Source organism: Pempheris klunzingeri, chromosome 15 (genome assembly GCF_042242105.1).
Source record: "Pempheris klunzingeri isolate RE-2024b chromosome 15, fPemKlu1.hap1, whole genome shotgun sequence".
Lineage (NCBI taxonomy): Eukaryota > Metazoa > Chordata > Actinopteri > Acropomatiformes > Pempheridae > Pempheris > Pempheris klunzingeri.
In genome coordinates, this window is record NC_092026.1 from 5,485,208 (window position 1) to 5,602,076 (window position 116,869).

General features: G+C 42.4%; 9 protein-coding genes and 1 non-coding gene across 14 annotated transcripts; 5 read left to right on the top strand and 5 right to left on the bottom strand.

Moving 5' to 3' along the window:
- Positions 1 to 1,867: 1,867 nt before the first annotated feature.
- LOC139214363 (pyroglutamyl-peptidase 1-like) lies at positions 1,868 to 5,247 on the top strand. The gene is made up of 5 exons (XM_070845196.1): positions 1,868 to 2,030; positions 2,629 to 2,681; positions 2,904 to 3,020; positions 3,176 to 3,408; positions 3,919 to 5,247. The coding sequence occupies exons 1-5, from the start codon at positions 2,000 to 2,002 to the stop codon at positions 4,130 to 4,132; spliced, it is 648 nt and encodes a 215-aa protein (XP_070701297.1). The 5' UTR covers positions 1,868 to 1,999; the 3' UTR covers positions 4,133 to 5,247.
- A 1,701-nt stretch (positions 5,248 to 6,948) lies between these two features.
- LOC139214139 (regulator of nonsense transcripts 1) lies at positions 6,949 to 20,547 on the top strand. The gene is made up of 24 exons (XM_070844897.1): positions 6,949 to 7,134; positions 7,698 to 7,834; positions 8,738 to 8,827; positions 9,475 to 9,642; positions 9,758 to 9,938; positions 10,439 to 10,600; positions 10,775 to 10,859; positions 10,981 to 11,079; positions 11,582 to 11,690; positions 12,108 to 12,267; positions 12,523 to 12,641; positions 12,830 to 12,994; positions 13,145 to 13,259; positions 13,520 to 13,663; positions 13,832 to 14,045; positions 14,449 to 14,566; positions 14,798 to 14,954; positions 15,575 to 15,717; positions 15,900 to 16,074; positions 16,315 to 16,396; positions 16,636 to 16,797; positions 16,900 to 17,168; positions 17,457 to 17,579; positions 18,116 to 20,547. The coding sequence occupies exons 1-23, from the start codon at positions 6,964 to 6,966 to the stop codon at positions 17,574 to 17,576; spliced, it is 3,345 nt and encodes a 1,114-aa protein (XP_070700998.1). The 5' UTR covers positions 6,949 to 6,963; the 3' UTR covers positions 17,577 to 17,579; positions 18,116 to 20,547.
- Positions 20,548 to 21,442: 895 nt separating this feature from the next.
- LOC139213882 (homer protein homolog 3) lies at positions 21,443 to 33,797 on the top strand. The gene is made up of 9 exons (XM_070844565.1): positions 21,443 to 21,486; positions 25,476 to 25,632; positions 26,994 to 27,125; positions 27,263 to 27,367; positions 28,587 to 28,720; positions 30,421 to 30,577; positions 33,185 to 33,292; positions 33,407 to 33,487; positions 33,612 to 33,797. The coding sequence occupies exons 1-9, from the start codon at positions 21,464 to 21,466 to the stop codon at positions 33,795 to 33,797; spliced, it is 1,083 nt and encodes a 360-aa protein (XP_070700666.1). The 5' UTR covers positions 21,443 to 21,463.
- Positions 33,798 to 36,153: 2,356 nt separating this feature from the next.
- LOC139213883 (ubiquitin-ribosomal protein eL40 fusion protein-like) lies at positions 36,154 to 39,251 on the bottom strand. Of its 3 annotated transcripts, none has more exons than XM_070844568.1 (6): positions 39,214 to 39,251; positions 38,407 to 38,584; positions 37,949 to 38,060; positions 37,275 to 37,361; positions 37,077 to 37,179; positions 36,154 to 36,299 (listed from the first exon to the last, which is right to left on the bottom strand). In XM_070844568.1, the coding sequence occupies exons 3-6, from the start codon at positions 38,049 to 38,051 to the stop codon at positions 36,206 to 36,208; spliced, it is 387 nt and encodes a 128-aa protein (XP_070700669.1). In that variant the 5' UTR covers positions 38,052 to 38,060; positions 38,407 to 38,584; positions 39,214 to 39,251; the 3' UTR covers positions 36,154 to 36,205. The 3 variants fall into 3 exon arrangements, with proteins under 3 accessions (XP_070700669.1, XP_070700670.1, XP_070700671.1); XM_070844569.1 differs by having other exon boundaries at positions 38,407 to 38,638; positions 39,214 to 39,243; XM_070844570.1 differs by having other exon boundaries at positions 38,407 to 38,454; positions 39,214 to 39,240.
- trnan-guu (transfer RNA asparagine (anticodon GUU)) lies at positions 38,684 to 38,757 on the bottom strand. Its single transcript has one exon. It is a non-coding gene; the product is annotated as a tRNA-Asn (tRNA).
- A 381-nt stretch (positions 39,252 to 39,632) lies between the features above and the next one.
- Positions 39,633 to 45,874, bottom strand: LOC139214255 (ceramide synthase 2-like). Of its 2 annotated transcripts, XR_011585457.1 has the most exons (11): positions 45,708 to 45,874; positions 44,630 to 44,747; positions 43,873 to 43,991; positions 43,595 to 43,652; positions 43,410 to 43,460; positions 42,138 to 42,230; positions 41,721 to 41,849; positions 40,928 to 41,037; positions 40,646 to 40,799; positions 39,864 to 40,510; positions 39,633 to 39,810 (listed from the first exon to the last, which is right to left on the bottom strand). XR_011585457.1 is itself a non-coding variant. In XM_070845058.1 (10 exons), the coding sequence occupies exons 1-10, from the start codon at positions 45,872 to 45,874 to the stop codon at positions 40,289 to 40,291; spliced, it is 1,221 nt and encodes a 406-aa protein (XP_070701159.1). In that variant the 3' UTR covers positions 39,819 to 40,288. The 2 variants fall into 2 exon arrangements, 1 of the variants encoding a protein (XP_070701159.1); XM_070845058.1 differs by lacking the exon at positions 39,633 to 39,810 and having other exon boundaries at positions 39,819 to 40,510.
- A 14,361-nt stretch (positions 45,875 to 60,235) lies between these two features.
- Positions 60,236 to 66,031, bottom strand: LOC139213885 (mitochondrial import inner membrane translocase subunit TIM44-like). Its single transcript, XM_070844572.1, has 13 exons — positions 65,990 to 66,031; positions 65,007 to 65,111; positions 64,544 to 64,708; positions 64,339 to 64,419; positions 63,975 to 64,124; positions 63,703 to 63,836; positions 63,484 to 63,569; positions 63,125 to 63,217; positions 62,711 to 62,835; positions 62,300 to 62,350; positions 61,903 to 61,992; positions 61,526 to 61,636; positions 60,236 to 61,182 (listed from the first exon to the last, which is right to left on the bottom strand). Exons 1-13 carry the CDS (start codon positions 66,017 to 66,019, stop codon positions 61,063 to 61,065), a joined length of 1,341 nt encoding a protein of 446 aa, XP_070700673.1. The 5' UTR covers positions 66,020 to 66,031; the 3' UTR covers positions 60,236 to 61,062.
- A 1,029-nt stretch (positions 66,032 to 67,060) lies between these two features.
- On the top strand, positions 67,061 to 71,322 carry LOC139213886 (ras-related protein Rab-11B-like). Its single transcript, XM_070844573.1, has 5 exons — positions 67,061 to 67,238; positions 69,350 to 69,545; positions 69,781 to 69,974; positions 70,117 to 70,197; positions 70,631 to 71,322. Exons 1-5 carry the CDS (start codon positions 67,199 to 67,201, stop codon positions 70,774 to 70,776), a joined length of 657 nt encoding a protein of 218 aa, XP_070700674.1. The 5' UTR covers positions 67,061 to 67,198; the 3' UTR covers positions 70,777 to 71,322.
- A 334-nt stretch (positions 71,323 to 71,656) lies between these two features.
- LOC139214832 (E3 ubiquitin-protein ligase MARCHF2-like) lies at positions 71,657 to 76,254 on the bottom strand. Of its 2 annotated transcripts, none has more exons than XM_070845761.1 (5): positions 75,978 to 76,254; positions 74,605 to 74,888; positions 74,308 to 74,503; positions 73,671 to 73,880; positions 71,657 to 73,022 (listed from the first exon to the last, which is right to left on the bottom strand). In XM_070845761.1, exons 2-5 carry the CDS (start codon positions 74,787 to 74,789, stop codon positions 72,867 to 72,869), a joined length of 747 nt encoding a protein of 248 aa, XP_070701862.1. In that variant the 5' UTR covers positions 74,790 to 74,888; positions 75,978 to 76,254; the 3' UTR covers positions 71,657 to 72,866. The 2 variants fall into 2 exon arrangements, with proteins under 2 accessions (XP_070701862.1, XP_070701863.1); XM_070845762.1 differs by having other exon boundaries at positions 75,973 to 76,254.
- Positions 76,255 to 81,442: 5,188 nt separating this feature from the next.
- On the top strand, positions 81,443 to 98,864 carry slc25a36a (solute carrier family 25 member 36a). The gene is made up of 7 exons (XM_070845238.1): positions 81,443 to 81,619; positions 83,834 to 83,998; positions 87,080 to 87,157; positions 89,349 to 89,449; positions 94,812 to 94,878; positions 94,985 to 95,274; positions 96,272 to 98,864. The coding sequence occupies exons 1-7, from the start codon at positions 81,579 to 81,581 to the stop codon at positions 96,463 to 96,465; spliced, it is 936 nt and encodes a 311-aa protein (XP_070701339.1). The 5' UTR covers positions 81,443 to 81,578; the 3' UTR covers positions 96,466 to 98,864.
- Positions 98,865 to 116,869: the final 18,005 nt, after the last annotated feature.

Consider the following 116,869-nt stretch of genomic DNA (forward strand, 5'->3'; position numbering starts at 1 on the left):
AAGAACAGAGGGAGCAGGCCTTACAGAAAATATTCCTCCAGCTCAGGCTGGGGCAGTCTGAAAAAACAGAACAGAATAATCAGCTTTAGATAGTTATGGTCCTACATGAAGTATTCACACACAGTTTAATCTTGTATCCCATGAAGTGAGACTCTTACAGGGACGTAGTAATTCTCAAAATAGAATAGAGTAGAATAGGAGGCTGAAGTAGAAAGCAGACTGACTCTTTTTAAGATCAATGGTCACTTTCAGACCACGGCAGAGGGACCTGGAATGAGGTGTTTCGGCGTCTCAGAGTGCACTGAAAGTGTTTGTGGGGAAACTGAGCGTGAACTAGAAAAGGGAAGGAAACAGTGACAGTAGAATGAGGAAACCATGTGTTCTCTGAGGTTGAAAGTAACTTGTGCAAAGGTGAATGTCCATCAGTGGCTGCAGGAACACGAGCCCACTGTGTTTTCATGGTTTTAATGGCCACATCTGTGAATTGTAGATCCAACTCAGTCCAAGACCATCCATATGGAAGTGAGTACCTACTGTTTAAATACCTGATACAAGAGAAGATAATAGAATAGAGTAGAACACTGTAGACTATAATGAACACAATAGAATAGGGCAGAAAGTAAAGGAGACAAAACGGTACACATTCAGTGAATATCATCTAAAGCACACAGTCTGGCCCCGTGCTGGAAACTACAGTAACATATTGTTATTCCGCCCACAGTGAGGACGTCAGCAGACTGTCTGCATCAGCACCACGGAGCAGAGAGGGCATCGTTAGTTTCCATGGCAACACTGACATAGCAAGTGACGCAGGCGAGATAGAGCGACAGAAAGGTGAATGGGATGAGGGAGAAGAAGAGGCTGTCAGTGGTTGCAGTGCAGATTTTGTAGGTGGGGAAGTGTGTGTGTGTGTGTGTGTGTGTGTGTGAGTGAGTGAGAGAGAGAGAGAGTTATTCAGAGGCAGAAATCAAACGGTGATTCTGTAACCGTAGAGACACCAGCGTGAATGAGAGAAAGGTTCAATTTGTTTGAAGCATTCACTTCACAGTATTCCTCCAAAAACGATCTCCACCCTATGGAGAGCATACTATCTTCCCTATGCCAGTTTGGAGCCACATAGGGTGCAGTGTCCAGAATGTGTGAGTCATTTCGCAACCAAGGGTGTGGACCGCAGAGAGCACCGGGAATGAAAGAAAATAAAAGCTGTTCATGTGAGGCGGCGTTAGATTAGCTCTGCCTTCATGACAACGAACTGGAGACTGAAGGTTTGTCTTCTAAACTCAGGTAATTGGAGGTTGTGTAAGATCCAGTTTGTCCTCCCTCAGCCTGAGAAGTGCCGTTTGATTTGAACTCTCTTGGGAGAGTAGGCTATCTGGGCGTGCACGTCTAGCTACGCCCCATGTCACACTCACACTGTCACAGTGCACACATTCAGTGCTGGGAGCTGCCCAGTCAAACCACTGGGGCAGCTGGCCGGGAGCTAAATGGTCATTCACAGGCTGCCCCAACAGGTCATACTGAAGGAGGGGAGGTTGTCTTTTATCCACTGCAGCTGCTCAATCATAAAACATCTGTCCTCACCTTTAATCTGTGAATGCACACACACACACACACACACACACACACACACACACACACACACACACACACACACACACACACACATAGCTCGGACTATATTCTATTGCATTAAATCACTTTGATTGAAAGCATCACTCTCTCCAGAACTGACATGTGATGCAACGTGAAGAAACATAAATTCCTGCGTGTTTCTTTTCTCCATTTAACATTGATTCAAATGCACTATTGTAGGGTTGATGCATGCATGCCCATACAGTAGATGGCAGTATGATCCATTAGGATCTGGTGTGCCATTTCCTTTCAGCTCTTAGCCAGAAGAAGACAGCAGCCAGCGTAGACAATCCTGGGATCCTTGTTTGGGATATTTAATCCCCTTGTTGTGAATCTATGACAACTCCTGCCATAACAACAGAGGATAATGGCCAATAAGAAGAAAGTCATAGTAACAGGTGAGAGGTTTTAACTGGTCTGAGGGCTGCAGAGAGACAAATGTGACAAATGATTTCTTTATTGTCACTACAGTGTTGTTACAGCTCATAGAGTTTTCTACTTGTGTCTGAGCCACACAGATGATCAGATTAAAATGATGTAATTGCTGTGTTTGTATTTGTGTAATAAATATGTAACTGAATGTGGTTTATGTGCTTTGAAGAACAATGTGCTGCAGAGAGTAACGCTGCAGTCAGCGGAGAAGGGTTTTGTCTGCTGGTCTTGAGAAGAAAACAAAGATATTTATCAGGAGGAGCCTGAATTACACTAAATGTAATCCTTTATGTGACATAAAACTCATTAACTGCTCAGCCGCGAGGAGAAAATCATCCTGTGTCTCTACTGTATGTCATGTGCTACAACTACCATTAATGTTTAACTTAATGCAACCTTTAGACTTTGAATTAAGAGCTCTTTTTTTTTTTTTCTACATTCACCGTTATCACCTCTCTCCATGACCGCTAAGCATCCTCACTGAGTTTGTGGTTATTTTGCTGGACTGTGTATCAGTGCTGCAGTGAAGATTCCTCTCATACGTTTTGACTGTTTTCCCTGCAGGTTTTGAGCCTTTTGGGGAGCATGCAGTGAACTCCAGCTGGGTGGCAGTGCAGGTAATTTATAACAAAGGTGCCAGTTATGGAGCTGTGTTTTTGGTTTTTTACCTAAATATGGCATTTAGAGAGGAAAGTGCATTTTATAATTTGTATTTTAAATGGATTTGTGCACTTAAAGAGGTTTAAGGGGTTGTCATTTCATTTCATTGTTGACAGTGGGACTTTAAAGCCCTTTAAGACTGCAGTTAAAGTTTATGTGTGTGTTTTCTGTGTTCACAGGAACTGGAGCGATTAGGGCTGGGTGAAGCAGTAGACCTTCATGTGTGTGAGGTGCCTGTTGAATACCAGGCCGTTCAGAGACTACTGCCGTCTCTTTGGGAGGAGCACCAGCCACAGGTATACAGGAAAACACACTATATTGTGCATAAAGCACTTATTTCTATCATATTGTGTGTGTAATGTTACTAAAAATCCATCAGTCAATCCACAGAAATGCTCCAGCTAACCTCTGCCACCTTTTTTTCTCTTGTCTTTTGGGGTCCTGAGAGCAGTTAGTGGTCCATGTCGGTGTGTCAGGATTAGCCACCACGGTCACTCTTGAGCAGTGCGGCCACAACAAGGGTTACAAACGCCTGGATAACTGCAGCCTCTGCCCGGCCTCCCAGTGCTGCGTGGAGAACGGCCCCGACTGCATACGCTCAGTCCTGAACATGGACACAGTCTGCAAAAGGGTCAACGGCTCTGGACTCGGGGTTATTTTTACTGTATCTAAGGATGCTGGAAGGTGAGAGATGTTATTTACACATGCTATGGCACTTAACGGTTTTTGCCATTTTTATTTTCAATCCTGGAGGACTATATATTATTCTAACGCAGTAAATGCTAACATGATTCCCTACAGTAACCCTTCTTAGCATCACATAGCTTCAAGACCATACATTTAAGAGGTTGATGTGACAAGGACAATATATAATGGTCTGTTTATTTTATATTAAGATTTCATATGTGTATTGTCTTCTGTTTTTCTGTCTGTGAGGTTTGTTTTTAGTAAAATTTCTCTCATAAATAACCATGTTTACACTTACTGGTTATTCTTGTGTATTTCTCCTTTTCACTGTGAAAAATTGCAAATGTGCATTTTAATTAGGAGTGATTTTTGACTAAACTCATTTTGAGTTGTAACTCTCACTCCCTGGTTTTCTGACACCCTCTTGTCTGTTTTCTAAAGCAGTAATGTGATTTTTTTTTTTAAAACTTCAAATGAACTAACATCCATCCTTTGGCTCCATGCCAGGTATTTGTGTGACTACACCTACTACACCTCTCTGCACCTGGGGCAGGGTCACTCTGCCTTCATCCACGTGCCTCCATTAGGAAAGCCCTACAGCAGGCACGACCTGGGCAGAGCTCTCCAGGCTGCCGTACGGGAGATGCTGAAAATGCTGGAACTGGATCACAAACACACCGAGCACTGCAATCACAAGCAGCAACACCAGCATGACCACTAATGACTGACTCACAACCTGAGTAGACTCAGAATAAATTCACCAAAATGGACACAAAAACAAAAGAATCAGACACCTGCTATTTATCGTGCAGGTAAGATCTCAACTAACAGCTCCAGAAATGAATGACATGAATTTCACATTTGACATTGTTTGAATTAGGTGCTTTTATCGGTTCCAATCAGAAGCCCTGTGAGGTATCTTAGAAATGTTGAGGGTTTTACAGGTTTGTGGGGAAAACAACACCCTGACGACAGCATCCGTTTCTGTAGACCTGGTCTGTGTCTGTTCACATGTGTGGGTTTGGATGTGTGTGCAGGAGGAGTGAGCATCTGTGAGTGTTCGTCATGTCTCTGCAACTCCGCCTCTGATCCTCCATGACACTGTGAAAATAGAAGTCTACTCTAGTAATTATGGAGGCATTAACATTGTATCACGTGAGAAGGGAGATTTGTGCAACTAAAATAACACAGAGTCAGAATCAGTAGACACTGAAACTAGAAGTTATAAATAGCGACACAGTGTGGGAATATTTACAGTTCCACTAGTAATCGTTCCCTTGCCACTTGTGAGTTTGTCCTCTCACTGTTGTTACGTATTTCTATTGTCTCCCAGGTCCCCTTGGTACTATTAGATTGTTGTCTTGAAATCATGATGTAGTTCCCTTGTATTATTTTAGCACCAGAGAAATGTGATGATTTTTTTAGTCACTGGAACCTGAAGAAATTTTAGTATTCACACTCGTAAAGATTTGTTTATCTCAGGGAATTAATTGCGCATGCAATCAGTATTAAGTAATGTGATTAATTTAATGTGTTTGTGCCATCTATGTAATGCAGCTTTGCGAGGCAAAGCCGGCTTAAAGCTGTGCATAATTAAAACACTTCACACGGGCTTATTTTTTATCTGTTCCTGTCACTCTTCAGTTGGGTGAAAAAGGGCAAACACTGTCTACCTGCACATTGTAGTAGTGTTGATTCACCTTTGATACTTTTTTTAATTGTGGTTTTTGTTATTTTCATATACGTGAGAAGCTGATATTCCAACATGTATTCCTTCTCCTAAGGAATAAAGATTTTCATTGACATTACTCTAAATTACATTTCAACATGTTGCATCTTTGTGTCTCATAACATCATATAAAAATATGTCCTCTTGAGAATATTGAGACTGTTTATACTTTAACTACAATATTTTTTATTGGGTTTTTTTTATTGTTCTTGTTTTACTATCAAAAATAAAAAAATAAAAATCCCAAATAATCCCAAAAGACGCTCCTCTGACCTCTCTAGTGTTCCTATCTTAGATATACATGCAAATGTTATTTGACTTCATGTGTTACACACACAGAGAACCACACCCATGAAATGTCACCTACTAGAGAAAACACTTTATGATTAGTGATCACTGGGTGCTTTGGATGCCGAACATTGCGTACATTAAACTCAAAATCTGAAATGCTAGTATTGCCTGTTTCAGTTATGTCTGGTTTCATTTATTTGTACAGCACCTGAAAACTAAGGTCAAGGTCAGGTAGATCAATAAAGACATTATTGTTGAAATATACCTGAAAAGTGAAAAGATTCAAAAATTCTCACTTAAATCCACCTGAGATCTGAAATTACACGTTCAGATAAGAACACAGCGGTAAATGATTGTCCTGATATCTAAAACATTATGTAACCTGTGCAGGTGCTCCCGTGAATTCTTAAGTCTATTTACTTTCAGATTCCTTTCGTGCAGGCTGAGTTATGGTAACTCTGGATTCATTGCATCAGACCTGCTTAACTTGTTCTGACCTGGCAGAGTAATAAAGATTAAAAAGGTATTTAAGCCTGCGTGAACACACATTGTTGCACAGGTGTAAAACAATTTTATCACCTCTCTTAACCATGAAAAGTACCAGGATTGAGGGGAGTCTTAAAGTGGCCCAGTTGTGGACATTAAATAAAACTTTTATTTTAAAATGACAATATTCCTTGAAGTGACTAACTGAATTTAATTAAAAGTGATTTAAAAAGCAACCAATGTTATCACGTTTAATCTAAAGGCCTACTTGCTTCTTATGAATAGATAATTTTAATAAAACAAGCTTCAGAAAGGTTCAGGAGGTGCAGAGCTGGGTGAACAGCAGACACCTGTGGTTTAATAGATGCTGTCAGGCCTAATGGGTCCAGTGAGCCCCAGCCCATAAGGAAGGGTTTTAATACCATGATCACCAATGCTCAGGCTGCATAAAACCCACACAGTGCATATTTACACACGTTTGTCCCACTCTGCTATCCCCTTTGTTTCTTGTTTTTTTACTTTACACATGTAGTATGTTTTTCCACATGGTGCCATGATGTACAGGTGGATGTGGACTGGATTATCTTGCACATACATTATGTTGTGTATTACATTTCAGACAATATACTGTATGTTTTCTGAGCTCAAGACAAAAACATTAACATAATTTGAGTGATCCTTTAAGATTTGGCCTTGTCGCATGTTAAACCTGTTTGAGTTTTAAATCGAGAGCTTGACCATAAATGAAAGCATTTATCCCACAGTAAATCCAACTCACACACCGCATGCCTCCTTGTCTCCTTCCCTCGCCGCCTACAGGTGACTTCCTGTAGGAGACAAGGAGGGAGGTAGGACGGATCCGAGCGGGGGGGAAAGACAAACGGAATGCGGCCATAGCCAAGGCTCTTTCTACCTCTCTCCCACCACCACTGTTTGTCATTTTCCCATCAATACTCTGCCTCTGTTGTCCTGTTTCCTGTGGAATAGCAGCGCTTAGCGGGGCAGTCGTCTGAAGGGGTAAATACCGTCGCTAAGAAGACATAAACATGAGTGTCGAGGCGTACGGGCCGAGCTCGCAGACTCTAACGTTCCTCGACACCGAGGAAGCCGAGCTGCTGGGAGCGGACACCCAGGGCTCCGAGTACGACTTCACCGACTTCACCCTGCCGAGCCAGACCCAGACCCAAGGCCAGACCCAGAGCCAGCTAGACCACCAGGTGCGTGTGTCAAGCCGTGGCAGCTCGGCGTGCCTTCCACTGTGTTGACAAAATGTGAATTAGCTAGCTAGCGTTAGCCATCAACACCAGCGGCTACCTCCGGTTAGCATGATGACGCCTTCCATCTGTTACCATGCCTTTATCCCGCTAGCTGGCTAACTAGCCTCCACAGCTAGCATGCTGACACAGCTAGCATGTCGATGCGCGACCGGACAAATGAAGAATGCCAGTGACTTGTCAAGTGTGTCAGATGCCCATATTTATACTTAGTAGCCCTCATGTGTAATAAACACTCACCACATGCTCTGACAAGGCTCAAAGAGATCAGTAGATACACTCGGTTGGAGACAGTCAGTGTGATATTGCTGTCAACAAACCGTTCATTGATGTGACAGTCAGCAAGTGAGACATAAAACAATATAAAGCTTCATGTGTCCGAGCAGCAGTCGAGCTTTTGCACAATTTCTTCCCTTTCTGTGATCCTTCATTGTTTATCCATCCCCACACAAAGCTGACACTAAGTTTCAGACCGTGGCTGTGATGCTAAACACCTGTCTCCTCAGGTTAATGGCCCTGACGGGGTGCTACAGAATGGAGATGACCCTGTGGTTAAAGCCAGTCAGCTGCTGGCTGAGTTGAACTTTGAGGAGGATGAGGAGGACACCTACTACACCAAGGATCTTCCTATCCACGCCTGCAGGTAAAGGACCAGACCACCAGACTATTGGCTGGTGCCACAGCTGTCATTAGACTCGAAAACAGTCACTTCAGTCAAATTCTGATTTTGTTTTTGTTGCATTTAGTGTTTTTTTTTTTTATGGTGGTCGTTACTACCAATTTATTTATACTCTGTAGCGACGTTTTTGTTGACCATAATGTCTATGATATAATATATTGTCATTCAAAGCACAAGTGGTTTAAATGTAAAAAAACTGTCACACATTTCAAACAAATTTAAATACTCTTCTAGCCGTTCGCTCCTCTAATCGCTCAAGATGAGCAAAATGAAAGCAAATGATAATCTGTAATTCTTAGCTGCTGAAAGAACATATCTGTACTCAGTGTGCTAGTATCTGTCCGTGTTGTTTGTTTAACTTCAGTGGTTTCGTGTCCCTGGTGGGCAACACACACACACACACACACACACACACACACAGCACATGAGCCAAATGATCAGAACTTCTTGGATCATGTCTAATGTCAGCAAAGGTTAATCAGTATTATTGTTACGTCCTGCAGTGCTGCTCTTCTCATACTCCCAGCTCATTTTCTGTCTAACTAACAAGTTGGCTGACAGCCGTTAGGTTGGCTGTGCCATAAAAAGTCTGGTCGAGTGTCTCGGACATCTCAGACATTCTCCGTTGCTGAGCTGGATAAGATAACCGCTCAGCTTGTTTCTATATAAACCTAAGTATCAGTATGTCTTTGACCAGCAAATCAGTACAAAATCAGATGTTTTTAATACCTTTTGCAGAAGTTTGGCAGTGAAAACAAAGGAACATTGCATCTCTTGTTTTGTTCTCTGACAGATTTTAAACAGACCCGTGCTCTCAACAGTAATGTTTTGTGCTTCTTTGTAATTTTTTACTTCCTTGTATTTTAGTTACTGTGGGATTCATGATCCAGCCTGTGTCGTCTACTGCAACACCAGCAAGAAGTGGTTTTGTAATGGACGTGGAAACACATCCGGCAGGTAAGATGCACTCCCATATCAGCTTTTTATTGACCCCACCGGTTGGCTTACTTAGCTAAATGAACTGGGAGAGAATCATTTTACTGTTACAGTATCATCATAGCAGCAGAACAGTACAGAGCGACTGTGATGATGTTTGTTCTGTTCAGAAGCTTCGGTCATAAACGGACAGGTAGTGTTTGTTCATGGAGTTAAAAAAGATGAGTTTAAAAGGGAAGGTAAAAGGATGTTTACCTTTTTTCAAGGGCCACTTAAGCTAATATTAAGTTACTCAAACAAATCTTCCAAAGTCAAGAAGTATTTGACTTTAAAATCTGAATTTAAAGTAGTCTAATGTTTTCCTTAATAGATACAACTGTAAACTGACCCCTTTGAAGCAGCTTTTTAATGAACCTGAAGACATCAAGATACGATTCATTTCTGTAAATGTCGTACATGGTGTAATTTATACAATAACTGAGGCATTATTAATTATCAGCGATCAGTTGTTTTATTTGAGTTAGGATAGAATAAAACTTGTGAAGACGTGTTGATCTTTGGTGTAAGGACGTATAAATAGTGTACAACACACCCTCGCTTTACACAGAACTGTACTCTTTAGCGTTTCCTTCTTCTGCTACCTTAATTGTCATTCTCTTCACTTGCAGCCACATTGTAAACCATCTGGTGAGAGCAAAGTCCAAGGAGGTGACCCTGCATAAAGATGGCCCTCTTGGAGAAACGGTGCTTGAGTGCTACAACTGTGGCTGTCGCAACGTCTTCCTGCTGGGCTTCATCCCTGCCAAAGCCGACTCAGTAGTGGTGTTGCTGTGCAGGTAAGGGCGCTTTTACGTCACTGAACATGCTTTCTGACCTTCCTGCCGATGGGGACAATCACAAAGAAGACAGAGTTTCACAGATTCGACATTTGTTGTTTTGGTTGGAAAACAGGCAGCCATGTGCCAGCCAGAGCAGCCTGAAGGACATCAACTGGGACAGCTCACAGTGGCAGCCGCTCATCCAGGATCGCTGCTTCCTGTCCTGGCTGGTCAAAATCCCCTCAGAGCAGGAGCAGCTCAGGGCCCGTCAGATCACCGCCCAGCAGATCAACAAGCTGGAAGAACTCTGGAAGGTACAGTCAGCGCAGCTGTCCTCACACACACCTGCCGTTTTACTATGTAAATATTCTAAACCCACATAGCTTGAATTTAAGCCTATCTATACAGTCAACCAGATATATTCATACAGCTGGGCGTGATGCAAATAGCTTTTACTGTGTGTTTGCTTAGCTATTGTTTTCTGTTCAGTATCAGTTTCACAGCCCGCTTCATCCTGTTTTCCATAGTTTCATGTTGTATACAAGGTCAAATAGAGCTAGCAGTTCTTTTGTGCATTTCTTTTCTGTATGCTGATTTATTTAAAACAAACATTTTGACTTTTCATGGTAGGAAAAGTACAGGTTTTTGCCAATAACTTTTAAGATAGCTCTGTTCTATTTAAGTGCCCAAGCCATAAAAGTGAGCCAGCAGGACCCTGAAACCAAAGCAGCTAAATGGAATTCAGCCACCATTCATACCATATTTTGATCTTTTTCTCTCGCTGTGTGTGTGTTTGTGTGTCTCTTTCTGGCAGGAAAATCCCACTGCAACCTTGGAGGACCTGGAGAAGCCTGGTGTGGATGAGGAGCCTCAACATGTGTTGCTCCGCTATGAGGATGCCTACCAGTACCAGAACATCTTTGGTCCTCTTGTAAAGCTGGAGGCCGACTACGATAAGAAACTCAAAGAGTCCCAGGTTAAAAACAATCACGCATCTTTTTGTTGTACTGCTCGGTGACTTGGCATGATGAACTGCTTTGTTTCAGCTTTTTCCTCAATGGAGTTTCATCTAAAAACTGCATAATTTTGTTGTTAAAATAAAATGGTTTCTGTTGCTCTTATGAAGTCTTTTAATGTTTCTTCTTGACAGACTCAAGACAACATTACGGTCAGATGGGACTTGGGCCTGAACAAAAAGAGGATTGCTTATTTCACTCTTCCCAAGACGGATTCAGGTATTTTATAGTTTTGCTTCAAGATTATCATTGTTATCATGCTCATGCTTTATCTGTGATATTTCAAATGTTATCTTAACCTCTCTTTTTTTTTGTGTCCATTTCATCGTCCGTCCTCTAGACATGCGACTGATGCAGGGAGATGAAATTTGCCTGAGGTACAAAGGAGACCTGGCCCCTCCATGGAAAGGCATTGGACATGTCATCAAAGTCCCTGATAGTATCCTTATGACTGTTAGAATAGACACACAGTATTCAACAGGACAGTTTATTTTAACAGTAAAATTAGTCTTTAGTAACACCTAGTGGAAGCTGTAAGGAACTACAACAACATCTGCGAACTTGTCACTTTCTCTACACACCTCTGTGGTTTTTATAAAATCTATATTAAGTTTGTTTATCAGCGTACCGACTGTTTGCTAACTGATAAAACACTCCAGCATTAAGACCTGAGGCTGCATATCATAACAATTGTTAGTGCATCTACCCAACATTTAATATTTGTTGCAATAAAAACATAATGTAACAACATAGATAAGAAACAAAATATTTGCATGCCTCATTTTCAAAAATTGATGAAACAAAACCAAGTGCAGAGCTTTTATCTGTTCATAAAGCTTGAAATCAAAATTTGATTAAATAAAGCAGTCATTATCTTAAATATAGCAACAACTACAGTATGTGCTCAAAGGTTCCACCTCCTCCTTGACTGACTGTACCAGACTACGGTGATGAGATTGCCATAGAGCTGAGGAGCAGTGCTGGAGCTCCAGTGGAGATCCCACACAACTTTCAGGTCGACTTTGTGTGGAAGTCCACTTCCTTTGACAGGTATTCACTCTCCTGTTGTGATTGGTGTGAGCCGGGCCTGAAACCCAACTTTATTTATCAGTTATGTTTATCTAACCAAAGTAATACAAATATTTCACCATGTACTGAACGACTACAGATCGATAGTCTATACATATTCAATAAAAGGTGACTTTTAAAGCTACAGTGTAGCAATCTGAGAAAGTCTGTTGTCTAAAGCTTTTCAATGTGCAAAAAAACGCTTTGGTCTGTCTTAAATGTATTATTTTACACCACTGGTAATGAAGCAATTCATTCTAAAAGTAAAATAATACATTAATGTTAGTAATAATTATTTAGAGCGGTTGATTTTGGCAAAGGCTTTCCACTGAATGATTATGGGTCTTCTTTGAGTCCAGTTTAAAACTTTCTATTTATATCTCTGTCATCGTCATGCAGGATGCAGAGCGCCCTGAAAACATTTGCAGTGGATGAGACTTCAGTTTCTGGTTACATCTACCACAAACTGCTGGGACACGAGGTTGAGGATGTGGTCATCAAGTGCCAGCTGCCCAAACGCTTCACTGCTCAAGGCCTGCCCGACCTTAACCACTCACAGGCGAGTTCGAGAGACAAGAAAAGAAAAAAAACAAATGTCAATGAGAGACTTTGTCAGTATGTTTCCAGAAAGTTATACCTACATTACAGATCACACACACAACATGGCAGAGATCATACACAGCTTTAGGAGTTCACTCATATCAGTTTCACACTTGCCTCTAGTGGTATCTCGGCCAAGAGAAGTATGTTTCTTTTATATCGTAGCATTTTAGTGCCCCCAGGGCTCACATGAATGTGGTTCGTTGTGTTTCAGGTGTATGCTGTGAAGACAGTGCTGCAGCGTCCGCTCAGTCTGATCCAGGGTCCTCCTGGCACAGGGAAGACGGTAACCTCTGCCACCATCGTCTACCACCTGGCTAGACAGGGCAACGGGTACGTACTCTTACCCAGGCCTGGTGCCTTGATAATATTTATCATAACCATTTAGTTTGAATGTGACTACTTACTCTTTCTTCCTCTCAAGGGTTTTCATAAAGTTTATTAATTCAAATAAGTTTGTTTGTAAAGCTTGGCTGTGTATTATGGTCCCTAAGCCTGTACTGTGACTCTTGCCTCTCCAGCCCAGTGCTGGTGTGTGCTCCCAGTAACATTGCAGTCGACCAGCTGACAGAGAAGATCCACCAGACGGGGCTCAAGGTGGTGAGGCTGTGTGCCAAGAGTAGGGAGGCCATTGACTCACCTGTGTCCTTCCTGGCTCTGCACAACCAGACCCGCAACATGGACAGGTAACACACAACAGGCTATGATTTTAATAATTATTTCTAAACGCGTGTGTGTGTGTGTGTGTGTGTGTGTGTGTGTGTGTGTGTGTATGTATATGTATATATGTGCACCATCAAATGTGCTTGAAAAAATGACATAATTCATACCTGCAGTATGCCAGAACTTCAGAAGCTCCAACAGCTGAAGGACGAGACTGGAGAGCTATCCTCCTCAGACGAGAAGCGCTACAGAGCTCTGAGACGCACTGCCGAGAGGGAGCTGCTCATGGTATGAAGACTCACTGATTGACAGTCCTCGATTGTTAGAGTACGAGGCATAAAGTTGTAAACCAGCTTAGATTTAATGGTTAACTTCAAGTGCTGAGTTTAGTTTTCATGCTAACCCATTCAGATCAGCTGAAAAGAAGAGTACCTGTCATGGAAATTATTTATAAAAAAAACTTAAAATGTAAAAGTGGTAGTAAAGTTGATGCAAGTGACGCTTTACTGTTTTTAAACAAGTCTTCTTTTTCCTGTGCTCTTTCCCAGAACGCAGATGTGATCTGCTGTACCTGTGTTGGGGCGGGTGATCCTCGTCTGGCCAAGATGCAGTTCCGCTCAATCCTGATTGATGAGAGCACCCAGGCCACCGAGCCAGAGTGCATGGTGCCTGTCGTCCTGGGGGCCAAACAGGTAGAAGCATCATGAGGGGAAGTATGTTTGATGCCACAGAACGATCCCTATGCCATCAGCTCTTTGCTTAAGCTGCTGTCATTCCCCAGTTGAGGGGTCTGCAGTGTTATTTATTTTGTCTTGATGACTTGTACTCTTAACTTTGTACTCACCTTTTTTTCTCCATAGTTGATTCTGGTCGGTGATCACTGCCAGCTGGGCCCAGTAGTGATGTGTAAGAAGGCAGCTAAAGCAGGTCTGTCCCAGTCTCTGTTCGAGCGTCTGGTGGTTTTGGGCATCCGGCCAATCCGTCTGCAGGTCCAGTACCGCATGCACCCGGCCCTCAGCGCCTTCCCCTCCAACATCTTCTACGAGGGCTCCCTGCAGAACGGAGTCACTGCCGGTAAGAGTTTTTTTTCAAATCGGCTTTCGTGACGCTTAATTGCTTGGCTTTCCCTTCCCGGTCACTTAAAGCTTTGAAACTTGCCTTTAGATTCCTGCCCAGTGTGCAACCAGATGCTCATAAGTAACAGGATGCTGCTCCCTTACATTTTCCTGACTGTTTTCCACACACAGTAGATGGTTTGAAAAATAGATCTTTACTGTCTTTACTTTAAATTAAAGACAAATTTACCCTGGATGTGTTTCTATCAAAGTGGTCCATTTGTATTTCAACCTTCTTGTTGTTTAGTCATCTGTAATAACCCAGTTGCTGATCATGTCGAGCGTGTTCTACTTTTGTTAGTATAGTTCACTGTACATCAGCTACACTTGCCCTGAGTTGTATCTGTTTGCGTCTTCCACAGCGGACCGCGTGAAGAAAGGTTTTGACTTCCAGTGGCCACAGCCCGACAAGCCTATGTTCTTTTATGTCACCCAAGGCCAAGAGGAAATTGCGAGCTCTGGAACATCCTATCTCAACAGGTTTCAACTATCTTGATCATTATGTCATTATGTATTAATATTAGTTACTTCAACCTTTGGCTCATACACGTGTGGCCAAAACAGTCTCTCTTACATTTCTTAGGTGTTCAAAAACTTCTCCTCTGAGATCACATCAGTCTCTGCACAGTGTTTCAGTCATAATTCGGGTATAATTAGTTTTTGTGCCAGAAAGGTGTGCTTGTCGTGTAATTGCTCTACATGTCTGTGCAGGACTGAAGCAGCCAATGTGGAGAAAATAACCACAAGGTTGCTGAAGGCTGGAGCAAAACCCGATCAGATTGGCATCATTACGCCCTACGAGGGACAGAGGTCCTACCTGGTTCAGTACATGCAGTTCAGTGGCTCCCTCCATACCAAACTCTACCAGGTATAGTTACAAATATTTTTGCAGTTTAAATGTTGTGCGCTTCATCAGGAAAATGCATCACACCTTTTAAACTGAAATCCAGTAAGATGCAAAGAAGAGGTGTCCTATGCTGATAGGGCCATAAACAGAGCATCTGTCAGCTGTCAGCAGCTACTGTGTTTTGTCCACCTCAGCCAGCTGGAGTGCAGCACACTTCTTGTTTTGTCAGTGAAGATCCTCCACCGCTGTAACACCACCGCACAGACTGTTAATGTAGATCCAACTCCAACAGTCACACGTCTTCACTCTCAAATTTAATCACATCTCGTCAATTTCAGGCGTCGCATTCCAGTTAAACATTCATTCATATCATATCAATAATTTAAGTTTATTGACTTAATAGTTTTGAAGGTGAACCTTCAGTATTTGGATCACTTGACTTCAGATGGTGTTTCAGTGAGCCAGATATGTATTTAATCATCATTCTGCTGTTATGTAAACATATACATTGGATATGACTCAGTATCCTCTGATAATATTAAAAAAGTTAAAAAAAACTGATTGGGATCAAAGCCAAAAAACTTGATCAGGTCATCTCTAATGATAAGCTTGGTCTCGATTTGTCGTCATCCTTTCTGCAGGAGGTGGAAATAGCCAGTGTGGACGCCTTTCAAGGCAGAGAGAAGGACTTCATCATCCTGTCCTGTGTGAGGGCCAATGAGCACCAGGGCATCGGCTTCCTCAACGATCCCAGACGCCTCAATGTGGCTCTCACTAGGGCGAGGTAATACTAGTAAAGTAGAATGACACCGCTTCACTTAGCCTAAGGGAACTCTGTGTCTAATTCCCTAGATGTCCTCATTTTTGTGCTCTTGACATTTTGCATTTATGATTGTCGATGTCGTCACTGTTGTCACCACACGCCTTAATTACAACTAACTAACTGTAACTGCTTATATCACACAGGTATGGTGTGATCATCGTGGGAAACCCCAAGGCCCTGTCCAAGCAGCCTCTGTGGAACCACCTACTGAACTACTACAAGGAGCAGAAGGTCCTGGTTGAAGGCCCCCTTAACAATCTGAGAGAGAGCCTCATGCAATTCAGCAAGCCCCGCAAGCTTGTCAACACCATCAACCCTGTGAGTTTAGTGTGTGTGTGTGCTTGTATTGCATAGATGGAGCATATAGAACGCTGAAATCAGGGTTTTTTAACTGGGTCATGAAAACGTGGCATGTGAAGGATTCAGGATGCAATTCAAAATTTACCTGTGAACCAGCTGCACACCAAGTGGGGTAATAAATCAGTGTATATGCAGGAAATAATGAAGCATGTCCTAAAAGCACTTAAAATAGCACTGCTTGTCCTTTTTGTTTTGAAGGGGGGTCGATTCATGAGCACAGCCATGTATGATGCCAGAGAGGCCCTCATTCCTGGATCTGTTTATGACCGCAGCAGCAACGGTAAGAACTCTGAAACAACACACTCCTTTTATTTCAAATGTTAGACAATTTCTTACTAGCAAACCCTATAACTAAGGATATGTACTGTATCTGCCTTGGTCGTTCATTGTAAACAGGTTGAATGTGCCTATTAAAGTATTTCAATTTCAAAAACGAGCCATGTTTACTGCAGCGTTCGACAAAAGTAGCTCTGCACACGGCCATATGATTTAAAATGACTGTACTTCTTTCCCCTGCAGGACGTACATCCAATATGTATTTCCAGACCCATGACCAGATCGGTATGATTGGCACAGGCCCCAGTCCCATGACCTCCATGAACATTCCCATCCCCTTCAACCTTGTGATGCCCCCAATACCTCCACCTGGGTACATGGGACAGGTCAATGGACCCTCAGCTGGTAAGTAAGACATAAAACTACTGAGTCGTGTACAGAGATATTTCTTAAAGGCTGCCGTGTTGTTTAGTTAAAGCTGCTATGACACACTTCTTTTCCCTCCAGGTCGTGGTGGAGGTATGAAGGGCAAGGCAGGCAGTGGAGGAGGCGGCGGGACTCGAGGTGGCCGTCAAAGAAACCGTGGCAACATGGGGAACCACAGCGGAGGGAACGGAGACCGCGGGCAGCATGGAGGCCACATGAGTGGCAGCCAGGCCAGCCAGGACCTGGGCTCCCAGCCCTTCTCGCAGGGGCCTCTGACGCAGGGCTACATCAACATGAGCCAGCCGTCACAGATGAGCCAGCCTGGGCTCTCCCAGCCTGAACTCTCACAGGTTTGTTCGCTGTCATCCACTGCGAATAAATCTTAACCATCAACTTAGTATTTAAGAGCTTTTATTAAGTGCTAAGTAGGTGCACTTTATGAAGCAAGCTGTTTTATTCATAGCAATTAGTAGCCAGTGCCAGAGCTGTTAGCACACATATTCCAAGTGTTTGTCCAGGTTTCCTCCTCAAGTCAAGACTTCATCTCATCTAAAACCACTTATTCCTTTTCTGTCTGGAACGTAATGAAGGAATAACTGTTGACTGGCCTCTTTCACTTTCTGTTTGTCCCATTATAGGACAGTTACCTTGGAGACGAGTTCAAGTCCCAGATTGATGTGGCTTTGTCCCAGGACTCCACCTACCAGGGGGAGCGGGCCTACCAACACGGTGGTGTGACTGGACTGTCCCAGTACTAGACTGTAAGTAATTCCACTGTGGGCTAAAACTAAACTAAGGCAGTGAAATTACAGGAATAGTTTGACATTTTGTGAAATAAACGTCTTCACTTCCTCGTCAGAGTAGATTAGATGAGAACACTGATACCACGATGTGATTAGGGTGCTGCTACTCTATTTGCTGGTTTAGCCTAGCATAAAGACTAGAAACTGTTTGCCAGGCCCTGTCCAAAGGCGACAAAATCCGCCTGCCAACAGCTCCAAAGCTCACTAATTAACACGGTATGTCTCATTGGTTTAATCAGCACAAAAACTGAAGTGTAAAAACAACAAATAGCTGTTTAATGAGGGTTCATGTGCCAAGCTATTTCTTGGCCGATAGCAGTGACTTCCTGGAGTTTCCTTTTGGTTATTAGAAGAAAGCGAATAAGCAAAAACATGGAACTATTCCTTTAAATAAAGAAGCTTAGTTGTCAGTTTGTTGAAAAGACTTGATGAATATTTCCTCTGTTATGACAAGTATTAATGTGTGTATATTTGTTTTGGTATTTATTTCACAGGTTGCTGGAAAGGAGCTAGGCCTGTGTGAAGCTTAGTTCATTGGTATTTTAATCTGGGTAATAACTAAAAAGAACAAACACGGATACCCGTTTTCCACTGCTACAACCGAAGCACCACTGTGTGAAAGTAACAGGAGAGAGACCGTGAGAAACCAACCAATCACAAGAGTGAGAGCGAAAAAAAAATGGGAGTAGAGCTGGACAGGAAGCGAGCAAGAGAAGAGCGAGTGGGAGGCAGGTGGAGGAGAGAAGGCACTGCTGCTCACGCGCGCAGACATGGCGAAGGGGAGCTGTCGTTGTCGGAGCAGCGCAGTTGGAGAGGCGAGACCCTCGACGGGTCAAGGAGGGTGGAAGGTCCGAACGAATCTGGAGAGGGGACGGGGGGCGACTGTGTCATCTTGTCCCCCGCGTGCCCCTGAACCCTCGGGGATCTCCAGGCGGTGTGGTTGGGAATCTTGCTCCAAAAGCTGAGAAAGATGGAGAAAAGGTGTCTCACACAAATGTCCTCCAAGCTAACTCAACAGGACGTCTTCTGTGACTTGGAGAGAGAGAGAAAGAGAGAAAACAAAAGGGGGACACAACTCTTGAAGCAGTTGATACGACAACTTTTTTTAAACTCAAAGCTTGAAATGAGGCTCCGCATTTGATCACATCTAAGCATCCAGGAGAGAAGAGTGTGAAAACACTGTTTGACTATTCAAATGAACTCAAATAGTGCTTGTGGTGTTGTGCCTCAAAGAGTTCAAAAGAGATTTGAGGATTACGGATCATTCGCTTTTCTTTCTCAGCTTTGAGTTGGAAAGTTTTCTAAATAAAGGCTGTTTCCATTTAGGGTTTTCAGTGAAGCTAGTATAGATGGCCGTCTTTCTCAAGGTGGTCTGCCAAGAACAAGTGGTGGAATTAGCTCTTAAACATATAAACGTAAAAAAAGAAAAACATCTTTGTCTCCACATCTGAGGAGGTGGGCTCCAAAGATCCGAACACATGGAGACAACTTTGTTTTTGTTCTTCTAAATGTATCTCTTTGGTAGTGAAAGTGAACGCCGTAACCAGCTTATAACAGAGCGAAGCCATCGTTCTTTTCTGCTGCCTAAAGCTAGCAGATGGGATGATCTCGAGCATTTATAGCTAAATGCATCAAATAAGCCAAATCAAGAGGGCAGTAATTCCCAAAGACCCATCTCCAGAAGTCATACGTCAATAAATAAAAAAAAAAAAAACAAAACATGCACACTATGTGATAAAGTACAATTTAAGCAGCCGATTGTCACAGTAAAGTGAAGTAAGAGTAACCATGAGCTTGAGTTAGTCATGTCTGTGGAGTATCTGACGTGATGACTCACCACTGAGGATGATGAAAACTTCTCAGGCCCCATCTTAGTGCAGATGTGTTGAAGAGAAACTTGTTACTGTGGTGAAAGCCCACTGATGACAACAGAGGGGTTAGATGTGCACCATGAAATATGGCACACAGACATCTTTAAATTATTAAGACACTATGAAGGAAGGACTTGAGTCCAGACAACGTTTATTGATCCCTTGTTGTTGTTTTTTTCCCCTTTTGTTGTCCCAAAATCTTGAACTAGAAAAGTGTGAATCTGTCACAAATAGTAGCTCATCAAAGACAGAGCAGTCAGTTTGGTCTTTAACTCTGATAAACGTTAGTGAACTTAGTTTCAGTGCTCTGCATGTGTTGTAATTTCTTGTTTCACATGCTTTAGACGGACACTAGTGAAGTTTCAGTGCAGCTTGTTTTTTAACCACTATCTCATTTTCTTCCCTTGATTTTTTTTTTACTATTTCTACTTTCATGTCACTGAGATGCATGAAATGTGAAATGTGGTCATGGTGAGAACAGTGGTGACCTCTGCTACCTGAAGCTGGGATCAGTAGGTTAAACATCAGTGGCACAGAGCGCCAGCGCTCAGACTGGAAAAGAAGCAGCCATTCTGAAAAACGTGTCACTAATACACACGTTTATATTCCTGCTGTAATGAATCCTTAACCAACCAGGTCAGGATCTGACCAGGACATTAAATTAACCTTTTTTAACCCCATTTCTGATTGAATTATCTGTAGATGAGTCTACATGCACCCACTCATTGGCAACTAAAATGAAAAATAATCATGCATTTCTTTTTAATAAAAGAAAATAAAAATCCCATCAACCCCACCATCACCAACACTCACACATCAGTTGCATGTCCCACGACTAGAGGGTGCGTTTTTCAGTTGGATGTTTTCCTTTTTATATACTTTTGTTTGGCTTGTTGCTGTTTAAAACGACTGAAAATGAAGTTTCTTGTTGACCACAGGGCTGCACCATTTTGTTTCACTACCCTCTGATTGATGTCACTAGTTCTATAAATTATGCTCACAAAGATCCTCCTGTTGATAATCTTGGAAAAATTAAAGTTTGCATCTTTTTGCTCCTTCTGCTTGACTTCACAGTTTTTATTTTGTCACTTGTGATGCACGTGGGGTTGACTGTGACTTGGACTGTGTAAGGCTGTCCTGCAGCTGAAGTCCTAAATGTGTTGTAGTAGGCGACGAGTCTTAAGAAGTCTTTCTAGGTCAAGACTTTTCCTTCGGGACAGCATTTCATTAAGCCTCCAAACTGGCGGCCCCGAGCAGACCTAGAAGATCCACTTGTGCAGCGTGCACACATGCAGGCTCATTGGCTGCAGGCAGGCTGACACAGTTTCCCTGCCTCACCGCCTCCTGCAGCTGTAGCGGTGCTCGGAGCCTGTGGAGCCAGCAGGTGGTACCCTACTGCCGGCTGTTGAAGCGGAGCAGCCGGCTGGATGAGGAGCAGAGAGCTCGGACCACCGGGACGAGGCTAAAGAGAAGGAGGAAAAGAAAGAGAGCGGCTGCTGCTTGTCTGGTCGAAGATGGACATACACGGGACGGCGGTCACCGAGGTCAGCAGCTGTGCCTCCCCCGGGCTGTGACTCTCCGGGCCCCGCAGAGCTGGTCGGTGCGCTCCGGTGTCCGGGACAGGACGGTAGGGAGCCTTTGCGGGCTGCTGCAGGGCTGCTGTGTGGCGCCTTGCAGTGGATCCTCCCCCCCTGGAGAATAAAGCCTCTGGTAGCTCAGACTGAAGGAAAGAGGAGACTGGGACAGCAACAGCAGCTTCAGCTCGGAATTACTGTGAGATAAACCGAGACTGAGCAGGGTTTACACCGACATGGGGTGAGTGTGTCTGGGCTTGTATCGCATAGATTTAATTAGACTCAAAGTTTGTGGTCTGGCATCGTTTTTTCCTCCTCTGTTAATTCTGTTTAAATGGATGCACTGCTTCAACTCTCTCCTCCTGTTGTAGAAGAGAAGCCTCAGTCACCTTGTAAGATGTTTCCTCACCACAGAGAAAGGTAAGAACATTTTGAGACATTTGCTGGCTTGTCCTTGTCTTTTGCCCCCATTAGGAGGCCACATAAATGTAAAAATGTTCTTGATTTAAGAACAAGGGAAAGTCAGCCTTAATCTAATTGTTCAAATGATTTATTTCTCTGCTTTTGTGCACATCTGGAGCAATGCTGTAGCTTCCACCCACAGACACAGATTAACCAGAGTCATTTCAGACTTGATGAATCTTTTAAATTAAGGGGATCATCCTCTGTAGTGTTTTTCTCTGTGTGTCCCCGTGTTCTTCAGATTATTTGATCCGTAACTCTTAGTTATGGCTTTGCTTAGGATGCTTTTATTGCAGTGGTAACTAAGAAAGTACCAAAGAGCGATCCCACAGAGGATCATAGCAGGCACTAGAGTGTCAAACTGCTCATTTAATTTACAACAAATGTAAAACCTTGTGTCTGATTTGTTAAATATGTGTGTACTAACAAAGGGAAATCGGATATTGTGCCGCTGTGTTTTAGATGGACTGTTGCAATCAGCGTTTCCTTGCATTCACTCAGAAATCTGTTTCTCTAATGTTGAACATGTGTGTATGACAGATTTAGTCCGATCAGACCACAGGGAGACAGGAGAAGCAGATTGTAGATGCTGTGAGATTGTAGTTTAGGAATTAGTGGGGTTTTGTTCATCCTGTGGTGCAGCCCTGACCTCTGTCCAATCATCAGCAGGCTTTGTTATGCTCAGAGACCCCCATTAAGCCCCGCAGGCCACATCCATCTGCTGAGGATGAAGGTCAAGCAGCTGAACATCCTTGAGAAGTGAGAATGGTTAACAGAATACACACAGAGAAACACGAGCTCACACAGCTTCACACCGCCAGGGTGCGTCTCAACGACCGTTTTCACGCTCAGGACGGAGTCAGCGTCGACAGACAGACACACTCACACACTTTGCATTCAAAGATGATCTATTTAAATATGTAGTCTTGACTGTGTAACTCCCAACTCCACCAGAGGAGGTGCAGCTTTGATTCCTCATCTAATAATCATTCAAGCATGAATATAGAATATTAACGACTTTGAGCTTCTCAGTTGTGATGATTTGTTGTTTTTCTTTGTCTTATATGATAAAAAGCTGAATATCTTTAGGTTTTAGACGGTTACACGGAAAACACAAGCAGTTTGAAGACGCCACTTTGCGCTTTAGGAAATTGTAAATGGAACTTTTCTCTATTTTCTGATATTTTGTGGCCCAAACATTTAATAGAGAAAAGAAATATTGATCATGAAATGATTATTAGTTGTAATCCTAATTCTATCAGTGAGTTGAGGTCTGGTATGTAAACCCACCAGCATCTGGCAGTAAAATAAACTGAGCTCATGCGAAAATGAGCAGCCTACATATAGAGATCTCCAGTATTCCAGTGTCGGTACCAAACCCCAGGGACTGCGCCAGGCTTTGAAGCCAATTTAAAACAGAGGCCAAACAGTGTAATTACAACAATGGCGTCTGTCATGTGATGCCATTGGGCTCAGAAGGATTTTTTTCAATAGACTTACATTGTTAAAGAGACGTCTGTAAAGACGAGGATACATTTTTTGGACATCACAGCTCCTGCAAAACCAAAACCAACCACCCTCCATCAGAATTTGATCCATTAGGTCAGATAACATTTGGAGAGTCTAGAAGAGCTGCACAGTTTATCCTCATTCACTAACTTGAACGGGGGTCCGTCTCCAGCAATGTGTCCAGTTATCTTTGTACATCTATGGGGAGCTCTGAGAAAATGACCCTGATTGTGTCATCAGGGAGTCTGGAAGATGACAGGGACAAACCTACAAAACATGCTGTTGAATTGCATTATGGGAATTGTAGGATCCTCTTGTAGGCCTGGCTCACTCTAGGGGGCAAAAGTCAGGATATTTTGGCCTCTGCCACTTCAAATCTGATCAGTCTTTATTTAATCTGATCCTCAACTTAATGTCAGTGTGAAGGAGTGATGCTTTATAATAGTTTAGGTGGCTTTAAGGTCCTTGTTTTGGCATAAAGAACTAATTGTATCTCAACTCCCCTTCTTCACTTGTATCAGATGGTTAATTATACTGTCTAATAAACAGCCTACATAAGCTTTGCTCTAAAGAACTACATAAACAAAAACCCTTTATCCCGTTCTTTAAATCTTTTACATTTATAGCACTAGAGCACAAATATCACTCCCAGCTTCAAACAGACTGCACGCGTCTCAGTGTTTTGTCCCAGTTGGACCTCAGAGCAGCGTATCAGGAGATCCACTATCACAGGCAGGATTACTGCGAGATGAGACGGAGAATTATAGCTCGTTATTATCAAACTGGAGCGGGTCAGCCGCTGAAATGCCACCATTCATATCGAAATCTTTGCAGTCAGTCCTTGAAACCCAGCGTGTGTACGAGTCCATGTAATGTGTTTGTTGTTTTTTTTTTATCATGATCTCCTGCGATGAGAAACACACAGGGAGACCATTACTGGATTTATGTGTCACTAATGGGGTCAGATATAAATGTACCATGACTGGCCAAAATAATACAGTTCTTTTGGGAGTCGCTGCAATTTACAGTACTGCGTAGAGGAAGAAGTGTCCTGGTTTTTAAAATTTCATACTTTAACTTGGCAGCTATTTTAGACAACATTTTTGAGAGATGCAAATGAGCAGACGGATGAGAGTGATGAATGGCATCAGTCTGATTCTTTAGAGTCTGATCAGTGTTGGTATCGTCTGTACCCAAAAACATCAGCACTGGCTTTATAATCCGTCTGCCAGAATTTGAAGACGAGAGAAGACGTTCACAGTCGTGTACCTCCCTGTATCCCATTTGTTGTGATGTGACAGTGATATGGTCTTTAGATTTTCTAATAATGGTGTTGATCTTATCAAGGATTTAATCTGTAGCAAATTATTCATGTTGTTAAAACGGCAATGCTGGCTGGTTGGTCCGTCCGACACTTTCATTCAGACTGAAATCTCAACACCTGTCAGACTGAATGAAATTACAAACACAATCACGGCCCTCAGAGGATGAGTCCTACTGACTCAAGTGACTTTTCCTCCAGCGCCACCTGCAGTTTAATCCGTCGAATACTTTTAGTTTATGACCGAAAACCTGCAAAACTAATGACACTCCCATCAGCCTCAGCTGCACTTTGTGTTTAGTGCTAATTAGCAAATGTTAGCAAAGAGACATGAACATGGTAAACATCACACCAGTAACAAGGAGCGCTACTGTTAGCAGGTCAGACCTCACAGGGTCACAGGCTGAAACTTCACACATAGCCTGACACCTAACTTTTGCCTTATGCACTCTTCTGTGTTTTCTGTGTGGGAGAACACAGTGCTGTAAATGTTCTGTCTGGACGCTGGAAGAAGGGAGTTAAAAAGAGAGAAAGACCTTTAACAGTCTTGCTTCTCATACCGTGCGACCGCGTGACTGAACCACCTCCCAACACTAGTGACTTTGTAGCTTTGATGTATTTACCTCGTATCCAGGATACATCTCTGCAAATACTGGCAGGAGCAGAGCAGTGGGTGGAGGGTGAGCGACTCGGGAGAGGGTTCAGAGCGTTTTTAGTCATTTGCCAGCTAAGTCACGGCCCTTTATGGCTGGTGAATGAGGCAGGAAAAAGTGTGGGAGAAAGCCAAAGGATGATTCCAACATCTGTCCCTAGATGGCAGAGAGACAGATGAAGAGGCACCATTATGAAAATAATGAAGCATTTCCTCTCTAAACAAGAGAGAGGCGCAATTGGAACTGACTTGTATGCTAATGGACTTTAATGGAGGACATTTCAAATCTTTCGATGCTCAAATATTGAACAAAAAACTCCATGGTGGTTCATCCAAGAAGCTTTTAGTCTTGTTTTTAAGATTTTTGAAATGTGCAGAACTTCCTACTCAAAGTGACAAACAATTTCCTTTCAGGATCTCATCATCATCATCATCATCATCATCATGTCTTGTTTCCTCCTGCAGGGAGCAGCCGATCTTCAGCTCCCGGGCCCATGTTTTCCAGATTGACCCCACCACAAAGAGGAACTGGATCCCCGCCAGCAAACATGCCGTCACCGTGTCCTTCTTCTATGATGCCAACCGTAACGTGTACCGCATCATCAGCGTGGGTGGGACCAAGGTGAGGGGGGGCAGGCTAATGCTGATAATAGTGATGATGTTTACAGCAGACAAAGATTTTCTCAAATTGATTCTCCTCTTCAGCAACCACACCAGACAATCTGTAAGGCGAAGAAACACGTAGTGAACAAAACCATGGAGAGTGTCAACAAATCAGCCGCCACAGTGTCTTTCTCCCAGGCTTGTGGATTTAGATCATGAGGAAGAGGCCACGGTCATCGCTGGGGGGTTGGGGGCATATCTGATCTCTTCTTAACACCTCTGCTCTGACCCACATTTCTGCCTCCCAGAAGGCAGTGCGTGGTGGCAGTTGGTCGGTCAGCAGCCCAATCCTGCCAGGACTGGTGTCTGGCTGCAGAATAATCTTCACTGCTGCTGCCACCGTCCAACAGTTTGTGTCAAACATGTCACCGCAGAAATGCAGACTGTGGAGCTCATGTAATCGCCAGTTGGAGGGGAAAGAAGGACGAAAAAGCTCCCCCCTAAGCTGCCATTGCCCCGCAATTCTGGGATTTGAAATCACTTCCATTATTGTAAGGCTGGATGACGTAAAAAGGTTTATAAATAGGTTCGCTCTAATATTTTTTTTCCCCATGTGCTCAGAGAGAGAGAGAGAGAGAGAGAGAGAGAGAGAGAGAGAGATTGAGAGATATGGCTCCAGCCACCTCTCTGAGAGTGAGGTCATGGACGTGGTGGATGTGATGTGAATTTGTATTTTTACTGCCGTCACCTTCTCAGACATATGATTTAAATTCGCCCCTGCTCTGAATTTACTTTGAACAATAATCACTCGTGATGTGGCAGAGCTCTGGTTTTTGACATGTCTCGTGGGAGAAAGTGCTTGAAAATAGCCGATGACCAGGAGTCCCAGTGGAAAGTTAATGTTTCACCAATGTCACTGTAAGCACAGATGCTTTCCTGTGTTCGTCACTTTCCCAGAGAACATGCGAAACATGAAGTTATCCTGGTCTTGGCGACGTTTATGGCAATATCGGGCAATATCGTGGAAACTGGTGATGTAGAGTTTGGAAGAAGTGGACATTTAGGAGGCAGGCAGGGTTTAACAGGAAGTTACTACTCGTTGCATTGTGGGAAATCAAAACAATCAATACAAATCACAGTATGTACAGAAGATATGGTGCTGTAGTGTGTCAGGGTCTGGAATTAAGTATAGACAAGGCTTAAAGGAGTGAAATGTTAATAAAAGGAGGGTACAAAACAGGTCTACTAGTTCTAATTAATCATTTCAAGTAATTAGTTTTGTCTGGTTTCTTGGATCTACTGCTGAACATCTCCCTGAACTTTCTGATCACAGGATGTCGAACCGCCTGAATAATCTTTTGTACCTCATTACATTTGCAGGCAATCATCAACTGCACCGTTACACCCAGCATGACGTTTACCAAGACGTCCCAGAAGTTTGGCCAGTGGGCCGACAGCAGGGCCAACACGGTGTACGGTCTTGGTTTTGCTACAGAGCAGCAGCTGCATCAGGTAAACTAACCCAAAGTGACTTTTTAGGAAAGCTACCAAAGCTTCTTACTCGTTGTACATTTCCACAGGCGTATTAGTGCTGAATTATTAATGTGTCATTACCTGAAACAGTTTATCACTTGTCCTCTTTTGAACAGTTCTCTGAGAAGTTTAAGGAGGTGAAAGATGCAGCTCGTCTGGCGCGAGAGAAGTCGCAGGATAAAGAACTGGCCAACACAGCGCTCACCATCGCTGCTCCTCAGGTGAGCTTTACTCTGTTCGAGAAAAAAAAGTGACAACATGAAAGTAGAGCAAACCTCCGCAGGTATCAGGCAGAAAATTTAATGTCAAAGCTCTGTCTTGAGCTACAGAAATATCCGGTGGTGCCTTTATTTTTTGGCGTTTTAGGATTGAGGAGACACTGTGAGCACAGGGCAAGGTTAGATGGATGCATCTCTGTTACTTCGCAGCAGTTCAGCTATTAGACAGGGCCGCTGTGATAAAATCAAAGGAGGGCTGGAGAGAGAAAAGAAAGGTAAAAGAAAGATGAGCTGGGTCACTTGTCTCGGAGGGAAGAGGAAGTGAGGAAAAGTAGGACAATGGTAAAATTATCCTGTGCCACTCTGCGGTGCACCGCATCTGCATTTTCTTCCCACTGCTGCCGAGAGGCCTCTGACTCCAGCACTGTAATGATGAAAATGTAGTCAGCTCAGGGCCTTTTTTGATCAATAGAGAATAATTACCCATCAGTTACATCTGCTTGGTCATGAGGAGCATTCCCATTTCCTTTTAATTCTGCGGCTGAACAGATTCCAAGTGATGTCTCTCACTCCACGTCTTTATTGATTTAATGAACACGTTGGAGAAGCCAAAGCTCCAGAAAATTGCCAACTGCGCCAATTAATTGTACTTGATTCTTGCTAAGTAGCGCTGCCCTGCATAACTGCTTGTGGTATTTTTGAAAAGGTCATTATGTGTGGGGAGCTCTGTTATGACATGTTTCTTTGTCTGTTTTTTCCACCTGATGGATTCCCTCTGTAGTTCTCACAGGTGAGTCTGTCGTTGTTGTTTTATCTTCTTGAAAAAATCTAAGTATTATTTGGCATTGGACAAAATGGAAACTGCCCCTGGGAGTAATTTAAAAACACAAGATATATATGAGTGCAAATATACTCTGACAAACTGTCTTTTCCATTCTGTCTGTCTATCTGCTGTGACACCACAATTATCTCATTAATGCAGCTCACATAATCATGAGTCCCTCAAGGCCTGAGACAGCAAAGTGATTATTATGTTTAAGGAGTCCTGTTACTTAGCTTTACTTTGCTTGTGTGTGTTTTAATTTAAGCATTTAGTTTTATCAGACTTGATGTGAATGTGATTTTCATGACAGACGCAGCATCTCTGCATCATTTTCATCCATTTGGCGTAGAGACGCCCCGTGTGTGTCATTAGGAGTCCATTTACTGATGTGTTTCTCAGGACCTCTCGGACGATCTCCAGTCTCCACCGGTGATGTGCGTGAACGGGCCGGAGGACAAGCTGTTCCGCAGCCAGAGCGCCGACATTACCCTGTCTTCTGAGAAGGAGCGCATCAAAAAGATGCTCTCTGAAGGGTAACCGAGTTATGCACACACACGAAAAAACAAAGACGCCACCGGAGTAGAAACACTTTCCTCACTTCTTTTCTAATCTCACTTTCTGTTCATACATTTTAGTTAAACACTGTGATAACGATCGCTTGGCGACAGTCTTGTTTTGTGGAGGTGTTGACGATCTGGCTTGGTGATTGTGTGTCTGCTTGTGCTTTAAAACTCACCAAAGTTATCCCCCACTTTATCCAGTGCTCACAAATGTGCCTGGAACTGATTATTGGCAATGGAAATACTAGTTTGACAAAAAAAATCAGCACAAAGTCTGTTTATTAAAATTCCAAAGCTTTGGAATGTGTTGGAGGTGAACTTAAATGAAACTGATGTACTAATAATATATTACTATATTACTATTTGAGTAATACTATACGAGCAGGTAATGCATGGCCTTTAATCTCCATCCTCCCAGCAGCGTCGTCTGAGCATTAATATGGTTTTCGGTTCTGGGGTTAATTACAGTGTGACGTCATTCGATTTGTTGTTTAGCTTTGTAGGAAACGAAGAGGCCGTTCGGATCATTGAGGTGTTGAGTCATACATAATATCAAATACGCTTTGTAAGCATCTTCTCATTCGGTCCTTTGAGCCACCCACAATGCTTTTATATCCTACAGTCCAATTATGATCACAGGAAGCTGCTCCTGAATGGTTACCATGGTAAACTGTTGCTATGGGCCAACCTGAAGCTCTTGAGATGTAGAGGGGCAGAGCGAGGGCGAAGGATCGAGGATGAAGAGAGAGTCTGACTGATCTTTTCTGTACACTGCACCAAAAATGATTTAAATTAAGAACATTAAATAATTTCATGGTCTTCATGTGATTTGTTGAATCAAGTGGTGTTCTGGCCAGAAGACTGGGAAGAGGCCTGTTGACTGTATACAATAAATGTATCACACATTGGGGCTAAATACATTGTAAATGCAGTCACCTGTAAGATTCAGCTCAGATAACGATTCTTTACGCTCACAATGTTTTAATTTGGAGCCCAGGTTAGCAGGATAGTATCACTGTAAGACTCTTTGATGCCAACTTTACTTGGCAATCATCTTGTGCAACGACCATGCCCACAATCTCCTACTTCTTATCTTACTAATTACATTAAATATAATAATCCAACAAGCAATTCCTCAAAATTCAGTCTTGTGATGAAGATGGCTTTTAAATGAAAGCCTTCCAGGATTAGAGGGTCACTGTGGGGACATTTTGGTCTTGTTGTTTGCTCTCCGGGCATTTTAATGAGTGTATGACCTTCACTCTGGGCCGTAGATGTGCTGCTGCAGGCTGCAGTCCTCCATACAGCCTCCTTAACACTGTTACAGGCTGCTTGTGTTAACCAGGCCAACAGTGTTTCATCATGTTCCAAACACTTGGCAGCAGTAAAGTGTGCTTGTTTCTACACAGCCAGCTATAGTGCACACTAAACATTCGCCTCATATTGAAATGTTTTCTGTTTTGAACTCAAAAAGGCCCATGTGGTAGCTGTTCTGGAGCTTTCCATCACACAACATGATCTTCATCAGCACATGGAGTTTGTCCAGTTATCGTGGAGATTATAAGAGTTCAAATTTTAGATTTTTCAGTGTCCAAAATCTGTGTAACAGCCACATAAGCCATATCATGATGAGGCTTATATGTATCACTGGTTTACAGGTTTGTGTTTTTCAGGTCCATTTGTGAGATGAACCTGGAAGCCGAGCTCTTCACCCTGCAGGACAGCAACACCAAACTGGTGGCAGCTTTGCATGAGGCCAATGCTAATGTGGAGCAGTGGAAGAAACAGCTGGCAGCCTATCAGGAGGAGACGGAGAGACTCAGAGACCAGGTGAGGCTCCGCTGTGTTCACACTCAGGTCCAGAGGGCCTCAGCTTAAAGTGACCTATTTTATTTTTCTGAAGCCAAACTACTTCATTGGCCGGTTCAGAAGTACAATACACACCATTCCTGTATTTACCTAAATCACAAACCCCAGGTTGTACTTCAGCAGTGTGGACATGTAGAGTGATGCTGCCTTTGCGCCTTCTTCATACACTCCTACTTCTAAATTCAAATGAAATGAAATATATCTTGTCACATATTAACAAACAAGGAAATGGATGATTGTCATTTTTAGTTCTTTGTATGTTTTAAATTACTTTCTATAGGTTTCTGTATAACTAAAAGGTAAACTTAAAATGTCCTTGATAGCATTCACTGAATAAAAACTAATATTGAACTTTACATCAAATCAGTTCATTTTAGCAGTGCACTCCTGTATAACCTGTAAAAACAAACCCAGAACTACCAGACTGGAAACACTTCTGGTTGGTATTGATTGATATTAAATGGATTAGAAGTGTGTTTTTTTAGCCTTGTAATGGACTGATGTTCAGCCGCCTCTCTCCCAGTGCATGCTGAGCAGGATAAGCGGTTTAGGTGAATGGATGGATGTGTGATGGATGGATTAGCCGTTACATGAGAAGCTTTTCTGGCCACGTTGACCTCAAAGCTCCATATTTCGTGTATTATTATTGAGACATCTTAACGGTGTTCCTGGTACTAGAGATGAGTGTTGAAACAGATCTGTTTAAAGATGAGACAGAAGTGTTTAATGAGAAGTCAAATCAGGCCAAAAAACCTTCATGAAGCACAGAGTCACACACTGGAAAGTAGTTTCTCTCTCTTGTGGCCTCTAAAGTCCTTCAGCTTTCATGTGCTGCCAAGTCCTTGTTCGCTCTGCGGTGACCTGCGGGGCAGAAGCTGACGGAGCTCTGTAGCAGCTCAGGTTATGGCTGAAGAAACAATGTTTTCAGACTCGTCATCTCTTTGCTTTGGTGTTCCTGAGTGTCTCTTGGTACTTGTTCAGAGGAAGAAGAAGAAAAAGCACAAGTTAGTCAGGCTAACACACTTCGTCATTCTCTAACATGATTTGTGCTGCAGGCATTTTACCGCCAAGGCTTTAATCAAGGTGTTCCCTGCTGGTTGAACCGGTTCCCCATGCACATGGCAATGTCACATTTCACCACAAGAGAGTTAATACAGCGAGCCACAGCAGGGTTCACAGCTGAATTACCCCTCAGGTTCCAGTGGATGCAGATGCCTTCACCCTCCCTATCCGCACTCATCGATAAAAGGTATTTTCACATTTGCTGGTGGCTGATTCCTCGGGGAACGACCTCGCCTCAGGCTGACAATTACAAACCTCTCCGATTCAATGCTTTAATACGTTGATCCCTTTCCATTACAGCCCGGCTTTACAGTATCGATCACTGCTTTTTAATTCTCCACCGCTCGTCTGGTATTTAGAAGCAGTTTTCACCGTTTTGGTCCACATCAACAAACGTATTCACACAAGTGAGGACCCTGTCTCTATCTCGTTCGGACCGAGCTGGTTCCCTCCATCGGAGGAAGGGGACCAGGTGGCTGAAAATGGTTCACGTCTCTGGGGTGGTGTGAGAAGGAGTGGGGTTTGTAGGACAGCAATATCCTACTTTCAATGCCCCAGTTAGGAAAAAATGAAAAATCACCAGAGGGAGCTGGCATCCACTCGTTTCTCTCTTCTTTTTTTTCCCTTCTTCTTTCTAACACACTCCTCCTTGTCTCAACCACACATGGTTTGAAATGCTGCAGCCTGTCTCTGTCAGACGCCGGGGCACTTTTGAAGGTGTCCTTCTGTTTTTCTTTCTCATTCGTGGTGCTCAGGTGACAACACAGCGAGGATTTTATTCCTGTTCACTTGAACATGTGAACATTACTCACTCATCTGCCTGTTGATGAATAGTAGTTGTAGATGAGAAGAATCATGCTTTAATTTACTGTCTTAAAGAAGCTTTGAGGGATTACAGAAAAACATTTTTAATTATGTTATGTTTTATTATGTTTTTGCATAAAAGCTTTTATAACATGCTATTAATTAGATGTCTGAGACCATAATGTTTGACAGCATATATTTCCACGCTGTTGATGACCAGTAGATTTCACAACTTTCAACATTAGACGATAAAAAGTACTCAGCGCTTCACAACAAAATCATTCAGCACAAAATTTTAATTAGGCAGGGTGGTAATAAACACAAGTGCAATGACAAAAAAAATCAAGGAAAGAAAAGCAAGAAAGTCGGGTTGCATGAATCATTCATTTCAAACTTTAGGGACAAAGACAGCAAATGCTCCGTCTCCCCTCTCCCTCACTTTAAGTCAAGTTCTGGAAAAATCCAGTGGACGCTTGTTTAGCCAGCTTGAGAGACTTTTAGTTCATGCTATTCAGAAATGTATCCCTCTGTGTAGCACATGATAGGCAGTGCTTTAAACTGTGTGTAAGTGCCTTCATTTTTAAGATCACTGAATACTGTGAGGATGTGAGTGATTAGACATTAAGATTTTGTGTGAAGCCATGTCCCACATGCTGAGTTAATTCTGTGTGTGTGTGTGTGTGTGTGTGTGTGTGTGTTAAGGTGGCTGAATTAGAGGCCCACGGAGGCCAAGGCCCCAGTGACCTGCTGAAGGACGAGCTGACCCAGTCCCTGGAGGAGCTGGAGGCCCTGCTGAAGGCCAAAGACGAGGTTGGTTCTCCATTTTAACATCAGCTGCAGTCAGAGGCGGGAAGCTGCAATGCTCGTCACACCTGTTGATGAACGATTAAGCTACTCAAACTCACGTGTTTCGTTCTTTTCCAGGAAATCCACATTTTGCAAAGCAAGAAAGCAGAGTACCATGAGATGGAACATGAGAGGGATGGGGCCATCCACAGATTACGGGTAGGAATGAGGGTATGCTTTCCTATTCTGTGTGCACATTTGCTGAAGATAAGAGAAATAATTGGTAGTTAAACTGACAACAGCGTTGGTTTTTAAAATGTCCTTCGCCTTCTCTTCTCTGTAGGAGATGGAGATGCGTAATTCAGATTTGGAGCGACGCATCCAGAACTCAGAGCAGAACCTGAATAACTCTCTGGAGGAACGGGATCGCATGGACTCTGAAATCCAGAGGGCCATCGAAATTCTGGACATCAAGATCTTTGACCTTAATGACCTTCGCCAGAGCCTGGTTAAACTCATCGACAAATAAGAGGGAGAAATGAGGAGAATTCAACCAGAGAGAGAGAAGGAACAGACGACAGGGTTGATGTTTTTTCGCGGCCAAATGCAGCGCAGGAGTAAACGAAACAAGAAGGAGCTGCTCCCTCGTCCTCTTCAAGCACAAGAACCACCTCGGCTGCAGGAGGGTTTCTCCATGTCTGTGTTGCAGCAGCGGCTGTGCTGCACTCAACAACATACTGTAGGTGTTGGCCTAAGCAGCAGCATACACATGGTGTCGCTTGTCCGGTCTAATGTAACGCTTCATGTTGTTTTCAAGGGTAACATTCAATGCAATAAACCACCTTTAAGGTAAGTGCTTAACAGTGCTAGACATTTAATGTTGAGATCTGGTGCTTGTAGTTTTTCATAAGTATGACTTTTGTACACAAAATAGCGATGCAGTGTCAATATGAATAAGAGGCCTTGTTTTTTTTTCTCCAAATGACAAGTAATATTTACACAACAGGTTCAGTTTATATATTCAGTATAAAATTAATGCAAATAAAAAAAGCACACAAGACAAAATTACTATAAGAGATTTGCCTATTTAACAGGCTGCATACAACATGAATATTACTGAATTAACAGACAACAAGATTTGATTTGCGCAGATATAAACTTGTGTACGGTCTTGTAGTTACCCACGCATAACGTAGCAACTATAATGTTGTGTCAAGACACGGGCAGAGTGGTGTATGCCGTATATTCAAGGTCAATAAAATAGTACGCTAATAGTCCTTTATATCTGGGTAAGGCATGGACGCACAACTTAACCTTAAACATTAGATCTGAGTCTTGATACCAAAGATCAAATGTTAAGAGTCATTGATAAGGTCTTTCAGCAGCTTGTCTATTCACACATCTTCATGTAAACTTATAAGAAACCTTTAAGTCTAAGATAAGCTACAGAAACCCATGAGTACATTTTAGTGGATAAGATACAATAAGTAATTTAGGACAAATAAGTAATTTCCACATGATATCAATCAGTAACGCTGCAGTGATTAAGTAAATACAAGAAATAGAAGTCATCGTCGTGTGCTTCATCTCTTAAACCACTGACTTAGTGACTTATTTATGACAATATGACGCATTCGAGGAAATTTAAGAGACGCCTTCTGCCATTTTTCAGCATGTTACCTTTAGCTGTGGACGATGTGCTGTACGCCTTCACAAAGTCCTTTCTCACTCAGAGTGTATTATATGTTTAACATAGTCTATCATGCTATGTTTGGATTATTTTTTCAAGCCTTACTGTTCTGTTTTAAGGGTGGCTGTTGATAGTCATGCCAGCTCGATGTCTCAAACACTGAGTTGCTATCGTGACCGTTTGGAAATAAAAGCAAAGAAGTCAGTCGCTCTCTAATGTACTTCTTTCTTGTGTTAAGTTTCTTTTTCTCTGTGGTTCATGAACTTTATTTCTACCATAGTGCCAATCCAAATGGTTCCAGAAAGTTAATGAAAGTGGTTTATATTCACCTTTTACCTTCAAGGAACATTTGCAAGAGAGTGATTTATTGGCTTCATTATTCATTCATTTATTGGGTGTGTTTACCGAGCTTGTTGTTTAGATTGTGTTCTGCAGGCATTGTTGGTGCATTTGCCCTTTAAAGTTAGAGGTTCGACCCCTGGACCGGCAGGATAAATGTGGGTGCTTCGATTTCTCGCATTACAATCCCTGAGATGCCCTAAAACAAGGCGTTTACCTGCAGCTGCTCCAGTGAAGAACGTCCAGTGGCCAACAAGTATTGTAATTCTTTATGCCATTGAGTGTGAAAGTGGCCTTCCTGCAGAACAGCCTGGCTCTCACTGAAGCATCCCTGAATCAATACGCTCATTATCTGGCAAATTTTAGATTGGAGTCAATTGACTTTTGTCTTTGTACATCTCTTAATTCCTCCTGGTTTTTACTTTCTACATATGATCCTGTTAAATGCTCTGCAAAGACGTCTTTCATACACAAACACAGCTGACTGTGCACCCGTCATCTCACATCTGACAGACTGAAAACGTACTGATCAATGACTTTAAACCATCTTTAAACAGTTTGTTCAACAGAGAACTAGATTTACAGAGCCTACGTTAGTGCTCAATAGGATTTATGACACTATGGACACACCAAGCCGTGATGTTTGGTTTATGTGTGTCATCATCAGTGGTCTCAGTATCATATAATGTGAGAGGAAATAAACACGTCAGACTAGAATACAGATAAACAAGCTGAAAATATTCTAACACGTTTAAATATCTCTCTGTCCTCTGATCGTATGTAGCTGCTACATCCACAGAACTCATCCGCTGGTCCATGTGATGTGATTCAGTCACACAAACCATCTATAGATCAGTTGTGTTTGTCAAAATGTTTTATTCACAGTGCTGATTATTGTTTCCAGCCGTCTACTTCAGCTTCTTCTTGGGCCTGATGTTACTGGTGTGTCCGCACTTCTTCTTACGGCAGTTGACGGCCCGTGGGTGTAACCGAGCGTAGCACCTGACATGAGAGAGAACAGGCTGTTAGATCCAAGTCATCATCATCATCATCATCATCATCACCAGCTACTGACACAGATCACTGTGTTTGGTCTGTCGACCTCCGCCTGTCCTCCAGTGAACAAAGGTGGTCGTCTCTGTTTCGCTTTAGATGGATTCATGGTTTAGTGGAGGCCTGAACTGATCACACTCTGCAAAGGACCATGAAAACTACTTGAACTCTTCCAACAAACCTTAAAAACACTGAGGGAAACAAGAAGAGTCAAACTTATTTTGTAAAATTTTGTGTCTTAGCTTTAAGACACAAACAAACAAAGCCCCTCTGCACTGCTGCAAAGTAAGTAAGTACATTTAGTAAGTACTTCCACTACATTTGACAGCTTTAGTTACTTTGCAGATAAGTGATACTGACACATCAATGCATCAATAATTACATTATATTACTAATTATATTTTATTATATTATAATTATATTATATATTTTATTTATATATGATATATAGCTTATCAATTATAATCCAACAATAATATATATACACATATAATACTATGAAATGGGCACAAGTACTTTTACCTTTAGTATTTCAAGTGTGTTTTGATATTTATACTTTTATATCTTTGTAAAAATCCTACATCATTTCTCACTAGGATAAGTAAACAGCTGTTACAGGATCTCACTAGGAGAACTTTTAGTTTTCTGTCTGAACTGTATAATCTTTCAGCTTGGTCCTGCCCTCCTCTCTGCCAGTGTGACTCTGCACTGGGTTTGTAGACATACTTGCGGCAGACCATCTTCTCACAGTTGTACTTTTGAGCCAGTTGCCTCAGAGAGGGCTCAATGATGCCCCCCCTCAGACGCAGGACGAGGTGGAGGGTGGACTCTGGGGAAATAATCATGATGTAACAGTTATGAAAAAGGCTTTGGCCCAAAATAGCCTCATACTTGTAACATTAGTGATGGTGAGCTCTAGCCTACCCTTCTGGATGTTGTAGTCTGACAAGGTGCGTCCGTCCTCGAGTTGTTTTCCAGCAAAGATGAGACGCTGCTGATCAGGTGGGATACCTCGAAAACAAAACAGTCACAACTGTGAACTGGTGCTTGTGCCGTGCTTGGAAAGGTAATTAAAGGGCTGGTCCACTATTTTATAACTGTCTGAGGTTTTTCAATTTCAACCAGCAGGGACAAATAGGCCTCTCTTGTGAGCTGCCATATCACGACGCCTCCGCCTCCTGTGTGACCCCACTGTCAGCGAACTGCGTGCAACTGTGAGTGGGGTTCAGGGCAGCATACGTCACTGCTTGTTGAGTTAGTTTCCATTTGAAAAACCCAGAGAGGAACGAGGCCATGCCATGCCACTCATACTTGTAAGTACCTAACAGGTTTGCCGGCATTGTTTAATACTGCTGGTATCAACTGAACCTTCAGCTACACCAGATGTGCTCTTAAGTAACTACTCTTATCTCTTACATGAAAGAGATCGTTTTTATTTGGTGTAAGAAGTTTAACTGGTTTGGAGACTGATAATATCTCAGTGTAAATATCTGCTAGTATCTCTAGTATGTTTATTACATTACAAATAAAGAGACACATTACAGATGATTAGACGCTGGTGCTTGAATTAAAAAAAAATTTTAAAAAATAGAGCCTACCTTCTTTGTCTTGGATTTTGGCTTTGACATTCTCGATGGTGTCGCTGGACTCCACCTCGAGGGTGATGGTTTTACCCGTCAGCGTTTTAACAAAAATCTGCATCTTTGTTTACTGAAAAGAAGGCAGAAAATGTGTCAGTCAGACTAAGATGGGCCAACAAACACGCAGCTGACTGAGAAAAACTCTTCTAACATGCTGCTCGGACTGATCATCCATCCTGTGTTTGCTTTATTTCACTGTTTTCTGCAGCTACTTTGACTGCAGATTTACAAGTTACATTCACAACTACAATAATAATTATAGAAGAAAACAACTAAGTTCAAAAACTACACGTCCACACTGCAACACTAACTGTACACTACTAAAAACACATCTACTACTGCCGTTAATGTGACTGTTTAAGAACATAAAAAACACCAAAAAGGATGGTTTTAGAAATGCTAAAGTCTGCACTTACGTCGAGACCATTCACCAGCACGTAGCCAAAACAGGAACTTGGAGATCCCTTTGGTTAAGAGGGGAAACAAGCTCATCCAGTTTTTAATCTGCTCTGATGACACATCTGCACAGATGGAGGAGGGCTGGTGTGCAGATCGCAGGCGCTGACATGTTGTATATCTACTGGCGGTGACGCTCTGGTGTGTTTAGACGGCACAAGTTCAGACAGATGGTCTTAAAATAACTCAAAACTGTAATAAAAGTGGCAAAGATGTGAACAAGGAGCATAAAGGAATCGTCCCTGGGTGGGCTCGAACCACCAACCTTTCGGTTAACAGCCGAACGCGCTAACCGATTGCGCCACAGAGACGGTTATACACGACAATCAATCATTAACAGTAATAAAATATTATATTATATTTGTATATCATATATAGTTTAACACGACCTGCGGCCGGTTGCGTTAATCCTGATTCAGTAGCGCCCCCCAGTGGCAGCTTCAATGCGTCAATTGCGCATGATCGTCTATCCTGTCCGCTGGGTGGCTCGTCGTGAGCTAAATATAGGAGCGTAATCAAACAATAACTAATGTAAACACGACATAAAAAGGACTCAACAACATGAGAGCAGAGCGTGAGTATCAGCTGTGAGCCAGCCAGTTCAACAAACAGCCGACTTTACAGAGAAGAAGTACATTAGCCTTAATGCTAGCTAACAAACATGTCACTCAGACTAAATACAGTCAACTAGTCCAGAAACACTGAGTGAAGTTTAATTATTCTCACAACACATGTAACTAATAATAACAAGTTAGGATAAAACTCACATCCAGCGAAGAAGCCAGCAAAGTAAAGTCTCTACATCACTCTGATGGACGTCGGCTGGTTATGAAGATGGCTGGTGATCACGTCACGTGCTCCATTTACTTTATACAGAGATATTTCATCAAGCACGTCATCTCTCACATTTACCTGCGTGACATCACGTATGAAACTGCTACATGTTGCCAATGTGTTACAGGTGTGATCCTGGTTGGAGCCACCAGGTGGGACTGTGGTGCAGGAGAGGCTCTGCAGTCTGCACGGGGATGGAGGCTCAGACAGACAGACAGACAGACAGACAGACAGACATCCTCAAACACGTCAAAGGTCATCTTAAACACTTTATTTTTACACAAAATATCATTAACAAACTACAAAGGGTCACATTTGAGGCTTTTGATTAGCTTTTACTTTTTGGTGTAAACTGGGAGTAGATTAGGAATAGAAATGAGCAGAATATAATTCTACTTAATCACTGTTTCAGTGTCTTAAATCATCACAAGAGACCGGTATGCAGAGTAAAATGATGACTTTATTTTCTGTATTTAAATATCTGCTGCATGTTATGGAACAATTTCATTATTTTACAATATAAAACATTTCTGTCTAAACTAGCCTCATATCAAGTGAGGCTAGTTTCTTTTTTTTAATATACTTTCAAGCACGTGCTTTGTGATCTTGCTGAATGACAAACAGTGTAAACGGTCAGCAGTGTGGGCTGCACTGAAGAAAAATATCAGGCAGTCCACGGAAAAGTGATTTAAAAATGATTGTGTAGCTGTGAGTAGGCCCCAGTGGCGTAATGGATAAGGCACTGACCTATTAAGCCAGCTATTATGGGCTTGAGGTGCACAGCAGAGTGGCGCAGCGGAAGCGTGCTGGGCCCATAACCCAGAGGTCGATAGATCGAAACTATCCTCTGCTAAGATAATCTATTACAAAAAACAGCTCTCATCTTGTCTAATTCTGCTCTCAATCAATAGTGGAGCACATCAGCATACAGCAACAGAAATATATTAATAAAAGATCACATCCTTCCTATATGACCTCATGTTAAAAAAATAAAAAGCTGTGAAGACATTACTGAGCTTTACGCATTCTGTCGGCTACAGCCGCCCTGTGGTTGGTCAGGTTATTTAGGACACAGCTGCTGGTCAGCATAGACAGTTTGGAGTTCATGGTTTGGGTGTCTTTACTTCTGTCCCGACAGTAATCTCCTTGATCCATATTGTCCTCTGATCCTCTGCCATCGTCTTCCTCTTCAGCCTCACTCTCTTCATCGCTGCGCTCATCTTTTTCCAGCTGGAGACAGAAGCAGATGTGGGATTTAACATGTGCGACAAAGCCGAGAAACCAGTTAGAATTGATTTAGGAATAATTAAAAATGTTAGTCAGAGAGGTACTGTGGCTAACATCGTCTTCACTGCTGGTTCTCACCTTGCCTTTAAGGAACTTATAGACCATGCGTAAGATTAAGCCGGCCCAGAAGATGTGGAGAGACTGCAGCACCATCAGCAGGACGTTGAAAAAGTAGTAGCCAACAAAAGGTTCAAACACCTCCATTGACAGCACCAGGGTGGTGTGGATGATTCTGTGAATAATCAAGAAATTGGAGTCACATTGAAAAAAGTGTTGCTGGCAGCGGTCGTCTGTGCTGCATTAGGTAGTAAAACATTTCATCCACAAAGAATGGCAAAGCATCTCCGGAGGAAACCTTACTTGCTGGGAAAGATCACCAGTCGAGTCACGAGGAAGACGGCAGCAAACACAACAAACAGAGCGTCACACGTTTTCCTCCAGCCGGTGCCGTAGTTGAACATCTTGGCAGACTGATTGAATTGATCAAGCAAATACAGACTGAAGGTATATGTGAAGCGAACTCACCAGAGTGAACAAAACATTAGTTAAAACATTACTGATGGGGATCGGGACAATAGAATATAAGATGGGGGGAGTAAACACAAGCGTGTGTGTTTAATGTCAGCTCCATGTCGAGCCTGTAACATGATCAGACCTCCGTGCAGTGCAGACCGACGCTGTGCTCTAGTCTTTATTGTTAGATTTACTCTGACGTATCACAAAGCAAGAATCCAACAAGGTTTGGGCTTTATTAATATTCTTTATATTGCTTCTCCTGTGCAAACCTTTGTACCATCAGGATCCTAATGTGCTTTCAGCGGTCAGGACTCAGTCACAGGTTCTGCCTGCTGAGATAAGATGAGCGTCCTGCAGGCTGCTACAGAGATCCCAGACCAGATACTGGTTTTCTAAGAACAGCCTCAAGCACAGCAAAAGTCTTTACAGAATTTAGACAGACTCACATTAGTAGGGCTGCACAGAGGCAGAAAAATGGCCAACGTAGAGGTGAATCTATGGTGACGTGTTCTGAAGGGATTAATTATATGTGTGAAGTCCCTTGTGCTTATTTGGGTTTGGCCTTAGACACACGAGACTCTTACTAACATTAAGTCTTCTTTTAAGTCCTACCAAGGTACGAGAGAGGAGACTTTACCTCCAGCAGGATGTCAGAGGAGTCGTGAAGCAGCATGACCAAGGTGCCGATGCGAATGTAGTTGGCACAGTAGGAGAAACTGAGCAGGAAGATGGTGGCCAAATGGTGGATCACCTGCTCTTTAAAATCCTGGAAAACCAAACACACGTAGAGTATCTGCCCAGTGAACTAAAATAACCTTCGTATGTGAACAGAGGAATTTAAATCCCGGCTCCTGTAATCACTTATTAGCCGTGTGCTGAATGACGATTCTCATTAAAGCAGAAGTGTAAGCCGCCAGGTATGAAATACGACCCGACTGAAGGCTAATACTTTCACATGCGTCCTTCTTTAAAGGGCAACTGTGTTGTGAGCTAATGAAGTTTGGAGAATCTGTTTTCTAGGCTTTTATCAGTGAATGAATGTTGAGGTCCTCACCTTCCTCTTGATGTCCACAGAGATCCGGAGGAGCAAAGAGCCGTAGAAGCCCAACTCCAGCATGTAGTACCAGTAATGAGCTCTCTCCATGGGCTGTGGACCAAACATGACTCAAACTGGTTAATGACCAGCGATTCAAAAACACCTGGACGTTTACTGGTGGCTCCCATCAGACGGCAGCGGTTAACGCCAGAGGAACAACAGGGGAGTTGTAACATTTTTAATGAACAAAACTAAAAGATAACGACTAGGAGTCACAGTTAGTAGCAGCAGTGCATCCTTTCAGCTAAGATTTGTATCATCAAACTTGGCCTTTAAAGCCCTTTTTAAATGAAGCTGTAATGAATCTGAGCTAAAACATCAGCACATTTATCGATTAAGTTCTGGCTTCTGTAATATGAATATCTGTTTTTCTGTGATGGTGAACTGAATATCTTTGGGTTTTGGATTTTTGGCAGGACAAACGGAGACATCTGAAGACGTCCCCGTCATGCCCTGTGGACAGGGAGCACGCCTGTCACTAGAAGATGGCCTGAGAAAAGGATTACAGTGTCAGTGTGAGTATCAGGATACACTTGGTGAGGGTGGTGTAGCAGCACAGCAGAGTGGCGCAGCGGAAGCGTGCTGGGCCCATAACCCAGAGGTCGATGGATCGAAACCATCCTCTGCTAGGGCAACCGTTTCTTGCAGTAATGGAATATTTTAGCTTTTTTTTTAAACACAGTTTAAGTTGTTGTTATTTCATTGATTCATTGATAATGAAAACTACTTGCAGCTCCAAAATGAAGGTTTACTTTTACAAGTATATTGTGAGGGCAGAGTTTCTCTAGATGCAGAGACAAGATGAGTTTACTACACCTGATGAGCTTAATGAGCTTAATCACTCCTCACATCCTGACCAGGCTTCATAGCAGCCTGATTCATTTCTGGTCACGTTTCCCTCAGTTTTTGGTTTAGATGTCTTTACCCATAGGATGAGTAATTGGATCTAGATTAAAGCGAGACAGAATATTCATTGTTCGCCGTAGTATGAACGAGGAAACGGATTCATTCGCCGGACTGTGATTATTTTACATTTCCTCCTGAAAACAAAGTTAATCTTTTTCCTTTACGCTAAGATTTCAATCAAATCAAACAAAAGTGACCACTATTAACAGACACCGCATAACACAAGGCTTTCCTCATTGTTGAAGATGCACAAAAAAGATAACGACACAGGCACGCTCATTTTCCCAAAGCAGCAAGATGATGCACTGTAAGTCGTGTTTTCACCTGAACTGGATATTTCCTCCAACACTCCCTGCGGTCCCAGAACCACGATCTCTGTAGAGAAAAGATCAAGTATAAAGCTTCATTAATTACTGTAATTATTGGATTATATTTGTAAACTCTGATTCACTGACACGCTGTGTTTTTTGCAACAATAATAGTGTTTTGTCAGGAACATTGAAACTCACGTCGATCAAACAGGCCAGTCCGGCTACGAAGGCCGTCAGGTAGAAAAAAAACCTCCAACTGCAAAATAAAAGATCAGAAGTTTCGAACACTGAAACGAAATGCTCTTTAAAAATGTAAACAAAGCCCACAAATGAACGAACACAGCCTGAAGTGGCGACTCTTGCAAAATGATTCTAGCTCCCAGGGCCTTTTTGCAGTGGGCGGTGAAGGAAAGCGCTCTTGAGGGAAGTCATCTGTAAAATGAGCAATGAAAGGGTTTCGGAGAGAAAGCACTTACGCAGCCTCGGCAAACTTCTTGGTTTGACAGGGCCTGTCCTGGTTCCTGCGAAGTCTGAACCAGGTCTCAATCTGCCGCTGGGTTTTGCCACACAGTGACATCAGACTAACAATTTCACCCTGAAAACAACAATGCAGGAGATGAGTTGAGGACACTGAGTGTAATGGAACCAGAGGTGGTGGATGTTATTTCTTTCACAGCGTTACCGTCCACTGAATGGACCCTGGTGTCGGGTTACTCCCAAAGTATTGTTGTAGCCAAATGTACAAGTGTTAGCTGGATAAGTGAAGCAATCTTTGGCCCTCTTGGTGTTTTTGATGTCTCCTGAAGCAGCTTAATGATCATCTGCAGGCTTTAAACAAACAGCCCTGCTGGGATTAATTAAACTGGGCCATGTGATGCAGTAAAGCCTCTTTATATTCTGTGTTACTGTTTTGTATCTACACAGAGAGAAAGCAAATAGGAATCATTTTCTGTTTATCCAAAAGCTCAGAGACAATGACGATTGTGTGCGACTGTGTGGGGCTGTTCTCCTCCAGGCTGGGTTTTCCAGGAACAAGGATGTGCTGTCGCCACAACACTCGTGTTCCCCTGTGCCGTTCACTACTAGCAAGAGGAAGTAAAATGCTCAAGATTAATGTTTAGGATATTATCTTTAAAAATCGCCTTGATCGTTTTTTAGCGCAATCAGATAACTTGATTAAATAAAAACTGTGCAACAGATGGTGCACTCAGGCTGAGGCCTTTTCAGACTAACCTGCGTCGGCTTTCTGCTCCTCTGGGTGTAAAACGACTCCAGCTTCGGGGAGGGGGCAGCACTCACTTGGAGTCTATTCTTCACCCCTAAACAACCGCCCATGGGTGGGGCGACAAACCTGGGGGCAAAGAAAACAAAAGAGGGCTCACACAAATGATCTAACACCCACTGTGGGACAGCCAGAGTGCCCGTCTGAGGATCTTTAGCCATGTGTACGTTATAGCTCATTTACAGCAATCACTTTACAACTGGGATTACTGTACGTACAATGGATGGCAGGTGACAGAGCAGGGTGTGTGTGTATGGACGTACAGTGTTGCCGCTAAGTGAGGGAAGCATTACAGTCCAGAGGAGTATGTGGAAACAGGAGGCACATAAGTAGAGAAAATATAAAGGGAGAGGTTACAAAAGTACGTGCTTAACATTATTCTAAACCAGTGGGCAAAATGTAATGTGTGTGCATAACCAGTGGAGTAGTTTTCTGATATTACAAAGCAAAGTCACTGTAAATACAATATGAACTCTGAATGTAATGTAATAAAACAGGATACAGCAGAATAAAGGAGCATAGTAAAGGAACAGATTAACTGGGTTTAACGAGCCATTTGATTCCTCTAATTATTCACTCTTGTGAATGTTAAACAGTGAACACTACCAGTTACAGTGTGTGTGTGTGTGTGTGTGTGTGTGTGTGTGTGTGTGTTCCTTTGAGGCTTGTCATGCAGTCCTCACAAGCCCACAGCACCTTTTACTCCATCTTTACTTCCTGTAGTTTCTCTTACAGATTATTTGAAGTTAATAACTGTTTATGTGTTTCATTAGATTTTGATAGTTCAAACTGATAATCTTCATCAGATTAAGTAAAACCATTTCATACAATATTCACATTATAATTTACAACAACTTTCACTGAAAATCCTTCATTTAAGATTTCTATTTCTCCCCCTCTCTCTGTCTCTCCAAGACAAATAATACTTTTTCAGAGGTGATAAAAAAACATCTGAGGTGAGAAACATTGCTACAGTGTCCAAAACATCTCCCAGACCTTCACAGAACAAAGAGCACAGGTGTGTTTTACCTCTCAAACAGGCAGCGTAGGGCGACAAAGCCCAGAGCGAGGGGCAGAGCTATGAGGAGGTCCTGGGGTCGGGGTCGGTCAGAGTCTGCCAGCTGTTCCACGTCCTTCCAGGTCACACCTGGAGGAAGCCAGTAGTCCTGCCTCCACACGTCGGGCAGCAGGTCCATCCTGCAGAGGGAGAAGTGGCATGAGGAAGCCAAAGTTTAAAAACTGAGGTTTACACGGAGTTCAGCTACTGGTCTGCTACCTGCATTTGATTTGGTTCAGGGGAGTATTGAGTGGAGTGAGACCTCAGGGGCCTGTGAATCACGTGTTTGTGTGGTTCTTTGTGTGTGTGTGTGTGTGTGTGTGTGTGTGTGTGTGTGTGTGTTAGTGCTGTGGGTAGTTAAGGTAGCACTTCTTTGAGAGTGTGATAAAAACGGAAATACTATGAAAACAAACATTTTGAGGGACAACAAAGTGTGATATGTTTCACATTTGATATCTGTCTCCACCTAAACTACAAAAATGCCCAAACTACAATAATTAATGAGTCACATCAAAGCCATAAACATAAAGTTTAACATCCTTTAAAAAGCTTACTTTAAAAAGGCTCTGAAACAGTAGTAAATTATATTATAAATACCAGAATAATAATAATTCTACACAGGAATATAGAAATACTATACTTAAACGTGTCTGAGTTAAAAACCAGACCAAACTGCTGCGAAGCTACAAATACAGTAGATTAATTTCCACAGTCACACACACACACACACACACACACACACACACACCAAGCTGCCCCTAGAATAAAGAGCATGGACTGACCTGGCTGCAGCTCTGGACAGGAGGACAAGACCCACTTAGAGCTGTGGACCTGTTTGAGCCTCAGTGCCGCAGGATCCTGACGACTGGTCCGCCAGAGGAGAGCCGCTCACACACACACACACACACACACACACACACACACAGCTCAGGGACGGAGGGGGGACAGCACCACCGGAAGCACGGCTGACCCCTTTCAAATTAATACACACCGAGGACACAGAAATACGCAACAACAAAAAAAAGATTAACGAATACGAGGCTCAGTCATAAATTATCAACCAGTCAAAATCAGTTTTTGTTTTTCTTACCTTCCTAAATAATGACTTTAATTAATTTCAACCCGTGATCCTGCTCAGTAAATCCACTGTACGTGCCCACAAGGATACTGTGTGTGTACCTTTACTCTGAAGGGCTGTGTGTGTGTGTGTGTGTGTGTGTGTGTTTTTCTAACAGGAGGGTGTAACTTGATGTAACTTGATGTTTGAGTGGCTAATGAAACACCTGGGGCGTCTCCAGCCCATAAACCATTAACTCAGCATGGGAACAAAGGAGGCACCAGGCTGTATAGGAGGCTATTATACAGTTCACAATGTCTAATAACACAAAATGAATTGGTTCAGACAAAAGCTGGCTTCATCTTAGCCTTATTTACACGAATATATGGAGTTAGGATTTAAATGCTAGAAGTCACACAGCTACAACAAACTAAAAGCTAAAACTATGAGCTAAATCTCATGTTCAGTCCCTGTTGATATTAAAGTGATAGGTCTACTATGGAGCTTCTGGCTAATGTGATCTTAAATCTGAAAACTTTATGCCCTTTCTGGACTTGTGCTATTGTTATGCTGTGTTTAAGCATTTAGCCTCAACCTGTACCTGCTACTTGGGGCCACGTCTCAGCCAAATGTGCATGGGTTTGTTTTTAATCCTAATTTCACATGCTGTGCAGTATGTTTGTGCCTTTCATGTTGTTACAGTGAAAAGATCAACTACCTGGGGCAGGACTGAACCATGAAGAGAAAAGCCTAATGCATTATGTCTCATCGTCTTTCCTTATACTCCATGTAGGTTATAGCCGACTAGTGGCAGAAGTCGCCTGGGTTCGCGCTCTCTAAAGCAGCCAATGACACCCACAGCAACCATCCCGGACACATCCAGGACATCAGAGTTTGAAGGTAAACACACCTCTCCAAGTGTGTGCACAGCCCAGTTGTGTGTGCTGTCATCAAAGGCTCTGTGTTTGACTGCTTTAATGCAAACTTTAATGACACTCACACACACACACACACACACACACACACACACCCGTCAAACACACACACAGGCACACACTTCCACTAAACCCATACCCACAGACACAGACGCACACTCGAGTCCTCCTCCAGCCTCCATCGTCTTCTCCATCCTCCAACACTCTCAGCTGATAGTATTGTCATGGAGGGAGATAAGCAGGCTGTTTACTGATAACACCACCACTGTTATGCAGATGAACCGCTGCATCAGTCAGCACCACAGCTGTGTTATGTCTCAAGAAACGGTGTATTGTTCAGTCGTGCATGTACAAAGTGTCAGATAAATGTGGTAAAGGATCTAGTGTGTGCTGGGAGAGACAGAGTTTATGTACGTTTTACAACAAACAAGCATGATTTGCATGTGTGTGGGGGCTATGCTGAACTTCTGTTTGTGTGTGTGTGTGTGTGTGTGTGTGTGTGTGGTTTATGTCTGTATGTGTGTTTGTTTGTGTGTGTCTGTGTAGGTGGTTTGTATGTCAAAGTGTGTCTGTGTGCATTTCTGTGGGATGGACTGACACCAGCAGAGAGCCTGTGCACCCTCAGGAGGATATTTGCATACTGAATGCACCTGCCCAGTCTGAACGTCCATGAAGTGTCACAATGATGTCCTGATGCTGCGTGAGAAATATAAGAGAGTTAAAGTTAATCTGATCAGCTGAGCCTGTGACCACAGCCACCACAGAAACATTAAGGAACTGGTGTCTTTTTAAATCTGTAAATTTCAGTTTTTGATTAATACTTTACAACTATATTACAGCAATTATAGAACTATTACTAGTTACAGTCGTATTTATATACACCCTCAATCACATCGTTATTGTGACATGTTAGAAGTGTCCTGGTGATACAGAACAGTTTCTGCCATATCAAGCCTGAGGACAGGTTTTTCTGTAACCCAACCTGATTTTCATATCTGTGTGAACATGCACGTGTGTGTGTGTGTGTGTGTGTGTGTGCAGTATGTGAGCGGGCGATGGGAACTGAGTGCCTTTGTTCTTTCACTAAGGAAGTAAATTGTCAGAGCCCACTGAAGCAAACTGTGTGTTGTTAATTGGCAGACTAATGAGGTGGGTGTTTCACTGTGCGTCCAATCATCTGTTGCAGCCTGATGAACTGTAAACTGTGGAGGGCTGTTTTAGTGTGGCTGTGCTGCCCTAACAACTGTTCCTCACTAATACCTTTCTTACTGACAGTGGAAAACAGCATTAACATAATTAAGGCTCCCATGCTCTATGTCGCCATATTGATGCAATAAATATATTGATTCATGCAGTGTTGACAGCTTTTAACACTTTGGCAGTGTAGGGGACTCTCAGATGAACTGTATGCACTCTACATATATATTTCATCATTTATCAGCATAATGAGCAAATAATCGATAAAGGATTGTATGCATGTATCCATAATGCACTAATATTGACACTTATCTTGTCTCTAAATAAATAGAACTATTCATTATTTCCATACTTTGCCCACACTCAAGTCACTAGCCAAACTTTTCTGACTCTCACACATTTCTCACTTTTTCTTTTCTCTAAAATTAATTTTCTTGGAAGTCGATTCCACGAGTTTTACCAAAGGCCTTTGTTTCCTGCTTCCCTACAGCGTAGAAGCACTGATTGATCCCACAGTGATAAGTGGGCTCTTGTGCACTTGTAGTTCTTAAAGTATCCAGAGGAGGTCACAGCTGGCTGTGAGTCCTCACAGACTGAAACAAAGGCCAGAGAGATCGACCAGGACGTTGGGGAAATCCCTTTTGAAATGGATCTTAAGGACTGATTCATTCTTACTTAAATCACTTTAAATATCCCAAATTCTTCTTTAGTTCTTTTGCTGCTCTTATTGTGATGTCTGATGTGGATCTTTAAAAAAAAAAATGTTTCTCTCGTCCAAACAAGCAGAGTGCTGTGATGAGGCTGTAAGTCACTTAGAGTGGGGGTATATTTCATTGGGGGGGGCAGGTGATCTGACTCTGTGATGGAGAGATCCTCTTAAATTAACCAACTGTGTCTCTTTACGAGCCTCCGATTGATTATTCGATTGATTTCATTTGCTCTAAATCTTGCTTATATTGATTTTAGGGCAGCGGTGAGGACAGCCCCTGCTCAAATAAAACTTTCTGTGTGTTGAGCTGCGTTTGTGTAAATTAATGAAACTTTCTAAAATCAAGACAAGACAAAAGCTTTTATTTCTTTAAAAAAACCGAATGCCACTTCAAAGAAACATTAGGAAAATATCTAATTTTTACAAGCAAGACTCTACATCCAGGAAGTTAGACAACAGTTTGGTATCAATAAACAGTTTTTTTGGTCATCATTAAGGTAACAACTCAACTTTTTAACAAATCAGTAAAATACCAGTACTAAACTTTATTTATAAAGAGCCTCTCGTAGCCACATTTCAAAGGATTTACAGTATAATAAGGGCAGAAACAATATTACAAAACAAGTGGCAAAAGGAGCACTAACGTCATTGGTATGAAATAGATATTATCTCTCGTATTCCTACAGGCACTGTTGAACAGATTTGGCTGGTGCACTGGACGGGGCCTAAAGGCAGGAGGGATTAGGCGGAGGTGTACATGCATTTCATAATCATAACTTTATATGACACATATTCAGCCAGTGCTGTGACCCTCCACACTGAGCCTCATAAGCCTCTTAAAGGGAGAGCGACATGAAACAGCATAACCCCAAATAAAATGCGCTGTATTAACTGTTATGCATTAGAAACTTTAGCTTTTATGGCGGGATGAGATTGAAATTTAGGACATGGTGAATTTGAAAGAAAATAGAGTGATACAAGCAGCCGTTAAAGCTCAATTTCAGGAGGCAATTGGAGTGATTCCATGAAATCATAGAGGCTTTGGTTGAATAGAAATCGTTTTACCTGAGGATCATCTTAGAGGTGGTACAAATGCCTCATAATATCCAGCATGGTTCACATTAAAAATTAAAAAAAGTTTCCAGTTCCAGAGAAAATATGACATCTTGGTTTAGCTGCACTTCCAAAAGAACTTTTCAACAGTAAATCAACAGTCTTGTCTCTACATCTGTGTGTATTAGTTCTGTCTAAATGACGGCCATGCCTTCCATAAACTCGTTTATTTCTCTTTTATTCAATCAGGACCTCTCTTGCAGCAGCTCTGCTCTCTATTAATACTTCAGCCCTGGGATTTGTAAAAACATTATACAATTACAAAATGACATGATTTATAAACGTTATGCTGCCACACTGATCCGTCTTCCTGCAGTGTTTGTTACTCTAAAAGCTGCAGTGTAACATCGCACACACCACAAGACTCCAATGATAATGATTACTGTGAATTTAAATGGATGGAGGACTTCTGGTGTGTCTGCTCCGTTTCTCTCCGCCTGCTGCATTTAATCCTTGCACAGATGCTGTTAAAAGGTTTTTATATTGTTGTCTTGTCTGTTTGCATTGCCCCAACTAAACAACAAACACACTGTATCATACTGCAGTTTCATTTTCAGGAGCTGACAGAAGCCTTTTGGTGGGCGGCAAAACAAACATCATCAATCAAAACTTCCTCAAACGAAACTTTATATATCTCCAGATTCATCCCTCTCCTCATCTCCTGACTGCCCCTCACCTTTACACCAGTGCATAATCGAACTGTCCTCTGTCCAGCCCCTCCTTGTGGTCCGTCCATGATGATGCCGGCATGCTGCTGTAGGGGTCTAACAAGATACGGACGCAGCGAACAACGAGAAAGAGCAGCAGCAGCACGAGGAGCCCCACAAAACACAGGGCCGTCCCCTGCTCAGGGTGCCCCGGCATGGGCTGCAGCACCGTGGGGCCCCTGGGGAACCCGGGCGGAGATGGAGAGGAGAGATCATAGTCCACAACCCAGTAGTTTGTGTCGCTCATCTTGGACGTGAGGGGATGTTTTGAAGGTTGAAGCGGTTTACTGTGTTAAGCTTTATGTTGCAGTCAGACGCTATGAGGAACGGCGCGGCTCTGCAGGATCATCTTTGTCACTGAGTGTGGCGCGAGTGAGGAAGATCACATAGTGAAATCTGCGAGGATTCAACAGATTGAACTCAACCACAGTGTTTCCCACCACCCGCAGGGCAAAGTAAGTTGTTCCAGCAGAAATAACACGGGGCAAATCAGCAGTGCAAATTAATAAGCCCTCTGGTGGACTGAGCGGCAAGCTGAGGCATGCTCAGTGAAGGTTAATTAGATTTAACTTGCTGGTGTTCACGTGTCCTTCTCTCCAACGCAGATCCACTTGCTCTCAAGAGATGCTAACAATACAAGAGCTGAGGTCACTACTTCAATTTCAAATCATCTGCACGGCCTCACTTCATCTGTCAATATTTTGAGTGTCATCCAATAGCAGCCCTAGAGGGGCATTTATTGTGATTACAAAGCATAAATCTCAATCGAGTGACTGAAGATGTTCCATGCATCAATCTAAGCGCTCGCAGGCTGTAAATGATCCGTGTTGCGGTGCTTCAGAGAACATTTTTGAATCACTGCAATGGTTTGGCCGCGTTTCAATTAGTTGTTGATTTACCAAAAGAGCTTGTGTTCTTATATCTTCATCTTCATCCTGAGTCACCACAATCTTCTTTATTTGCAGCGTCGCTAACCGAGATACCTAAGAGAAAAAGGCAAAGATAAGACAGAGCATGAGTGAGTGAGTTCCCATCGTGCAGAGGTGCTGAATAGAGGAAAAAGTCTGATTGATTTAGGGGGTTCAGAGCTCAACGGGGGCCTTGGAACATATCAAGGATTATAGATTTTTACTCTTTCTGGGCCCGATGTGAGGTGTTTGCAGGGGGCCCAAACCTAGCAGTGCCCCTGCCGACACACACATCACAAGTTAAAAACAGTCTCATTTTAAACTGTTATTACATGTCCTGTCCAGTCCTCTAATCTTTCATGTGAGAAAAAATAACAGAGACAAGGCAGAAGCACTATCCCTGTCCTGAACTCAGGTAGAGCAAAGAACAAGATAAATAAATCAGACAACTGATGAGGGAAGACAAAAATGTGGAGAAACCCCTCAGAGAGTTGCTGCACTCTTGCAGAGAACCACTCTGTCCGTGGCCTCTTTAATGGGCTGAGGAGTGGAGAGACATTTCCTGTGGTAGGTGCACTCCCCAGTCAGCAGATTCTATTCCAGGACGCTTCATCTCCCTCCTAACCACCCTGCCCATCCTCGCAAAGACACGTTGATAGCTCCCCCTGCTTTGCGGGTGATGGGACTAAAGGGCCGAGTGAAGCTTTATTAGGAGACTTCAGGACATAATGAAAGAAACTGGCTGCCTGAGAATCGATTATCAAATGGCCTGTGGTTACATCAGGCGGGACAGCTCGGGTGGCTGCATGTAAAGAAAGAGAGCTGAATGAACAAAACCCAGATGTCAATAGAGAGCCATGAAGTTTACACACCAGGGGCGACACATTAATCAGAGCCAGTATGTGCAAACCACTTAGAACAAGGCCGCTAATGAAATATGTTGTGGAACAACATGAAGTTGTTTAATTACTTCTAAGAATATCACATTTTCCACAAAAGACTGCATAACCAGAGTTTTTATGCTTTTATGAATATGAATATGTTTATATATATTGAATATGTTGTACAGGGAGTTAGAAATGTTATACTAGATGCTGAACGGTTTACTTTATGCTACACTGGTAGATTATACTGTGGTGGGGGAGAGTTACATTACTTGAGCTCCTTCCTACATTTCTATCCCATGACCAACATTCAAGTCAGGAAGTTAAACAAAATCCTCTTTTATGTCCCAAACTTCTCCGTGTAGGAGAAAGTCACCGAATGTTTTCAGGTTGCTCCAGTTCATAATGATCTACGAGCTCTCAGAGCCAAGAGCGAGGACGGAAACCCAGAGAGGCGAAGCAAATGCAGCTTTAAAGAATATAAAAGAACGCACAGCATCAGTTTCATAGCTCATCGATCCTCATTGAGAGACCTGCTTTGGCTCCTAAGCAGCAGATAAATCACACAGTGACACCTGACCGCATCTGATTTACACATACAGGGGGAAAAAATGACTTTGAACTATTCTGGACTCTAATTTTCAAGTTAAATGTGGACAAATGTCAAAGATTCACAGTTTAAAAACAGAACAAAACAGGGTAAATAATAGAAAAGCCTCAGGCAGCCACGGCAATGACTTGTGACGGCAGAGCACATGCAGTGACATGTGGCGTTCCTCATGGCTGTAATACCTGTAATACCTCCCATCCATACCTGTGGATTATGACATCAGCTTTGAACATGTCAAGGTCTTCTCTGAAACCATGTTGTGAAAGTAAACCCTGAGTGCAGGACTGTCAGGCTGAACACACTTTTCCGATTGTGTGGCATCGGAAAATGTTAAAATAACCTAAAGCAACATTTCACCGTCGTCTCCTCCATCTTTCTCTTCTCCCTGCTCGTAGTGATCTCTAATTTTTGATATCCAGAAGACTTTCTGTCAGTTTGATGTTTATTCTTCTGCTAAAAATGTGACTGAAATGAGTTTAAAGACTCAAAGACAGGCATTTAATACTTCTATCTGATGGCTCTTGAAAGAAATCAGGATGAAGCAGATGCTTATATTCATTTATCTCCCTTGAAAACTGAACTACTTCACTGTAATATTGTTTTCTGGCTGATTCCACGAGTACAGTTTGAAATATGGATGGCCTCTCAATCAGTAAAAGAAAACACAATCAAGTGGAGTAACGTTGAGCATTACTGAATATTGCCTGTTTTATTGTGATGCTGTCTCCACTGGATCACCTGCATCAGGTATGAATAAGAGATACATCATTAACATCATGAATACTTATGAACATCTATGAATTCTCCACACATTGATCACCCCAGAGCAATGTGACATGAAGTTACACAACAGCACAAACTTACAGCCTCCATAGGTCAACTTGCAAACGAGGGATTCAACCCGCAGCCACGCATGACGTAACAGCTCACAGCTCCACGCGCACCTCCAGCGACAAAAGTTCACTTCTAACGAGCAGCGACAAAGTGATCAGATTAGAGAACTTACTTTCCGGCTGGTGTCACAGGTGAGGACATGTGATCAGAAACACGGTGGTGGTGATGAGGATGAGGAGGAGGAGGAGGATGATCCCGCAGCAGCAGCAGCAGCAGCAGCTGTTCAGCACCGGGGACAGCTCCGGGCTCGCTCAGCCTGCTCGCGGAGCTCCTGAACCCTGTCACATCCTGCAGCAGCTCCTCTGCTCCGGCAGGAGCTTTAAGTCCGCTCACCGTGAGGGATCCGCCCCACCCCCTCCCCTCTGTCAATGCACAGACTGCACATATAATCTTTTCGTTTGGATGAGTGAAGCGCCCAGAGTGTGTGTGTGTGTGTGTGTGTGTGTGTGTGTGTGTGTGTGTGGCCTCTGCATTATGCAAGAGGACAGCACAGGGCAGGGGCACAGACATGGTACCAGTTAGTTTGATCTTTTTACCTTCAAGTTAATCATGTCTTAGAATGATCTTGAATAAACAGCAGTTCATTTCACCAGCTGACAGGTGTGGAGGTAAAAAATACCATAAAGGTAAATCCCTCGTTAGTTTCCCACTTCCTTTATCTGTTTAAGCTTTTTTGTACAATTGTTCTCACCTGAAACGAGGGTCTGTGCAAAGAGGGTGTTGTATTTGAGATGCATTTGTAATCCTATGGCTATATAAATGAAATTGACTGGATCTGAATATAACAGCCTCCGACAATAGAGGGTGGGTTAAGAGATATTAAAAGACAAATGCAAACCTCTGTACTGATATTATAGAGGGCCTCAGGCACAACTGAGGTCCTCTCTATTTTCTCTATTTTCTTCTTCAAGTGTGGGAGTTTTAACAACCCTGAGGAAGCTTTCATACAGCTATACAATTATACATTTCTAGGCTGATTTCAGTAACTCTAGTACATTTTCCACCAGGATTCAGTAATTCCTCAGAGAGGGCTTTGAAAAAACTTTGTTGAGTTATTTACTGAAAAGAGCTCATTTTAAATAAAACTTGCAGGAAATATAATTGAACATGTAACAAAGAAAGGCGTGTTCGGGCCGAGCTGGGGGGGACTTAAAATGCTGGCTATAGCTCTGCTTGGCTATGAAACACGCACGGTTTAATTAACTTTCCATCAGGGCAAAAATGAAATGTGGGCCCCTACTGGCCAACCTCCCCACCCCCAGCTTTGATGTGCTCAGTGCAGTTTGTAATCATTTTCTGAAACACAATACTATTTGGAATAAGCATCATGTAAACGGAAAAGAAACTGCAGATAAAACTGGACTTAAATTATATCTGATTTTAGATGGAAATGTTGACAAAGCCTGTCTGCAAAACAGTGCAGTGCTACATGATCACATAATAATAATCCAAGTAACATACTTTCACCTCTTTAAGGCCTTTTGATTGTTCTATATCTTCCTAAATAAATAGTATTTTGATCTGTTTGGAAAAAGTGGGTGCAGGCATAACCTATCAATAAAGTTTACAAAGGAAGTCCAATGGATTGCATATTGTATAAAGTCTCTTTCAGTACTGCAGGTTGTGTAAGACCTTATGTCAGCTCGATTACATGTTTTGCTGAACTACAAGAAAAAAAAAACATGATCAAGATGTGGATCAAAACAAGTGGAGCTCCACACACCCACTGTGAGAAGTAATTAATTGACACAATTAAAACCGTACAAACACCGGGACAGATTGCAGTCCGTACACATCCACATCTCCCCTGGCTGTGGCCACATGGGATCTCCCCGTAGGTTTAATTAATAGTCAGTGGATTGTAACACTGTCCTGAAGGGGCTCATAATCAAATCACACTGCGCAGTGCTCCAGCAGGCCACCCACTGCGGTCATAATTGATAAGAGTCTCCAGCCTGCAGGATAATGGAATTCACCATTTCCTTCACTGTCCTTACTGTTACAGATGGTACACCGGGAGGTCAAGCTGTGGTTCAGGGAGCGGATGTAGATCACCGCTACAGGATGTATCCGGACCCCATGACAGCAGATGAGTGTGAGTAAGTAAACCTGAGCCAGATGAACTCGTCATTTTACCTCCTTCACTGGGATTTTAACCAGGGCCCAAACCTTATTATCATTATTAACCTTTATGTCAGGGGAAATACACAGCTAGGGAGTAATGTTACCATAACAGTATAAATGTAATGTTTTATACTGTTCTACTGGGATGTCCCATAAACTATTCTACCTACAGCTTAAGGACCTTCCAAATAATTACAAATAAGTGTCTCTCCTACAAGGCAAATGTTACCTTACTCATGCTGTCAAGGATGTTAATCCATCTCTTGTGATAACTGTACCAAGTTTGAGATATTCACTTGGGATTAGTGTCCATATGAAACAAAGTGAAACTAGTTGGAGTGAAAGAAAGCATTGCCTTAGTGGCAAGCTGACAATATGTCAGAAAAATTAAATCAGTTGATTTATTGCAATCAGTCATTACACAACAAAGGCACATAAAGTTATATGTATATATATATATGGTTTTGTGAAGGGTTAATATGTTGAACTATTTCATGGCTGGGTGCCATGAAGTCCATCCAGTGATGTATAAGTGTTCAAATATCTAACATCAAAATATTTGATGTTAGTTATGGATGGTGGTACGGATACCCATCACATATTTCTAATATTTCTAAATAAATATTGTCCTATACGTGAGTTAAAAAGAAAAAGTGGCGCACCAAAGTATTTCAAACCGAAATAACCACAAAGACCAATGTACGTATCAAAACAAGCAATATGAGTTCATAACATTGTACTATAATATATAGTGTAATATCTGCTTACATAATGGACTAATGCTGCTGCATATGTCACACTGAAAGCCTTTTTATTATGTAGGCTGGAACACAGCTGGGTGTATACATGCTAGTGTGCAATCAGGAACATCACGTAATAACTTAAGAGGGCGATAAAGGAAAGCACTGTTCTGCCTCCAAGGCCTTTTCAGCTTTCATTGTGTTGTGTTGCTGCGTCCAACCTCGTTCATTCAGGCCAAAATAAGAGCGCTCATAGCTCAGGGGGCAAAATGTCAATGCTTTCATGACTGTACATCCTGTGATTTAGATGGTTTTAGAGTTAGCATTAGTATTTATTGACAAGGATTAACTTTCCTTTAGCTTTAAAAGCTTTGGTTGGTTCATACAAAGGCAGCAACTCTCAGTCGCAGTTCAAGAGAGGCGAGTAGACTTCAGAGGACCGAGGGAGGTTGGTTAGTGTAAGGACGTCCCAAGTCATTCATCACAACAGACAGCTGTGGGATGAGGTCTCCTACATATTGGCCCTGTGTGTGAATCTACAGGCATGTGTTATTTAAAGCCTGATCTATCATCCCTATACTACCAAATCCATAGGTTTATCAACTAGTGTCAATGGCCAGATCCATGGACATCTATCAAAGGATGTCAGTTTTGAAATGAGAAAACAAAGGACACACACACACACACAGAGCGTGCAGAGTTTAATTTTCTCCAGTGAGCACAAACACACACAATGCATACAAAGCTGCTGACTCAAAGAAAGCTTCGACGAAGCAAATCATAATACAGCACTCTGTTCTGCAGACGGACATATTACTGGGTAAAAACAGAAAAACTAATGAATATATTTTCCTTTGGTCAAATCAAAGATAAAAAATAATAATGGATGTAAAGTGTAAAGTTGGAGGATGGATGTAATGTGTAAATCTTAGTGGGAACACATCAAAATGCAATGTACACTGTACAGAACGGAGAGTTTATCACATTCAGGCAGCAGCAACCAGGTCATTTTTCAGGTGTCGCTGTTTTCTACAACATTGTTGACACAGTATATTTCAGACGGAAACTCGGCCTGTTATCACGTGTTGTAAGTCAATCTGCTCCAATCTGGAGAAGTTTTCTTTATTCTGATCAAACAGAAAGACAAATAATCTTACAAACAAACAGATTTGATCTGGTAAAATATAATTCTTACACAGATTAATGGCTGGAGCATATTTGTGCCATGACATAATATACACAGTAAGCCTAAACCTGCCCTGCTAACGACCTCTCAGTGTCTGTAGTGTTGCATGGAACAAACGCACTGGTGATCTGTTGAGCCTTATGAGCTGAGCACCATAATAAAGCTTTTCCTCAGACTGAAACACTACATGGTCATTAAATCAGTAAGATTTATCCCCTTGGACATCTTGGCAATCTTCCTTTATGAACAATGAGAAAGTGTTTTGTGCACAAAGATGGCGTTCAGGCTGACAGCAGCACTAGAGGTAAACTTGTGAATTGTCCAACATGGAAAGTGTTTATCCTGAGAATGAGTTCAGTAAATTTCATGCAATCTGTTAAGAAGATTGAGATATTTTGTGAAGATTGAACCATTAAAAAAATATGTTTACCATATTTAATTCTAAGCAACAATATTTTGCTGTGGACCAGCTGTCAGCAGGAAGAACCTCCTCCGTGCTCTGGCTGAATTACAGTGATTTCTTTTCACCAGCAGTCCCTCACCTCACAGCTTTTTATGCACGTTTATCAATGACTCTTCTGGTGTATTGTTTCAGCAAGAGGACATTTTATGGTGAGCTTTACCCAAACCCCAGCATGAGCATGGTTCAGCTGGGAGGGGTAGTCATGAATTCTACTTGGTAAACAACTGTCTCACATCACATGCTTTGGGCATGAATCATACAAACAAAACAAACTGAGACATTTGTGGCAATAAATATTTCATCAGAAGCTCAGCCTCTCTTCGCACATATGGACATTTCTGTGGATGTCCACCCAGCGCTGAAGTTTTCACCTTCGGCACGAACCTCTTCAAATGCCACGTGCACAAAAGTAAACCAAACATTTTAGTAAAACAAACAGCTGACAATGTGCAATATGACATGGCAAATGATCCTCAAACAATAAAGCTGCCATGTTGACATATTTGAATGTGGTCCCAGATATGAGCTTACAAAGAAGCAGAACTTGACATTTAATATATTTACAAAGAGTTAACAGCTGTAGATACAATACAGTTCTTTTTTTTGAATGTGCACAGAATCTACAGTGACCGGGGGCCCAATGCACTGCAACTTGAGAAAACAGATACTGCATTTCATAACACGTTGCAAGTACAAACACAGGGTTGTGTGTTCTCCAGGTACTTGTGGTCTCTGTGTGGCAATGGATGCTCTGAGCTATGAGCACACATGACAGCATGGACCCTGACTTCACAGATCATTACATCCTATATTATATAGTTTAAACTTCATCTTACTTGTCGTACATGTATTGAAGATTCCATTTCTGACGTGAAAGCCAGCAGGAACCACCATAGCTAACTTTGGAAACCAATGATGTAATACCTTAAGATGCATTTCTTTTTAATGGTCAGTGGTAATTTGGCCTAACTATTTCTGTCTAAAACATTTAAGACAATGCCTCAGTGACTAGTTTCATCCTCTATTATGTGTGTTTTTATGTTGAATAAAGTTGCACTGCATTGCTTGCATGTGTAAAATTGGTGTAGTGCCCCTTTAACTTAGAGCGAGGGACCTGCTTGCCTTGATTCACAAGGTCTCTCCTGCTGTCCTACTCAGCTATGTTGGTTGCTGCAACAATGCTCCATGCTGCTGCCCAGAGTTTCTGTAACATTTCATGACAAAGACGGTGATGAGCTCTCAGATGTCCCTCTTGAGACCAGCAGGTCAAATTCCCAGCACAATATCCATTTATTTCCACTGATCTTCTAGGATCTAGCCAACAGGTTGGTATGGATGGACGGAAAGTACCATTGGATGGACTGTACCACTGGATAAAACCATGAGGGAAATGGCACGGGTTCCTCTTTTAGCCAGCTGGTGAAAAAGTTGGTTCCATCCATTCCAAAACTAACCTAAGTGTTTTATATTCACGCTTCAACTGGAAACTCACTGAGTTAACCAGTGCAAGAGACTACGCACGCATGTCGATGGACACATACTGTGGTTTTCTACTGGTGTATCATGTAGTTAATCTCTATGTTCATGTATATTTTCTCACCTCACAGAGAACGAATATATACATATACAGTCTGTGCAGAAACAGTCTCTGGCATAACGCAAGAGCAATGGTGCACTCTGCCCTCAGATGTTAATGTGTAAATATATATATATGAGTTGCAGGTGTCCCAGGCACACACTGAATCTTCTGAGCACAGATTGTGTGTCCCATATCGATCTTTTCACCTGCATTTCCTCCTCCTAGAGGACCTGCTCGGTGCTGGAGGCAGAGATGTCCAGGAGTCTCCAGGCGGCGTTGGGGTTCAGCTCCTCCTGGTCACGACACAACGCCCAAACATACATCATCCTCATCACCTTCCCCTGTTGAAGGAGGAGAAGAGCAGAAGGTCAGGAAGAGAAACACAGAGAAGGAGGAGGGCTCCTGGACTCATTTCAGAACTAGAAACTCCTGTAACTTCCTAGACAGACCAGATGCAATGAGTCGAGGTGTTTATTTCTGTCATCACTTTAAACTCACATTAATCTAACAGTGAAACAAGCCGAAGCCCTATCGCTGCATCCCACTTGTGAAATTCAATGAAGACAGATATGTATGAGGCACATGTTAATAGAACACTGATCCAATTTCAGCCATTTGAGTTGTTTACTTCCTCTGATTATGTCAGATTCACTATGCTGGTGCAGTAATGATGACTTCACAGACCGGATCTCCTTCCACAATGTCTCCTTTGGGGCTGCGGATCACCATGACGACTTGAGCCTGGAAGGTGATGATCAGCACCGGGCCCTGGTCCATCATCTTCCCCATCGCCAGCTACAACACAGGCAGAACAATGGACGAGCAAATTAAACAAGAAGAGCTCGCTCACCAAGGGTTGTTATCAATTGCTGCAGCAACCTGGTGTCTTAAATGCCATGTAAACAATAAATGATGTCTGCTTCTGTGCACGCACTTCAAGTTAGTTGAGAAAGAAAAAGGTGAACAAAGAAAAGGTTGAATAAAGAAAAGCAAACAGCAGATATTACTTTGGAAATCTTTGAACACAGAAGAGTACAACACTTTATGTGTGAAACACTTACATCAATGTTATCAATGTCAAGGACTTTGGACTGGAAGAGCAGCCCCAGCGCTCTGGCCTGCTGGATGGGATGGGCCAGCTGACTGTACGTCTGAGGAACAGGCACAACAAAACACACGTGACATGAAAAATCATGCTCGATGTAAACTTTGTGCCAACTAAAGTGGACAGACTAACAACAGCTAACAACACTAATATAGTAATTCTGTCCATTTGTAATCACATGAACATTGTCAGACACACACAGACGGTGTTCCCTGCTGCATTTGTCCTCTGTCATTTTGTTACAAGATGTTTAAGCATATGGGGGGAAGAAATGTAAAATCCTTCACCTTCTGTGGTGTATTTATTTAGTGGTGTTTGACTATAAAAGTTATAGGCAGCTGCACTGAACTTACAGCTTCGTAGCACCAGTCTTTTAGTACATCCAGTTCTCCACGGATCATAGCCTGCAGGATAGTGACACTGTCATTGGTGAATGCATACAGCAGAGGGGTATTTCACAATCTGCGTAAATTAGACTTAATGTATTTACTGGTTAGCTCTTAAGTTATTACAGTGTACAATGGTAACTTCAGTCAAACCTGGTCAGAATGTTTTCAGAATGTAAACAGACACCATTTTAATAAATAGTCGTACAGTAAGGTCTGATCTTGTACTCTAAATCACAGATCTTTATCTAATTATCTGATCGAAACTGGAGCAAAAATGTACAACCTTCATCAACAAGTCTTAGCCTCTTTAGTGAAATAGCCTCAGATACAGAGCAAAGACAAGGACAAACTGAGAGGGTGGAAGAAGCTGCTCACCTCCAGTATGTTAGGGATGATGTCTTTCTCACACTGTTTGAGAAAAGTGTCTTTGTCGAAGGTGGGGTCGGCCTTCACGATCTCTGTCAACACCTCAGACATTTCTGTCTTGGAGAAAAGACCACCTGGAAAACAAACACCAACAACATCAACGCCAGCAGCAACAAAGAGATCATTCAGTACAAACTGGAAATGAACAGTCATTGTGGTTAATATAGACAAACATCTTCATGTATCTTCAAATATCTTCACAAACGATCTGTTATGTCACATATATGTTCACATAACAAACAGTAAGTAACATAATGACAGAAGAGTTTCAGGTTTTACTCTCTGGAGCAGTTTGGCCTCTTATCACGTGAGAGATTATGCTAATGACAAATAACTGCTAAATCAATGATGGTGGAGCATTACCTAGGAAGTCAGTGACTCTGTCAGTCACGGCTCTGGATGCTCTGATGAGGGCGTTGTCGCTTTCATCATATTTCATCTTCATCTCAAAGAACCCTGTAGGTAACAACAGGAAAAAATGATGGTGTTGAGAGCAAACATATGAACATTTTGGAATCATAATGGGGTAGAAACCCTGCACCTGTGAGGGCATGTGGGCCTCTATGAAGATCAACACTTTGCACCTGAACTGAGGTAGTTTATAATGCAATCTGCTGTAATGACTCTGGTGCCACCTGCTGCCTTTAATGGGATATTACACACATGCGCACTGTGGATAATCCACAGCATCTAAGCTAATGAATGCAGGGGATTTTTCTTACTGTTAAAAACTACGTTGTTGTCCTTGAAGTCCTTCCACTGCTGGAACCATTTTGAATCCTTGTGGAGAACGACCCCCATAGCCTCTCTGACCACAAAATAAAAGAAAATCACTTCCTTCATTAGAGGGTAGAGATGACAGCGAACAAACACTGTCCAGGTAGAAATAGATCTCCTCACAGAAGACAGACAATCAGGTTTCACTTCTGATAATTACTCACTCGTTGGCTTCGAAAACTCTGGAGTCGCTGTTGGCTCCTTTGGAGGAGAAATCGCTTCTCTTCCTCAGCTGAGAAGGAGCTCTGTAAGGGCCGGCATCATCAACATCGATCTCCTTCTTCATGGTCTCCACACTCTACAGACAGGACGCACAGGTATAATAGTTATAACATAACAGCAACAACAGGGATGAGGATGATGCTCCTACAGAGATGTCGTCATGTCGAGGGTGAAGCCATGTGAAACTTCTGACTATTCTGTTTTCTGCTCTGACCTGTGAGATGGCCTTAAACGCACTGGTTCTGCCAAATTTTTCTCCTCCTTTGGAAACGGACTCAGCAGAGTGCATGGCTGTTCTGGCCGCCTCCTCCACACCTTCTTTTATCTTTTTCCCGATGTCAGTACGAGACACCTCCTCGAGACCCTATGGCCAGAATGCCAATACACACACACACACACACACAGACAGATGCAATTGGTCAGTTGATTATAGAGTCACTTTTCCAGAAACCAAGAAGACTTAAAATATTTTACCTGACACATGAGGGAAAACCTTTAATTAGACAAAAAGGCTAAATTTCCAAACTGGAACTATCCATCACAGATGACTGTGACCAGAGGACATGCTGATACCTCACCTCCTTGACGGTCTCTGATAAGGAGCCAATGGTCTTCTTAAACACCTCGGATGTCTTCACTGTCTCTGCCTCTATAGATTTCTATTGAGGAAATGTTACAAAAACAATCCTGGTTGAAGCAGATAAATAACTTTTACAAAAATCAATCATAACTCAAAGGGACATTGTCTAATATAAAACCACACAAAGCAAATAATGTTCTTACATATTTCCTGCGGGCTTGTTGGAGAGCATCAGACTCCTCAAGCCTCTTGGCCTCTTCTCTAAACTTCTTTATGTTCTCTTTCATCTCCTGATTCTTGCTGAACTCCTGACGCAGGTTATCCACAAACTCTCCCAGGAAGCCTTTACGTCCTGAAGCATATCGCACCTGATGACACAAACAGAAAGCAGGACTTCAGTCAGACAGACAGACACAAAGATAGAGTGAACAGATCAATCACTGGGAAGTCCTTCTTCATCTGTCGGTGACATTGAGAGGAGGAGTAAACCAAAGTCTGTGTACTGTTTAATGTGAAAGAGGAGAAATCAGTCTGTAAGTAAAAGAAAAACAAGTTCCAAACTTAAGTGAATTCTTTTAGGTTACACAAACAAACAGCCATTTTCTTTGACGTAATCAAGAATGAGTATGTGTCTTTTCCAGGTGAGTGGGAGCCACCGGTGTGTACCTGCACAGCTGTGGCTGGGCTCCCATGTAACCTGTAGGCATCTCCTCTCCACCCTGAGGAGGCCAGGGACCGGGAGCAGAGGGCCAAGGCACGTCTGCCAACCAGCTGCAATGGAGAGAAAGCCGCTGTTAGCAACAAATCAGACAACAATCAGATCTGCCTGCCAGCACGGCAATGGACGGTGAATGAGTGGGCGGTGGTTAATGAGCCCCGCACAATAATAAGCAGTGATACAGAATAGGAAAATGGGGCTAAATAGAATTTGTTGTCGAGTCATGCTGTGATGCTTTCTGTAAGAACCAAAGAAACATGCCAGAAAGTGAATGAAAATGAATTTAACCCACAGCATAACAGACTATAAGGAAGCCAGCAGATTCAGATCTGAAACATTCACACAGTCACTGTTCCTGTTAAAACATTGGAGACTTAAGTCTTTGTTACTGAAGCTCCAGTCATCTGTGCCCTGTGAGTCACATACTGGGCCCAATTGAAATGGGCCCAGCTCATTGTATTTGCATATAAGTCACAGGGAATGACAGGATGCTTGGTTATTTGATTTCATATTTCATATATTCAGTGTTGTATTTCTGTGACAGGTCACAGAATGTGACGGGCTACAGAATTTGCCGTAACACCGGTGTTTAAAATAAAACCAAGAGATTAGCCTGTGCCACCACTAGTAAAAACCCGGTAAGTTATATATGGGCTCGTCGGCACCTGGCTGCACACACTCACAGAAAGCTGAGGCTAAATGTTAGTTTTAGATGCTGAAAGGTGAAGAAGAAACCTGACGTAACGTTACGTCTGGTGCAACAAGGCCTTTACCTAACGGACATCTCTCGCGCTAGCTGAATAAAAACACACCCCTCCGCATAACTGGACACAACAACATTAACCACAGAGCCGCGTCCGTCTGTTCCCTCCGCCAAACTACCTGCCGGAGACCTGAGGGCTGTAATGAAGGACATGTTTGATTGTCTAACCTCGTAGCACCGACACACGGAGGCTGCCATCTTGATCTTGAAATGCGCGGAGCCGCACGTGCATCCTTGGTGCAGCAGCTGACCTTCGGCTCGACCAATAGGAGCAGAGCTGGAGGGGCTGGGGGCGGGGCCAGCTGTCAGCACGACTTAAAGGGACAATCCACGATAAAAGGAAAATAATGTCGCCCTGAACAGGACATCAGAGACTTTCAGACTTTAATTTATTCCCTCACTTGTTGACACTTTAGGGAGCTGAAGCTGACTGTCTCAGTGGATTATTATCAAAGACACTGCATCCAAATGTCCCAATATATCCCAATAAATGTTGAAAAGTGTTGCCTATTTCAGTTTGTATTCCCTCTTTACAGTCATCTTATTAAGATATTATTTTGTAACTTAAGATATATGGAGCCTTTTCTCGTGTATACAGCCCATGCAGACGGACTCCTGTCGATAGATGGGCCTTCTACACAAAGATTTAACATAAATCATGTCCAGTGTCTTTTCCCTTTTCAAAAAATACATTTTCATCGTCATCCTCATCATACAATATTTGAAATGCAAGCACTTAGGCAGGCTCAAAGATTACATTTAGATAACTAATACATTACAGCAATGAACGCACGGGAAACACTAAACAGCATACACATAAAGACCAAGCAAAGAATGACTTGCTAGTTTTCCATTTCCATTTTGTCTATTCGTCTACTCCATCATAACATTTTCCATTTGTCTATAATTGACCTTATCTACTGTGAATGCTTGTTTAACTTTTAATCTTTTTAATTATAATAACGACATTTCAGATGTGACAGTGAGCTGAACTTTAATGATGTGAGCATCCTCTGTGGCCTGACCCCGTTATTCTTTTCATTCAGGATTAAATGACTGTCAGTGTGTGTGTGTGTGTGTGTGTGTGTGTGTGTGTGTGTGTGTGTGTGTCCGGGCTCTCCAGCTGGATGCTGTCTGCTGGCATGCCGGCGAACAGCGCCCCCCTGAGGCAGCTATGCGCGGCGCAGGGACTCCTCCCCTCCCTCTGCAGAGTTGGGAGCTCTCCCCTTCTGCGGCCAGCTCGCCTTGACAGCCAAAACTGGCGCAGAGTCTCAGCACAAACCTTTACCACATTTTTCTGGCATATAACGACAATTCATCCCCTGACTTTCCACACATCCTCTTCCGGAGACAAGCGTTGGAGCGGCCTCGTCTAGAATGGGGAACCGAGACGATGAATACGATTTCTTGTTCAAAGGTAAAAAAAAAAAAAAAAAAAAAAAAAAAGATGACTGCATTCCCCCTTTACACAGGCTTTTACCGACGAAGCTGTTCTTTATAGATGCCTTTAAATCTCTTATTGTGTCTGTTAGCTGAGCAGATGTGTAGATTTTCCAGTGAAACAGACTGATGGTTTTCTCAGAAACAGTCCGGATGAGAATCGCTTGGTGTTATTACAACATAATGCTGTCATTGTAACATTACAGCGCCTGCAGCTATATTTATAGGTGGAGGATGCAACACCCTATCCGCGCTGCTCTGCCTTTGTATTAAACTTTCATCAACTCATAGAGCAGGATTGCTGGTTTGACTGCACACTCTCCTGCGTTTACTGAATGACATTTTGGTGTTTTCTTCTCCGTCCATCTCACGAGGTTGATCGCGGGCCTATCAGCCTCTACCTCTCCTGATCAATAAGCTCCATCCTCGGATTGCCACTCGCAGCAAACGCTGCAGCTCATAACTTTGTGCCTCCTGCGCCGTGTGGTGAGGATCAATAGGCCTGGTGGGTGGAAGCGGTGCCAGGCTCAGGTCCATGTTTATCTTTAGTGCTCCGCTGGCTCCAGAAAGCCATGCTTTGATCGTGATATCAGCTCCTGTGGCACATTAACATCCTGGGCCTGTGTGAGCCAAAGGGCCATTTAGATGTAACAAAGTATCCTCTGTGGGATGAATGGGGCATCTGCCGGAGGCTCTCCCTCTCTCCCTCTCTCTCCCTCCCTCTCTCTGCCCGAGCCATCGTCTGTGTACCCGGCTGAAACAGGAAGGGCAAGGCGGCCTGAAACTGTCGATTCAGGTTTTGATGAAGCCTGTTATCAGCTTCCTGCAGCCCTGATGTGGACAGGGACAAAGTTCGGCTCTATATCCTTTTGTCGGGGGAGAGAAAACAAAAGGGTTCCACCTCTGCTGCCCCATCCTCTGCTCCATCAATCACTTTCCCACAGCTCAAGACAACAGGGCCCGTTCATAATCAGTCCATGTTGTTAGATTATGCTGTGGATGCTGAACAGAACCTGTTCGGACCCATAGCAGGCACTCCACTGTGCTGTAACTTAACTTAACTTGTGTTTCTTTTGGATGTTTTCAATATAAAGTCCCATATGTGTGCTCACAGTGTGGGTGTCTCGTCCCCGTGGTTCTCTGTGGGAGAAAGAAAGAAACTAAATTAACATCAGGTAGTCTAAAAGTCTTCCTACCTGGGTGCTCTCAGGAGGATTTTGTTTATTCTCTGAGTATAAGCGCCCTCAGGGATGGTTTAACTCTTGATTTGAACGGTGAAGAAGTGTACAGTCAGTTTGAGATGAAGGGCGAACAGCAAAAGTCCTCATTTATTGAGCACATTCTGCTCAATGAAAAATGGCTCCTAAAAACCTTCCCTTTTACTCCATTATTTAGCTTTTAGATCCACTGCCGACTAAAGCACCTCTTTATTTAGTGGATAATCCTCCAAGAACTTCAAGGCTTTAATTCTGGTTCGAGTCATTTGATGGCATGAATTAAATAACGGTGGTTTTGCTACAGCGACGTCCAAAACAGGCTGGAAATGTTCAGGTAAAAGAGTTCATTTGGTTAAGTGTCAGTGAGGTACAAAAAGATGACGCATCAGAAAGTGTTTAGTTCACTACAGCATATTGTTCAAAGCTAAACAAATTAATTCATCAAAAATTCATCACACGTTTTGTTCAAAGTCTGTTCAACAATGTTGTGCTCTCAGGGCTCTTTTGTCACCATCTCACGTGTGATATTTGAAAAAGAAACTACTTGAAAAGGATCAAAAAAATGCCTGTGTTTGATTCCAAAAACCCCAAATTACACTTCTCATTAAGTGAAGAGCTGTAATGAATTTGAAATGAATAAGGCACATTCTCGAGCACTGTTGAGTTGTAACACTAAGGTCATGAATCAGCTCAGGCCTGGTGTTCTGTGATGTGTTACAATCCCACTCCCAAACTGTTTTTTTTTTTTAATATGCCACATGCTGCTGTATGTTATATCAGCATGTCCTGGATCTATAAATACATACAGCCCATCTCCTGCCCCTTCATCACACTTGTAGTGTACAAACTCTCCTCCTCCTTGCCTCCACAGTCGTGCTAATTGGAGACTCGGGCGTGGGGAAGAGCAACCTGCTGTCTCGATTCACACGGAATGAGTTCAACCTGGAGAGTAAGAGCACCATCGGGGTGGAGTTCGCCACACGCAGCATTCAGGTGGACGGCAAGACGATAAAGGCTCAGATCTGGGACACAGCGGGACAGGAGCGCTACAGAGCCATCACCTCGGCGTGAGTCCACTTCTGTGTGGTACAGATAGTCCTGCCTGTCACCTGAAACCCCTCAGCGTGGGGAACTACTTTTCCTGTGTCACAGTCACAGTCGACACTTTAACCTTCAGACTAGATCACTTAAAAGAGGCAGATGTTTACACTTTCTGCAGCGTTTAATTAGAGAGGTGGATGATGAAGAAATAGCAGACGTGTGTGCCGTGCTGTCACCTGTGTGTCTGTGGTCCTGTTACAGATACTACAGAGGAGCGGTGGGGGCGCTCTTAGTGTATGACATAGCCAAACACCTGACCTACGAGAATGTGGAGCGCTGGCTGAAGGAGCTGAGGGACCACGCCGACAACAACATCGTCATCATGCTGGTCGGCAACAAGAGCGACCTGCGCCACCTCAGGGCCGTCCCCACAGATGAGGCCCGGGCCTTCGCAGGTACTGCAACTCACTGAAGGACCCAGGAAAGGCTGAATAATGGAGTGAGGGGAGGGATTGTATAGATTAATTTTTAAAAAGCTATTGTTTGTGTTTTCTGTTGTGCTGCTGTTGAACTGATGTTTTCTCTTTTACCCCTCAGAGAAGAACAATCTGTCATTTATAGAAACTTCAGCCTTGGACTCAACAAACGTGGAGGAAGCCTTCAAGAATATACTCACAGGTATGCGTGTGTCCCACAGAGGTGGGACGTCAGAGCTGTGCTGTTGATATTGTTTGAAAATGTCAGCCTAGATTTGACCTCACCAGCTTTAAGACACTAAACCTTTGTGTGATTAAAGGTCTGAAAGCGTAAACTTAAAGTCTAAACTAGCTGCTGATATTAACAGGCACAAATGATTGGTATCTATTATTGGTAACTAAACTCTTCCTCTGTTGTACAACTTCCTCTAACTGTGGGAAGTTGTAAATGATGTATCAGGTTGTAAAATCTGTCATTCATTGGGGGCGTTTCTCTAACATGTTTGTACTGGCGTGGCTGTGGGCCGCATCAGCCAGGTTGTTCCACGTTGTTCCAGACACTCCTAATGTGGTCAGAAAGGTGATCCTGTAAGCCAACTAATTGATCCGTTTCTCTTCCATCTCTTCGTACACAGAAATCTACCGCATCGTCTCGCAGAAACAGATTGCTGAGCGGTCTGCCCATGACGAGTCCCCAGGAAACAACGTGGTGGACATCAGCGTGCCACCCACCACGGACGGCCAGAGGGGGAGCAAACTGCAGTGCTGTCAGAACCTGTAACCCATGGCAACCGTCCCTGCTCACCTGGGTCAATTATTAATTGAAATCCACAGTGTCGACATGCTTCCACCTGGGGTGCAATATTGTCTGAATCTGCGGCGTTTAGATCAGTGGAGTCAGTTCCGTTCTGCCACAAACGATCAATCCCGGAAAAGAGGTGTTTGAATCGATTTCAAATTATAATATGACCCAGGTACAATCTGCTACATCCCAGTGCAAAAACAGGACTGGTGGTACCGCGTTACCCGTGATAGTGTAGCAGAACAGCTTTGCCTGAGAACTCGTAAGCCTAGACATCTCCCTGGTAGATGGTTAACGCCACGTGTTGGAGGCCCGGGTTTGACTCCTGCCTGTTTCAGTCATACCAGCAGTCCTGTTTTTGGGCGTTCCTCCTCCTCCTCCTTCTCCATCATCTCAAAAGTGGTTGTGACGCTGCTGATGCTTATTTCATTTTGTGTAAAATATATTCTTTTTTTTGTTTTGATAGCTTGTCTGCTCACATACATTATATTAATGCCATGAAATTAAATTTTACATTATGTTGCCGTGTCTTCTTTTCTTTTAACAACACATATGCAAAATAACATACTGTAGCTATTAACTATGCCTCTGAAATGTAGTGGAGCCGAAGTATAAAATAGATTACAAAAGAAGTGATCAAGTGCAGTACTTGAGTAAATATCAGATTTATAGTAATCACTGTTACTATCCTCCAAGTGACGAATGTTAAAGGTCTGCCAGCAGCACAAATATAATAAATGGGAAAACATTTCTAAATATTTACACAAGATCGTGAAATCTGAAGGCATGACACCCACAGTGAGTGATCATAAGATGCTGAAATACCTCAAACCAGCAGAAAAGTCCAGTTTCACATTGATTTAGTCCAGGAGTCCCTTGTGTTTTATTATTGCACAATAACCCAACTTTCCAGGGGACGCAGCAGGAAGACTACAATGACACAAAATACTTTGTTTAGCGTATGCTGCATACATTGATTGACACCTCAGAACGCATTTCTGTTTTTTACCTTTTCTGAGTACCAGCCTGCTCTGATACGTCTGTGTTTTCATATAGGACAAGAGTCTGTAGTCTCACTATTCAGAACACTGTATCTTCGCTATGTAAAATTGCATCTCTTGTGATGTAGGGCATAACTACTGGTCATTGCTAGGTAGCTCAATTCATGAATGGTGCATTTACAAGTGGAGCAGGGCCGTTTGCTAATGCACTTTTCTTTTTTTTTTTTCTTCATGAGAGTAGAAATGTCATCCAATTAGAATGTAAACACTTTTCCACACCTTCAATACTTGTTCCTTGTACACTACTGCACTGCTGTCAAACGTCTGCAGATAGTATTATCCTGTATACGACAATCCTCACTGACCCCGTGACAAGCGTGATAAACATGTGATGCCTTCTCCTAAACAGGAAAATGATTTGATTTTCACTGTTCAGACAGCAATGACAAAGCTTTACCAGGACACTTTAAAAGGGTTCAGATTATAGACAAGAACGTTGGTGTGAGCGTCTGTCGCCCTCTTCCTGTCCGCAAACAATCTTCACAGATAGTGATGTTTTTAAGGTTTTCCTCCTCTGCCGGGCTTTTGGCCGCCCATTGTTCAAAACAGCTAAATACATTGTGAAGGGGCATGAGGGAATTATAGGTAGTGAATATGTTTCATATTATACTGTAGTAGCATGCTGAATCAGTTATATCCTGCTACATTAGCTTGTGTCTTAGTATTTCATAAGTTTGTGTCACGGACATATGGTTGGGCTGGTTAGTCCATTATCCACGTGTTCAGTCGTTCACGTCCCAGCACTGGCTGTCCGCTGACAACTCTGTGTTTCAACATCAACTATGACTCCGGAATGAGTTCCTCCCAAAACCACTTTTTGTGGTTGGCCAATATCGTAGTAGTTTACATCAAGTGCTTCAATAAAAGAAAACAGGAGGAGAAAGTAGCTCTCCTCTCTCAGAATGGTCCATATGAAGTGCAAAAGTTCATTAATATGATTAATTTTGTTTTTTAGAGAGTGCTCCAGTGGGCGTTATTTTAAATATTCCTCTTGGCACCACTCTGCACTCATACGATGGTCTCGTCAGTCATTTTCTTGGTCGACTTGGTCGGCACAGAGCGTTGGGTGGTGTGCGCCCCTTTCATGTCGGGCATGAGCAGGCGCACTTTCTGATTGGTCCTCCTCCACTCCGAGTACAACTGACAGTGATACCGAAATGACACCTGAGAAGAAGAGTGGGAGGGGACAAGGCAGGAGGTGACAACAGAGGAAAAGACAGACGTCAATACAACTGACACCAAGATATTTGAGACAGAGTAGTGTGGCAGCAGGACAGGAACAATACGCTGACTGAAGCTGCAGGTGCTGAATGACAGGCGCTAACAAGCTGTGAGCAAAGGCACTAATCTTTCATGAATTGTCATTTCGGATTATTCTTTAGCTCAAAATTAAAAAGGTGTCAGATTCTTTAAAGAACGCGATCCAGTTCTGGAAAAGTAATATATTCTTCCTTGAGAGTAAAGGCCATCTTATTCTTGACATTCTCAATAAGTTAACCATGTATGTGCATACCCTTTGACTTTGTTAAAGTGCTATTCAAGGTCATGCGGGGACCAGAAAAGAGTAGCATCATCTCTGTAATAATCAACAGCAGAACAGTAATCTGTGGGTTTGGGCACATTTGTGATGTGTCTGTGCCATCTCACTTTTGTTTTCCAAATCTATGTGGGACACCAGCACATTAAAACCAACTTGTGGGTGTGAAGATGCCAGAGAGAAAAACATTCACTTTGTGCCAGCATCTTCACAGAGGTACATAAACATGTTTTCCCTCGGTTACAGAAGAGCAACTTAAATAATACATTAGTTACCAGTGTCCAGAGGATGTAAATGGTGAAAAGGGCGATGGTGAGGGCGATGAGGCCAACAGCCTCCAGTCTGCTCTTCAGTTGCAGGTGGTCCTGGGCTCCCCTCAGACACAGCCAGCCGGAGATGGCCGCCAGGGGCGTGATGAGAAGGAAGCAGGCCATGTCGCACAGCAGAGTGCGCTTCTCACTGCGAGGGCCTGGGTCCTTCAGCCACTGAGCAAGAGCACAATGAAGAGGTCATTGGTCTGACTGAAAATTAGCTTTCTACATTATCACCCTAGTCAAACAATGAATACAGCAAAATTCCGCCAAGAAAAAGAGAATTAAACTGGTGTGAGTTTCCAAATATGAATGCAATGATGCTATTAAAAACTCACCCTATGAATAAAGACCACTTAACACAAGGTAAGGTAGTAATCTCACCATTATGAGCAAATCATCTCATGTCCTGAGGATGCTACACGTTGGCACACACTCAGCATGGCTTTATATTAATCTCATAGACACTTACAAAGACTCAAAACATCAGTACAAGGCCAAACAAAAATGTTCTCCATTACATTAGCCAACTTGTTCATTTCTACTGCTTTTTGTCAAAACAAAAAGGACAGTTAAAAACATTTATCCAAAACCCTCTAACCTGTGTGAGTGGTTGTGGTCGTCGTTCGATGGTGAATTCTGTGTGACAGAGTTCACAGTAGCTGGTGTTGGAGGAGGACAGCCACTTCTCCAAGCAGCTCTTGTGCACTTTACCCAGCGTACCAGTGCAGTCGCAGGGTGAGAGCAGCGTCTCCCCCCCAGCTCCCTCATGACAAATCCGACACATGCCCACATCACTGTGGAGCAGTAGACAAGACAACAATGTGATGATGAACTAAAGCACAATGTAATTACAGTACATTCATTAGGACCCCATGTGATTTCCTCCCACTCTTACCTCTGCAAGCTCACCGCTTTGACAACAGTGGAGAGTGGGCGGCCATCTTTAGCCGTAACCTTGGCAATGTATTGGGCTTGTGCGGTAGAATCAGACTCCTCCGAATCCTTGGAGGCATCAGATTCGGCATTTCCAGAGTAATCACAAAGGGAGCCGGGTAGGTGGCAGCACCCTGACGAAGACATGGCTCAGCTGAGGGGGACGAAGATGACGGAGGAGGCAGCGACTTCAACAGAAGGTCTGATCCAAAACCTGATGCCCGACTCCTCTCCTCCTCTGTCCACCTACAGAGCAAATGCCCGTTGAAATATGACCAGGAGATGAACAGGAGACTATGGGTGACTTCAAATGACAAAATAAGTACAACACCATTTCCAACCTCTCACAGGATTATCTAAAAGGTCTCAGTGGTGCTATGTTGATACATAGAGGGCAACATCCAATAGAGGCATTCGAAGTAAGCTCCAGGTTTAGGTCTCAACATGTTTGGTAGGAAAAAAAACAAGACACGTAACCTTCAATACGTCTCAAAGCAAGGCTCAGAATTCCCTGTTAACCAAATGGGCCAATCAGTATAAAGGTATGTAGTGAGGCCAAATTATCCTCCAGACTCTCAGAAAACTGTTGCTAAATATCCCAAATATTTACTGCTGCAGGGAGTGTAGAAACACACACACACACACACACACACACACACGTCAGGAAGTTTACATAGGAGTGAGAGTAGAGCCATAAAAATAGCAATATGTGCATTGGATAGATTTTAAGTACCTTAGAAGACTTGGAAATAATTAATTAATAACATTTCAATAAATAAGGGAAGCTTCAACAAACTATGTTGACAGGCAAATACAGAATGTAGCACACTGGTGTGCAAAGGGGGGAAAAATTAGAAACATGCAACCTGCTCCACACCAACACTCTCACTAATGTACTATTACATTAGATTTCCATGAAAAAGAAGGATTATAATAATAAGAATAATAAGAAAAAGCTCCGGACGATAAAGTGAAATTAACCAAACGAATGTAATTGCGATTAAACGCATTTTTAGGAGTCAGGTAGCTTTTTACTGCCATCATCATGTCACACACACACGGGCTGTCAGTCAGCGTGAGGGCTGTAAATATAAAGCTACTGTCCACTTTTATTCGATGATTACAGTTACAATTTCACTGCTATTTTTAACGACACTCTACATGATTGATAGACTGTCGTTGACGTGCAGCCGCCAACAAAGACAAAATGTACCTCAACACAAGAAAACCACGTAAAACAGCCGTCCACCAACACGCCCAGGTGGGATGTTAGTGTATATAAAAGCAGGCAAACAAGGCGAAAACCAGCAGTTTACGTGAATTTACTCACCCGACGGCCTCCCTTTTCTCGCTTGGCCTTGGCCTTGGCCCGTCGCTAGCCAGACACAGGCTAGCTGAGCTAACTGGACAGCCTTAGCTACAAACTATGACATTGACATCTAACCAAAGGCTGAGGATGTGAGGGGATGCGAGAGACGACCACATGCGCTGCATCCTCTCCATGGCGTGTAGAGTGTCTCCCTCGGGTGGTTTTGTCTGGGAAGGTGAGAAGAAGCGGAGGTTTCTGCCAGGATTACCAGACGCGGCTAACGCGGCTAACAGGCTAGCAGTGGGCAAGCCTACCTCAGCATCCCTCAGCTGTGCGCTGGTCACGTGACACGGTGCTGCCTTCACAGTCGTTAGTGGTGTTTTAATAATGGACGATTTACGTACATATCGGATATCAAACGCGACTACTACGCTTGTAAGAGCTACTGGTAATTTTCACACATTCGCCAAATGTGCTGTTAATGAGGTCAGCAAACATGGAAGTTTAGTAAAAGCTGATGTAAGTCCTGCATGCCAGTTAGTATGCCCAACACTTGTGTTAAAAAGCTCAAGAGCATAAAGTTCCTAAAACAAAGCAGCATTAAAAAAAAAAGCTACCAGCTACTTGTACATTATTATGCACATATAACGTTTTATGTTCATAATCAATGACACAAATACCATTTTTTGCCGATGCAATAGCAGTTTACGAGGAGACTTGAATGCAGCTCACGGTGCAAACAATACCAACAAACGGTGAGAGCATGCCTGTTTGGAGAAAACTGTGGATGACATGTTTCAATCTGTTTTCCCCGTTGATATTAGTTTGATTTCAACATGAAAACGACCTTCAACTCCATGTAGGAAACATCTGTAGTAAATCATGTCAAAGAAAGGCCGCTAGGTGACAGCATTTAGTCGACCCTCCTCAGGCTGCTGCAGAGAGTACATAAACTCATATACTTGGGTACTTAGCCTACATTATGTTTGAGTGTTTCCATGTTATGCTACTTTGGAATTAGAGTCAGGTTTATTGATTATTCGTAGCCTATTATGGTGCATAACAATAAACACAGTAAGAGAAAACGACAAGTAAAAAACAAACAGTGTAAAAGTCAAGAATCATGCATGTCAGCTGCAGCTTGGAGTTACTTTGTAGATAAATGGAAATGCTTTATTGATCCCCGGGGGGAAATTCTCGTAGATTGTAGATTAAGATTTCGAAAACCTACAATGAGCACAAGTTGTTTTGCATTCCTGTTGAGAAAACTGAATTAGCATACAACAGCCTACAGATAAGATCGATCAAATATGGTAAATTATATTTACAAGCAGAGGCCAGTGTGCCATACTTAAAACACTTTACATTATAAATTCTTGCATACTATCACTGAGGGAACATTTTAAATGCAGGACTTCTTTTACTTTAGTAACTGATCTGAATACTCCCTTTATGATCCACCACAAAATTACAGACTGGCACTTGTATTGTATTGCCAGAGGCACAAGCAAGAAATGATTTTAAAGTAGGTCACTGGTTCAAAACCTCAGTGATCAAACATTACAGAAGTAAACTTGGCCTGGCGTGGTTCCTGGTGACTTGTCTTCACCATTATCTGAGGTAGTGGTTGGATAAAAGGCCGTGAAAATGCTATTTTCCTTTCCTTTCCTTTCCTTGCTGCAGGGCTGACGCTCTGCTGCTACATTTACTATACTACAAATACAAGAATTCATATTATTTCTTATTGACTTGGTGAGTTGCACTTTGCTAAGTAAATGGCATTGGGAGCGTGCTTTGCTGAGCCAGGTCATTGACTTTTTTTTAACATTTCCCTTTTTAGCATCAGCAACCAAAAAGCAAACATTTTGAAAAGTCCACTTGACCTAGACCACCTGCATGCACAGCTCAGACAGATATAGTTCTATTTTTGTCAGCCCACTGTCACTTTAGGACCAAAAGTGAATATTTTTAAAAGAGATTAAAAAAAACAACATTTAAGTTTAGTTCTGCAGAAGTATGCAGAAACTATGTTACTTTTAAAATGCACCCACATGTGTCATGATTTCTGAAATGCCCCCTCAGTGTGACCTAACATAGTGACCTCCATGTGTAATTTTTAACCATTACTTAAACAATATCTATTTTTGACATATCGACCTGCCAGAGGCCTACCTTCTCCCCCCAGCCTCCTCCTTTTCACTCCCTTTGAACCCAAACGCTGATAAAGAAAAAGGTCCACTCGTGGTGAGTGTGACCTGAGTGCCTAACTGAGAATAGGGATCATCTCTCTCTCTCTCACACACACACACACACACACACACACACACACACACTAAAAACACACCTTAGAACGTGTTTCTCATTAGATTTTCCTACCCATCTGTTCGGTCAAAGTCCATCAGTAATCATGAGACACTGGCCCTCCGCATGTGTGGGATATCATGAGACATGTGTTAGTGGACTTTAACATTGAGAGGCACACAAATACACACGCAATTCACTTACACGTCACCCATTTTCAATGTTGGAGCAGTGAGCCATTAAAAAATAAAAAAAAAATAAATTAACATATGTATGGTATTTCTGAAATGTTCAGCAGTAAAATTCTGGGTAGTGCGTGAGTGTTTTAGCTGTAGGTTTTAGATTCATGAATTAAATTTTTTAAAGAACAAGCAAATCGCATTAAACTTCACAATGCGGGAAGTTTTAAACTGTTTAGAGCGTTAGATTGCCACACACACACACACACACACAGACATACGCAATAGTACCGCAGTACCACAGACAGAGACGGAGACGGAGAGACAGTGAGACAGCCACTGAGACAGACAGATAGATGCAGACAGATTGCAGAACTTATTCACAGCGTTTGGCTTTTAATAACAGTATAATTCAGTTGCTACAGTTGCATCTCATGATCCTTTATTCTGTCAGCAGCGGTCCTCATGAGCACCAATGGCAGCCAATAATTCACTTTCTCTCATTTTCCGGTGCACGTGAGAGGGTCACTAAATTGACCTTGCTGCTTTTCTCATGCTACAAGCACATGTGCAGGGTTCAACTGTACAATAATGAACTTTGGTGACCATTTGACACCCAGCTAATTAAAACCAGTTTAAGATAGTGTTGTGGATTTCATTTTAATTTTGAGTACTTTGGGAAATACACATTGTAATTAACTCTGCTAATTCCATTCAAATCACTGTAGTGATAGTTTTTTTTTTTACAGTGTTTGATTACTGTCCATTTTGTGACTGTTAAAGGTGGTATTTACTTCTTTTATTTCTTTCCCACTCGAGTGCCAAACAAAACTGCCCTGAAATTTCATAGAATTTCATTCGGGACCATTCTGAGTATCACCCCGTGTTTATCTATCCATCAGAGTGTTTATTTTGGATGATCTGGACTTTCACCAGGCCACTGATAGTATTGATTTAAAGATATGGTTTGAATGGTCCTGGAGTAAAAAAAACACAATACAAAACATGGAGCTGCTCTATTAACGACATTTTTAAAACTACATCGATCACATACAGTAGAAGTAATCCAAAGGAGACCAGTGTATATGCACTGAACCTCTGCTTATCACATGATCGTGCTGAAGAATTGGATGGACAAATTATATTTTCATTTTCCAGTTCATGTCCTGAAATATCCAACAACTGAAAAGAGATGGGTAATCCTACAAACTCCTGTTGATCTCACTGTTTTAGAAATATCAGGCAGCGCTTGTTTCTTTTCCATAAAATCAATGGAAGAAACACAGCATTCACTGCACATGCACTTGAATGTTGATATTTACTCAGAGTGGGGCTTTACTTGATGTACAGCAGAATGATTTTTGAACATTTTTCTCTATAAAGTAGTTATTAAAACCCATCCATTTAATCTGTTGCGTAATAACAAGAGGCACGCCATCCTCTTTAATCTGACACCAAATTATTGCTCTGAATCCGTCCCTAAATCTCTGAGTCATGAGACGTGAATCACGTCTCTAATGCGGGACATGACATTGATGGCTTTGACTTTACAAATGTGAACGGTGAAACCATGCACATGACTCCAACTTATCATACTGTGCTCAGCCAATTACAAAACTGCATGGCCCCTTTCACCTACGTTATTGAATCACTACCTGACTATTCTGAGTGCAGTCAGCTGATTGCGTGGCAGCTTTCGGAAAAATCCAGTTTTGGTACAGATCATCTCATTGGTGAAAGAGGAGAAAACTGCATGCCATGCTAAGTGCTATCAAAGTGCACTTAAACAAGACAAGTAGTGGCTGAATGCTAATGTGGATCCGCAGCTGCGGTTAGCTGCAACCGATATTAAAAGAACATATTACGAGAATTTTCATATTCAACGCCCCGTTATGAATACTTAAGTAAAGAGAATGCTCTTAATTAGAGGCCTGGTTACGCAACATATCTTCAACAGGTAGTGTCTGCTTTCATCTCTGATTTCCCAGATGGTCTGCATGTTTTTTAAAAGTGTGTCTGAAACAGAGCAAGTATTTTAGTTAAATCTAAAGATTATGGCCTTAAATCCAAGAGCGATACAGGAGTCTTTCTCAAGAGAGTGCAGGAAGTGTGCTAGCTGCAGCCACATGAATGTCTCTGTATCTCACAGTGACTGAGGTTAGAGAGCTTTAAGGGCATTGGGTTGAACATGCTCCGCTTTAGTGGGTGATAAGGGTACGTGACGAGTCAAGTCTTATCAAGGTATGAACATGTTCTTATTAAGAATTATGATATGGTAAATTCGATTGAGAAACCCTTAATATAAGCAGATATTCCAATAAATAAACTATGCGGTATATCAATCTGCTTGGATGCAAAACTCATGTAAATCCATTCATTTGATTACATATCCATTGCTTTTATCAGCTCTATTTGGCCACTTGACTGTTGGTTGTCCAGCCTTAGCTTGGTTGGTTGTGCTGCAGGCTGTGTGTGGTTGTCTGACGGTAAATGTTGGTTTGTTTTGTGTCCAGCCTGACGAGATTTTGATCTCAGCGAGACAACCACACCAGTGTTCACTCATTGCATGTAAAGGTGTCCTTAAGGGATCAGAAAAGACTTGATTCGTGCACCATGCAGCAGCTCTGGTTCATTCACTGTGAGCATGTGAACACTGCATGATCGGGGCGGGGGCGGGTGACGTCAGGCCCCGGACTGGCCAATAGCAGCGCCTGATTCCAGCCTATGGCCGTACAGTAAATACTATGAGCTCTGCCTCCTTCCCTCTCGCTGCAGCGATGAAAGCAGGCAGTTAAACCGAGACAAACCCACTGGATGTGCCATAAAACCGTCTGTCAGAGCTGAGATTCTCTCCTGGCTGGAGCCACCTTGCAGTGCTCGACTCGAGGACAGGACGCCATCGGTGTGAGAGTACAAACCTGAGCAAGCTGGGAAGCGCCAGAGGAGAGGGGGGTTTGTCGGCCCACTGCAGTCCCAATCACCGGAGACTCGCCCCACCGCTGGCTCATCATCGACGCCGTTTACCCATCGGAGGTGCACATCCTCACGGAGGCAGAAAGCAGCGGGAAGAGACGGGACCGGAGCCCCCGTGTGTTAGCGCCTCTGCCGCAGCCCCTAGCAGCGCTGCCCGGCGGAGCATGCTGAATAATGAGCCAAAGGGACACACTGGTTCATTTGTTCGCCGGAGGGTAAGTCAGACAACGACTCCGGCTCTGGGGTTGTAGGTGACCCGTCGCCTGGTTTCTCTAGCTAGCTAACAAGGGCCGTTTTTCAATGCAGCGCGTCACGTCAGGCACGTAAGAGCTCTACTTCCTGTCCGCGCTCCACAACATGGAAAATACCCTCACTGCTGTCACCCCGAAGCAGTCTCACCCCTTATCTCTCCGTGCAGTGCCAGTAAATAACGACTTCTTCTAATCACGGGGCGAGCTTTCAGGCTTTTTTTTTTTAAATCTCGAAGGCAGGTTCAACATATCATTTCCGGGCCCGTCGCCTTCTCTCCATGGATGATGTCCTGCAGCAGCCTCAGCAGTGCTGCTCTTCTCTCCACACACTCTGCACCATAAACACACGAGAGATTAACCAGATGAATGAAAAGAAACGCCAGTCTGTGTGATATTTGGTTTCTATTTAGTTTCAACTAATTTTTTAGGTTTAAAAAAAATAATTTTTATGTCAAGGACCCTCAGATGGAGCAGATGAACACCACCCTGCTAACATTCATCTGATGATGTTTATTCCAAATACTATCATCACAAGATCTTTGCTGCATTGTGTAACAGTCCAATAAGGGTGTGAAATACTAGTAACATTTATTGTATTCTCCTGTTCCCTGTGAGGCCTCAGAATAAGGGTAATAAAGTGTGACTACATTAGGGTTACACAGTAGCTTACACAATAGGTGATAGCAGTGATCCTCATTCTGGTCCAACAACTTTTTTCGTTAACACAGGCGTAAAATTCAGCCGTTTATTGACGCAGTGTGTCTGTTGCCATTGTCTTCAGTTTCTCTGAGTCTGTTACCTCTGCTTTTATCTCTGCACCAAAGCATTGGCATTTAAATATGGTAATGTCATCACGCCACATCTCTGCTGTTATCTCTCTTTTGTCAGGGTTAAAATCAAGGCAACGCAAGACACATTGTTATCTTGAATAAGCAAAATCAGCTTCTCCCCAAAAGCAGAGGTGGAGGCCTCAGCACAAGGCTTCCTCTCAGAGCCACTGTGAGACACACTCATGCAGCAGACAGCTGGAGCGCTGAAAGTAGGCCAAGGGTCACCGCTGCCTGTGAGCATGAATGTGGGTCGGTCTTTTGAAAGGTAAATATAGAGTAGAAATATAGACTGCAGCTAGAGAGTTTCTCATCCAACGGCCAGGATGTCGGCGCACACGACTGTATGGCTACAACCAGTATTCACTGAACCCGACCTATAGAGCATTCGCATGGTATGTCACTACGATAGTCAACAAGCACTTTCCAGCTTTGTGGTGGCTTGATTGTGAAGCTTTGTCTATACAAGTCCTATTGTGGAGGGCACCAAGCCTTTGGTGAAAGCGGAGAGGATCAACAAACGTGGGCATGTGGCACAGGGACAGAACATTGTTTTGAGATGACGTCTGGTAGCTTTGGCCTTATAAAATAAGTACAAATTGATACCATATCAATGAAATGGTTAATACTGCGATAACTATCTTAAATCGATGCTTGGTGTTTTTCAACAATGAGGGTAAAAATGGCTCCAAATACGTTGGCTTTAGTTTGTTTGCTTGGTAATTTAGTCAGAGGTCAGAGTCCAAACAACATGATCACGAGTTTCTTCACTGCACTTGGAAGCAGTCATGTTATTATTCACTGTGTGTGTGTCAGAGAACGTAACTTGCTACATTTTCACAATACCTCATTCTTTCCATCTCAGATGGCAAAATGGTTTTAGTTACACTGAGCCTTGGTCAATTTCTTCTGATCTGCATCAAGAAATTCTCAAATTCAAGTCATTCTCAGCTGGGAGAACATTGGGTGTTTATCTTCTTGTTTATCACAATGCCAGGTCACAGTGTCTGTGCCCGCTGCTAGATAAATTTAGAGCTGAAAGGAATAACAGATTGTGTTACCAGTGATAAGGAAGATCAGTATTGGACGATGGTTTAAAAATGAAAACTGGCAGAAGGAATAGGCAAATATAGATGTGATCTGAACCAACAACAATAATAATACTGTATTTATAGAGTACTTTTTTAGATAATCAAAGACGCTTCACGTGGCAAATTAAATGAGTAAAAAAAGAATTTGCAAAAGTAATTTCTATACAGGATATGTGATACTTTTGTAGGTATTTAAATATCATTATTTTGATCTTCTCTGTTCCCATCCTTAACCTCTCCTCTGCTTTCCTTCCTCCTAGATGTGGTGGCACAGTGGGAGCTATTTTGACTTGTCCTCTGGAGGTTGTGAAGACCAGACTGCAGTCCTCTTCCATCACTCTCTACATCTCTGAAGTCCAGCTCAGCACCGTCAACGGAGCCAGTGTGACCCGCGTCGCTCCACCAGGGCCTCTGCACTGTCTCAAGTAAGGAGACTTTACTTTATTAGAGATATTTACAAACAGGAAACGCACCAAGGTTAGTTTTGATCAGGATATGGGGCTACTTATATCAGCCTCATTCTGAGTGAATGTTAATGATTTCCTTTTTTCAAGAAGAATTGTCACATGGTGTTGTCATAGCGTGTAGGATTTCGTAATATTGTGATATAGCTTCAGTTTTGTGTTTTCGTGCTCTACGTTAGCTGAGTGATGATCAACGATTCCGGCTGACAGTTACAGCAAACCGAGCTAGTTGTGATTGATTGCTCAAAATGTTTGTGTGTACCTTTGGGAGGAAGGGGTATGTTTGGCTCATGTGTCACCATAAAAGAGGCAGCCTGGGTACGTACAATACAGTGTTATGGCAAGATGCTAGTCTGCAGCACAAATTAAGACAAAGGCGCGCCTCACTTAGTTGGAAAATGTGTCATCTTAGAGAAAAAATTTGCTGTTATCAGGAGCAGCATTGCACACGGTCTGTCAGAGCTGTGATACATAGTTGTCGTCTCACGTGTCAGCTGGTGACCTTGTCTCCACTTAGTGAATCCACAGTGGTAATGAAAGAAGCTGTTTGTATGGCCTGTAATGTTCCTGGGAGTTTATGCTGACTCTTATGTTAGACTTGGTTTTTACACTGCTTCCTAAGAACAAAAATGCTTTTAGGATTAGGTTAATTATATTTGCTTTATCACCATAAAAAATGGCAAAATTCACCGCAGTAGATTTAAAATACAGACAGTAGATTTAGCCTATTGCCAAGTCCCCACACCAAATCTATATGTATCCTGTTAATCCATTAAATTGCAAGTTATTTTTTGGGATTGACTTTATTTTAGTGTCTACTTGTTTAGTAGTTAGAGAGCAGATAAAATGTCCAGCCTCATGTATCTTCTATTAGTAACATCCAGGGACAAAATGGATCATTTTAAACCTCATTTTGACCTCATAGCTCTATGGATCTTTTGGGTACTTCCTCTAAACAATTACTGGGAAACCAATGTAAGAAATTCTTAATAAACCGTTCCTTTTTTATGCAACATGACATCGTCACCTCTCCTCTCATCAGACAATGGAAAGTTCACAGAAAGATGGGAAGTGAGAGTGGAGGGGAATGCAGCGTTGGTTAGGTGTTTATTTGGAACCCACTGAAAGCCACTGTGGCTGGATACTCAGGATTAATGTTGGTCGCTGAGGGCCACTGTGTTAAAATATATATTCAGCATGGCTACAACGCTCTGCCCCTGTTCTCTGACACCATATTTCTATGTCACAGAGCATGTCACACAGTGTTGAATATATTGCATAATGAGCAAGCTGTGTTGAATTTTCCAATGCCAAATGCGTTGCATTAATTATCTTACAAATAAGAAATCTTGAGACCAACAAATCATGCTTTAGTTCAAATCTAGGAGAGAATATTGTTTTTTAACATAGACTTTTAACGTGAATAATATACAGGCAAAACATTCATTGCACAGTTCACTCAAGATCATTATTTGTCACCAAAGTGGCGCACTAGAATTTTAGGATTTGTTTATTCCCCCTTGCTGTTACAGTGATTGGGAATGTTTTCTTTGTCAGCGTGCCTGCTGTAACAAGGCGTTGTCTTGAGGATTTTGTTAATAGCTTTTGCGTTAATGGCCCCTTTCAATTGCAGTTAATCAGGGCATTGTTTTGGGCTCAACACTGGTCTTGTGCCGACATAAACCGACTTCTGGTGATGTCCTTCAGATAAACAGCAGCCAGCAGAAATTGTACACCACTATAAGACGATACAGAGTGGAGCAGGGCAGAAGAGGGAAGAGCGGTACAGCAAGGAAAGGAAAAAACCCACATGAGTCAAAGTGGGTCAACGTGCAGTGCAGTGCATTGTTCCATTTTAGAGCAGAGCGTGTTAACTAATGACTGGAGAACACTGTCATTCATACAGCATACTGTAAATCGTTTAGCATTTTTGAGTTGAAGTATTTAACTGTGAGCAGAAGTTGGGAAAATCTCACAGCTGTGTTATAGTAGGAAGGCACAACCCACAAATCCACAATCTGAGCAAAATACAGCTGCATTCTGTTACTGCTACAAGGAAGATCGGGGCAATTTCAGCTCAAGAGTAGTCGCTGTCATAAGAATTTAATCTGATTCCTTTCCAGGATGACTTGATGCTTTTCTTTCAGTGTACTCTGCATCACAGTTAATGTGAAAATGTGTAAAGAGGTTACTGGGTTAGACAGGAGACGGATGAACAATCGTTGACCTGGAGGGACAGAGAATGAGCACATGAGCTGTCATGATAGCAGCACCATAAACACCTCCAGAGCAACAACGGCTGCCATCTCATTTATTTTGGGTCCTCCAGCATGCTGGCGGTGACCCTGTGTATAATGTCACGCTGTATCGAGTGTCGGATCTTGGAAGATTGCCCAAGAAGTGAGAATCCATGTGCTTAGGTGCAAATTTAGCTACAAACGAAGATATTGTGCCAAATGAAATGCAGCCTCTACGTTTTGACCTCTGCAATTTTTTTTTCTGTTTCTGATGGTACACCATAATTGTCAAAATTAAGTATTAGCTCTATACCTTTTCTGTCATCATACAGCATGTAAAGGATTTTATCCATACAAAAGTGAGGTAATGAATTGCTGCAAGTGTAACAATGGATTGTAATTGCCAAACATTAAAGGAATAGTGTGACACATTTGCTTTCTTGGGAGTTAGATGAGATGATTGATGCCAATCAAGTACCTGTAGGGGAAATATGAAGCTAGCTATCTTCAGCTTACAAACAGTAGTGGTATCATTCTTCTCATCTGATTCTCTGCAAGTAAATCAACTTACTTTGAAAATAAAAGCATTGCAATAGTTCTGCAAAGAGCCCTTTCTACTGAATCTTCCAAATTTGTGGTAGATATGAATTCATAACCTGAAATTTAACCTGAAGATTTTCTACAGTCACATGATTATTCACCCAGTTATATGGATTTATATTAAGTATATCACATGGATGTTAAATCTACTGTATGCTGGTTCTCTGTTGTGATGCAATAACCAAGAACCTCTCTCTCTCTGCAGGTTAATCCTAGAGAGAGAGGGACCCCGTTCACTCTTCAGAGGACTGGGACCCAACCTTGTGGGTGTGGCACCTTCCAGGTATGCACAGTATTATCTACAGTATTATATATCTTCCTCAACCTTTAAGGTGATTTAGGCAATATCAAGAAAATGTAAAGAGCGAGGCCAAAAGAAAGAGAAAAGAAAATAAGATAGACTTGCAGATCTGATAAGCAACACGGCAGGGTAGGTCACCACAATCTTTGATGTTTACTCAAACGGTCAGAATCAGCCACTGTTATCAGCACTAGCATAACCTGTTATCAGAGAATAAAGGCTTTTTTGCGTCATTTCTTTCCCACGACACATCAAATCTGGGGACGCATTTCTGCTGAGGAATGTAATTTCTTCTGCTGGATCTTACATTTTTTCTTAGCTTCCAGCTCATTCACAGTTTTTATTGACTGCAATGATAAAAGACCAGAACTACCGAAATTAATGGAGTTAAACTCAGACTTGTAATGGAAATCTGAGCCTCAAATCCCAGAGGAAATGAGCAGGTTTCCTTTTTAGTAGTTTGGCTGGTTAGGGTTGCATAACGGCCTGAGCTCAGTCAATCAAAGTCTGAATGAACCAGCAGCAACAGCTGGCGTCGGCCAGCTGTGACACTCATGTCATGTGACTACTGTTGTTGTTGTGTATTATCACAAAGGAGTCTCTATATTGAGATGGTTGTGTTTGTGGCTAATCCCCCTCCCTGACCTGTCTACTTCTCCCTAGCTACTGCTGCATCACATGGCCATTGTCATCCTCTTCCCGTTGGTTCGCTGTCTCTCCATCTGAGTCATCCTTTCCATACTCTTATCTTCTGTCTCTCTCGCCATGTTTGTCTTTCTTTGCCTATATTAATTCAGAATCATTCTGTCCTGTGGGTCCCTCTCTCCCTCTCTGTCTCTGCTGTTTCTCTCTGTCTGAGTCACACTCTCCGAGGGGCATAAAATGCCCGTGTGTGTGTGTGTGTGAGTCCCGTGGGCCATTTGTCCAGCTGTGGAAGTGGCAGCTTGCGTTCTGGCCATGACAGCTAAAACAAACTGTGCTATAGGAAGATATTGTTATATTGTTATATAAGAAGTGAGCGGATGAACTCGTTGGCCACATGTGCTTTCCTGCTGTCTTATGTGCAGCTTTGTGAATCACTTGAATCCATTCCAATATCCCAGGCTGTGTGACTTTAGAGGCACACTATATCATCATGGTGACATTTTGAAATCAATGGAAAATTCCAGATACCTTTTTAAAAAAAAAACATTTTATTGATTTCATTTTAATTCATTTATGTTTTTATATCTGTGGAAATGCGAAGATGTTTGAATAAAATTTTAATTACATTTTTAGGTCCATGACATTTGGACATTTTCATATTGCTTGCCAGTGGCATAGCAGACTTGTTTTTCATGATGCAAAAATAAATGCACAGAGCAGCCAAATTCATTACTTCAGTCTTCAGCTGCAGGCAGTAAAATCTATGAGATTCTTCTGGGAAGATCCTTAAATAGGCAGGAAAAAAGGCCAAATTACTGTAGGTTATTGATCAACATGCTGCCATCAGTGTCTCCACGGCTTATTAGAGATACAGTGGAAGATTCCAATTTTGAAGATGTGTGGCAGCGCAAGATGCACATTTCCACTCCATTTAATCACAGTTTAATTTAGGTGAAGCTTAAGCTAAAAGCTTCAGATGCAATATAATTGATTGAAATAACAGATTTATTACTTTATTTATCCATCAGGGGAGGTGAGGGTTGCTGGGCTACAGAGTTATTCTCTCCTGTTATAATTAGGAAACAGCACTCTGACGCTGGGATGCTAAAAAAAAATGTTCCGATGCTAATGAGAACGCGGTCCACTGGACATGCTGCTGGCGTTCATTAGCAACACACAGAACACATGAGCATGGAGAACAGCTTCAAACAGCAGCATCACTCATCGTGTGTGAGAGATGCACATCCAGACCCGCTCACGTAATTCATCTCTGATCTGCAGAGCAGCACGATTATGTCGTTCATGGATGCTTTCCGTTCAGTGCGAGGACACGGAGCCAAGGTCCCTGAGGTTAATTCCACTCAGCAGAAATGTTGACTAAATCCTGTGATTTTATTTAGAGAGGAACAACTAGAATCATGGGAGATAAATCCGCTACTGAAGCACGCTCTGGGATTGAGACACACACACACACACACAGAGGCACATACACAGTCAACCTAACCAGTGTTTTTCTTCTGTGCCACAGGGCGATCTACTTTGCGGCCTATTCAACAGCCAAGGAGAAGCTGAATGGGGTGCTGGAGCCAGACTCTACCCAGGTGCACATGGTGTCGGCTGGAATGGCAGGTAATGATGGCTCCTTCTCCCCCTCCCTTCTGTCTGTTTGTGACCGTCTGTCGCTGAGTGTTAAATCTGCCTGTCCGTCTGTCAGTCTGCCTGGGCAGTGTAAATCACTGGGTTTTATTAAAAGAAAACATTATTCAGTTTGTCCTCATCAGACGGATTTCATTTTTCATTATCTTCCCATCATTTGTTTTAGTACCCCTGAGTTTCACTTCATTTTTTTTCCCCCTCTTAACAACCCCCTCCTTTCCAAATACATGTGTGGGATGGTGGGATCTTCTCAAAGTTAATAGCTTGTGAATACCTACAGCATGCTAAAGCTAAATGATAATATTTGTAATAAGTAGTTATTACAAAGCTGTTTCATGTATAGAAATATTGAATATAAACGATAGGGGGTTTATCAGAAAGCACAATTTGAGACTCTCTGGATCAAATTAACCTTGACCTGGATTGTGGTGAAAACAGACCAAGCCATTAAAGATACACATGTTATAAATACTGTACTTTCTGTTATCTAATCAAATTATTTCAAAGAGTTAATATTTCATCTGGTCAGTCACATAGCACATCTTTACTACTTCTTCTCACCAGCTTTATTCTGAGCTTTGTCTTTCCGTAAATACACCGATGTACTCGGTACTCGTACAGTTTCGAGTCTCTTCACGGTGGCCTTGCTAGTCCACATAAAGTTGAGGAGACAAATCTGTGAATCAACAGTCTCAGACTTAAATGCACTGAAACCAAAGGAGACACAGCAACCCTGGAATCTGAGGCTATAATGTGCCACTGTTGGTATTTATGCCATGACTGTGCTGTTTGTATTTTTGAGACGACTGACAAAAAAATGAAAACCACATGGTCCTCAAAGTTTACGTTGTGCTTTCCTCCTCTCCTAGCCCCTTTGTCCCCTATGTCCTCCATTATTTTTATCCCTCCTCGCCCTTTTTTCTTCTTTTTATTCTTTTGTTTTGAGGCCTCTCCAGAGGACTCTGTAAATGGTTTAACATCCCAGTTGTTACTTAAACAGTGTGGTCTGGGCCCCCTTCTTTGCTCTGTGTGTATAGAGGAGAGAGCACGGCCCCCAAAGGTCAACCGGGGCCCCTGGCACTCGGGCGGACACGTCAGGTAGCACCCCATTTCTTTACACTGGTATGATGACAACCAAGTTTTATTAATATTAGAAAGTTCATAATGGTTATTGATTTGTAATGATATTACCATTGCTTATGGCAATGTGTTTGCTGCTGGTTTGTAGTTTTAGGTTCTTAATATAAGGTTTTGTCATTGCTTGGTCTTGACACACACCTCCTTCCCCTTAGCCTGTTGTCTTGTTCCATCAACATAGTAAAGGTAAAGTAATGACACATACTTCTGTGGATTTTATGTTGTCAGCACAAAAGAAATGCTAACCTTGTCACTGCTACAGAAGTTTGTAATCGATGTGCTCCATTTTGTCTTTTGTCATCATCCATCAACACCATTGATGTTGATGTCTCAGTCATTTCTTTTCAAGAGTCATTGTCAGGCCATCATCCAAAAGGCTGGCATTAGTTCGACACGACCACCTCTTTTTAAATTAGTTGAATTTACTAAAGAGTGTTTGCCTGGGCAATTTAACCCGTGGATGTATTATAACACATGGGTACTGGACTGAAAACGGCGCCTATTCAGACCAAGAAGAATTGCTCACCTGGTGCGTTTGCCAAAAAATAGCTCCTAGCTTCTGGTTTAGGTTGAATGGCTCATAGCAAAGCAGTGACACCATTCAGCTTTTTATTCAAGATTAAAACACCCATGTCTTGAAAACATACAATACAAAGCGTGACAATTGACTGTTTTTATAGCTGAAGGTGTCCTTTCAGTTTTACAGTCCCTTTTTTCTATGGATTAAATGCTTTTTGGGCTACATGGGATTTTCTTGTTGCCACTGGGAAAATTGGAAGCGAGGCTGAGCAGCTGTGCTATATCCAGGTGTTATAATACATCCATGGTTTAACCCCAACAGTACCAGCAAAACACACAAATTAGTACTTGAATGTGGACAAGATACAGCGAAGGCACCAACACACAACTGAGGGTTAACACAAAATATAGAAAAGTCAGTTTTTGGTCATTAAGCTTGGAGAACAGTGTTTCTTCACCAACATGGCAGCATTCTTTTATCTCTATATATGCTTTCATCCATTCTTAATGCCTTGAATGAAATACAGGCAAATATCTGCACTTGTTCCTGACTGTACAAATGAGCTACACTGATACTGGACAGATAAAAACCTATTGTCTGGTTTTTCATATACACACAGTGTATATTCAGGCTTTTTCCACATTGAGAAATAGCAGCGGTAGAGAGAGCCTCAGAGACTCAACAGCTAGATTTTACCCTGATGCCTTTCTACCAGTTGTATAAACTAACTTTGTGGAGTCACCGCCTCTCATGGCCCCCCTGATGTGAATTGTGGTCTCCTTGCACTCGGGGAAAGGAAGGTATTCCCTTCCAGCACTTAATCTAAAGCATACTTGCCTTCACTGAATGTAGGTCAACCTCCTCTGGAGAAATTGCACAGGGATAATGTTCCTATGGAAGGGTCATAGTCCTCAACATGCTGCAACATGTGCAGACGCAGCACTTCAGAGCTTCAGTTCAAGGACTAATTGGCCTGTTCGGGCTGCGAATGCATCCTCTTCATGGTTTATCTGAATGATCAAGCAGGCGAGTGTGATTCACTGCCATTTGCTCCATGTGATAGAGATTTCTGAAAAATCTACACTGAGACTTTTTATAAATATTCTATGTTATTGGCTCAGATGAAGTACTCTTGATAAATCTTTTATGTGCAGATACTTTAACTCATATCAGTTATTAATGGGCTCATGTTATCCTAATAAGCTGACCCATGTTATATAAGGAGCATGTAATGATAATAAACAATTAACAAATTCAAGTAAAACCATTCAAAGAGTTACAGAGACAGAGCAGGCCTGTCAGTTCTACTGCTCTACACATTTAGGAACAGGAAGTGTTAATTTCACAATCAATATTTAGTCTTGCACGTCAACATTCACTACGAGGTTTTCCAGTGTCCTTTTGCGTGACATTGAAAAGGACTTGTGTTGTTCTAGAAACACATCTCATGTGGGCACATGCTGCCCTGTAAGTAATTTGATGTGTTTCTCTAGAAACAGGCCGGGAGGTTTGGCTCGGAGACAAATCTGGGGCCGGCTGAGTTGCCTTCAACGTTCCACCTCATTGATTTCACTTCACTATGATCAAACACTTCATCCCTTATGTCATCACATATTCATAAACTGGTCTACTCGCTCTTTTCACCACCGTTGTCCACTAAAAGACAAGGTTAGCATTTCCGTCTGCCTCTCTAAATTTTCTACTTTATCTCAAGAAGCACGTTCTCTATTATGTAGTTCTTAAACTGATAATTGCAAAAATGACTTCAGTTTTATTTTCTGCCTTTGTGTTTGTACTGTACCTCAGTCTGGTGACACAGAGCTGGAGATTTGGATTTGATTGATGTCTGTTCAGTCAATATTTTCTTTATTCCAGTCGATAAACAGAGTAAAGGGAGGGATTAATTGTAATAAAGGCAAAGTCAAAAAACTGTGAAACAACTAAATTTAGTATAAGATTAAATTAAAGGGGATTAGGGGCTTTAGAGTTGGGATTAGAGTTTGGGGAAAGATGGGGGGAGGTCAGCCCTTCACCTCCCATGTCTTCTCCAACTACCTGTACAGTACCAGTGGGTTGGGGTGGGAGGTTGGTGGGGTTGGGGGTGGATGTGACTGCTGCTTGTGTGTGACTGTGGTACAGAAAAGCCTGTGTCTATTTTAGGGCTTTACTGTAAAGCTTTCACCCCTGCGTGATTGGGTGGGAGACCCCCGCCATCTGAGCCCCCCATGCAGGCTACTAGCTGCAGCGGGGAGGAGCTGGAGGAGCTTTGCCCCTCCCTCGTGAGTACACGCCATAGACGCTACTTCCTTCTACTTCCCTCTTTTTTCTTCTTCCTCTTTTTGTTCCTCTCTTCTTCTCTTCAACAGAACTGTGTCATCCTCTCTACTTCACGCAGTTGCCTTAACGTAGGGCTGTGTTGCATTGACACACTAGATGTGGCTCAGGTCTCCTCATAGACTTGCCCTCGTCTTAGCTGTTTCCTGCAAATGGCCATGTTTGACTTCTCTATGCGACATCATTTGGATCAGAAACTTTAAGAGAGACTGTGTCATTTCTTAATGACACAACGTGCTCATTAATTAGCTTTACATCCTACATATCAAACTTTACATTAGTGCATATTGCCTAGTGGTCCTATTTAACAAAACCACCATGTTTGTTCAGAGTAAACAGCTGTAGCACATGCACACGCTCACATCTGCTCAACATGTATTCTGTGCACACAAGTGCATTTTTAATGCATTTTCAGGGCCCCATTACTGACTGACCCCTGTTTCAAACTGAGCTAACATTAAGATGGGCTCTGAAGGCAGATGCCCACCAATATTAGGAAGTACTATTCACATCAGAGACTCTGCTTTAGTCCTGCTGAATAATAGAAGAACCTCCTCCAGACGCCATTTTGTTTCCGTCCTGTCTCTGATGTCTAACCAGTTAACAGCTGGTTTGCTAAATGTCACAGAACAAACATAAAGGTGTTAATTCATTAACTAATAAAGGAGCCACATTCGTATTGCTGAACCAACAGTGGGGGGAAATTTAGAGCAGTAACTAAGAATCAAACCCATTGTGTTCTGAATTAAAGTTGTTGAATGGCAGATGTTTGTAAAAAAAAAAAAAAAAAACAGACCGCCCTCGATAAGCTCTTTAAGATGAGCTTATGTTTTAATTGCAAATGATTTTTTTCAGGAACACAAGCTCTCTCATTAGCATTCCAAATAAATGACTGAGACTGCAGTATAATAACAACCTGCCACACTCAAACGCCTAAAATGAACTTGCTGCTTGGCCTCATTTTCAAGTGTTTGCAGTTAGATGTTTTTTAAGATGATAGGTGGAAAAAAAGAAAGCACTCACAGCTGCTGCCTTCATGAACTGTTGTTAGTGAAGATGCTTTACTTCAGGAAGACAGCTGTAGAGGATCAATATGCGAATAGGGAGCAGAATGCATTTTCGTCTGTGACTCAATTAATGCCTCAAAGAAGGTGAAATATCTACAGACATGGTCTCAAAACGTAAATATAATAGTATTCAAATAGTTCATATTCAAACGAGTTGATCCTGTTTAGTGAAGTGCTTTCTCACTGTCCTTAGAATATTTAGTATTGTTGATTAGATTGTGTTCTTCCAAATGTCTCTGCATTCGTCTGAACCTCTGACGTCCTCTGAATTTCCCAGGGTTCACCGCCATCACAGCCACCAATCCCATCTGGCTGATCAAGACCCGTCTGCAGCTGGAAACCAGGTGAGGAACCTCGAACCTTAAAGGCATTAGTCTAGAAGCTGCAGTGGCAAAGCACTGTCATACATTTGTTACTGGACTTCAGTTAAAAGTCTTTGTGTGATTTCAGAAACCGGGGTGAGCGGCGAATGAATGCATTTGAGTGCGTGCGGCGGGTGTACCAGATGGACGGCCTGCGAGGTTTCTACAGGGGCATGTCAGCCTCATACGCTGGCATCTCTGAGACTGTAATCCACTTTGTCATCTATGAGAGCATCAAGCGTAAACTGCTGGAGTCCAAGGCCCACGCCAGCATGGACGAAGAGGACGAGTCCGTCAAAGATGCCTCAGATTTTGTGGGCATGATGCTCGCAGCGGCCACCTCCAAGACCTGTGCCACCTCCCTCGCCTACCCTCATGGTAACCTCCTTTCTCACTCGCCTTTTAGTTCTTTCATTATTCATAGGATACGGCTACCAGTATACCGTATTTTCTTGTCAGCAAATCCCATGTGGCACTCAGCCCTAAGACCATTTGTTCCTATTATAATTGTAAAACAGGTCACGAATTTATGCTTTTAGTTTAAAAAAAGGCTCATTAATTTCCTGAACAGCTGGGAACTGTAGTTTTTAATAAATATTACTCAAACAGGACTAAATGGTGTGTTTGTTGGGGACTCTTTTAGCCTCCTAAGTGCTCCAGTAAGTGTTCATGGCAGCAGGAGGACATTAACCAATGTGGCTCATTAATCTTTTTTTAATAATTTTGTCTAGTTAACAGGGGAAAAAGCTGTATGGGGTTTGGTCACATGGGCAATACTTGCTAGTAGAATCAAATCATTATTGGATTGTTTTGTTAAAAAAATGAATATAGTAGAGTAAGACTTATTAAATTATACTTTCATACTTAGGTGTTTCTACTATGACATGTCTGTAATATGACATTGTCAAGATTTCAGAAAATATTGAGATCTAAAGATATTAGAAGATAATTTTTTTCCCATTTTGCCAAAGTCAATGATTCACTCTGTATATCTGTTTGGAGATTGTGACAAAACATCTGAAAATGTTGGAACTGGTTTGGTTAGGTATTTATAGTAATGACCAGAGAGAAAATCAAGCGGGAGGAACGGGGAGGAATCTTTACCACAAGTTGTATCTCCAGCGAGGCAGTGATTCACTTGTTCTCATTGCAAAATGTCATGGTCCACTTGTGCTGTTGTGTTTCTGTCATTCTCCACCCACACTCAGCCCACAGCTGAACGCAGCACTTCAGATACCTTCAGTTATGACTGTCTAAAGTCATTCTGGGAAATAGACTCTATCATAAACTCTCATATGCAAAGTCTGACAAGAATAACAAGTGGCCAGTAGTATATTTAACACACTGTTTTTCTTCCTCTGCTCTCGCGTTGCAGAGGTGATCCGCACACGGCTACGAGAGGAAGGCAGCAAGTATCGTTCCTTCTTCCAAACTCTGCTGACGGTACCCAGGGAGGAGGGATACCGGGCGCTGTACCGCGGCCTAACCACCCACCTCGTCAGACAGATCCCCAACACCGCCATCATGATGTGCACCTATGAAGTGGTGGTCTACCTGCTCGGCCGTTAGCCCACCAGGTATGTCTCCTTCCTGTTCAAAGAGGGACTCTGTTTAGCAAATGACTGAGAAGGAGTCCCTTTGGAGGGGAAGATGAGGACAAAATGTCAAACTGAAGACCAAAGGAAAAGAAAAGAAGATACTCAAGTGGACCAGAAGATGACTAATGGACAAAAAAAATGAAGAAATAGGAAGGAGGAAAGCCCTTTGTTACCATATCAGCATCATCACCTCTAGTTCCCTTTATCAGGCTGCTGGAGCAGATGGAGGGCGCTACAGCTCACAGAAGAGGTAATGTAGGTAGGACCAGAAGGAGGTGGAGGCACTGACAGGAAAGACACAGAGTTTGGCACCTGTTAAACAAAGGGTGCCTCTGAAGGAAAAGATTTTGAGCACAATTCAGTGGCCTTAACAGAAGTGAACTTAGTTTGTGTCCTTCTCTCTGAGTGAAGGGTGAAAATCAGCCTTTTTCGCTCTCCGATAGAGATGATATTGTGAAAGGGGAATGCTTGGAGGCAACTGAATTTGGCAGGATAGATGATAACCAAATGTAAGGCAAATTCAATAATCCGAGAATCTCTACTTGGCACTATTTGTCCGCGCGTGCTTCAGTGCTGTGAGACTACTGTCCGATTAGATGACTGGCAGTGAAGGAATGTTCATTTAAAGCAGGGTGTCAGAAGGACGTCGGCATTTAAAACAAAGACATCGGCCTGTTTCAAACCACCCATCTTTGCACTACAGAGTGGCATTAGTGGCTTCAAGCATTCTCCTCTGAACACTGCAATCAATCCCCCCCCCCCCTCTCGATGGCCTGAAGCTCATGCACAGCAGTGAGCAACCCGGCCGAACGCAAGGAAACTTAGTGATGAGCTTGTGACGGCCTCTGACTCAAAACCACGCCTCAGAAACTAGCTTGTGTTTATAAAGAGAGGGTCGAACAGCTGACCTCCACTCAGTGTTTTATCCCGCTGTAACTCAACGCCTGGTGGTGACACGCTGGGGCTCAAGTCGGTCATCGGTTTCTCTTTGTCACAACTGAGGTGAGATCGGCACACGAGGCCAGCTTCTGCCTGAAACCCGTCACTGCTCAGGACCTCAGAATCTTGTGTGAAAACATGAGACCAACGTGTCCTTTTTGAGATGTGAAGTGTGTGATTGTCCAAAAGGTACCAAGACTAAGTATCTACCATTGGAGTGCCACTACTTGAATATAATGTGACGGTGTGGGGAAATGTTGGAGTGGGAGAGTGTCATCATCACCCCATGACCTGTTTTCTGTGTGTGTGCGTGTGTGTGTGTGTGTTTATGCATCTGCAGTCATGTGTGCCTGTATTCTTAATACCTACTCCAGATTTCCCTCCACTAATGATTCATTTTGCAAGACACTGCGGTTGGGAGTGTGGAAAAGCTCCCGTAGGATACTGGCAGCTTCCGTTCCCGCTCTCACACCAGTCCTTTCTTCCAGTGGCTTCCAGCTGACCTGATAACATGCACTTTTGTGGCCTTTTAGGGGCTTGTGCTTTGCATTTTATTGTGTGGACAGTTTGAACCTGTACATTGTAAAAGAAAAAGAAGTATTACTGTATATCAAAATGGTATTTTGTTCTTATATTATAGCAAATATATTGTACAATTTAGAGTTGTCAGTAGTTGTGAAGGATGTCCAACTGTGTGTATATAATATAGATACTGTACATGCATATCACTTGTTGTTTTTTTGAGGCCCGTGTATGACCATGCTGTAGTTTGCATTTGCAAATTATTGTGTTCATTTTTGTGCAATTTAACCTTGTTTTGACATGAACTGTTGACATGAATATTGATATTGCTTGGCTGACTTTTCTTACAGTATAAGTTGTGGGTTTTTTGTGTTTGTATGTTGACGTTAGCTGTCATGCAAACATCAGGTGCGCACCCTAAAGCTGACGAATGCTGCAGGGCAACTACTTCGACGAAAGTGTTTGTGCTGGAGCGTTGGTCAGTCATTTTGCCGCGCTCATAAAAGGTGTTCCGTTTTGTTGTCAAGTTTGTAATGTTTACATCGCTCCTGACTTTCTGAGAGATTATTTTTGATCAGCAGAGCAACATGTTTTTTATCAAGATGGGATATTTTAATGTGAGAGTTCAAGAACTGGAAGCATCTTTCTGCCACAGCGGCGGGTTGGGACTGTTAACATCTAAATTTGAGAGATTTGAAACCACTAAACTGATCCATTACTGAGCAGGGTTGTTGGTAAGAGCCTGTAAATGTACTCCTTAAAATGTTATATAACACACAAAGAATGATCTTTTTGGAAGATTTGGCACACACATAGTATCCAAGCACCTTATTACATTTTCCTTTGAATACTTTTAAATGTTTGTTTTGTCCTTTTACATGATGTTTCTTTAAAAAAAAAAATAATAACTCCCAGCCTCCACAGCCTGTCTGACCCAGCTGCTCTGGTTCTTCATATGGAAATGATAAAGTCTGCACAGTTTCCATGTTTAAAAAAAAAAAAGATTTAGTGTTTAGTGCACATAGAAAGTAACGCATGATGTTCTTGAACGCTCTCATTATCCACCATTGTTGCAATATAATTTCAGAGCCAGACCGAGACCTGTGTAGTAACTCGTCATAGTTATTGATCTCCAGTCTCCATCGATATGTTGCCAGCCGATAGTTGCTGTCGGTTCTTGGGGGGGAAAAAAGAATTTGCTGACTCAGTTCAACGTCCATGTTTTCCTGTATAACACTAATAGCTTTTAATGTCTTTGGCTCCATTTCAGTAATACTTGAGGTCAAATTACCCAAATGTGACACAAACAGACAACTGGACAAACAGTGCAAATGTTTCGTTTCATGTTGTACCTCTCATTTCAGTGTCTGTATGAATTTTAATATCTTCATCCTGTTGTTTGCTTGGACAAGATGCAGCCTCAAGCAGGGTTGAATGATACCTGGAAGATTGGTTTTTGCCAGCTCAGTCTTTGATGTATTTTTGTTTTAATTTTATTTTTTTTTTGTCTGTATGTTTTTTAAACACAAAAGTTAATAAAAATTCACTTGCAACTGAAATGATATCGGCTTGTTCCCGTTTCTTTATATATGTATGTTGTTTTGCAGGTATTTGCAGTTTGTAGTGCAGAGAGTTAGTAGGAGGACACTTGATAAGATAACAGGATAGTTAATAATGAAAGAACAATATTGGCCTGATTTGCTGTACATGGTAATAATCGGCTGCTCTCAGTGGACATATTAGAAAGTGTTCATCATCTTAAAATAGTCTCATTTTAAATGAAGAAACTCAAAGATTTTCTCTAGTTTCTCAGGCTTTCGTTAAGTCATCCCTCAGGTAATTTACTTAATAAACATAAACATATCTAAATACATGCACACATGCATGTATATAAATCTAGTATATACCAGTAAACACACTGTATACAAATGCTCATTAGAGGAAAGGAAACAAAGTTTGATGGTGCAACTCATGAATTAAACTGCTGTATAGGTACCAGCTTCTACTTTCTCAGTTACAAGGTATGAAAAAACGGTACAGAAGTGTGCATCACTTGTTTCAAAGGTAGAAATTGAGTAGAAATTGAAAAATGAAGTACATAAACGACGTGTATTGACCTACTAGCGCCATCAGGGGGAGCCAAAAGGCTCCTGATAGATCTGACCAGTGCTCGAGTGCAGAGTACTGAATTCACTCTTTTCGGTTTTTATCTCCCAAGACTGTGATCAGAAATGTCATAATTAATTTCAATCACTTCAACAGGTCGAGATAGCGTCTTCTATCCGGCACACACACACACACACACACACACACACACACATAAACGCACCTTGCACATTCCTTTATGATTATTTTCATGATTCAACAATAAAGACAGTAAAGGCCAATAAAAGCATCGATTTCTCTCTAATGCACGTGTAATACCTGCAGCAGAATTAATCAATGAATGCGGGTAGATGGAAATTGGAACAATCCATCATCATGCATGTCGTGCTTGTGACTATTAAAAAAAATGGCCATGAGACATTAGTTTGTATTGATTCAGTGGTGCAGCTGCTAGGGTTGTCACTCCCCCTATTACAACCCGATGCAAATCAATCACTCATTTCTCTAATTAATTCAACCAAAGAGGCAGATTCTCAGTTTTAGGCTGCAGCAGATCACTCCATTGATCTTGTGGTTGTGTATTTGAATTGACTTCCACTTAACAGGCCGCTGATTTGTTCATTAATAAAGCTTCTGTTGAATCACAATCTGGTATGTAGGTACATGTCATCGCCTGTATAGAAGATTGTATAAAAGGCCTTTTGTTATTCAGTCTGTGGGAGACACGAACACAGAAATAAAGCATGGGCATGATGATAGCTTCAAGGGCTGTTGGAAAATTAGAGGCAATAATATACTAGAAATAGATTTTAACTGAGAGTAAAAAAGAAAAGGCAGTAAAACTATTAGGGAATTAAAGCTACTTTTCAGAATATGAATCTTATCATTAAAATAATAAATATAACTATGACACAGAGATTAAAGAATGTTACAGAGATTAAAAAATGTCTAAAACAGGACCAAGATAGCATCTAGATAACTAGAACATCACTCATTTGTTTTCCTCTTGTGCAATACTTGCAATATACACTTCCTGTGCAATACACACATGTATATAGTTAATGTTTCTATGTATTTCTATATGTTATGTTTTCATATGTGATTTGTACTTATTTTTACATTTGTTATATCCCTTGTTTTTGCACTACTCTCACTGACACTTTGTTTCTGCACCTTTTCTGTCTCTTGACTCTCTGCTGCTGGAGCATGTGAATTTCCCCAGTGTGGGATAAATAAAGTCTCTCTTATCCCTTATATCTCACCTCTTATCTTATGATGTAACATTTTCTGAGTTAAATTTGCATGTGCTGCTGAAAACTTGCAACTGAAACATCTGAAATATCTAAAACACTTAAAGATCTTGAAGTTAGTTGGAAGTTGAAATACAGTTAAAGAGAGAATTTGATTATGGCCAATTAAAACAGAAGTTTTGAAATAAGTTGAAGTTTCAGTATAGGGAGTGAATAAAGTGGCTGTGTCCATCTGTGATGAAGACTTTGTTTAAGCTCAAGCACTGATAGATGAAATCATCGGCCTGAGTAATGAGCTGAGTTGTGTCAGTGATGGTTTTTGTGTTATCACTAAAAGCAGATAAACTCTCAGTTCAAGAATAAGCAAATAAAACAGTGAAGTAGCAACAATTCAGATATGACTAATGAGATTATAGAATTTATGTATGATGAGCAGTTACCACTGCAGGGAATATGAAAACATGTGGGCTTCACATGAAGAACAGACTACCAGAATGTATTAAAAGTTTAAAACCACCTTTGCTATTAGTAGTAGAACCTATATTAGTGGTAGTGACCGTGGTGGTTGTATTATTTTACACAGCTTTACAAATTGGCACAATGGGTGGTCGAGTTTACGAGTAGCCTGTGAACGCACCATCGCAGGCTGAGCCAATAGCGTCAGAGCCGAAGGTTGTGTTGTGGTGGAGCCGACCAATCAGCGCCCGTCCTGCGGAGTAAACGGACACTCCGCTTCGGCTGCCCGGACGTGTCGAGCTGCTGTTTACTGCAACAAAGAAACCGTCGCTCCATCGCGGAAACACATGTAAGAGCGCCGGAATAACGCTGCTGTCATCGGCGGAGAATTGGAGAGGCCTCGTCGCTTCTTACCTCGCTGAGAAATCCTCGGAGGAAAGTGTCGTTGGGCGGCGAGCAGAGTGTGTGTTCGGTGAGTGTTTGTGTGTTTACACCGGAGGAGCGGACCGCAGGGTCTGGGGCTCTGGGTGAACTGTGGCTGTACCCAGAACTGTTGTCCTATAAAAAGTACCCTCGGTGAACTGTTGACTGATTGTCTGAATTTAAAGTTCACAACGAGTAACACGAGGTTTTATGTCAGTTTTCAGTCTGTCGCCTCGTCCCTTGTTAAGGTGGTTTACTAAAGTTATGACTCACATCAGAAATACATGTATGTGCTTGTAATGTGTGTGTGTGTGTGTGTGTGTGTGTGTGTGTGTGTGTGTGTGTGTGTGTGTGTGTGTGTGTGTGTGTGTGTGTGTGTGTGTGTGTGTGTGTGTGTGTGTTCACATGGTCACTTCTGTTCATACTGCTGTCACCTCATCTGGCATCCTAAAACACAGAAATAGGATGGACAGGTTGACTGAATCTCAATGTGTGTGTGTGTGTGTGTGTTATAAATGAGCAATGAGAGATGTTCATTTATTAGGAATCACAAAGCACCATGCATTCAGCTCTCTGTGTTGACTGAATGATTATCGATCACAGCAGTGGTGTGTGATGTGGATTCTGAGCCTTTAAAAAGAAATGAATCAGTCTCTGCAAGTGAACGCTACACATGTCTAAGTTGTCAGTAGATCAATTAAAAACTGATGTTTCCTACTGTTGAGGTCTGATTTAAAGTTTTCAGAGTACTAAAGATGCTAAATATCCTGATAGAGGTGCTACAGGAAATGTTACTCTAGTACTAGCAGCTTCTGTAGAGTTATTTTCATAAGCAATAGTGCCTTTTCTTGCAGTTTCCTGTGAGTGTTCAGTCCTCTCTGTAGCTACACCTTGACATTTACTCAGCTGAGATGAGTAAGGTGACAAGGACGTGGAAAATGGAGGGAAGGGTGTAAGAGAGGAGAGGAGAGGAGAGGAAAGATGGCAAGGAGAGGAGATGAAACAAGGGGTACTTGCTCCTTCCTGACATGCACCAGGTGCAGTGTCGCTTCATTTGGTTCACTAAAAAGTAACACGCAAAAATGTGTGTGTGTGTGTGTGTGTGTGTGTGGAGTAAGGGTGGGTGGAGTCTGCTGGTTGATGGATGACCTGTCGAGGTAAGTGAGGGGGGAGATTGGTGGGGACCAGGGAGAGGGATGCAGGGATGGAGAGATGGAGGCGGAGGCGGAGGCGGAGGGGGAGAGGGAGGGGGGAGCATTGTAACATTGAAAGGGGGTCATTTATCTGTCTGCTGGATCTGACCAGCCGGTCACTGTGGGGGAGCAGGCTGCTCACCCACATCTCACCTCACCACCTGTGTCTCTTTTTGTTCCCTTTCATCTTCTAACCAACTCTCTCCTACTTCCCAACTCTTCCTCCTCGGCTTCCACTCCACTCGCCCTGGAGTTCACCAGCAATTTTCCTTGTAACATTTCCTCCTCGCCTGTCTTTCACCACAACTTTTCGCCCCCTGTCCTCACCCTCGCCCCGCCTGTTCTGCTTTCCTGCCTCTCCAGCTCTTGGACTTCATGACACTTCAACTGTTTACAGTGCTCACACTTCGGCTATCTCTGATGACGCTGGTCTCTGCTGCTGTCAGCCTCAACTGACTCTACGAACACATTTTTACTATTTCACTGACAGCCCAAATGCTCCAACTGACATTTCAACTGCCGTCACGCCTTACATACAAGCGGACACTTCGACTATTCACAGTGCACTTCCTCCAAACTATTTGCAGATGTGTTGTTTGTTGCGCTGCTTTCACTGCTGACCCATAAACTGATAATTCAGCTGCCTACAGGCCTTAAACTTGAAATTAAAATTTCAGATTCCTCTCAGGTGCTTTCAGCTCTTAAACGCCGCTGAGCCCTTCAAGCATTTAAAAACATATTTACCTGCACGCACCTGCAGTTTTCAGCACAAGCGAGCACACTTGCACTTTCCTCCCCACACTTAGCCTTTCCAGTCTTGTTGTACATTCTTTGGATTTTTCTCTCTTCTTTCGCTCAGCTCTCTCCCTCTTAATCTGTTTTCTCTTTTCTCTTTTTTCTGTTTTGTCTTTATTTCCCGCTTTTCCCCTCCCTTTTTAAAAATCTCCCCTTGTCCCCTTTATCCCTCCAGAGGGACTAATAAGCAGCATTATGAGTCAGTGTGAGGAGAGAGGCAGATGGGATTCAGCTCGTAGGCCAGATAAGGGTTTTTAACTCGGCTGTGTCTTATCACACTCTGTCACTGCTCCTTAAACTGAACAGATACTGCCTGGTATTATAGAGTAGTAAAAATAGTGAATTGTCTGAAGCATGTTGGTGTAATCCCCCTACTGAGGGCTGCCATGATGTCAGAGGACTAATTCAAATGCAGTGTTGCAGAGATGAACCACTTTTTCGGGCAGTTCACAAAGGCAGCAACCGGCCAGGGGTTGACTTGGTGTGATTGCTCATCAATTAATCAACATCTTGATCACTCAATCAATTTTTCTCTCCACTTGCCAAACATATTGCTCATCTGCATTCTGCTCAGTGCCCAGTGTGTCGCCCTGCTCATCATTCAGTGACACATGAGCCAATTTGGTGACAGACAACATTTTGCAGTCAGTATGAGCTGTTTTGCATCAGCCATCATTATTTTTAATTACTTTATTTCCCCACCTCCCCCACTGCGTGTGTTGCCACAGGAAGCAGGCTCTTACAGGAAGCAGGCTCAAAGAACTGAACCTGTGAAGCCTCAAATTAGACTAAATCAAGGCGCAAAATAGATCACAGAGTGTTGTGTTTCTAATGGTTAGAGTCACAGGTTGGCAAGCCGGAGCAAGGTGTTAAATCGGTGCCCTTAAATGATTTCAGTGTATCTATGGTTGCAACCAGCAGTTATTTTCATTACCGATTGATAATTTGACTGTAAAATGTCCGTTACACTTTACCAGAACTGAAAGTGATATATTTAATTAAATGGTTTGTTTTTGTCTGACCAGCTGTCCAAAACCCAAAGATATTTGATTTATTAACAAAGAAAATCCTCATATTTTGTGAAGCTGGAACCAGTGAACCATTTCAAGCCATGCTTGCATCGTGGCTCCAGGGAGGATGGCAATGTCAGTCAGTCAGTAGATAGATAGATAGATAGATAGATAGATAGATAGATAGATAGGTAAATAGATAGATAGATGGTATAGTCCTTTACATCCTTCCGTTCTCTGACTACCATGTTAATGTATGTGTCACACTCTGGCAGATGGAGTGGGAATGGATTTATATTCAGCAGCCTTTTGTTAAGTCAGAGATAGACTGCTGAGCTTACAAAAAATGCACACAGGCGCACTCCCCGACACATGCACACACACGTGCACACACACAAAAACAAAGATGTCACTCAAGAGAAACAGCACCCCCATGCACTGCTGTGCTCTGAAGTCAATGACATCAACTGCTGCATAGAGAAACAAACAGGAAAATGATGTGTTCCTTCTGCCCTTGACAGGTGTTTAGTGTCTAAATGCAGTGTACAACCTGTGTGTGTGTGTGTAGACAGTTTTGTGCCTGCTGATGCACTGGTGACTCACAGAGGCCATTACAATGACAGGATAACTCAAGTAACAGTGCACTTAGCAGTAATGTGGGCAGATTTGCTCCTGGTGCCCGTCAATACGCTGAGTGGCAGTGATGAATTCAGAATGTCTTATGTTCCCAAAAATCACTTGGTGTGTGCAGCTTCCTTGTGTTTTAGCTTGCTCATCAGTTTATCAGGGCGAGGTTGATGCTGCTTGTCATCTTGTTGTCATCCAGTGTGATGTGCGTCAGTTCGTTCAGGAAAGACGGCAGCAGCGAGTCGTTAGCCATTGTCTTCCTCACAAGGAATGAAGCATGACAAGCTGGAGCCCATGGGGAGACAACGGGGAACACGAAATCATTAGTGTTTTGACAAACTTTATGTCCGCGCCTCATGAAAACCTCATCATCTTAGTTCATTTCACCTCGTTGTGTCCCATCTTGTCAAGTATCATTTGGCTTCACGTCGTTTTCAATCATCCCCTCTGACAACTTGTCTGAACTGATTGGAAGTTTGCTCTATCTTTTGCTTTATGGAGAGTAAAGAGGGCTGCAGAGGTGTGTTCATTTACATATAAATTACTGAGCCGTGTCTGAGATGCTGTGCTCTTGCTCATTTGTCATTTTGTGGTGATTCAGTGTCCACGTATTTGTTTGTGGGTGTGCGTGTGTGTTGCGTCATTGTGTGTCAGTGCCGGGACGGTCGGCTCTGAATCAGCTGCCTCATGCTGCAGTCTTCCTGTGATCTCATGGCTTCCTTGAGACTATCTGATGGCTTTTCCAGTGGGATAAAATCAATCGAATCATCCTGGAATGTAAAGCAGACATGTGATCGTGTTGGCTGCAGCAAAAAACTTCAGATAATTGTGAGGAAAATGTGATGGAATGAAAACTAACAGGGTGTATTTACTGCTCTGATATGTTCAGGGTGAACAGCACATTTCTGGTTGGATGTTAATTTTTTTTCTTCTTATGAAAAGAAAAAAGCAGAATTCCCTGCCAGAGACTCTCTTTAAAAGCCTGGAAGTCTTCTCACGTACCAGGAGTGTTTTGTAACAGAAATCCTGGCTGGCTTCTCCAACCATTTTCTTAAAAACCCAAAAAATAGAGCAGACAGCACTCTGAGGCATGGTTACCACACATCATGTTCACACTGATACTAGATGTGATATTTGTCCTCAGACTTTAAAGGGAATGCTACAAACCCAGTGCTGTGACACTCGTGGGGAAACCCAGCCAATGACACGTTTGTTTTACTGTAACATTGCCTCAGGGCAGGGAAATATGACCAAAGTGTGGATAGCACACTAATTTGAGGTATTAACATAGATACCATCAGGGCTCCCAATGATATGAAATATACATTATATGATCATAATTTTAATAAATACACTTATTGTATCCTTGCAGAGAGTTAGATGAGAAAATTGAAACCACTCTCATGTCTGCACAGAGAATATGAAGCTATAGTCAGGAGCTGGTTAGCTTAGCTTAGCAGAAACACTGGAAACAGTGAAGGACTGCTAGCCTGGCTCTGTCAGAAGGTAACTGATTCAGTAAAAACTACTGAGCTGGTGGTGATAAATGGATTCTTTTATCCTCGGGACAGAGCAGCTGGTTCCCTGTTTTTCCAGCCGTTATGCTAATTTAAGCAATAAGCAAATAAATGTCAAACTATTCCTTGAGGGCGTCAGTATGCTTCCAATGAGGTGGTTGTGGGATTGTCACAGAGTGTGTGAAGCACCCTTTCTGACAGTATAATTGGGGCGGCTGTGTACGGCGATGAAGCATTCTGAGACCAACAATCTCGCCTACTTTACGCAATGTTTGGTCAGGTGTGAATTTAGGCAGGAGTTCTCCTCTCGATTCCTGACACAACTACTGCCATCACTTTTCCTGTCTACAATAAAACGCGACAGCATGAACGCCTTTGATGAGTGAATCTGTGCTCCCTTACCCTCATTTACATGGTTCTTCCACACTCCCTTTTGGTGTGGCTATTCAGAACAGGTCTAAACCTTTAGCACTGACACTCATCACATGCATGCAGTTTTGTCTTGAAAGCAAAGGCAAAAAGAGTTAGTAGCGTATCACTGGATGCTGACGTGGTGTCTCAGTTTTTTAGCTGACCTCTCTCTAAAACATCGGGAAAAGCTTTTACTGGCCACACCGGCACAAGCCAAATTAGAGCAGTCACTTGTCGGTCGACTCTTGATGTCAGCCTTAGTACATTTTTGGTTTTTCGCCCAGCTCTACTTGGCAGATACTCCAAGCCAAGTGGGAATAGACTTAGGGAATCTGTTTTTTTGAAGTCATCACAGAAACAAGTGCTGCCACAACTGATCAATGATTTTTGAGTCCTTAGACCGTTGAGTCTAAGTGATTTCTGTTCACAGCTGTCAGGAAGTATTGCCACTGTGGCACCACAGCTCCATATATCCACCCACCTATTATCACTGCAACATCATAAAGCATCAGTCACGCTTGAAGTGAGCTCTCCATATCAAATTAAGAAACTCCAAGTGCAGCAAATGGAAAAAAAAAAACAGGGGGGAAGTGTTTTTATTGAAATGATGTTGCAGCAAAGATAATGATTCAAAAACAATGGAAATCAGAATATGTCCAGCGAAAACAATAAAATCCCTCTAGACTCTAGAAATAGCCTCTAGCTTGTGTAGTTTGAGTTTCAGAACTGCACAACACTGTTGATATTATCTGCTAAAACTATGGGACAGCCTGTGTTTAAAAAGTGCGAGGGCCTTTCCTTCTCTGCCTCCCACTCTCTCCCTCTTTCTCTCTTTGTCTCTCTCTCTTTTCTGGCCATAATTACAGAGCTCATGAAAGTGTTTAGGGTCTCATGAATATTTAGATCTTGGAGGGGAAGTGTCAGGGGAGACCCATGTGTGGCTGGTCTGCCCTCATTATGGAGATAGGCCTCCACACACACACGCACTTAAAATGAGGGAGGAAGGCCGGAAAATGATCAAAAGCTTCCAATTTGGGAAAAGTTAATATGGGCTTAAGCAAAGGTATAGGCGTTCAGAGAAATTGGCACGTATGCATGCACGCACACACACACACACACACACACACACACACAGCAGGGAGATAATAATAGCACAGCTGGTTATGACTCGCAGCTGGTTCTTTCTGCTCGCTATTGTTTTATAACTAGCTAATGGTAGACACCAGCCTGGCACATTAGTCAAGGAGACTCTGTGTGTTTGTATTTGGCATTCTGGGGGCTGTGGTGGGTTTTTCATGTCACGCTAAGTCATGGCAGGGATGAACAGAAGTGTGACTGATTGACACCATAGAGTCAAGTGGAGACAGGAGGGAGGGGGGGGGGGCACACTTTTGGCTGGAGAAAGCTGGAGAGGAAGGAATGGGTGCACTAAGCAGAAACACAAATCCTTAATTAGAGGTAAAATAGGGATGGAAGCGGTGAGAGTGAGAAGGCAGGGAGGGGAATAAAAGGCGGATGAGACAGATGTGGTGGAAGGGGGAAAAAAACGGAAGAAGGGAGCGTTCGATGGGGTGGGCGGAATGAGAGAGGAAAGGGGAAATAAAGAGGGGTGTGTGTGAGAGAAGGAACACGGATGAAAAGAAGGTGAGAAAGAAGCAAATGAGAGAGACAAGGAGGCGAGCGGGAAAGAGGTTTGAATTTTGGAGGAGGCTTGTATTGTAATGAGTCATCTCAGACAGGGAGGCAGGAGATGGATGGACATGAGTGGTGAGAAGAGAGGAGGAAAATAGTAAGTAAAATAGACAGATGAGAGACTTAAACCCTGTGTTAGGAGGAGAAGAGGGAGTAGGGTAGAGAGTGTCACTGCAGATGATGATGTCTCCGTAAAGGTGAGAAGCGAGGGTGGTGAATTTAAACATGCACATGTTTAGTCCTAGAATAGAAAATAGCATGATAATATAAATGAGTCATTGCTACAGTTAGCTGTGTTTTATAAATTCATTACGCTCGCCTAATGTCGCTGAACTGAGAACAAGAGTCAGAAAAGGCCCCTTAGGCTACAGTTCACATTAGCATTCAATACTGTGAGATTAGAGCAGACTGAACAGCCAAATTACAACAAATACGACAAATTACAGGGCAAACCAACATGATGCGTCATAGTAAAATGGGTGGGCGTGCTTGAGTCTTCTGAGATTCTCCAAGTCTCCAGATTTTATTCCCTGAGTTGGTGTTTTGATGGCGATGGGGGAGAGAGTTGACTGGTCACTCCGAAATCTCCCATCGGTGTTGAATTTAATTGAGATCTTGTGACGGTGAACATCCAAGATGGCCGTCATGTCGGACTGGGCAAGACTGGCCTGTAGACAACTACAAGAAAACAGGGGAGCTGTGGTTTATGTAGGTAAAAAGCATCTTAATGCTTCAATTTTTTCAAACAGTTCTTTTTATATTCATGGGTTTGTGAGTAGAATACATTATTTTTTCAAAACTTTTTTTCCCCACTTAAATCACAAACCCATGAATATGAAATGAACTCATTGACATTGGTTGAGAAATGTAAATGTTCCAGTACTTTTTATCTTTCACATTTTATCATTTACTTGATTGGCCAGTCTCAGCAATATGGCGGTGGCCAATTTGGTGTCTATATATATATATGTGACTATATAAAACTGTGAAGACCATGTAGCCCATGAGTCACATCATTTTCATACTTATGAAACCATTCAGTGACCCCTTGTGTGCTGTATGGAACCATCTGCATTTACTCAGGTTTTTCCTTTAATCCTCATCTCTGCCATCAGTCCCATATGACGGGAATGAGGCAGGAGCAATGACAAAATGGAGCTGACTAGACATCAGAATATATCCTGCTTGTTTTTATGGTCAAATCTGTCTGTTGTGACTTTCCCAACTTCATAGAAGGGAAATAATATTTCACAGTGTGGATGAAAGTAAAGCATGACTGAGGTCTTTTTTTTAAGTGAAACATGCATTTACTTAAGGCAGCATCCAGACATTAAAGATGAGCTCATTTCCATCAACATGACTAAAGTGTAAAGACTAACTGCCTTGTCACTGTTAAATGTCTGCAGCAGACCGGGAAGTTCTGTCGTCCAGCCGTTTCAGCGCTGCGGTCTCGACAGGAGATCAGGCTCGTCTCACCGCCACCATGTGTGAGCTTTCATCAGGCCACTTCACAGCCCTCTGAGCGGAAACCAGACCACCACCACATGCTGCGAAGGCACGCTGCGGCCGCACAGACAGTGACACACACACGGGTATGATTATGAACACAGGCAGACACTCAAAGACACACAAACACACGTGTCAGCACCACTTATAACAGACCACAGTTTGATGAGGTGTGTCACCAGTCTGAGAGCAGTGGAGCCCCCTCTGCATCTATGTGTGTGTGTGTGTGTGTGTGTGTGTGAGATGGAGGGAATTGGTTAGCAGTTAGTAATCGCCTAATCACATAATGGCAATCACTGTTGATCAATCAGCAGACAGTCACTGCACTGGGCGGGTTTATAATGTTATTAAGCAGCTGTGTGTTTATGAATATTTATGTTGAAATGCCAGAGGAAGGCGGGAAGAGGTGGCAGAAGTAATGTATTTATTTATATCTTATACTGTATGTATATTTAAGTGTGCTGCATATTAGAATATGAGAATTGAAATGGATAAACCACTCCAGCAGCCTGCACTCTGCCAGAACACCTTTAAAGAGTGTCCTCAGTGCCGGATCTCATGGAGATTCCTGGCTTTGTTTTGTTATTTTAAATGTGATGGAGGGCTTTTGCCACTTCTTTCCCGTTTCTACACCTATGTTGGTGGATATTTTTGAATCTATAAAGGAAAAAGTAGTACTTACAATGAAAATGTCAACCAGTACTTGTCAAATATCCACCCCCCCCATCTTTCTCAGTCAGAATGCCAATTTACGCTGGCAGCACAGTTGAAAAGAAAAGGAAATGGAAAATGGCATATTTTTACCACTAATAACTGAAGAGGGAAAACAAGCGCCGCTCTGGGCTTTGATTGTCACAGTGTGTGTGCAGGACCCCACTCACAACCTCATGCGGGTCATGTGGACAGTGTGTGATTAGTTTCTCCTTTTACCAGAGGGCTATCTGCAGGTTATGTTTTCTACATTTGGGAGATGAACCAATTGTCAGACCAAGATTAGTCTTTTTTTTTTTTTATGTGGCTTGGGAAGAAATCTATTCTTTAACCAGAGCTCCCTGAATGGGCTAAAATCTACCAGGGCTGTTGCTGTTTTGCACACTGTGGAGCTTTATTTTCAGAGATGCGTGATAATATTCTGTGGGTTCATTACTATGAGTGATCCTTTCATATGACGTGATGCATTTTTAATACAAAAAGACTGAAAGCTTTAAAGAACTAATGCAGAGAGCAGCGAGTCAGTACCTGTGCAACCTATCAGGTCGTGTAAAGTAGAGCATGACTTACACTGGATCTTTGAGGTTTGTACAGACATCAGTATTCCAGATTTCAGATTATCAGATAACAATAAGTAATCTGATATTCATTTTTAACAATAAATCTCAGAAACTAGGGATGCACCAATCGACTGGCTGGTGACCAGAATCGGTAACCAGGGTTCACCTCATGCATATAGTGCGCGAAGAAATTCTTCATTGTGAGTGAAAAAAATGTAAAGCTCCCAATAGCATGGCAGCGACATCATCGGTGGCACCACGCTTCGGACATATGGGACGGTGATGGATTGAAAAATCCAGTTAATACAAGTTGAGGTCCCAGAAGTGGTCCGCTAAATTTGTAAATAGAATTGATTGTCACAGTGTTGTTCAATTCAAAAGACGGATAAACTGCCAGTGCGGACTTCCTATTGAAGGAAAGAAAGAGGAGCCGATTGACAGGTTAGTAAAAGGAGGGACAGGCAGTGGGAACAGCAGTCAGCTGACAGCGTTATCACAAGAGTAATCAACAGTGAACCACGACCATCAATCTTTTAAATTTCTGCTTCAAATAAGTTATATGAGTTTCTGTCTGTTCTAAACTGTTTATGATCAGCTGTGCTATGAATGACAGTATACTACATGTAAAGACAAATTAAATCGTGGAGGAACAAACATAAAGATATTCGGCTACTCTGTTCAATTTGAGTCTGATTTATCGTCGGACAGTAGCCCAGAGTGTGGAAGAAGCACTAGTCATCAGGATTAGCATGCAGTTATCTCATAACATTCACTTAATAATTTTGCGACTGTGGTGTTTTTAAAGGGGTGAGATGAAACTTTAATGAAAGCGTAGTGGTCTAACCAGCTCACAGTTATCTCCTCATCCTTTCTCCTCATCTGTTGCTGAGGATGAGGAATCTCTCCCCCATGCCATCTTCTCGTTTGGTTTAGGGACTGAAAATGTCTTGTCCGCTGTTCTTTGTTGCGGTACAAGTGTTACTAGAATCGATTCTAAATGAGCATCTTCCTCCTGTATTATTAGCAGTGCCTTTGAACACACCCGGAGCATGTGTTGTCTTTGTTTTGGATTCCACCACCACAACTATTTCCAGGATCACCTCATCTTTTGTCGCTCTCTCAACAGCCTGTGCACACACCAAACTCAATTCAAAGTCAGCATACTGGAGCTCTTAGAGAACACAGAGAACAGGAGCAGTGTGTCATCCAGTCAGCACTTTGTGCTGCATTAAGGAAATGATTCAGTGCGAAATGCAGTTTGTGTAAGAGAGAGAGGGAAAGAGAAAGTGAGAGGAGAAAAAGTACACTAACTCTTGTGGAGAATTACAAGAGATGATGAGCACTCAGTGAAGCAGATGTGGGTGAATGAGTGGAAAAATGAGTAAAGGAATGTTTGTGAGGGAAAGAGAGAGACGAGTAAAAAGCCACTGCTGGAGATAGGAAGGGCATCAGGTTCATATATTTTAGACCATCCCCCACTTATAATTTATTTATTCATTCATGTTTTTCGTTAAGTGAAGATCTGGGTCAGACACAGGAGCGTGTGTGTGTGTGTAAGGGGGAGAGGAAGAAATAAAGAACAGGACAGATGTTTTCTGTATAGCGAAGAAGAAATCTGCGAGTTTAGACTGACAGATGAGGCTGTTGGCAGATCAGTGGGCAGATGCAGGATATGAGACAGATACAGGGACATGAAGACTGGCATTCAGAGAGACAGAAATATGTGAGCCAGCTGTTTGCCATCTTCCTCTCCACAGTGTCTTCGGTTGGAAACCAACAGGTGCTTGCGTTCAAATGACAGATGCAGACAATTTGTTGTGACACAGAAAAGCATCAGTTTGCTGCAGGGTTTGAGCCTCCGAGCCGGTTTATCTGCGTCTGTAATGGATCTGACTGATCGCCTTGAATTAGTCAAAGAAACAGGAGGTGGCTGTGAAACTGGAGAGTCTGTACGTCCAACTTACAACGTGTGTGTGTGTGTGTGTGTGTGTGTGTGTGTGTGTGTGTGTGAAAGAGACAGCAAGAGTGTTGATTTGAGCTAAAAGAATCAGTCGATTAGATTTAAACCAATTTTCTGTGTATTATTTCGATAATCTATGATTCGTTTGAGCCAATTTTCAAGCAGAAATATTCCTTGATTACAGCTTCTAAAACTTTTGCTTTTATCTGCTCTATATGGTAGTAAATTGAGTATCTTCCAGTTTTGTCCAGTCGGACAAAGAAAGATTGTTGGTTGGACAAAGAAAGCAATTGAAGGCAACACCATGTCTTCTGAGAAGTTGTGTAATGGACATTTTTTGTCAGCATTTTTGAATATTTTATAGACAAAACAGTTAGTTGTAGAAATAATCACCAGATTAAGTCAAGGATGTGTTTGGCACACTCAGTTGAAGCTCCTCCTATTCACTTTAAAACTGGAAGGAGAGAGTCAAAAGCTTTGAATCGAAGATTATCAGATCCTCCTTTTTTGCTCGAGCAAGCCTTAAAGCTAAATCACGCTTTGGAAATGGCTACTAATCATCTAACCACATAAAGGCAAAGTGCAAAGGTAGTATAAATTATTTAAGTTTGAATGTTCCATGTTCAACAACTGTGCTGATTTAATCATTAGCTGGATCCATGAAGTACCACCATGTGACAGACACAAGTATTCTGTGCTTGAGGTGAGGAAATTGTCCAATATCCTGACAGTACCTGTAGCAATTTTTTTTTTCAAGAAAAAGCTTACCGCCATCGTATAATCGAAAATTCCTGGTGTAATATATCTCTTTTATATGGGAGAGTAGCCCAAGGGAAATATTTGGTCCATTCAAGGCGGAAGGAAGAGAGGAAAAATGACAGGGAGATGGAGCGATGAGGAAAGCAGAAGAGATATGGAAACGATGGAGCAGATGATAAGAAGCTCATTATTCTGTGCCTATATTTGGCTCTCCATACCCCCCTCTCTTATTCTCGCGAGCACAGTGGAGACGTCCTCTGCGTAGGCCTACATCCTACTGAAATCTGTCGCCTGCACGCCTGTCTGTCTCTGCGTGTGTGTGTGTGTGTGCGTGCGTGTGTGGGCCTCCTCAGTACTTGTGTGGTTGTCATGGCAACATTACATCGTCTGGCATAGGAGCGTGTTTTCACTGGGGTTGATGTATAATGAGTCGAGGTCTTTTGTTTTCAGAAGGAGATGTTCATCAGTTTGACCTTTCCCCTCACCAGAGCTGATGAGCAGTTCGAATATATGAGCCTCTTTTTCTTTCGCCACGTCGAGTTTTACTCAGTTCTCTTGTTTGTAACAGCTCTCGTCTGATCACAGTGAGGTCTGGCTTCATTTCACTTGCCAGCACAAAGCTGAAACGCATCACTTGGCGCTTGTAGTGTTTGAATGTTTACTGACACTCTCGTCCGCCACTGTTGGTGTTGACTTTGTTTTGCCTGTGGGAGAGAGAAAAGAGGCTCAGATACATGAACACAATAATGAGATTTATGGGCCTCATTCAGATTCCAATAAGGTTTTTTATTTTCATTTACACACACCAGAGTAGGGCTTCAACTAATGACTTTTCATTGTGGATTAATCTGTAGAATATTTTTTCCATCAGTCATGAAGTCTACAGTTTTTGGGTTTTATAGTCCAAAACCCAAATATATTGAATGTTTAAGCAGCAAATCCTCTCATTTAAGAAGTTTGAGCTGGCAAATATTTTGACATATTCCTTAATAATGACTTGTTGGCTAATTGTTTTAGCACTACCACAGAGTGTAGTCTTATTATTATATATTAAATATTATTATATATTATTAACCACATTGAAGCAAAGGTTGGACATTTTGCAAAATATTCACCTTCTAAGAGGAGAGAAGATAGATACCGTTCCCCTTTCTGTCTGTGAAATATGAAGCTGCAGCCATCAGTTAGTTATTTTAGCTAGCGGTTGACAGAGCAGCTGTTTCTCATTGTTTCCAGTCGTTGTGCTAAGCTAACCATCTCCTGATTGACATTTCTAACAAACAAACATGAAAGTAGTATCAATCTTCTCATCTAACTCTCCACTAGAAGGCAAAGAAGCAAATTTCCCAAAATGACGAACTGTTGCTTTAAACACTCACGGCTGAGTTTCCCTCAGTTTTCTTTATCAGTTCCCACCTGGCATCAGAATGAATCACCACACATCTTGATTGTGTGTCTGAACAGACTGTGACTGGTCTAGAGCGCTGGTGGTGGTATCGGCTGATACCAGGGGTAAGAGGGTGCTTGCTCAGAGGGGCTTTTTCTTCCAGTTTTCATTGCACCAACTCTTCAGCCCAAATAGTAATCAGAGTGTGTGTTTCAGGGTACCCCATAAAAGTCTAAAAGTCTTTCCTTTTTTGCAAACAACTTTGCCAAATGTTCTGTTTGTTAAAAAGTAGGTGTAACAAAGTTGTTATCCTGGTTTGATCTGTGAAAAGTTTCAAAAAAACAAAACCGTGTATGAAACTAAATTCAAAGGTTTTACAAATTGGGATCTTTTTTCATAGAACAAACACTGCTGGACAGTTTTACAGTGACATGTACAGAGTATCACAAACCTGAGCAGCATGGTTAAAGCGATTTAACCAGCCCATCTAAACCTTTGCCTTTGGTGAAGAATAGTGAGGATGAAAACAAAACTTTCAAATGAGGGAATTG

What these genes read in the sequence shown, in the direction of transcription:
- LOC139214363 (XM_070845196.1), top strand. Translation starts at nt 2,000, where the DNA reads ATGGCCAATAAGAAGAAAGTCATAGTAACAG. An exon ending in GGGAGGAGCACCAGCCACAG is followed by an intron (nt 3,021 to 3,175) that starts GTATACAGGAAA and finishes TCCTGAGAGCAG; the next exon opens with TTAGTGGTCCATGTCGGTGT. An exon ending in GTATCTAAGGATGCTGGAAG is followed by an intron (nt 3,409 to 3,918) that starts GTGAGAGATGTT and finishes GCTCCATGCCAG; the next exon opens with GTATTTGTGTGACTACACCT.
- LOC139214139 (XM_070844897.1), top strand. Translation starts at nt 6,964, where the DNA reads ATGAGTGTCGAGGCGTACGGGCCGAGCTCGCAGACTCTAACGTTCCTC. An exon ending in AGAGCCAGCTAGACCACCAG is followed by an intron (nt 7,135 to 7,697) that starts GTGCGTGTGTCA and finishes CTGTCTCCTCAG; the next exon opens with GTTAATGGCCCTGACGGGGT. An exon ending in TTATGACCGCAGCAGCAACG is followed by an intron (nt 16,397 to 16,635) that starts GTAAGAACTCTG and finishes TTTCCCCTGCAG; the next exon opens with GACGTACATCCAATATGTAT.
- LOC139213882 (XM_070844565.1), top strand. Translation starts at nt 21,464, where the DNA reads ATGTTTCCTCACCACAGAGAAAG. An exon ending in TCAGCGTGGGTGGGACCAAG is followed by an intron (nt 25,633 to 26,993) that starts GTGAGGGGGGGC and finishes TTACATTTGCAG; the next exon opens with GCAATCATCAACTGCACCGT. An exon ending in TCACCATCGCTGCTCCTCAG is followed by an intron (nt 27,368 to 28,586) that starts GTGAGCTTTACT and finishes TGTGTTTCTCAG; the next exon opens with GACCTCTCGGACGATCTCCA.
- LOC139213883 (XM_070844568.1), bottom strand. Translation starts at nt 38,051, where the DNA reads ATGCAGATTTTTGTTAAAACGCTGACGGGTAAAACCATCACCCTCGAG. An exon ending in CAAAATCCAAGACAAAGAAG is followed by an intron (nt 37,362 to 37,948) that starts GTAGGCTCTATT and finishes TTTGTTTTCGAG; the next exon opens with GTATCCCACCTGATCAGCAG. An exon ending in GAGAAGATGGTCTGCCGCAA is followed by an intron (nt 36,300 to 37,076) that starts GTATGTCTACAA and finishes CTCTCATGTCAG; the next exon opens with GTGCTACGCTCGGTTACACC.
- LOC139214255 (XM_070845058.1), bottom strand. Translation starts at nt 45,874, where the DNA reads ATGGACCTGCTGCCCGACGTGTGGAGGCAGGACTACTGGCTTCCTCCA. An exon ending in CTACGCTGCCTGTTTGAGAG is followed by an intron (nt 44,748 to 45,707) that starts GTAAAACACACC and finishes CTTTGCCCCCAG; the next exon opens with GTTTGTCGCCCCACCCATGG. An exon ending in ATAAGTTCCTTAAAGGCAAG is followed by an intron (nt 40,511 to 40,645) that starts GTGAGAACCAGC and finishes TTCTGTCTCCAG; the next exon opens with CTGGAAAAAGATGAGCGCAG.
- LOC139213885 (XM_070844572.1), bottom strand. Translation starts at nt 66,019, where the DNA reads ATGGCAGCCTCCGTGTGTCGGTGCTACGAG. An exon ending in AGAGTTTTCGAAGCCAACGA is followed by an intron (nt 63,570 to 63,702) that starts GTGAGTAATTAT and finishes TTTTGTGGTCAG; the next exon opens with AGAGGCTATGGGGGTCGTTC. An exon ending in ACATTGTGGAAGGAGATCCG is followed by an intron (nt 61,183 to 61,525) that starts GTCTGTGAAGTC and finishes CTCCTTCAACAG; the next exon opens with GGGAAGGTGATGAGGATGAT.
- LOC139213886 (XM_070844573.1), top strand. Translation starts at nt 67,199, where the DNA reads ATGGGGAACCGAGACGATGAATACGATTTCTTGTTCAAAG. An exon ending in ATACGATTTCTTGTTCAAAG is followed by an intron (nt 67,239 to 69,349) that starts GTAAAAAAAAAA and finishes TTGCCTCCACAG; the next exon opens with TCGTGCTAATTGGAGACTCG. An exon ending in TACAGAGCCATCACCTCGGC is followed by an intron (nt 69,546 to 69,780) that starts GTGAGTCCACTT and finishes GTCCTGTTACAG; the next exon opens with ATACTACAGAGGAGCGGTGG.
- LOC139214832 (XM_070845761.1), bottom strand. Translation starts at nt 74,789, where the DNA reads ATGTCTTCGTCAGGGTGCTGCCACCTACCCGGCTCCCTTTGTGATTAC. An exon ending in GACCACAACCACTCACACAG is followed by an intron (nt 73,881 to 74,307) that starts GTTAGAGGGTTT and finishes GCTCTTGCTCAG; the next exon opens with TGGCTGAAGGACCCAGGCCC. An exon ending in TTTACATCCTCTGGACACTG is followed by an intron (nt 73,023 to 73,670) that starts GTAACTAATGTA and finishes TCTTCTTCTCAG; the next exon opens with GTGTCATTTCGGTATCACTG.
- slc25a36a (XM_070845238.1), top strand. Translation starts at nt 81,579, where the DNA reads ATGAGCCAAAGGGACACACTGGTTCATTTGTTCGCCGGAGG. An exon ending in GTTCATTTGTTCGCCGGAGG is followed by an intron (nt 81,620 to 83,833) that starts GTAAGTCAGACA and finishes CCTTCCTCCTAG; the next exon opens with ATGTGGTGGCACAGTGGGAG. An exon ending in CGTCTGCAGCTGGAAACCAG is followed by an intron (nt 94,879 to 94,984) that starts GTGAGGAACCTC and finishes GTGTGATTTCAG; the next exon opens with AAACCGGGGTGAGCGGCGAA.